The sequence below is a fragment of the Nuphar pumila genome, chromosome 14, assembly GCF_984573655.1.
Source record: "Nuphar pumila chromosome 14, dmNupPumi1.hap1.1, whole genome shotgun sequence".
NCBI classification, from domain to species: Eukaryota; Viridiplantae; Streptophyta; class Magnoliopsida; order Nymphaeales; family Nymphaeaceae; genus Nuphar; species Nuphar pumila.
Genome location: NC_143262.1, coordinates 89,684,360 through 89,828,538, shown reverse-complemented (window position 1 = coordinate 89,828,538; position 144,179 = coordinate 89,684,360). Strand labels below are relative to the sequence as shown.

General features: G+C 36.8%; 2 protein-coding genes across 3 annotated transcripts in view; both read right to left on the bottom strand.

Annotated features, from left to right (window-relative positions):
* The window catches only part of LOC149817351 (fatty acyl-CoA reductase 2, chloroplastic-like), an 11,609-nt gene extending 3,295 nt beyond the window's left edge, over positions 1 to 8,314 (bottom strand). The window contains exons 1-7 of the mRNA XM_089987064.1: positions 8,008 to 8,314; positions 6,964 to 7,067; positions 4,018 to 4,217; positions 3,354 to 3,454; positions 1,376 to 1,565; positions 508 to 669; positions 214 to 295 (exon numbers count right to left, since the gene is read on the bottom strand). Of these exons, the coding sequence (XP_089843190.1) occupies positions 214 to 295; positions 508 to 669; positions 1,376 to 1,565; positions 3,354 to 3,454; positions 4,018 to 4,217; positions 6,964 to 7,067; positions 8,008 to 8,314 (1,146 nt within the window). The remainder of the gene's footprint in view (positions 1 to 213; positions 296 to 507; positions 670 to 1,375; positions 1,566 to 3,353; positions 3,455 to 4,017; positions 4,218 to 6,963; positions 7,068 to 8,007) is intronic.
* A 14,971-nt stretch (positions 8,315 to 23,285) lies between these two features.
* Positions 23,286 to 142,908, bottom strand: SGR2 (shoot gravitropism 2 (SGR2)). 2 transcript variants are annotated; one of them, XM_089987935.1, is made up of 21 exons: positions 142,402 to 142,908; positions 139,436 to 139,536; positions 113,239 to 113,433; positions 103,570 to 103,725; positions 77,513 to 77,584; positions 77,276 to 77,428; positions 75,404 to 75,454; positions 67,169 to 67,339; positions 66,316 to 66,465; positions 63,985 to 64,050; positions 63,316 to 63,867; positions 63,031 to 63,115; positions 62,727 to 62,845; positions 59,354 to 59,426; positions 49,632 to 49,734; positions 49,305 to 49,398; positions 49,132 to 49,194; positions 26,812 to 26,854; positions 26,617 to 26,720; positions 24,905 to 24,951; positions 23,286 to 23,705 (listed from the first exon to the last, which is right to left on the bottom strand). In XM_089987935.1, the coding sequence occupies exons 1-21, from the start codon at positions 142,670 to 142,672 to the stop codon at positions 23,468 to 23,470; spliced, it is 2,907 nt and encodes a 968-aa protein (XP_089844061.1). In that variant the 5' UTR covers positions 142,673 to 142,908; the 3' UTR covers positions 23,286 to 23,467. The 2 variants fall into 2 exon arrangements, 1 of the variants encoding a protein (XP_089844061.1); XR_016427735.1 differs by lacking the exons at positions 23,286 to 23,705; positions 24,905 to 24,951; positions 26,617 to 26,720; positions 26,812 to 26,854 and having other exon boundaries at positions 49,169 to 49,194; positions 49,305 to 49,415; positions 142,402 to 142,905.
* Positions 142,909 to 144,179: the final 1,271 nt, after the last annotated feature.

Sequence of the window (144,179 nt, the reverse complement as noted above, 5' to 3'; positions counted from 1 at the left end):
AAATCAAGCTAAAAACATCTAACGGTTCAAGTCTATCACAAAATACTTCAAAATTATGGGGCAGAACCAGAAATGGGGCCTAATATGTTCAGCTATATATATATGTATATATATATATATATATATATATATATATATATATATATATATATATATATATATATATATATAGAGAGAGAGAGAGAGAGAGAGAGAGAGAGAGAGAGAGAGTACCAGGTCAAGGATGACTTCTGCTTTGGCAGTAAAGAATGGAAGTTGGCCTTTCCCAAAGTAAGCTATGAACGGATCGAACATCCTATCCATGCAAGCAAATTATTGTTACTTTGACGGTCACCATCGTTCTAACTGTTAATTACGCAAAAATCATATAGCAACCTGTGGTGGCACGAGAAGTTTGACCCAAGTTTATGAACTTAAGTTCATGAACGCCCAAGTTCATAAACTTGGCCTCATTTTATTCCAATATCTGTCCACCTTCTAGAACCTTGTTAATTAAGGAGTACAGACCTTAATCCTTGGATCCATCCTGGGAAAGGGTCATTGATTGTGCTCTCAGTGACGGTGGGGCGAAGGATGACTGTGGGTATCTCATTTCGCATGGATCCAATCACCATCTCACCCATTGCCTTGGTGAAAGAATAAGTATTCTGCCACCCATGGGTCTTTGCCCTGTTATTGCACAACCACCAATTAAGGACATCAAGACTATAGCTACATGTAAATAGGTCGGATTCAGTTCAGATCTAAGCCTTGTTGACTCTGATCTGATTGGGTTCTAAGTCAGACGTGCAAAAGGCAGTACCGAACCTAGATCCGATATCTAATCAGATATATTTTATAACTAATTGGTTTGGATTGTCTATTCAATTCAAATTGGGATTGGGATGAATATTTGAATACCCAATACAAATCTAATTATTAATTGGATTCTATTTGCTTGGCTAAATCCAACTAACAAAATTCAGATTTGACAGCATATATATCAGGTGATCTGTCAAATCATGTTGAAAAAGTGATATGACATCCACCATCCGTTGTTTCAATCCCATGGTCCCCTGTGCAAGTTGTGGGGCCCACCAAATGCTTCTCGTGACATCATCATTGGCAGTCAAAATGGCGACCATTGATAGCCATAATGGACGGTGAGGATGTCAGATTATTTTCCCAAAATGATTTGGCAGATCATCTAGATTCATTCGGTTGGATGAAATGAGGCTCAAACCCAATCAGTTGACAAGAGAGAGAGAGAGAGAGAGAGAGAGAGTAGCAGCAACCTTTGTGTGAGATAGTGTGGTGATGGAGGTAGTAGATGATTCACTGAAAAGTGAGTATGAAAAAAGAGTGCCAAGAGAAGCTAAAACCAAGACAGTTCTACCTCTCCAAACCTAGTTCTTTCATCCTGGGCGTCGCCAAGTTCTCATCTAAATTTTGAAGAGCATCATTTGCCAACTTGATTTCAGCTTCAATATCTAAGATTGGAGGTGGTTCTGAAGATTGTGCTATGCTATCTCCAAAGAAGAAGGGCCTCTCCATTACCAGCCCTGTCCTTGTTCCATTCGCATAAGCTACAAGTATCAACAAAGGAAAAACATATGTAATGACTTGCACAAAAATATGTCCATCTATGCGTTTGAATGTGTTACTTTGTAAACTGTTCACCCCACGATTCGGTTCTACTCATTCCCTATGTCATCCCTATCCGTCGTTCGTACCCAATATTGAAATCTTTTTCTTTTTTTATTTTTATGACCATGTTTCCCACTAATGCTTGTAATCATTGGGTGGGACACCCGAGCCCTAGCCCTTATGGAGCCCACAATTGAAAGGCATCCGCACACACGTGGTGAGACAAAGGGGTTAGCATCTTCTCCCCAGGCCAGATGCCACTGCAGTTATTTCAATCCAATCTGACCTCATAGATGTAGGGATGGCAGTAGACCGGAGAGGGTGGGATGGACAAGGTCTCCATCCCTACCTGTCTCAATTGCCCTTCATCCCCTGTCCATCCTCCTCTCAAAATAGTTGTTAATGTCCCCGTCCTGGTAGATGCCCTTCCCGTCTCAAAAAAACTTTATTTTTATTTTTAACCAGAATAAGAAGAAAACAAGGAAAGGAAGAGTTTAGGGTTATATATATATATATATATATAAGTATATTAATAATTTTATTGATAAATATCGAGAACAGGAAGGGACGTGGGTAAGAATAAGTTGATCTCTGCCTTCATCCCTGTAAGGGTTTTGATTTTCACTTACATTCCTGGTCTATTCCTTGTTTTATGCCCTCCGTCCCCGGTCCAAACGGGGTAAGATCGGACAGATCCCCATTTTTTTACAATCCATTGCCATCCCTACATAGATGTAAATTGCATAATACATTTAATGAGTATAGGCATTTTTTGTTTTTTTTGGATTTACAACCCAAAGAAAACTGCACCCGAAGACCTGGTTGTGCTGCTGCCATACCTACGGTTGTCATTAGGGGTGGCAAAATCTGACACGACCCGCCAACCCGCTTCTTAGCAGGATTCGTGTTGTAAACGGGACGACCCGCCTAACCCGTTTATTAAACGGGTCGGGTTCATGTTAGGGGTATGCCAACGTGCCAACCCGGCTGACCTGTTTAATAAACGGGTTAGGCGAGCGGGACAATCCGTTTACCCGAACCTGACCCGCAAACCCACCCGCAAACCCGTTTACCCGACCCGACCCGCCCACCAACCCGTTTACCCTTTTACATGAACCCGACCCGCCAACCCGCCAACCCGTTTACCCGACCCGTCCCATTTATTAAACGGGTTAACTGTGTCGCGTCGAGTTACCCATTTAATAAATGGATCGGGTTCGTGTTTACCACAGCTGACCCATTTAATAAACGGGTCAGGTTCGTGTTGAGGTATGCTGACCCATCAACCCACCGACCTCACCCGCCAACCCGACCGGATTGACACCCCTAGTTGTCATGCCAGCAGTGTAAAACTGAGGCTAGGACTCCTGCCCCAATAACCTATGCTACGTGTTGGCTTGCACAGAGGGGCCCTGATGCCTTCCATCTTTGGCTGATTGTCTGTCAGTTGTGAGGCCCAAAAGCAGATGGAGATGGAGGTTAGCTAGGTGCAGAGGCACACTCAAAGTGTGCCATGTGATGGCACCTGATCCTGGCTCTCTTTAAGAATAGGGCCCACTGCCTCTCCTTAGGTAGTAAACCCCGTGATAGTCCTCCGCAATATTTCCTGGCATCACGTGCAGGGGCACACTCCAAAGTGTGCCATGTGATGACACCTGATCCTGGCTCTCCTAAACAAGTTCTTCATTGCAAAAAAAAAAAAACTTCTTTGATTTGGTTGAGTATACCTGTGGAGTAATGCAAGAACACCTTTAATTTCTTGCACCTTCTTGCAAATTCCACTAGCCTGGAGGGCCCTTTGGTGTTTGTATTCAAAGCAACGTCATACCTACAAACACAAACTTTAGTCCAAAAAAAAGGAAAGAAGGAAAGATGCAAATGTGCAACTGGGGCATGATAATAGGGTCGCTAACAGATAATAGAGTCGCTAACGGTTAGGATTCAGGATAGAGCTTTTGCAAATTTTGAGTGTTCCGTATCCTACTACTCAATGTATTTTCTGATCGGAAATTAGGGATGGCAGTGGACCGGGGGAAAGCGAGGCCCCGCCCCGCCTCGCCCTGTTTGGACCGGGGATGAAGGGTATGAAACGGGGATGGAGGCAGGGACGAAGGTTAAAATCCATCCCCTTTCGGGGATGGAGGCGGGGATGGACGTACACTTTTTCCCGCCCCGCCACTTTTCCCCGCAATAGCCCCGCACGCCCCGCCCCACCTCATCCCCGTTTGAACCAGGGATGGAGGACATGAAACGGGGATGAAGGCGGGGGTGGAGGTTCTAATCTTGAGGCGGGGAGGGGGTGGAGACCTTGTCCCCTGCCCCGCCCCACTGCCATCCCTATCCGAAATCTGAATAGTTTGCATGATAACTCAAAAATGACACTTATCACACCTTTCATAAAAGGTTGTGTTAGCAGCGCTGCTCATGATCACGTCAACTTCTTCAGCGATCTCTCTTGCCACATCTTCCTCCATGCCCAAAAAGTCCGCCGAAATATTTCCTGGCACTGGAACCAGTTTGCTTAACATGAAGGCTTCAAAGGAACTCCCATGCATTTCTCTCAAACACCTAAAGATCTCCGTATCTATTATCTGAAACAGATGAGAAAAGAGGCAGTAAGCATCCATGAAAACAGATGGTTATAGCATGGTATATGTATATAAACCTATAAAATAAGCCGGTGCTAAATAAAACATGTTAATGGATTTTCAGTCTTTTTCAAAACTCTAACCCCACAGATGTGTTCAACATGATTGATTTAATAAAAATCAACACTTGGATCATGCATTTTGGATGAAAAAATCCCTATATATGTAGTGCTTCCACCAAATCATGTCGAATGATTGAGCTAAAACTCATAGGTTCAAGCCTTATCAACCCAATCTGACCACATAGATGTGTTCGGTTTGTTTGCTAAGGATCAAACCTTTGATAGTGTTATTTCGATTCAAAATTATGATTTTTTAAGTCATGAAAATTTTGTGCATTGTAAACCATTCATTTTTAAGCACTTAAAAAATTGCTTATGTGTCACAATCATAGGATTCAAAATTCATTTCCCACTAAACAAACATTGTAGATCACATTCTTAAGATTTAATTTACACAAAAAAAACTAATCAATTCAATAGTTTCATATAATTCGGTGCCATCAAAACAACCATATATATATAGTGCCCTCATGGATATATAGGGCTGGTAAATGAGTGGAATGATACAAGCTTGAAGTATTTAAGCTTGGCTCAGTCATGTGGTGAGCCAAGCCGAGTTAAAACTTGCTTGTTTATAAGAAAAATACATTGTTTTGCAATTGGAAGAAATAAGATTATAAAAAAAATACATATAAAATATATTTTTTACTACCTAATGAGCTTATACGAGTCAAGCCAGGCTATCTATTGTTCATACTCAGTTAAAATAGTAGAAATAGACTCTTTGATCATATTTTTTCAACATAAAGAAATATGATTTTTTGAAGGTTGAGAATTTGGTACATTGTAGGCCGTTGATTTTCCGACCTTTGCAAAATCTTGCATACATGTTGTTTCAACATGATCCATGCACCCATTTCTACTAATGGAAGCATGTACATTACATATAGAGGGTTCCTTACCAACGAAGGTAGCAAACATTAACCCATTTATAGAATTTATTAACATTTTGCAAAAAAAGGTACTGTCAATAATTAAGTTGGTAACAAAACCATTAGAAAACACCTAATAACTTATTATGTATTGTAATAAGTAAATACAGGAAAGAACCACCATTCAGTTCACCAATCATTGATGGTTATAGAACAGTTAGACCAACTTTACATGCAATACTACCTAGAATTACTACAGGAAAAATATATAAAACATTATTAGGTTATGCAGGTTCTTCATAATAAATATGTCTCATCTCTTTAGCCAATTTAGCTCTTAACACAGGATCATTCAAGTGGGGCTATATATATGTATATATATATGTGTGTGTGTGTGTGTGTGTGTGTGTGAGAAGTAGAAATTTGAGAACTATCATGTAAACCACAAATTTTGTAGAATTTTTTTCTTTTTCCTCTTAAATTCAAACTATACCAATGTGATCTAAATGCTAGGTTTTATAAGAAACATCCCTTGGATCATCTAATTATGATGCATAAACAAGATTTTTTAAGGCTTTAAAATCAATGGCTCATCATCTTCATAAATATTTAAGCCTCCAAAAATCTTATTTTTCTTCAAAAATACTCAATCCAAGTTGATTCCTAGCAAATTCGCCATGCCGAACATATCTACATGGTTGGATTGGCAAAAAAAATATTGGAAATGCCTAGATCACATGGTAGATAGTTCTCATATTCTATTAACCATACTTTTTTATTTCTTGGTCCAAGTGACTCCATGGATGTGATCTACATGTTTTTAGTGGGAACCGGCTTTTGAATCACTTTTTCCTGGTGATGCAAAAAATCAATGGTTGTAAACACACTTTTTTTAATCAAAAAATATTTTTTATCAAAAAAAATATAACCAAAGGTCATTTCCCATATATTCTAGCATGTTGAACACATCTTCAAGGTTAGATTTACCTACAATCAACTCTATTAAATATAAAGCCATATATATAATGTGCACTCAAGCCAAAAACATATTTCTCTCATAGATGTGTTCAGCATCTTGTTTGATAAGGATGACACCTTGATATGTTGAGTTATAAAATTTTGATACATTACGAGCTTGTTGATTTTTGAAGCCCTTAAAAAATCTTCTTAATTATACATAGCAATCACATGATTCAAATTAAACCTGTATTTTGCTAAACTAACCATGTTGATTGTATATGTAAGTTTTAAAGTTTTTTTATCATGGCATCATTTTATATAGCCCAAGGTGGATGCACATAGTGGCACAGGACACCAGGTACACACATCTTTTTTTTTTTTATGACTTGGAACCCTCGCCGAAGCAAAGAAACCCCAGGTAAGGCCCCACGACCACTCAGCCTTACGTGGCCCGCCTCTGAAAGCTACGAGACACACCCCTGCACCAGCGGGGTTTTGATCCAGTGCCTTTCATCTCAGCACCTTCTATCTTTGTATATAAAAAAGAAAGAATAAATCACTGGCACAAAAGCATGGACCACAAATTTGATATCAATATTCTCACTTTTCAAGTAAATCGAATTTCAAAAAAAAAATAGACTTATCATGCATGGATCATTGTATCTCAAACATATTTTGAACCAATAAATTAATATACAAAGCAAGGCTTTACTTGAAAATGCACGAATAGGTGAGATTCAATTCATTGATACAGCATGCACAGAAACTTATCACCCACAGAAATCAACTACCTACTTCTTTCTGAAGTCTTTTAAGAACAGCCTCTTGGTTTTCTCCTTTGATCAAAAGGAAAAGCCTGCCAACATCAGGTTCTGTCCTTAATATCTTCTCTATAAGAACTGTAAGGATAAGAAACAAATCAGTGTCCAAACTTAATGACAAAAAAACATAAAAAATTTGATCTAGACACTCAGGCTGGGTTTGCATCACAGCACAAACACCACGCAGGCAGCATGTGTGGAGTTTGTCCTAGGTGAGACTGGTGGCATCCTGTGCAGACGCTTTATAAAGCAACGTGCAGGACGCTATTTCAAGAGTTTGCTGAGCTTCTTGCGGATCAATGTCACCAGCCTTCTCCCCATCATTTGTGTCCCGGACGCCATGCGCTCTCAGGAATCTGAACTAAGGTGGGCACAAACTCTAGAGTTCAGAAATGAGATGAACAACTTGCTGTTTGGCTTGGCTTGGCTCCACTTAGAAATTGAGCTCAGCGAGCCAAGCACGACATGGAAAGCTCGATTTGGCTTGACTCGTATAGGTCATTTTACATATTATATATTTATATATACTTGTATATTATATATTTATACATATATTACATAAAATGCATATTATATATATTTTGTTCATGGATAAACATATATTTATATATATTATGCAAATAATTTAATTATATATTATCAAGCTTTAAAAAATACTTGCAAAACAATTTTTTTAGAAGACGATTCAGCTCGTGATTGGCTGGTGTAACCTTAACAAGCCAAGTTCGAACAGTCCAAGCTCGGCTCATCTACCAGCCCTAGCAAACCCTTCATTGGAGTTTTTTTGGGTAGAGAGAGAGAGAGAGAGAGAGAGAGAGTCGGGTGGGGGAGGGGGCACATAAAAGATCAGGATGGGCGGTAGGCACTGTCCACCCCCGACCCCTGTTAGGGAGATTTTTAGTCAGGGTGAACACCATGTCCACCCTGACCTCAATGTGGCTCCACCACTGCCTGTATCGAACACGGGGCAGCGCTCGGGGAGGGACCTGTCGAATCAAACACGCTTTCAATTACATACCTTTTCCTATAAATCCGGTTGCCCCAGTAATGAAAAAGTTCTTATTCTTGAGAAACCTCACAATCCCAAGACCACAACCATCTTCTCCTTCCCTTGTCTTTTCATGGCCTGTGTATGTTGCCTTGGTCGCTACCAATGCCTTAGATACACGAGATGGACGTTTTGCATGCATGGTGATGGAAGAGGATTGCATGCTTCCAAGTGAGAAGGTGTTGTAAAGGCATGGTGTAGTTGCTGGGAGATGGTGCCAAGAAATCTTATTGGGCTTGAAAGGTCCATGTCTCACAAATAAACTAGAAGCATCCATTGTGGTTAGAGACATGAAGGGAGGAAGGGATGGTATATATAAGCAAAAAAAAATTTGAAGCAAATAGCATGATAATATGATGGCACCAAATTATAAAGTTGGGGGGATTGAACAATTTGAAACGTATGTTTGTTATGGTGGTTTTGTGTAGGGACTAAAAGTGTGACACTGTTGAGAGCCAACATACCGGGCTGATTTCACGCAAGCATATCAGATCCAAGGTACCGTGGATATCCATCGTGGAGATGGATGGCACCCAAAAGTTGTCAAAAAGGATGGACCCCACCTAAATAGGTTCCTCAAAAATTTTGGATGCCGTTCACTTTCTAGATGAACGGGCATCACTGGCTGAAAAATGGACGGGATCAGATTCGTACCAGTGAGGCAAGCTAGCGGACATTCTGATTCGGAGACGGATTCCTACAGCTATGATTTTAATATTTAATATATTCATTATTTTTTAATGGTTGTGAAGGTGCTGAGATGAAGGCACCAGATCAAACCCCTGGCGGGTGTGGATGTAGCTTTCAGAGGTAAGCCAAGGCAGGGTGGTCATAGTGCCCCACCCGGGGGTTTTCTCGTTTCGCCCAGGGTTCCTTGTTATAAAATAACTGCATTTTTCTTATTTTTTAATTTTTTTTTGCACATCTAACCCTTCAAATGTGATCTACATGTTTGGGTGAGTAGAAATCAGTGCTTGGATCTTGTTATTCTACCGTGTATGTAAGATTTTGCAGGAGTTGAAAAAACAACAGCATATAATGTATCAATTTTCAACCCTCATAAAATTATATTTTTATGTCTAAAGAATATATGATCCAAGAGTCATTCCTACTATTTTGACCATGCCAAACACATCCAAGCGGTTAGATTTGGTCAAAATAACTTTCTACTGTGAGTTCCAATTAGGAGGTTCCCGTGTGGCAAATAGTATCTCCCTTCTAACAATGTTTTAATAAAAGAAGTATTTTTAAATGTTAAATATAAAAAAATAGTTAAAAAAAGCTCAGTCCTCGTGTTCAACTTTTGAAAAAAAAAAAATCAAACTTACGAGTTGAACCCGCATCTTGTGTCCTCCACGGATCTCTATGACATAGGTTGAGAGGGCCATGTTTTTCTATTCATAAGAAAAAGACTGGATGGGCTGAGCTCTAGCCAAGCTCGGCTCATCTGAAAAAACATAGGGAGACAAGCTTGAATAGTCTTGCTAGAATGCAGATCCAGTCATTAGGCCTTATGACTGTTAGCAAACACTACTACACTGAACACATCTAGATGTGGCTGGATTGAGTTGATGAAGCTTGCACCTTAGCGCAATAGTTCCTTACCTTCATTAGTACCAAATATATATATATGAATTGAAGTATGAACCTAGATTTTTATGGGTTGTTTTATTTATTTTTTAATTTCATTGTACAAATGTGATCTAGATGCTTGGTTTTATAGAAACAGACTCTTGAATCATTCAATTACGATACATAAGAAGGATCTTTTAAGACTTGAAAATCAATGGTTCAAAAATTTTGTAAATATTCAAGCATCCAAAAATCTCATTTTTCATTGAAAATACATTATCCAGTAGTCAATTCCTACCAAATGAACCACAACCAATGCATCTGCGGGGTTAGATTTGCAACAAAAGTGTAAAAAATGCTTAGTTCACACTCCTGTTCACAAATTTCCAGTTAACATATTCTATATATACTCTTCTCCTGCTAAGCCTAGTCAGGAAGCTCATAAATTTTGGTTTGTTTACATAATAAGCTCGTATCAAACTTAACATGAGCTCAGTTTATATATGAGCATGAACAGGCTAATTATATAGTCAAACCAAGCCAGTGTCCAAACATCCTGGTCCATTTACCTATACGCACACATGAACAAAGAAGAGATCTCATCCTACAAAATAACTGTTTGGGAGCCGGAGTTGAGAGGGAAATGAGAATGGAGATGGTAGCATACTTCACAACAACATCCTCAAGGATGTTGTACTCTGCCAAAAATAATGAACTGAGCATCCCAACTCTGCTCCTAACTCCTCTCCCCTATCAACTACACCTAAACAACCAGAGCCAAAGCGGGGATCTCAGAAATGCCCATCTCCACTTCCTAAACCAGCTCCCAAACAGAGCCTAAGTTGTACCCAAAATATGTTTTCTAGCAAGGAGGATTTAGGAAAATCTCATATCAAACCAACGGTGCTCCGCTTGTCTGGCAGGGCAGTTAGTGTGCGCCACCTTGTGTTGGGACATTGCAAGTTCGAACCCCAAATGGTATCATTGTATAACTGGTAGGGGTCTCCTAACCCCAGCTTTCTCTGTCGAAAAAAAAAACTTGTGGGAAAGAGCATTGAATGGGACATAGGAATCGGCCACTAGGGGATCCGGAAAGGATCTGATCTATGATAGATATGGAAACTTGTGTGAGGATAGGGATAGGCGTTGCCAAGTGGATCAACGCAGTTGATGATTCAAATCCATTTAGAGAGATAAAGAAAAACAAACTCGGGAGAGAGCCATTTATGTGGTTCGGTTAATGCAGCCTACATCCACCGAAAAGAGGGAGTTGGATTTTTCATTGCAAACATGAGCCGTGTGAGGCTTTATAAATACAAGAATACATCAAGAAGAATGGTAGGAAGGGAAGAAAAGGGAACAGATAAAAAAAAATAAAGAAGTAAAAACAAGAACTCTTTTAAAATATCCAACGTTATTTTTTGGGTCTTTCCTGCTCACAAAATCTCCTCCCTACCATTTTCCAAGACTTTCTTTCTGTTTATAACATGATTGTGGATCACGTTAACACCATCCCTGTCAATCTTACCAATTTTCTCTTTGTTTTTTATCTGATCTTGCTCTTCGTCACGTTGGATCAACTTTCCATTCAGGTCATGTTCGACGCCTATGTTGTCTCACCCTCCCAATGTAGCTGACACTGATTTGGTCATTATTAACGAGTCGTGTCAATATCCAAGTCCAGATTCACACTCATCTAGTCGATAGTCCGGTGGATCCACCTCACAAGAAAATGAAATTGGTATGAGTCAAGGAAAGAAAAAAGAAAAGGAAACCAAGAAGGAAAGGGGGTTGGGTTTCCTCCTAAGATCAAGACTCCTGATAATGCAAGACTTTGTCAAGAGGAAACCAGGGGTAACACCAAGCTAGTTGGCACCTATCCTACTCATAAGAAAGGTCTCCATCCAGAGAAGGAAACCAAAGGTGGCATGAAAACAAGAGGGGACCCAATGGGTCTCCCGAATTGTTAAACACTTCTTGTATGTATTCGAGTTTAGCAGATATTTGTTGATATATATATATATATATATATATATATATATATATATATATATATATAGTGGAAAGGTCTCATAAGAAAGGTCTCCATCCAGAGAAGGAAACCAAAGGTGGCATGAAAACAAGAGGGGACCCAATGGGTCTCCCGAATTGTTAAACACTTGTATGTATTCGAGTTTAGCAGATATTTGTTGAAAATTAAAATTATATATATATATATATATATATATATATATATATATATATATATATATATATATATATATATATATATATAGTGGAAGGCTCCACCACCCAAATCATTGAATGGAGTTACCCATCATGGACATAGGTGCATCTATCACCGAACCACGTTAAATGTGTTTCTGTGGTTGCCTATTTGTTTTCATGGTATCAAAGCAACACGTCCTGGGAGAGAATAGCTATGCGTTTTCAATGGTCTCTTCATCTAGTGAGACCTCTTTTAAAATCCCCCTACCCATTTAATCTTTGTTACGAATCAAGCTCAACCATTCTAATTTCCTGTTGTGGAGGATGCAACTGCTTGGCTTGATAATTGAAAGTCACGACATGATGGGTCTCATTGATGGAGAGATACATGCACCACCTACTACTAGGGTCCTAATGTTGATTAACCAAATCCTGACTTCGTGGTCGGGCAAAAGTTTGATCACCTTTTATGAGAATGGATAACTAGAACCCTATCCGATGAAGTACTAGGGCTTGGGGTCGGTCTCCAAACGTCCTCAAAAGTTTGGAACACCCTGATAAAGGCTTTCGCTCACGTGTTCAAATAACATGAGTTTCTTCTAACACAGAAACTCCAATCTTATCAGAAAAGAAATCAGTCTGTGTCAAACTATGTTCAAGGGTTCAAGAAGATATGTGACGAGCTTGCAGCAATTGGCCCTTGTTGATGACCAAACTATGATCTTTTGGCTATTGAATGGATTAGGCAATGAATTTGATGCCTTCATCACAACTATGCTCAAACCACCAGCTCCCTTCTATAGCGAGGTGGTTGGTCTCCTGCAATGTCGGGAAACCATGTACTGTTTCATTCATTTAAAAGATGGAGCAAATCAGAACGCTGCCTTTGTTGGGCAGAAAGCTAATAATCAGTGATTTTTTGGCAAGCATCCAATAAAGATGGGTCAAAACTTGGCAATACAAACAGTAATCAAGGGGCAAGCAAGATTGGTCAAGGCAAAGAGAAAGGTGTCTTGTGTCAGATCTGTAATAAACTGAATCATAGTGCTCTTAATTGTTGGTTTCGTTTCAACCATGCCTATCAGGTTGAATGTCTTTCAGGCTCTTGTTGCAATGAAACTTGCAGACATTCAAGATCAAGCACGCTTCCCTGACACAAGAGCTACCGTGCAAATTACTGTAGATTCAGAGAATCTCAAATCTTATTCCAAATGTCATAGATCTGGAAAATCATGGTAGGTAACTGTGCTAAGCTCGATATTACTCATGTTGGGTCAGCTATGGTTGGCAAAGATAATCACTCATTGAGATTAAATAATGTTCTTGTTGTTCCAGAGATAAAAAAGAATCTTGTCTCAATGAGTCAATTAACGTTTGATATGCCCTATATATTTGAGTTCTTTATCGAGTGGTTTTGTTATTAAGGACAAGCGAACGAACAAAGTGGTGGCAGCCGGGAGTAAAGTAGACAATCTCTGTCTTCGACAGTTTGTTGAATAAAAAGGGATGTGTCAATCAAGTTTTCTTTTCAACAAGATTTAGAGACACTAGTTGGGATGTGTGGCATCAATGGCTTGGGCATGTTCATGCACAAGCGGTTGATTTTATTTCAAAAAATAAGTTGATTTCAATAAAATTAAGCCTGATAAAATTGTCATATGTGCTAGTTGTCAAATGGGAAAGATATGTTGTCTTCCATTCTTACCTGTTGAGGGACATTGCAAAGAGTTATTTGAGAAAGTCCATTGTAATGTATGAGGACTTGCACATGTGTTGTGCACACCAAAAATTTTCATTTAATGAAGTCTTTGTTGATGAGTTTTCACGATATACTTGGTTGTTTCCCCTAAGGCACTAATCTGAATTATTTTTCAAGTTTGTTGAACTACACCACATTATCCACACATAATTTGGAAAAAAAAGTGAAAATCTTTCAAACTGGTGAAGGGAAGGATTTTTTAAGCATTGAATTAAGAGAATATCTGAAGAATAATGACATTCTTCATCATAAGAGTTATCCTAAAACTTTGAAACAAAACGGTATGGTTGAATGACATCATAGATACATTACTGAGCTAGGGTTAACTATGATGTTTCATGCCCATACCCCTACTTGGTTTTGGGTTGAGGCATTCTTGAATGCTATATGGCTCATTAACAAGCTGTCAACTCTAAGCCTATCTATGAAATCCCCATATGCGATATTGTTTGAGAAAAGGTCGGACTTTACTAGCATAAGAGTCTTCGGGAGCCATTGCTTTCTATATCTCAGAGATTATGCCAACTATAAATTTGACCTTAAAACCTTGCCATGTGTTTTTTTGGGCTATAGTGAACAACATAAAGGGTATTGTTGCCTCTACCCCCCAACGGATGTACATATCTAGACATGTAGTGTTCGATGAATATATCTTCTCATACTCTAAGCTAGGTACTCTGTTTTCTTCAAGTGATCAGTCTCAGGATATGGTCAACTTTAGAGAGTGGTTTGACCAGCCCTATAATGGGAGCCATGGTGATCAGATTAAGATCAAACTTGGGTCGAATCAAGGAAGTAACCTGATTGACTCTACTCGGATGTCTCACACCGAGCATGTCAAACCACATGGGTTGGCCATTTCTTATGGATTCGATCCAGCAGAATCTACACCCATTAAGGATAACTATATTCTGAATCATGTGGATGATCCTATCTTTGATTCCAACAGTGCAGACATGACTACTGAGCAAATTCAGGTTCACCCTATCTAGTAGTTACTCATCCTATGGTTACCCGAATGAAAGACAAGATTGTGAAACTATACCCAAGATATTTTGTGGCTCTGACTATTCCTCTTGAGCCCCAAACTCATAGGGCTGCATTGGCTCACAAAGGTTGGCATCATGCTATGCAAGAAGAGATGCAAACCCTGCATGCCAATGACCCCTGAGAACTTGTTCCCTATAAACCAGGTATACATGTTATCCATAGTAAGTGGGTATATAAAAATAAAGTTAAAGAGTGATGGTACTTTGGAACGACTTAAAAGTCAAACTTGTGGCCAAGGAGTTTGATTAAATTTCTGGTGTTGATTTTATGAAAATGTTTTTCCCCAATTATTAAGTATGGGGGTATGCATGCTACCATCTGGATTGTCCTTACCCTAGCTCGTGTCCATGATTAGGATATCTGACAGTTCAACGTTAAGAATGCATTCTTGCATAAGCACTGAATGATATTGGTTTTCTGGAACAACCCCTTGGGTTCCAAGATACTCATAGACATGATTTTGTGTGTAAACATAAGTGAGCCTTATATGGGCTCAAATAGACACCCCTAACTTGGTATGATCAATTTGATATATTCTTATTGTCCTTGGGATTTTTCTCCAGTATAATGGATCCTTCGTTGTTCATTTGTCGATGATTACAGTGTTGCTTTTATATGTTGATGATATTATTTTAACTTGCAATGATCTCAGATTTCTGACCAAATTTGTTGAGCAAGTGAGACGGGAATTTGCCATGAAGAATCTTGAATTTTTATGTTTCTTTCTTGGAATTGAGGTTCGGTAGTTCCCTAGAGGACTCTTTCTGAATCAGAAAAGATATGTGTATGAGGTTTTGGTTAAAGCTAAGATACTTAGGGTAAAGCCAATGTTCATGCCTATGGTAAGTAATGTTACCGTCTCCAAAGATGGTAACCTGAGGCATCCAGGTACCTTACTGACACATCTGAATATCTCATTTTGTGTTAATTATGTGAGTCAAATTATACAAAGTCCCACTAATCACCACTTTTAGATGGTTAAATAGATTATTCACTATGTGCATGGGACATGTGATCATGGAATTCAGATGGTCTCCCAATCCTCTCTGTCATTATATGCATTTTTTGACTGTTGACTAGACAGGGTGTCCTCTCACATGATGATCTACTTCTGGGTTTTGCACCTTTTTGGGTGCTAACTACATTTCGTGGAGTACTAAAAAGCAGTATAATGTTGTTTGGTCCATATCTAAAGCAGAATATTATTCTATGGCATCTATAATAGTTGAACTTATATGACTCACATTTATATTTCATGATTTGAGAGTCTACCTTCCTCAACCTCCAACCCTCTTTTGTGATAATATTCCTGCCTTGCAGACCACTATTAAACCAGATTTCTACTCTCGTATGAAGCATATTGAGATCGATTACCATTTTGTCTAGAAAAAAGTAGTCATGGGGCTCTTGTAACTATGTCACGTCCTCTAAATAGCTAGCAGACATTTTTACCAAGGCTCTCCCTTGTTCTTAATTTGTAGACCTCAAGATCAAATCGAGCCTCTTTGTTCCTCCTGCGTTCAGTTTGAGGGGGTCTATTAGAGAGTCCTATCAAGATCCAAGTCCAGATCCACACTAGTCTAGTGGATCTACCTCATGTCAAGGAAAGCCGAAAGAAAAGAAAATTTGTATGAATCAAGGAAAGCTGGAAGAAAAGGAAACTGGTATGAGTCAAGAAAAGAAAGAAGACAAGGAAACCCAAGAAGGAAAATGGGTTGGGTTTCCTCCTAAGATCATGACTGATTAAGAAGAGGAAACCAAGGGTGGGGATAAGCCATATGGAACCTATCCTACTTGTAAGAAAGGTCTTTATCTAAGCAAGAGGGGACCCAATGGGTCTCCCAAATTGTTAACACTTTTTTTACATATATGAGTTTAGGAGATATGTATTGAAAGTTGTAAATTTCCTAAACTACCTTCTGGATTAAAACTATATATATAAAAGCTCTATTTAATTTTTCATTTGATTTAATTGACATTTAGTGCTAACTATATTGTTAAGCATCTTTAATTAACATATAATTATGCAATTAATTAAGAGAGTAATTTAAATATAGTTAAAAATTAATTAGCAATTTGTATAATTTAAATTGGGTTTAAAAATTGTCCAAATTGGAATTCGTTGGACTCATGTGGAGTTGAATCTCATTTTAGACCCACTTGGACTTGAACCACTTAAAATAGGTCCAAGTGGGAGAATTTTCTAGAAAGAGCATCTCAAGAGATGGTGGGAGACAAGGTAGTAGAAGGAGGCATATTCCCTCCACTACCCCACTAGCCAAGGTCGACATCCGCTCTCTCTCTCCCTCCCTCCCTCACCTTTGGAAGGAATCTTCTAGAAGGCTCTAGAAGATTTCCTCCCCCTCTAAAGTGGGCTATAAATAGTTCTCACTCTCTTCATTCTCATTTTTTTCTCTCTATATCTTTCACTCTTTTTTTTCTCTTTTTTTTTGTGACAATTTGCTTGGGAGTAAAAGCTCTTTTTTTTACGATTTTGAGAGTGACCTCTAATTAGGCTCTCCTTAAATCCACAAAATACAGATAGCTCTCAAGTGTGAGTACTTATCATTGAAAGAGTTGTCATTTTTGGGGTTTCATAATCTTCAATCAAGATAAGGGACCCTTTGCCCCATACTAGTTGGAGAAACTATATGCATACATATGTATATTGATTATGCATATTGATGTTAGCTTATTTTAAATGCATATATGCTTATGTATATTGATTATGCATGTCGACTTTGGCTTAATATGTTTATGTTAATTTTAAAATGCTTATGTATATTGATTATGTTCATGTCAATTTTGGCTTAATATGCTTATTAATTGTGCCCATATCGACTTTGTCTTAATATGTTTATGTTAATTTTAAAATGATTATGTATATTAATTATGCCCATGTCGATTTTGGCTTAGTATGTTTGTTATTATGCTCATGTTGACTTTGTCTTAATATGTTCATGTTGATTTTAAAATGCCTATATGCATATTGATTATAACCATGCCTATTTTGGCTTAATATGTTTGTTGATTATACCCATATCGACTTTGGCTTAATATGTTTATGTTATTTTAAATGCCTATATGCTTATATATATTGATTGTGCCCATGTCGATCTTTGCTTAATATGCTTATTGATTATGCTTATGTCGACTTTGGCTTAATATGTTTATGTTGATTTTAAAATACTTATGGATATTGATTATGTATATCGATTTTGACTTATTTTAAATTTCTATATGCTTATATATATTGATTATGCCTATGTCAATTTTTTGCTTAAAGTATGATTTTCAAATTCCTATATGCATGCTTATACATATGTCGATTTTGGCTTAGAGTGTGAATGTGTTGATTTTAAAATGCCGATATGCATGCTTATGCATATGTTGATTTTTGGCTTAGAGTGTGAATATGTTGATTTTAAAATGCTTATAATGTCAATTTTTTGTCTTGAGTATGATTGTGTTGATTTTAAAATGTTTATATACATGGTTATATGTTGATTTTGGTCTTAAAGTATAATTATGTTGATTTTAAATACCTATATGCATGCTTAAGTATGCACATGATTGTTGAGTATTAAAATGCATATATACATGCTTAGGTACATTGATTATGCATATGATTGTTGAGTATTAAAATGCCTATATACATGCTTAGGTATATTGATTATGCACATGCTTGTTGAGTATTAAAATGCCTATATACATGTTTATGCTTCAATTTTTATCCTAAAGAATGATGATGTTGACATTTATGTATATTGAAATGACTATATGCATATGATTTGTAAAATCTGGAAACACATATGCTTATAATCTTTTAAAACTGAAATAAGTACATCTGAAAATGCTTATACTTATAATTTTTCAAAACTGAAATAACTACATGCATATAATTTGTAAAAATCTAAAAAATACATACATGCTTATGACTTTTCAAATCCAAAGTGACTATAGATTTGAAAAAATTGAAAATACCTATGCTTATGATTGTTCAATCTAAAATGATTATAATGCCTATGATTTGGAAGAGAATCTGAAAATACCATGTGAATGATAGAATATTTTATTTTAGTATCATAAATATAGACTATATGCGGATTTGAAATTGAATCATGTCTATAATATTGAGCATAATATTCTACGCTATCATGATATATTCAGACCCCACATGATGATATTACTTGTGATTCATAGTACTATAAGATACAAAATGTATGCATGTACTATTTAATTGTTAATATTGGAGCTTGTGTGATGCATTAATGTTATATAAATATGTGACATGTGATTTAATTGTACATGTTGCTCTTAAATAATCAAGAGTTGATGAGGACCTAAGAGGTGTGGATAATGCACCATTCAGAATAATACATGTACACATAAAATTAATTAATTCATCTTCATAGATAAAATGTTTGAATGGTTAGAGGCACTAGAGCACAATGAACAAGTTAGAAACATGACAAATTAATGGATGATGTATATACCTATAAGGGGTGGTATATGTGTGGCCTATTGTGATTAGGCACACTAGGTGAAATATAAACCATGTAATAAAGAAATCCTAGTAACTCATTCAGATCTACAGTTTACGTTGGAAAGTAGGTGGTATAGCTTTGAGTGACCACGTTGTTAAAATGCTAAGTGAGAGTATTTGTGACTCACTTTGTCTCTAGTCCTCAAGAGGTAGGAGGCCTAAAACTACCAAATTTTATTCTAGGTGATAGATTCTTACGACTAATGCAGTTTATATAGGATGCATCTAGCTTGTATGAAACCTATGTCAGGATTCTTCTCAATCATTGACCGTCTGCATTTAGTTTTTCATTTAGTTAGACACTAAAGATAAAATACATAACATAATAAACACCTGATGTTTGTCGCTTCTGTCTCGAGTGGTTCTGAGTACCCGATAGAATAAGTAATAAAAATAAACAAAGACCTTATACAAAAATCAGTTTCTTTTCTACTAAACTAAAAATATACCCTAATAATGCAAATACTTCAAATTTGGATTTGCACATCTTGATAATATTGCATGTTATTTATATCATGTCTATGATTATGTCTCATAAGTGAATATTATGTTTGCATAAACATGTATATGCTATGATAGAAATGGTGTTATGTATGTTTTTGTTGTTTGCAAACATTGTGGGGTTATAGTTAACCTACAAGATTTGATGAGTCCGACCCCTTCTATTTTATCATTTTTAAGATATGACTAGAGGTTGCAGATGATGGCGGGATGACGTGATGGAATCTAGGAACCACATTCTATCTTTTTTGTTCCTGGCCTTGTTTTGATGCCTGAACTATTTCAATACTCTAGGAATATTAAGTTTTGATGTTTAACAATTTCAAATCAATTATAATTTGAATTTGGTTTGGAATGAATCATATTTGGATTCAGAATTCTCTATTAGACTCAGTGTGTGTGGGTTGGACCCAAGTCTAATAAGTTTGGGATCCAAACAGTTACAGTTGTATGGTTGCATGTAACCCGCCCAAGATTGGCTAACTTAGATAACCCAAATATTTTTCATTTTTCTATCGACTTGAATTAAAGGATCATTTATTATTTACCAAAAAAAAACAAAGTTTTCAAGTTAGGAATGTTGCAATGTTATAAAGATTATTAAGAAACACTTGCATGATTTTGAAGTTATTTTTTCATTTCAATAGTCCATTACATTTGTTTGTTGTAATTCGATTTCATATGAAATAGTCTATTATGTTTCTTCTTTGCCCACTTGTTTACCTCTATTCTTGAATTTGTTTGTATAGAAAATTATTTATTTATTATAAAAATGACAACTAAAGAGACTATCATGAAGGCAACAACACTTACACCAACACCTACTGAAGGAACATAGTAACGAAAAAATTATATATTGGGTATTCATCCTACTATGAAGTACTGGAGAGGCTTGACACATGGATAGAAAGAGAATCTGCTCTGTGGCCAAGAGTATGGATGGCCGACATAATCCATGAAAAATATAGTATTAATTTGCGGAGATCAAGAATGTCGTGTTTAAATAGAGAGCAACAAACACATTCAGTGGCAGCAAAAAAAGTTGTTGTTGCACGAAAGGTTGAAGAGGTAGCTACCAAAAATCTTATCTCTCATCCATGAAGCATCTAAGGAGGGGGGGCAGTCATTGGTGAAGAAGTGCAAAGATCCATTAACATCTAAGTCTTCAATGGTTGCTAACCTGTGTATCCGACTGGAGAAAGTAGGAGATGTAACCACCTGCAGTGGTGAGATAAAGAGGGAGAATATAGACACCATGTGGGTGGAAAGGGTGGAGGATGAACCTCAGCAATGAGAGGGTGGCAAGGCTACGGTAGAGGAGAAACCTTTAGCAAATGAAGAGGTTGGTGTGAAGAAAGAGAAGGAACCTCATCAAATGGAAGAGACAAAAGGTGATGTGGAGAGTGAGGATGTGATCGGTGAGAGGATAAAGGAGGGTCCTCAGCAAAAGGAGGAGGTTGAGGTAGGCTGGGCAAAGGATCCTTAAGGGGCTAAGGTGGACATGGCAAAGAAGGATGAGGTGAAAGATCATCATTTGGAGGGGAAAGTGAATGCTCCTACAAAAAGGTCGCAGCGACAAAGAAAGTTCAGTGATTGTAGACAGGTACTCTCTTAATTTGTTAGTGTATGCAATATGTTTGTAAGATGTTTGCAATCAATTTTAATGTTACTTTCAATTATTGATTAAATTATCATATATGTATGTTTGTAAAGTATGTTTGTAAGATAATCAGTTTGAATATTGCATTTCAATGATTAAATTATAATATATGTGCATTTGTGAATCATGATTGTAAGATAACTAGTTTGGATAATGAAATTCATGATCATGTATTTAATGCAATAGTGGATCAGTTATTGGGTAGTTGTATCTAATCTACTAAAATGAGTCAATTTAAGTGTTATATTCAATAATTAAATTATCATATATATATGTATAAAGCATGTTTGTAAAACAACTAATTTGAATATTGCAATTCAATGATTAAATTATAACATGTGTGTTATATTCAATTCGAGTGTTATATTCAATAATTAAATTATGATGTGTGACGGATTCTATACAAATTTTATTGTGATTGCAGTATCTGCAGCCACAAAGAGCAAATGATCAAATTCTATATATGTATCGATTCTACTAGTTCCAAGCACACGAGTAATTCTTAAGACTGTCAAAGGATGCAATAGACTGGCTAGATTGATGGAATATTTTTTGATAAGTCGTAGATGTTACACCATAGAACATTGGTCATAGTCTCATTGATTCTATGGTGTAGTTCTGGATGAACATGTTTCAGTTCTTCGATTTCGAGATTACCATCACTTTGGAAGAGTGGCATGCATGACAGGATTGAAGTGCCACGGGGAATGAGTGAATGTACCTTGGTTTGAAGATTTTACGTACCAATATCAAGTTTTATTGAATGCACCCGATGATGCATTTAAAGGTGAAAGATTGAAGTTGATAGGGTTGAGGAAGACATGTGACAACACCAAGGCAAAGAGAATAAAGGGAAAGATGTCCTATGTTGGAGGGAAAGCGGGTTATAGGGTAGATAAAGAGTTAAGGATATTTTTGCTCTACTTATTTAGCAATCGATACTAGTGCAAAGTTGATTCATACATCATATGTACAATTAGCGCAAGACCTAGATCGTGTCGATGAATATGAACAGGAAGCACTTGTATGAAAGTTTGAGTCAAAAGTGAAGTGTAGAAGAAAAAACTTCTCTGGTATGTTGATTTTATTAGAGGTATAAATATTGATTTGATTTGATTCATATGAAAACATAATTTTCTTATCTTTATGTACTAATTTGTATATTAATATGTGTATTGATCCTTGTAGGTTTAGATATGAGAGCACATATATGTTAAAAGGCTCCTTAAACGTGACCAAGTATCTAGGTTTTCATGTATTGCTATATGAAGTAAGTCACACAAAGAAAAAAACTTAGACTAAGAGAAAGAAGGGAATGCTGAACAAGGGATGAGAAGAGCCATTTGCACTACAAAGTTGTGTATACCGACCAAAGCACATATAAGTATACATAAAAAAGTGGTTATATTTTAATAAATAATGAAATATAAAACTCTAATCATGAATGAAACTTTATTACATAAGGTGGTGCCCTGAGAAGATGTAGATGATGAGAAAGATGTGGTTGTCCATGTCATGGAGCTCACGAAGGACATTTGATTTCGTTATATACCTCAAGAAATTCGTTACTGTGAAGGTTTAAAAGGTTATAAAAAAGTCGAGCATCTGCCATTTGGACCTGATGCAGATTTTGCAAATTATGAGGCATTTAAAGAAACATGTCATTTTGCCGTGCAATACAAACATTTTCCGTAGTTAAAACCTCTACTGCTTCGGCCTTAAGACCAAGGAGCCTGCTGCTTCGGCCTTAAGACAAAGGATGCACACCCCAAATTTTGTACTCACGCCACCAATCAAGATGTGCTGAGCCCTTATATGCTGAACTTGAAGAGTTTTATTGGTGGAAGCCTGCACTAGGGTTAGCAGGGTTCACACCCACCCTGGTCACGACCAATGAGAACAGGGTCGTTCCCTTGTCCTAGCCAAAAAAAAATGAAAAATCACCCGATGTCTTTGTGCAAGTTCCACTTCAAAAGGATTTCCTTCTGTTCTTTATGGTCGAAAAATATTTTCCATATACAAACGGTTCGAATTATGACATTCAGCCTACAAGCCTAATGTCACATCGACAGTTACAATATATGTAGGAGAAGGCAACAAAATGGACATGATATCAAATATACAAAGAGCTTCCTCAGGATGGCATAAATTTTCTTGCCTTCCTAGAGAAGGCTTTGAGCAGTTCTTTGTCAGAGAAGGTTAGAGGAAGATCTTCTTGATCCATGGCATCGGTGTCATAAAACTGACTGGAAGCCTTTGTCTCCTTTTCTGATTGCAGTAGGCCATTTGACAGCTCCTCCATATCTTCAGGTATATCACTATACAGGTGTTTTAACACAAAAAGAGCCGTGTCGAAATCGCGCCAGTATGACCTGCATCGTATGTTAAAAAAAATGACAGTTATTATGCCATTGTGGTTATCTATAATAATACCAAGTTGTAAAATAGTTCAAGTGGTCATAGAACAATATTTGTTTTGAAGCCTTACATCCATAGCAAAATTACCCTTTAATGGAAAGTTTAGGAGCTTGGCTAACTGATTCAGGTATCAGGTAACTATGTTATGCTCAACTGTATCAAACTCAACAAAAGGCTCGCATATCATCGAAACAATTGCATTTCCCCAGGGTGATTGATCCAAAGTTCCAAACAAAGTCCTTAGGCCCTTAGTGAGCTTGAGGACAAAAAACAAAACAGGGAATGTAACCATTATAAACCACATAAGGGTGACCCAATGATGAGCTTATTTTCCCATAGAAAGCTTCAACTGGTCTACCTTGCTATATAGGAACATGAACCTGGAAGCCTTTTGAGTATCCCATAGATCATCAAACGGAACATTAACAAATTGTTGCTGTTTGAAAGCAGTTTCACAGAATATGTTTAGTTTCGCTTTCCCAGTACAAACGAGTCTCATTGTACTGTCATCTCATTCTACATTTATAAGAAGTTGAGGACCAAAATTATAGATATGGGCAAGCAGTTGACTTTCCAAAGTTGTTATTTTCCAATATTTGCAGTATGAAATGGTGCATATTCCACTAAGAAAACAAGCTCCAAAAGTTCAGCGACTGGCACCTAGTCATATTCAGTCACCTCATATAACCTCGCTTCCCAATCAACCATGGCATGTACATGCATATACACATACATACATGCTATATACGTCTACATGTATATGCATGTGTATGTGTGAGTGAATAAAGTGAAAAACAGTTTTAGAAAAGCTCGATATTGACTGTAAAATAAGCAACAGAAACGAGAACATGCAAATGTATTAATGGATGCCATAAGGTCAGAATCTAATCAGATATCAAGCATTAACCCATTTAGTCATGCCTAGAGAGCCTTTATTAGACCCAGATTAACTAATGAGTCTGATCTGATACAAGTTTCTCAAACACACAGAACCAATTAGGTCCGGATTGGTTTTGCATCGAGCAACCCAAGTCCAACCAAATCTGGATCCAGTAAGGCTGTAACAGCTAACTTTGGGTTTAAATATACCTAGATCTGAACCAAGTCTAACCCATTTACCTCCCTTAACAGAACTGATGGATTTATTACTCACGTGTGTGATCCAATAGCTGATATATAGGGGTGCTGAAATGTTGCATCCTGCAGGTAGAAATGATCAAGTAAATGAGCCAAAGATAAAATCTTCCACCTTTAGCAATTGTCAGCATCAGGTAAAACATACAGTTGAAAAAAGGAAAATACCCATAACGCTAGATTCATCAGAAACTGGAAATTTGGAAATTATCAACAAAATATTTCCTGTATAAATTTTTTATGTGCTAGACAATGCATATCTCATATAGAAGAGTCATTATCAATCATGTATCACATTTCACTTCCATAATAAGAGGGAAAAACAAGAGATAAAAGTGTGAAAGACGCATTGAATGTAGTCACAAGAAATTGCCATGATACTTTAAAACTTAATGAAGATACACATAACAATCTGAACCATGGATCTCAGGATTCATAAGCCAAAGGCTGTTTTCAACATTTTCATATGATAAAACCATCAGATAATCAGGAAACAGAATTGTGTAATATATACATGTGTGTGTATGTTTTAGAATGATTAACTTCAGAAAATCAAGGAGACTGCATCAACAGGATCATGCTTTGATATGCAACTGTTTGGATGGTTCTGCAGTACACACAAACCCATCATACTTCCGTCATTGTACTTTCGAGGACTGTTATCATTTTGTTTGCAAGTTGATCAAACCATGCATTCTTATTTTGGTTTAATAAGGGAAATCATGAAATCTGAATCTCTAGCATACAAACCTTTCAGAATTTTGCACCAGGTATTGGCTTTCCAAAATTCTAAAAGTTCAGGCTTTTAGGATTTCTACATCAAGGCAAGATCTTGACATTGTTGCATCTTATTCAGTAAAAACCTACAGCAATTTAAAGATGCGAGCAGATATGAAGATAATTCAATTATGAGTTCAACATTTTGACAAACATATTACTGCACATTCACATGAACAATATAGTTGAGTGCTTTAAGCAAATGCAATTATGTTTAAAAGAAGAATGGGTGTGTGAGCATTTGTGCGTTTGTCTGTGCATGCATGCATGTGCACATGCAATCTTACATGCTCATAGGTGGTCTCTCTTCTAGATTTCTGGTCTGACATATCTGTTAAAAATAAAATTGTACTCAAATACCCGATAAGGGTATTTCTGTCTTTTATCATATAGTACAGTCCACTAAGGACTGAAATGTAATTTAGCATTGTAATAAATAACCTGCCCAACAGCCATATTATGACTGTTGGGAGGCAGTCAGACTGCCACCCAACAGTCATAATAATGACTGTTGGAAGGCAGTCCAAAGAGCTAGACTGCCTCCCATGTGCTGGAGTGAGGTTTGATATTTTTATCTCTTTTGAGATTGTATTTGGTCCATTAGTGACCAACCTTAAGTGAGTTTATTAAAGCCCTTTGTTGGCATTGTGTTTGTTTCATTACAATATCTTCTTTTGGCATTTTCTAGATTTTAACCCTTGTAGGGGTATGTTACCACTTGCTTCGCTTTTTCTTCCTAAAAGAACTATTTGCTGCATTTGGATCCTAACAATTTGAATTTGACTTGTATATCCACTTACGCATGTTAATTGAAGAATAACCAATTTAATAGACACACACATTAGTTAGAATGTATAGGCAACTAAAGACGGTCTAGTGTCATAGGCAACTAAAGGGACGGACTAATGTCATAATTATGTACAAAAACATTAATACAAGAACAAAAGCATTCACCTGGAGCATGTAATCTATTTGGCCTTCTTTACTTCCAGTCAGTCTCTGCATCATGACAGAACCATATGTTCTTTCTTCTGCATCTCCAATATCGTTTGTGGCATCTATAGTACATTCATGCACAATATTAAATTATTATATCAGAGAAATTACACAAGCTACCTTCAAGAAAAAGAAGTGGCAAAATCCACGTACCTTCTATTTTGTTTTTGAATTGAAACATATTTACCATATGGATCTGATCAAAGGGTTCCAAAACCTCATTAGCATAAAAAAAAATAACAAATGGAAAAGAAAAACATGAAAGAGAGAGAGATTATTCACTATTTTTTTTAAGTTAAAAGAAAATCATTGACAAAGTAAGAGAATGGAGTGACAAGCAGCAAAAATCTGAGTCACAAAAAGACAGAATATCCTAACATAATACACCATCCATCTCGTGACAGCCCCTATCAACTTGGGGCAAATATATGACCCTTACCAACCAGGCAGGTAATCTCATTGAGCATAATTGTTTCTAGCATTTTACTTGATGTGTCAACCAGTTGCTAGGGGCACTATGCATGAGTAAACAACTTAGCTTCATTTTTCTCTTATAAAATTATTCGACCTTTATAATATCAATCTACTTTGTATGGACATGTTGCACAAAGACCTCTCACAGCGCCTGTGAGAAACATTGACATTGTACAAGTAGGAGCTAGGAAAAGAAGAAGATCACTGAAGACTTAGAAGGAGGCAGTTAGAGGTGACATGAAAGATAGTAAAATGACCAAACTAGATAGACAAGAATGGAGAAATAGGAGTCATAAAGATGACCCCATGTAGTTGGGATAAGGCTTGATGATCATGATGATGAACGTCAATCTACTTTGATGTGTTCTTTCACGATAAACCAAATCAGCTGCAATAAATAGACACTTCACAGTTTAAGGTCATATGCAGATTTTTAAACCGATAACAATAGACTTTAACCATGTACTTTCACAATGCTACAGCCTTAGGATAGATTCATGTCTACGCTTGACCAAACAATTATAAATTGCTTTTTGTTGTTCCAAGCACTAGGTTTTCTCTAATAAGAGCACAATTTATGAGTAGGAGGGCATGATGGTAGTTGCGAAACCCAGGCCATGAGGATGGGTGGAACGGCCATCGGTGCAGATCTTGGTGGTAGTAGCAAATATTTAAATGAGAACTTTGAGGGCCGAAGAGGAGAAAGGTTCCATGTGAACGGGACTTTCGCATGGGTTAGTCGATCCTAAGACGCAGGGGAAGCCCGTTGGATAGCGTGGATTGTTAAAATATATGTAATTCATATATAAGTATATGTTTATATACATATATATATGTACTATCTAAAATACCCGATAGGGGTATTTTAGTCATTTCACAAGTACCCGATAGGGGTACTTGTTTTTCTTTTCTTTATTTTTTGCAAATTCTTTTTTTTCTTTTTACTTTTTATTTTTTGTATTTTTGCCCACCTAAAAGGGGCCCCACCATGGAGTCGATGGGACCCCCAACGGTCACATTTGTGACCGTTGGGGGCTCCCAACGACTCCATGGGAGCTCCTAGGTGGCTCTTCTTTTAAGGCCATAAGGCCACTCCTCATCTCCTTCTTTTGTGTATAAATAGGGGTGAACCCCTCTTGTATTCTTCACTCTAGAGAGCTCTCTCTCTTTTCAATAAGAGACATTTATATTTTTATGTTGTGTTGTCTCTTGTGGGTTTGGGTGTTTGCCCTTTTGTTTGTTCATTAGTGGATGTTGTAAGTGCTTAATGCACTCTTTGCTTTTCCGCATATTTCATTACATGGATCACATGAACCTCGAAAGGGAATCGGGTTAAAATTCCCGAACCGGGACGTGGCTGTTGACGGCAATGTTTGGGAGTCCGAACACGTTGGCAGGGGCCTCGGGAAGAGTTATCTTTTTTGTTTAACAGCCTGCCCACCCTGGAAATGGCTCAGCCGGAGGTAGGGTCTAGCGGCACGTCGCATGGTGTCCAATGCGCCCCCGACGACTCTTGAAAATCTAGAGGACCGAGTGTCGCCCACACCTGGTCGTAATCATAACCGCATCAGGTCTCCAAGGTGAACAGCCTTTGGCCAATGAAACAATGTAGACAAGGGAAGTCGGCAAAACGGATTCGTAACTTCGAGAAAAGGATTGGCTCTGAGGGCTGGGCACGGGGGTCCCTGTCCCGAGCCCCTTGGTTGTCGACAGACTACTCAAGGTGCTCCTGCGGCAAGAGCGGGCTGCCACGCGCCGGATTGGGGACATACAGAGAACAGCCCCTCACCAGGCCTTCCCGAGGCATCGAACAACCAACTCAGAACTGGTACGGACAAGGGGAATCCAACTATTTAATTAAAACAAAGCATTGCAATTGTTCTCTTGTGACTTACATTGTAAAGTTGTGTCTAGAGTATGTTTTGCTTTCGTTGAGTCTGATGTAAGTTGCCCGGTTCAAGTTAATCAATACCCCGAAGGGGCAGCCCGTATACTTGAACTGTAAGAGGCCTACGGGCTAAATTGTGAATGAATTAAATGCGTTGAGATTTCTTTTGTTCACACTCGTTGTGATTGCTTCTTGTGATTGCAATTCTTCTTCCTCTATTCTCTCTTGCTCTCCTGCACTTTGATTACACGCTTCCGCGACTGGCAAGCGAGCGATAAGAAGGCTTGTGGCGGTAAGGAAGGACTGTTACGCCGCGCTGACCTATTGAAGGAAATAGGCATGTAACAAGTGGTACCAGAGCTCGTTCTTGTGCTGAAGAAGGGACTCTGGAGTCGGTGTCGACAGATGCGCCGACAGGCTACAATTTGTAAGCAAGACATCGTGGCGCCCTATCAAAACTTGTGTAACACCAAAGGCAAGACAATTGTCGAAGCTGAGGAGATGGGTTTGTTAAAAATGTAATCCCTATGTACGTATATATTAGTGTGTATATATGTATACATATATATATATATATATATTTATTGATTTTGATCATAATACCCGAAAAAGGTATTTCTGTAAATCCACATTTTACGCATATTCCACTTGGAATATGTTTGTACTCTTTTCTTTTCTTTTCTTTTCTTTCTTTTTCTTTTCTTTTCTTTCTTTTTCTTTATTTTTTATTTCCTTTTTTTATGGCATTTCATGCCACCTTGGGATGGCTCCCCAAAAAGAGTCATTGGGGAGCCCCCAACGGTCACAAACGACTCCTTTTGGGAGCCCCCAAGGTGACCCCCTTAAGGTGTATAAATAGGGGCATTCCCCCCCTTTTGTAAGAACAATGCTTGAGAATCTCAAGCTTATCTCCTTTTATTCAATATATTCGTATTACATGCATTTGTGCATGTTTGCATTATTTTGCGCTTTTTGCGTATTTTTTCAAGTGTTCTTTGAGTGCCTTTGTACACATCTTTTGTGAAGTATTAGTGCTTGTATGTGTATTGTCTCTTTGTAGACATTTTTACATGGTATCAGAGCTTGGTTTGAAGAAAGAAGGGTGTGTGATCGAGTGCCTCGAAAAGCATGCCTTCAAAGTTTTGGTGATTGGCGTGAAGACTTATCTTCATCCAATATTTTGAAAGTATCCTACAACAAGTAAGATTTAAAATCAACAAGATTTAAAATCTTATTGCAGTACGTGATTTTTTATCTACTCTCTTCTCTCTAATGGGCGAAAAAGACTCATTTCTCTCTTGGCTTCAAGTTGAATTGCTCAAACTATCATCTTTGGGTCGGGAATATGGAAACTCACATAAAAGGTAAAGGTCTTTGGGGATACGTTCTTGGTTTTATACCGGAACCCGAACCAAAGATTACTTTGGTAGAGAAAGGTGAAATTAAAATCCTCGAAGGAGAAGAAAGAAATAGAGCTCTTGAAGAATACTCCAAGAGACATGAGGAATGGGAAATGAAAAACTTCAAGATTCTTTCTTGGATTTTTTCATCGGTTGAAACTAAGATCAATGCCAATATTATTAAGTTCAAGAAAGCATCGGAAGCTTGGCATTATCTTGATAAAATGTACACGTCAAGAGACTTGTCTCACAAGTACTATCTCCAAAAAAAGGCTTTGACCCTTCAACAAAATGAAATGTCCATAAGAAAATATTTTGCGGAATTGTCATCCATATGAGATGAACTCGCGATGCTTGAACCTAAGTGGAGTGGAGAAGCCATTGAGCTTAGATACAAACAATTGGAAGAGGATCATTTTTTCAATTTTTTGAATGGTCTTAGACCCGAGTTCGAGCCAATTCGGTCTTCTCTTCTCTCCTCCTTTGTTTCTCCCTCGCTTGAGGATGTCATTACAAAGCTAAGTGGGGAGGAAACGCGAATGAATACTAGCAAAAACAATTCGAGTGTTCTTGCAACTTCATCTAATGAAGAAAGTGATGTCGTTAATGTCGTTTCAAGACCGGGAAACAATGTACGAACTTATAAGCCTCCTTAATTCAAAACTCAAAATCAAGGATCAAGTGGTCAAAGAGGAAGAAGGGACTACAGTAAGCTTGTGTGCCATTTTTTAAGGAACCAGGGCACATCAAACCTATTTGTCCTAAATGGAAGAAACTGCTTGCCATGGCCACCACATATCAAAAGGAAGATAATTTGACTTCCTCAAATGGGCCTCTTTCTCTTCATCAAATCGTAGAAGTGCTTCAATCACTTCTTAAGGGAGTTGTTTCTGGAGCAGCTACATCTACCTCTTCTTCTCCTTATAAGACTCCTTGGCTCTTAGATTCGGGTGCCTCTTTTCATATGTCCCCCAACATATGTTCTTTGTCTGATTTTCTAAAACATTCATCACCATCGTTTGTTTCAACTGCGGATGGCACTTCTCTAGAAATTAAAGGCACTGAAAATTTTGAAGAAAAAGGTTTTTTTATTCTTAAAATCAGATTTATTCCAAAACTAAATTTAAACTTGCTTTCTGTCTCTCAACTCTCGGACCATGGATGTGATATGAAATTCTCATCTGATAAATGTTGGATACAAGATCGTCGGTCCAGAAAGTTGATTGAGGAAGGCTCTAGAAAAGGAGATATCTATTATGTGGACTTTCTTCAAATTCCAAAAGATTTTTTTTGTAATGTGATGCATCAGAAAGACATTAATGTATGGCACAAACGACTTGGTCACCCCAATGTCACAAAAAAATTGTATCTTCCTTTTGCCAAACATTTATGTAAGGAAAAATTTGTTTGTAATGATTGCACACTTGGAAAAATAAGAAGTTTGCCATATTATCAAAGATCCATGTTTACTATGAAACCTTTTGAACTCATTCATTTGGATGTTTGGGGACCGGCACCTATTATTTCAAAGGGAGGATTCTCTTATTATGTTATATTTGTAGATGATTTCTCTAGATTTACTTGGATATATTTTCTCAAATATAAACATGAAGTTTTTGCAACATTTAAGTCTTATCATATGATGATTAAGAATCAATTTGATGCAAATCTGAAAATTTTTAGATCCGATTCTGGAGGAGAATATCTCTCAAATGATTTTAAAAGCTATCTTGAGAAATATGGGATAATTCATAAAAAAATCTTGTCCCAAAACACCCCAACAAAATGGTTTGACCAAAAGGAAACATATGCACATTATTGAGACAACCAGAACCCTACTCATTTCCCAAAACATCCTGAAAAAAATTTGGGCTGAAGCGGCTCTTGCATCTGTCTATCTTATTAACCGCCTTCCATCCAGAAATTTGGATAAAATTTCACCATTTGAAATTTTATATAAAAGGGATCCTGATTATAGCAAGTTAAGGGTTTTTGGGTGCAAATGCTTTATTCTGACAGATAAAAATGATAAACTTTCTCCTAAAGCCATTCCATGTGCCTTCCTTGGGTATTCTGAGACCCAAAAAGAATTTTGATGCTACGATGTCAAAAATGATAAACTATATATGTCTAGAAATGTAAGTTTTCTAGAAAATGTTAGTGGATTTGAAAATTCTGAATCTCATGAGGAAAATATGGATTATTCTTTCTTATTTGAACTTTTATCCAGAAATGATGACATTAGTGATGATGAACTCACACCAAGTGAAAATGAAGTAGAAGAGAACGACAATCCTCCTCGGCCTATCACGTATCATGAGGCTGATGATCGAATTTCTAGAGAGCCTGTTGTAACAGGCATAGAGACCAAAGTAGTTTTAAAAGTGCTATAGAAAAATATAATGAGCCTAACGAGACAATAAGTTCTCAAAGAAATGAGAGAAATAGGAGGCCTCCCTCTAGATTCATATCCTATGATTCTTTTACTCCGCAAACATAGAGCATGCCTTAGCGCCATTCACTCATATATTGAGCCCAGAAATTTTAAAGAAGCCCAAAAGATGAATGAATGGGTAGAGGCCATGGAAAATGAACTAAGGGCCCTTAGGAAAGCCAGAACATGGGAGTTTCAGGATCTTCCTAAAGGAAAGAAAAGTATAGGATATAGGTGGGTTTTTAAAGTAAAAACCAAGAGTGATGAGTCTCTTGAAAGATATAAAGAACGTCTAGTTGCTAAGGGATATGATCAAGAATATGGGGTAGACTATGATGAAACGTTTGCACACATCGCTCGGATGGTTACCGTCAGATGCCTTATTACCATCGCTTCAATTAAAAAATGAAACATTTATCAAATGGACGTTAAGAATGTTTTCTTAAATGAGGATTTAAATGAAGAAGTTTATATGACCGCTCCTCCTAGCATGGATTGCCCTAATGGTAAGGTTCTTCGTTTACAAAAAGCTATTTATGGTCTAAAACAAGCTCCCAAAGCTTGGTATCACCGATTTAACAATTTAATGATAGAAAATGGATTTGTCTCATGCTATACTGACACTGCCTTATTTGTAAAGAAATCTGATGGAGGAATTGTGATCTTGCTTCTATATGTTGATGACATGTTAATCACAGGTGATGATATCAAGGGAATTAAAAAAATTAAGTCTGCACTAACTGAAAAATTTGAGATGTCAGACTTAGGTTTTTTGACATATTTTTTGGGCATTGAAGTTGCTTTTTCTCATAGAGGATATTTTTTATCTCAAGCTAAGCTTGCTTGTGAGATAATTGATAGGTCAGGCATTACTGACGACAAAATTTGTGAAACACCCGAGGTTGTGGGGTCCAAGATGAAGATCGATGATGGGGTGATTTTGGATAATCCTACTCCTTACAGACAACTAGTTGGGTCATTGATGTATCTTAGCATCAATAGACCTGATATATCTCATGCAGTCCACATTGCCAGTCAATTCCAACACGCTCCTACATCAGTGCACATGAGTGCAGTCCTCCGAATCATCAGATATATAAAGGGGACAGTAAATAAGGGAGTATTTCTTTCATCATCTTCTTCTTTAAATTTATTTGCATATACTGACTCTGATTGGGGAGGTGACCCTAATAATCGTCACTCCACCACTGATTTCTGTATCTTTTTAGGTGAATCATTGGTCTCTTGGAGGTGTAAAAAACAACAGGTTTCCTTGTCCTCCACCGAAGCTGAGTATAGAGCCATGGCCTCCACAACCATAGAAATAGTATGGCTTCGACGTCTGCTAGAAGATATGGAAGTTCATATTCAAGAACCGACAAAGTTATGTTGTGACAACAAGAGCACGATATACATTGCCAAAAATCATACATTCCATGAGCGCACGAAGCATATAGAGATGGACTGCGATTATGTTCAGGAAAAATATTTGAAGAAAATCATCGATCTTCCATATGTGACATCGGAATATCAACTAGCGGACTTCTTCACTAAGGCGCTTTGCTCCCCTCGGTTTCATTTTCTTTTGGGCAAACTTGTGGTTATCGCACCGTAAGTTTGAGGGGGGGTGTTAAAAATGTAATCCCTATGTACGTATATATTAGTATATATATATATATATATAAAGATGTGTATCTATATATATATATACTAATATATATTTATTGATTTTGATCATAATACCTGAAAAGGATATTTCTGTAAATCCATATTTTACGCATATTCCACTTGGAATATGCTTGTACTCTTTTCTTTTTATTTTTTTTCCTTTTCTTTCTTTCTTTTTCTTTATTTTTTATTTCCTTTTTTTATGGCATTTCGTGTCACCTTGGGATGGCTCCCCAAAAAGAGTCGTTGGGGAGCCCCCAACGACTCCTTTTGGGAGCCCCCACGGTGACCCCCTTAAGGTGTATAAATAGGGGCATTCCCCCCCTTTTGTAAGTACAATGCTTGAGAGTCTCAAGCTTCTCTCCTTTTATTCAATATATTTGTATTACATGTATTTGTGCATGTTTGCATTATTTTACGCTTTTTGCGTATTTGTTCAAAGTGTTCTTTGAGTGCCTTTGTGCACATATTTTGTAAAGTATTAGTGCTTGTATGCGTATTGTCTCTTCGTAGACATTTTTACAGGGTTCACCTCGGGGCCAAGAGCAAATGGCTGCAACTGTTAACAAGTTGGCAGAAGACGTAACTTCGCACGAAGAAGCAATTTCACGTGTAGTTGAATCATTTGGTGGATTGAATGATGTGGTGGCGAACTTGCAAGAGCAGGTGATCTTACTGATGAGACAAGTCACTTTGTTGACGACAACAGTGAACGACTTGCAGACTGAAGTAGGGGAGCTTCAGTTGAAGAACCGCACATTGCAACGGACAGTGACCCTAAATGAGGAAAATGGTGAGACACCATCAAGGATTTATGTGCCAAAACCAACAAAGTTCAATGGTTCTCGCGACAACAAAGTCATTGAGAATTTCTTGTTCCAAGTCGAAGACTACTTGGATATTCAGAACGTGACGGTTGAAGATCTCAAGATTAAGGCTGCAACAACTCTACTGGATGGAGATGTTATCGCTTGGTGGAGGCGGAAGCACAGTGACATGGAGAGGGGTTAATGCGTGATAGACACCTTTGCCGACTTCAAAATGGAACTGTGTAACTACTGCATGCCGATGAATGCATAAAGGCAGGCTTATAGGATGGTGTCGGATCTTAAACATACTAGTTTGTTGTCAGACTATGTCAAAACGTTCCAGAAGCTTATGCTTGAGGTGCCTAACATGCCAGATAAGGACAAGCTTAACTGGTTCATTGTGGGACTTCAACCATAGGCACCGTCCGAAGTTGAAAAGAGCAACCCCAATATTTTTGAAAGATACAGTCGAGCGCTTAGCTGACACTCAGTGCAAGCCCTTCACCCCATCAACCAAGGTCAGGAAGAAGCCTAACCATAGAGGCAAGAAGGATGAGCGACGCGACAACAAAGGTAAGGCGTCGACATCCCACCAATTTGATGAGAAACAGAACTTCAAGAAGTATAGCAACAACAACAAGGGAGCAGTTGTTACTTGTTGGTTATGTGGCGATAGGCATATCGTCAGACAGTGTTCGAAGCGACTTGTAAAGGACGATGGGCAAGCTAATGCAACGCAAGTAGAATGCAGTGATACTGAGACCATGCAACCAAGGATGGAGTCATGCGATCGATTAACGCAGCTAGAAGTTGCGCAGCTGAAAACATGCAAGTCAGTAAGAAACTCATGTACTTGAAAATCATTACGAATGGAAAGTCTACTTCAGCAATGGTAGACTCTGGGGCCTCACACAATTTCGTCTCGCAGGAAGAGGCAGAGCGGTTGGGCTTGAAGCCCGGGCTAAAGCAGAGGACCATCAAAATGGTAAACTCTAAGGCCAAGCTCATCCTTGGTGAAGCAAGGGATATGGTTATCCAAATTGAGAGTTGGGACGGCAAAGTCAACTTCTCCTTGGTGCCCCTTGATGATTTTAAGATAATTTTGAGTATAAAGTTTTTGCACAGCCAGAATGTGATGATGATGCCAAAGTTTAACTCATTGACGATTATAGGGCTAAACCTGTCAGACACTGTTCAATGTCTTACTCAGAAAAGCAAGACTTCAGTATTATCGACAATGCAATTGAAGAAAAGTGTAAGCGTGGAGAGCAAACATTCTTAGTTATCGTACGCACAGAAGAAGGAAAGGTGCAAGCAGCAGTGTCGCTGACCCTAACCCCACTATTGGCAGAGTTTCGTGGGATGATGCCTCCGAAATTGCCAAAGCGTCTACCACCAAGATGCGAGGTCGATCATAAGATTGAGTTGACACCGAGAGCGAAGCCTCCCGCAATGGTTCCATACCGCATGGGGTCAGCTGACCTGAAAGAGCTGTGCAGGCAGTTGGACGAGATGTTGGATGCAGGCATTGTTCATCCATCAAAAGCACCATTTGGCGCTCCAGTCCAATTTCAGATGAAACATGACGGCTCTAAGCCATTGTGTGTAGACTACCGTGCGCTAAACAAGGTTGCGGTAAAGAACAAGTACCCGTTGTCACTAATAGCGGACTTATTCGATCAGTTGGGCAGTGCCCAAGTCTTTTCAAAGCTAGACTTGAGATCGGGTTACTGGCAGGTGAGGATTGCAGATAGTGATAAGCCGAAGACAACTTGTGTCACCCGCTATGGTGCTTACGAATTCTTAGTAATGCCATTTGGGTTGACGAATGCTACAACGACGTTCACGACCCTAATGAATCAGATTTCCTACCTTTACTTAGACAAGTTCGTAGTAATCTACTTGAATGACATCGTGATCTATAACAACATGGAGGAACATGTCGGGCACTTGCGAACAGTATTTCAAGTGCTAAGGGTGAATGACTTTTGTGTTAAACGAGAGAAGTGTCTTTTCGATCAGGAGAAGATCAGCTTCCTCGACCACGTTGTGGGGCGTGGTGTGTTGCGCATAGATGGGCAAAATATAAGAGCCATCTAGGAATGGGTTCCACCAAGCAAAGTGCAAGAGTTGCGATCATTCCTTGGTTTGGCGAATTACTATCGATGATTCATTGAAGGTTACTTCCTCGTATGGCTCTGGATAGGAGCATGCCAAGATGCCTTCAACGGCTTGAAGAAAGCCATAGTGAGGGAGCCAGTGTTGCGACTGCCTGATCACTCGAGACCCTTTGAGGTCCACACAGACGCCTCAGACTTTGTCATCAGTAAAGTTATTATGCAGGACAGTCATCCGATCGCAAATGAAAGTCGTAAGCTAAAAGATGCAAAGAGGCGTTACACGATGCATGAACGTGAGATGACAGCCATCGTGCATTGCCTCAAGACCTGGCAGCACTATCTTTTGGGTGCCCAGTTTATCGTCAAGACAGACAATGTTGCCACTGTTAAAATGTAAAACTATATATATATTATATTATTATATATATATAAATATATTTTTTATTTCTTTCTTTTCTGTAACTTTTTTCCTTTATTTTTATTTTTTGTCTTTATGTCATCTAGTTCAATTTGAACTAGAATGACAGTTGCTAGTCAAGTCTTGTTGAGACTTGACTAGCAATAGAGTTGTTGGACACAGTCCAACAACTCTATTTAAAGTTGTTGGACTGTGTACAACAGTTCTATTGAGTCCTCCTTTTTTAGTTATGTATATAAAGGGGTGCAGCCCCTCTTGTATTTTATCCAAATGCTTCTTAAGCAATTGGTTTTTCATATCAATAAAGAATACCTTTTTATTTTTATTTTGTTTCCAGTTATACCCTTTTTAAGGGTTATGCCTTTGTGTCATTCTTGACACTTTCCCTTGTGAATCTAAGCTTGTGTTTCGAAGATCCCTATTTCATTTCATAGTATCGAAACCGCGGAAGTACTAGATCTTGAGGAAAAGCTACCTTGGTTTCCGTGCCCATTTGCAAAAGTGTTCGCCACTTGAAGAGAAGTGTTTTATCACTTCATTGGGGAAGATTTCACATCTTGTTGTATTGTATTTTCTTCTTTCTTTTTCAATTCTCTTCTTGTTTCTCTTCTATCCCTATTCCTTCTCTCCTTGTAATCAATGGATGACAATGATAAAGTCACCATCATGCCTATGAAACTAAGCAATACGAACTATGTAACATGGGCTTCAATCATGAAGCACCATATATGGAGAAAAGGCCTATGGGGGATTGTGGATGGTTCTGATTCGGAACCTAAGCTATCTCTTACTAAAAAGGAGGGAGATAAAGAGGTCCCACTATCGGAAAAAAAGAAAATCAAGGCTCTTGCCCCATACGAGAAGAAATGGAAAGAATGGAGAAAATCTTATGTGAAGATAATGTCATGGCTTATCAATAATGTCGACATTAAAAAATGCTTAGGTCTTGCCAAATTTGATCATGCCGATAAGGCATGGGAATACCTTAAGAATATGTATTCTCTCAAAGATATTGCACACGTGTGCAACCTCCAAGAAAAAGTTCGAATGATGATACAAGGAGACAACTATTCGTGAATATTACAATGGGTTGTCCGAACTTTGAGAAGAACTTTCTCTTTTATAACCAAAGTGGCATTGTGCCAAAGACATCGAGCTTCGTCAGAAACAACTTGATGCTGAACATTTTTACCAGTTTATCACTGGATTAAGGCCGGAATTTGAAACCACTAAATCGGCCCTCCTTCACCGGGGAAAAATTTCTTCTATTGTTGAAACTATTGAAGAATTAACAATGGAAGAAAATCGTCTTCGGAAAAGTTCTTCAAAAATTGAAGATGATTCTGTTTTAGCCGTGTCTAGATTAGGGAATCATGTTCGATCATATAGGCCTCACTTTAACCGACAAAATGGTGACTATGATAAAAAGAAAGTTATTTGTCATCACTGTCATGAAGACACTACAGGCCACAATGTCCCAAACTTAAGGAGCTGAGAGAAAAAAGAGCTGCAATTGCTGGATCGGAGCCTAAAGATCAAGATACACCAGTTTCCCTGTCCCAACTAATGGAGATTCTTCAGCCTCTCATCAAAGGTGCCTCTTACTCATCAGAAGCTTCAACCGGTGCAGCAGCCTCATCTTTTTCTGATCCAGGTAAAAAAATTTGGCTCCTTGACTCTGGTGCATCTTTTCATATGACCCCAAATAATCAAAGTCTATCCAAATGTGTCAAAGGTCTTTACTGTTGATGGGACTTCTCTTGAAATAGAAGGAATAGGAAATTTTGAAAAAATTTATAAAACAAAGAAATTTTTTATTCCAGAAATTAGACATGTTCCCAAATTAAATTTAAATCTTTTATCTATATCTCAAATTTCTAATTATGGGTGTAATATTTCTTTTTCTTCTCATGGTTGTTGGGTACAACATCGCCAGTCAGGCAAGCTGATTGGGGAAAGCCATAAAGAAGGAGGACTCTATTACATGAATTTTTTGGAAATGCCGAAGAAAGCTTTTTGTTATAATATTCAGAAAATAGAGTTGAAACTGTGGCATAAGAGACTTGGTAATCCACATATAGCCAAAATCCAACATTTTCCAAATCTAAAGAAATTTTATAACTCTGAATCATTTGATTGTAAAGATTGTATTCTCGGCAAAATGAAAAGATTACCATTTCAGAAGATAACCTTTTTTTCTTCAAGACCACTTGAATTAATACACTCGCATGTTTGGGGTCTTGCACCAGTAATTTCTAAAGGAGGATTTGTTTACTATGTTATTTTTGTCGATGATTTCTCCTAACATGCGTGGATTTACTTTCTCAAACATAAGTCTGAAGTATTTTCATACTTTCAAACTTTTCATAATATGGTTAAAAACAAGTTTCAAAATGATATTGCTATTTTTCGCACAGATTCAGGGGGAGAGTTTTTATCCACAGATTTTTAAAATTATCTTAAATTGCATGGCATCACACATCAAAGATCTTGTCCTTATACACCTCAACAAAATGGACTGGCGGAACGAAAACATTGCCATATTATAGAAACCACTAGGACTTTATTAATAGCAAATCAAGTCTCGAAAGACTTTTGGGCAGAAGTTGCCTTAACTGTCACCTATCTCATTAATAGGATGGCATCTTCTTTATTACAAAATATCACTCCCATTGAAAAACTTATGAACATTTCTCCAGACTACTTTAGACTAAGAATATTTGGGTGCAAATGTTTCATATTTACTGACAAAAATGATAAACTTTCCCCTCGTGTGATTCCCTATGCCTTTTTAGGATATGCTGAAAATCAGAAAGGTTATAGATGTTTTGACTTCAAAAATAATAGACTATATATGTCTAAAAATGTTTCCTTTCTTGAAAAGGAGAGCTTCTTTGATTTTAGAAAATTAAAAGACGTCACTGAGTACTCCTTTTTGCTAGATCTAACATCAACATCTGATGAATATGACCTTGACTGTAACTTTGATGATGATCAAAGAATTATTGATCTTAATCATAATGTTGAAAATGAAGAAATTCATAGGGATACTAGTATTCAATATTTCAGGCAACAAGAGTCTAATCCTCCATGTGCACTTGAAAAATATTCTAACATTCCAATTAGACAATTATCCCGAGTCTCGAGGCCTCCAGGAAAGTTTGTATCATGTGAGTCCTTCTCACCCACATATAGGGCAGTTATTGCATTAATTCACTCATATGAAGAACCATCCACATATTTTCAAGCAAAAAATGATATGAAATGGATAGAAGCCATGAAAGCTGAATTAGATGCACTTGAAAAGGCTTCTACATGGATTATTCAAGATCTCCTTCCAGGGAAGAAAACAATAGGATGTCGATGGGTTTATTAAATTAAAACCAAAAGTGATGGTACTCTTGAAAGATATAAAGCTCGATTAGTAGTCAAAGGTTATGCCCAAGAATATGGGATTGATTATGAAGAAACCTTTGCTCCGGTGGCTCGTATGACAATTGTCTGAACCTTAATTGCCTTAACTTCTATCAAAAAATGGTCTATTTTTCAAATGGATGTCAAAAATGCTTTTTAAAATGGAAAGTTAGTTGAAAAAGTATACATGGAACCCCCTCCTCGTCTAAGTATTCCTAAGGGTAAAGTACTTCGCTTAGAAAAAGCTCTTTATGGACTTAAACAAGCACCGAAAGCTTGGTATGATAAGTTTAGTCATGTTATGATTGATATTAGTTTTCAATTCTGTTTAACTCACACTGCTTTGTTTATTAAGAATTTTGATGCGGCGATCATTGTGCTTCTTATCTATGTGAATGATATGATCATCACCGGAAGCGATAAATAGGGAGTTGAAACGATCAAAACACTTCTTAAATCTCATTTTGAAATGACTGATTTAGGCTTGTTGAGATATTTTTTAGGCATTAAAGTTGTTTATTCTCCTAGAGGATATTTATTATCTCAGACTAAATTTGCTTTTGATATTGTTTTCAGGTCTGGTATTACTGATGATAAGAAAGTCGACACTCCAGAAGTTGTTAATGTTAAAATAAAGATTGATGATGGAGAACTTCTTGCAGACCCTACTCCTTATAGACAGCTTGTCGGGGCACTTTCCTATCTATCCATTACCAGACCAGATATAGCACATGTTGTTCACACAACGCTTCTACTTCTGTTCATATGGGAGCAGTCATGCGTATTATCAGATACATTCAGTCCTCTCTTTCACGAGGACTTTTCTTATCTTCCTCTCCTTCTCTTGATTTAATTGCATATATTGATGCTGATTGGAGAGGTGATCCCAATAACAAACACTCAACCACTAGTTTTTGTCTTTTTTAGGGGAATTATTGATCTTGTGGAGGTGTAAAAGCAACAGAAGGTATCTCTCTCATCTACCGAAGTTGAATATAGAGTCATGGCAACCACAACCATAGACGTAGTTTGGCACCGACGACTGCTTGCCGACATGGGAGGTGAAGCAACAAACGCTTCACAAATGTGCTGTGACAACAAAAGTGTGATCTACATTGCCAGTAACAAAACATTCCACGAACACACCAAATTCATCGAAATGGATTGTCACTACGTCAAAGAGGAATATCTACAGGGGATAATTGATCTGCCATATGTCACTTCATAATATCAGTTAGCAGACTTCTTTACAAAGCCTCTTGTTGCTCCCCGATTTCACTTTCTCTTAGACAAACTTTCGCTCATTGTACCGTAAGTTTGAGGGGGAGTGTTAAAATGTAAAATTGTATATATATATATATATATTTTTTTCATTTCTTTCTTTTCTGTAACTTTTTTTCCTTTATTTTTATTTTGTCTTTATGTCATCTAGTTCAGTTTGAACTAGAATGACAATTGCGAGTCAAGTCTTGTTTAGACTTAACTGGCAATAAAGTCGTTGGACACAGTCCAAAATAGAGCCGTTGGATTGTGTACAACAGCTCTATTGAGTCCTCTTTCAGCTCTGTATATAAAGGGGTGCAGCCCCTCTTGTATGTTATCCCAATGCTTCTTAAGCAATTGGTTTTTCATATCAATAAAGAATACCTTTTTATTTTTATTTTGTTTCCAGGTATACCCTTTTTAAGGGTTATGCTTTAGTGTCATTCTTGACACTTTTCCTTGTGAATCTAAGCTCGTGTTTCGAAGATCCCTATTTCATTTCAGCCACAAGCTATTTTCAGACACAGAAGAAGCTGATGTCGAAGCAAGCTCAGTGGCAGATGTTTTTGGATGAATTTGATTTTGCCTTAGAGTACAAGGTTGGGAAGACCAATGTAATTGCGGACGCCTTGAGCCGCAGGGCTGAACTGGCTGTGGAGCGTGCAGAGCCTTCCGAAGTGCATTTGGCAGGCATTTTGCTGAGCCGCATCCGCGAAAGTACGCAGCAGGATCTGATGGCGTAACACCTTGTTTCTCTAGCGCAGGCAGGAAAGACTCAGCGATTTTGGCTACAGAACGGCCTCCTCATGACAAAAAGGGGACGTATCTTCATGCCGCGGTGGGAAAGCCTCCGCCGAGAATTGCTTAAGGAGTGCCATGATACATTATGGGTCGGCCATCCTGGTCAAGAACGGACCTTAGCACTCCTTGAGCGCGACTACTATTGGCCGCAGATGAGAGACGACGTGGAGGGGTATGTGTGAAGGTGTCTCGTCTGCCAGCAAGACAAGGACACCAACCAGAAGACAGTCGATCTCCTTGAGCCTCTACTGATTCCAGAACGTCCTTGGGAAAGCATCTCTATGGACTTCATTGTTAGTCTGCCGAAGGTAGATGGCACCAGCTCTATCCTAGTGGTGGTTGATCGTTTCACAAAGTATGACACATTCATCCCAGCTTCTAAGGAGTGCCCTACAAAGAAGACTGCAGAGTTATTTGTAAAGCATGTGGTGAAGCATTGAGGTATACCAAAGAGCATTGTGAGTAATCGCGATGCTCGCTTCACAGGCAAGTTCTGGCGTAAAGTATTTCGGCTACTTAGCTCTGATTTGTTGTTTTCAACAAGCTTCCATCCGCAGACCGATGGGCAAACAGAGCGCATCAACGGGATACTTGAGCAGTACCTTAGGCACTTTGTTAGTGTCAATCAAAAAAATTGGGTAAAGCTCCTTGACATGGTACAATTTTGTTACAATCTGCAGAAATCGAGTCTTCAGGCCAGAGCCCATTTGAAATAGCCATGGGGCAGCAGCCGCTGACCCCGCACACTCTTGCCGCGCAAGAAAAGGAAAGGTCATCCTTCGCCTATTGTGATCGTTGTAAAAAAATATATTTTCTTTTTAGAAAGAAAGAAAAATTCTTGCAAGGTCCACTTGACCTTTTGGAAAAAAAAATTAAAAATAACTCGCCTCCGTTTTTTAAAAAGTGCGGGAAAATGGGGAGACGGGGCTCGCTCATCGGTATGAGGTTCAACCGTTCCTGGTGCCTTTACCAGGGGTAATTGAAACAAGGATCGAATGTTATGCCTTTATTTTGCTTAAATTTGACTAAGAAATTATTTTATGATTTTTGAACTTGAAAGTATGTATGCTTTTAAAAATATTTCAGAAATTTGGATTTTCCAAGTGTTTTTGAAATAGATTTGAAGATATATCTGGAAAAGTTATTTGGAAATGACTCGAAATGATTTAGAAATTGATCTAAAATCACTTAGAATTATTTTGAAATTACAACTTGAAATTGATTTTGAAATCGAAATCGAAAGTCTTTGAAATTGCAAATAAAGTCGAAAGTAGAACTTGAAATTGAATCTGAACTTTGAACTTGGAACTAAAATGATTTTGAATTGAAAAAAGTTGAAGTTAAAACTTTGAAATTGAAGTTGAAATCAAAATTGGAGTTTGAAAATTAAGTTTGATTCTGAAATGGAATTTCAAATTGACTTTTAAAATGGAAATCAGAGTTTGAAATTGAAATTTTGAATTGATTTTGAATTTGGAATTGATTTTTACAATCAGAATTGAATTTGGAATTTAAAATTGAAATTGAAAATCAGAATTTAGAATTGAAATTGGAAGTTAAAATTGAACTTTGAATTTAAAAACTTAAAATTAAAGATTCAAAATTGAAAATGTAATTAAATTTGAAAGTTTAAATCGAAATTGAAATTTTAAAATGAAATTGGAATTTAAAATTGGAAATTCAAATGAAATTCAAAATTTAGTTTGGAATTAAAATTGAAATTGAGAATTGAATTTTGAAATTACAATTGAATTCTGAATTTGAAATGGAATTTTAAAATCAAAATTTGAAAGGGGAAATTTAAAATTGAAAACTTGGAATTGAAATGAAATGTAAAATTAAAATTGGAATTTGAAAATGGAAAATAAGAATTGATAAACAACAACAACAACAACAACTACGCCTTCATCCCAAAACAATTGGGGTCAGCGATATGAACCAAAAAAGAAATTCATTTTGGGTCTTCCACATGAATCCTTTTCCTCCAATCATTTCTATCCAACGCCATGTCCTCGGTGAGGTTCAAAGCATTCATATCCTTTCCTATCATCTCCATCCAAGTCTTCCTAGGCCTACCCCGACCTCTTTTAACTAATATATTTTCCCATTTCTCCAACCTTCTAACTGGAGCATCATTAGGCCTTCGCCGAATATGTCCAAACCACCGTAAACGATTCTCTCGCATCTTATTTTCAATTGGTGCAACACCTACCTTCTTACGTATCTCTTCGTTCCGAATCTTATCTTTTATTGTATTTCCACACATCCATCTAAGCATCCGCATCTCAGCTACACTCATTTTTTGAATATGAACCAATATGAAAATAAGAATTGATATTTGAAATAAAAATCAAAATTGGAAAATTGAAAATATAAATTTGAAATAAAATTTAAAATTGAATGAAATCAAAAATGAAATTGAAAAATAACTTTGAATTTGATAATGGAAATTGAAAATGACTTTGAATTTTGAAATGAAAATTGTTTTTGAAAATTATTTCGAAAATCACTTGGAATTTGAAAATAACTTGAATGATTTGAAAAAATGATGCAATTCTATCTTAAATGATGAATATGCTATTTTTTTTGAAAAATTATTTGAATTTTAAAGAAAAGGATTTGATACTTTTATAGAATTAAAACAAAATTAATTTCCATATATTCATGACTATGGCCACAAATATACTTTAAATTAATTTTTATTAAAATTCTAATAAAGAAGAAAAGAGATTTTGTGCCTTTATATAATTAAACAAGATTATTTTTTTAATATATTCATGACTCGGGCCACAAATATACTTTAAATTAACCTTTATTTAAATTCAAATAAAAGAAGAATAGAAAATTAATTTTGAAAAAATGATGATTTTTTAAAATGACCTAAAAGTGTAGGTCGAATTTTATTTAATAAAGAATAATAATTCTAAGTATTCTTCGTATTCCGACTATGGCCGTAAATACGAACTTTACTTAGTTTTATTTATTCTTTATTAAATGGTGCACGTGCCATTCGTGTTTTCTATAGTGTATTAAAAAAGAAAAAGAAAAATGTAACAATTTAATATAAAATTAAACTATATACTCATTCATTCTAAACTAAGCATCAAGTAAATTTTCATTATTTTAATTATTACAACCCTTGAATTAATTACAATAATTGGAAAGAAAATAAAAATAAAAATAAAAATTCCTGCAAAATTAAAAAACAGGTTAGAAATGTAGGCATTTATGGATTTTCTTCAATTAATGAAAAATTGAAGGAAAATCCAAAATTAGCCTTTTTATGCCCCAAAAATAAAGAAAGAAAATTAAAAATAAATGCAAATGATGTATGGCCTTTGCAAAAGTATTTCAAAAATATGTTTTGGAGTTTTAAATTTTCGAAATTGGGGTTTAAAACATATAAATCCATTTTAAAACTTGAATTCAAAATGAATTTAACCTTGAAATTGAGATTTTTATGAAAATATATTGAAAATGATTAAAATAAAAAGCAAATAAACTCTAAAGTTTGTTTAAAATGAAGTTAAGGCATTCTAACTTGCTAAAAATTATTTTCAATTCGTAAAATACATGAATTATGTTTGAAAATTGAATTTAAAAGTGTTAAAATACCCAATTTAACTTCATTTTAACAAAATAATGTCTTTTACAAAATTGGTTTTGAAAAATGCAATTGATGAAGGGTCAAATGGCCATAGAAATTTATAAAATTTGATATAGAGACTCCTAACAACCTTAGAAATACTCTATTTTTGTACTTTTTTAAAATTTCTTATTCCTTCTATTTCAAGAGAGGTTCCATCAGCAGTAAAAACTTTTGACACACTTTATTTTTAAAACATTCGGATAATCTATTGACATTCGGGGTCATATGGAAAGAAGCACCAGAGTCAAAAAGCTAAGGAAAGTTACCTCGATCGAAGAATGATGATACTGTTGCTCCAGTTGCGGCTTCAGAAGAGGAGGAAGCTCTTTTGAGAAGAGGTTCGAGAATCTCCATTAATTGAGCCATAGATACCGGTGAATCTTGATCTTTTGATTCTGATCCAACAGATGCAACTTTCTTTTCTTCTTTTCCTCTTAGTTCTCTTAACTCTCTTAGTTTAGGACACTGAGGCTTATAGTGCCCTGGTTCATGACAATGGTGGCAAATGACCTTCCTTTTGTCAAAGTCACCATTTTGTCTATTAAAATGAGGTGGCCTATAAGAGCGTACATGATTACCCGGTCTAGACACAGCTAGAACAGAATCATCTTCATATTTTTATATTCTTTTTAAGTCTGTTTTCCTACATAGTCAGTTCCTCCATAGTATCAAGAATAGAAGGGACTTTTCCTCGATGAAGAAGAGCCGATTTGGTCGACTCAAATTCCGGTCTTAAACCATTTATAAATTGATAAAAATGTTTTGTATCGAGTTGCTTGGAGAAGCTCGATGTCTTTGGAACAATGTCATTTTGGCTCTAGAGGAGCCAATTCCTCCCATAGTTCGGATAACTCGTAATATCACTTTGAATCATTGTCCGAACCTTGTCTTGCAAATTGCACACATGTACAATATCTTTAAGGGAATACATATTTTTAAGATATTCCCAAGCTTTATTGGCATGCTCAAATTTAGCAAGGCTAGAGCATTTTTTAATGTCAACGTTATTAATTAGCCATGACATAATTTTTACGTGCGCTATTATCCATTTTTTCTGGTTTTTTTTCGTAGGTCGCCAATGCCTTATTCTTCTCTCTTTCCTTGAGAGATACTTCTTTGTCATTCTCAACTTTTGTGAGAATTAGTTTTGGTTCTGAATCGGAACAATCTATTATGCCCCACAAAGGTTTTCCCCAAATGTGGTGATTCATGATTAAAGCCGACATTATATAATTGGTGTCATTTAACTTCATGGGTATGATGGTGATCTTATCATTGTCATCCATCTTTTTACAGGGGTGAGAAAGAAAAAAAATAGATGAGAGAAGAAAAAGAGAGAAAGAGGGGTAAGAGAGGAGAAGAATGAAAAAATACAAAAATTCCAGATCCAAGCTTCCTCCAAGCCTTTTTTTCTTCAAAACAAGTCTCTAGAGTCACGAACAAGAGGATAAGACAAAAATAAATGTACGAAAAACTCACAAAGGGCATCTATTGGAGACACTGCAAACACAACCCATAAAAGGGTATAAATGGAAGAACACTCTAAAAAATAATAATACTTTATTTCCTACACAAATGCTTAAAGAAGCAATATTACATTATTGAAGGGGATCACCCCTATTTATGCTAAATGGGAGAGGAGGAGAGCTCATTTTGAGCTCTCCTTAGAGTCATTGGACCCTAGTCCAACGGCTCTAAATATAGCCGTTGGACTAGGGTCCAACAACTATATCTTAGTCAAGTTCCTAGTTGGAACTTGACTACTTTATGAATCTAGTTCAAATTGAACTAGATATTAAAAACAAAGATAAAGAAAAGGAATATATATATATAATAATATTATTATATTATATTATTATTATATTATATTATTATTATATTATATTATTATTATATATATATGTTACATTTTAACAATGCTTGCGCATTGAACATCGCAACATTACCAAAGATTGTATCCTAGTAAAACACAAATGCCATGAAAAATGGAAGCTTTAGCAACAACATAAATTTACACCAAGAGTAATTAGCTAAGCATTGAACCATCTTAACTTGATGGAAAAGAAAAGTACTTTTCTAAGGATAGTATGCTTGAACTGATTACTATTCTAAGATTTAGAAATTGAAGCACACACCCTCATTGAGTTAAAGCGGCGAAGAACAGCCTGAGAGCGTGCAACCAAATCTTCAGCGAACTCCTGCCATCAGATTAATTCATTAGGAAACCATACAACCATCCAAGCCAGTAAAAAAGCAAGTCTCGGAGAGGCAAAGAATGAAATAACACTAATTAAAAATAAAATATTACCTGAACCCCAATGTGTAATCGCTTTCCACCTTTGTGATAAGGTATCATTACAGGTCGTTTGCTGATGTATTCCTTACATATAAGTGGTTCTATTCTGTACGAAACCCCATCCTAGAATCATATAACATGTTCCCGTTCAAAGAAGCTAAGATAGAAAGAGCTGACTTTTAAAGGGTTGATAGATATAGCGTGCACTTTCTCCAAACAATGATATCCATTTCAAAACAGGGCATATCTTCCAGGTTTATTGTAAAAGGCGTGTAGTTTGATAATACAGAAAGAAAAAGGAACTTCCAGAGAAATTAAAAAGTTACAACAAAAACAAACCTATATGCAACAGGATCAAAGGGGTGGAAAATATTGAACATTCTCCTGCAAGCTGGCATCTCCTCACTTATTCCCTCACCCTGCCAATACTCCTTTCCTTTACCTGTTTCATGGCAGAAAGAATATGTAATAGAAATAGCAGTGCAAATTTTCAATTCTTAACAAATGCAGTTGACCATAAAAAATTTGATACAGTAAAACTATCAGCAGGTAAACTATAGGTTTGAATACCTCTGTCAAAGCACTCCATGGACAGTGCAAATTTTCAATTCCTAAACAGATAGAGATGGATATCTACAATAGATACACAAAACTATCAATAGGTAAGCTACAAGTTTGGGTACTTCTGTCTTATGTCAGATAGGTGCAGGCGAGAAGGTTGCATGTTAGGATCCTAGGGTTTAAGGGCTTGACTTTATGCACCTTAATCACCTTAGGGACTTTTTTGAATTGGTTAGGCACCTAACATTTGGTATCAGAGAAACCTCCACATCTGAAATTCAGATCCCGGAAAGTGTGACTTACAAAGAGTTAGAGCCCACAAAAGTTGAAAAGGGCTACCTGGAGTTAAAGCCAAAGTGAGAATCGTCCCAGAGTAGGCAGCCGAGGACGTCACTCGGCAGTTTGTTAGGATCCTGGTGGTTTAATGACTTTACAAACCTTAATCACCGTACGGCTTTTTGGTGTATTGGTTAGGCACGTAACAGTGTGCTACAACAATTTCAAAAAACTTGGGTGCAAGGATGCATGCACATGCACACACGCACACACATATATATGAGAAATTTTAAAAAACACACCTAAAGTTTCAACAATAATAAAAAAACACACCTAAGTTTTAGATATTGCTAAAAACATGCCTAAATTTATGCACTATTAATCAAAAACACATTTCTGTCATATTAACTTGGGTTAACATAAACTCGACTCGACTTCAATTAAAAAGATGAAGTTACTGATTTACCCTAAAACAGTAGTTTTTTTTTCTTGGTTTCCCAAGGTCATTCTTTCCCACCCACCGTTCTTTCTCACTTTTACCCAACCTCTATCATCAAAGACTCAAAGTTGACTTCAGCAGGGATTGCCTTTTGCAGGGAATCTCCAGTTATCCATCACTAACCATCGTCATAATAGGTGTTGTTGCAAGCTGAAAAACAGTCTCTCTCTCTCTCTCTCTCTCTCTCTCTCTCTCTCTCTCTCTCTCTCTCTCTCATTTGGATGTGTATTCAGGGCAGCTATGGAGCTGGTTGCTGTTGGGCATGTTCGTGGCTGCTGGGTCTTGGCATGCAGTTTCTTGGTGCAGTTTTCGTGAGGGATTTTTTCAGATGCATCCTATCATTGGTGGTTTGTTGTGGCATTGAAAATCCTCCTTTGCTGAATTGCTTAATACCAAACACTTGAAAGAAAAAAACTTGCTCTTGACATTGGGACTTCTTGCTGTGCATATGATGAGGTTTGGGTGTTTTCATCAGAAATTCACTATAGGTGATCTGCTTGGACTTGAGTCACGGCATTTTTATCTGCTAGGGTTAGTCTGGTTCTCTCTTGTGAACTGTTGGGATGGTGGATTTGTTTCTGAGCAGCCGCTTGGGTCATTAACTTTGCTTCTGCATTGATGGAATTTTGAAGTTCTGCTTTATAGCTGTGTGATGAGGGCTAAATTGTAATTTTAATACACATTTTATGGTATCTTTGACGGAAGTAAACCTCAGGACTTTTTTTATTAACACTGCAAAAACTTTAGGTGTGCAACAACAACAACAACTACGCCTTCATCCCAAAACAATTGGGGTCAGCGATATGAACCAAAAAAGAAATTCATTTTGGGTCTTCCACAAGAATCCTTTTCCTCCAATCATTTCTATCCAATGCATGTCCTCGGTGAGGTTCAAAGCATTCATATCCTTTCCTATCATCTCCATCCAAGTCTTCCTAGGCCTACCCCGACCTCTTTTAACTAATATATTTTCCCATTTCTCCAACCTTCTAACTGGAGCATCATTAGGCCTTCGCCGAATATGTCCAAACCACCGTAAACGATTCTCTTGCATCTTATTTTCAATGGGTGCAACACCTACCTTCTTACATATCTCCTCGTTCCGAATCTTATCTTTTATTGTATTTCCACACATCCATCTAAGCATCTGCATCTCAGCTACACTCATTTTTTGAATATGATGTCTCTTGGCAGCCCAACATTCCGTACCATATAGTAAAGCGGGTCTAATAGTCGTCCTATAAAACTTTCCCTTCAACCGCAATGGCATTCTACGATCGCACAACACTCCAGATGCACTTTTCCATTTCATCCACCCAACCTTTATCCTATGATTTACATCTCCATCAATTTCTCCATACTTTTGAATGATGGATCCCAAATATTTGAAATAATCATTCACCGGTATTTCTTGCTCACCAAGCTTCACTACACTCCCATCACTACTCCGTTGCTTACTAAACCGACATTCCATATATTCAGTCTTACTCTTACTCAACTTAAAACCTCTAGCTTCCAATGTTTGTCTCCATAATTCTAACTTAGCATTAACCCCAGCTCTAGACTCATCAATCAAAACAATATCATCAGCAAACAACATACACCACGGTACATTTTCTTGAATTGATCTCGTAAGCTCATCCATCACTATCGCAAATAGGAAAGGGCTTAAAGTAGATCCTTGATGTAACCCAACCGTTATCGGAAAATTGGTTGTCACCCCTCCACAAGTGCGGACATTGGTTACTACTCCTTCATACATATCTTTAATTATACTAATGTACTTTAGGGAAACACCTTTCTTCATCATTGTCCACCAGAGAACGTCCCTAGGTACTCTATCGTATGCCTTCTCTAAATCAATAAAAACCATATGCAAATCTTTGTTCCTCTCTCTATATCTTTCAATAAGTTGTCTAAGAAGATGTATAGCTTCCATAGTTGATCTTCCAGGCATAAAACCAAATTGATTCTCCGATATCATGACAACCTTCCTCAACCTAGACTCAATCACCCTCTCCCAAAGTTTCATAGTATGACTCATGAGTTTTATACTACGATAGTTTGTGCAATCTTGTATATCACCCTTATTCTTATATAAAGGCACCAAAGTACTCTTCCTCCACTCATTAGGCATCTTATTTGTTCGCCAAATCAAGTTAAAAAGATTTGTCAACCATTCTAAAACTTAAGGTGTGCATGTAACAATTTTTAAAACTTGTGTTTTTATTATTGCAGAAACTTTAGGTGTGTTTTTTAAAATTTCCCTATATATATTAGTAATAATAGGGTGCTTCTAGTGCACCTATTCCCTCATTTGAACTGTTGGACCATTTTCAATCCAACGGTTTAGATGAGGGTTGAAAATATCTCTTTCCATTATTACAAGTATACGGAAATTAAATGAGAAGAGGGGGGACCAGATTCCAAATTGAAATGTTGACCTTGATAATTCTCTCTCTCTCTCTCTTTAACCTCTCTCTTTGTATGTGTATTTATGATATGCATGCAATATATGACATATCTTTGCACGTCCATGCAATATGCCGACATGCATCCATGGAAGCACATAACATACTTGTCACAAATATACATGCATAAGGTACATATGTATGCAATGTTAAAATACTGTGTATATATAGTTATACCTGACTAATATACGTAATGTCAGGGGTATTTTGGTCATTTCCTAGTATGTATTTTTAGTACAGTCCATTAGGGACTGAAATACCTTTTTTGTTTATTTATTTTTTGTTTTTTAAAATGTAATAGCACTAAGGGCTTGTGACTTTCTATAAATAGAGCATCACCTCTCTATGTTTCTTCATGCTTTTCTAAAGCATTTGTGAAGTTAATACAATTCTCTTTTTTCTTTTATGCTCTTGTGAGCTTTGTGCTATTGTGGATTTCATACTTTTGTATATCTTTTATGAGATTGTCATAGGTCCTTTAGAGACCATATTTGTGCACTTGTGTAGTGCTTGGTTGGCATTGTAATTGTGCACTCTTGTTTCATTACATGCAATACATATCCAAGTGCTTCTGTGTTTATCATATGCATGCAATATGCCAACATGCATGAATGGAAGCATTGCTTGCATGTGTACTTGTCATATGTGTGCAGTATGCCAACAAGAATGGAGTGGAAGCATGCATCCACGGTACTCTCTCTAGGATGCAAGAATTGTGGCGTACGTTTTTAGCCTTCAAAATGCAGCTTTTCTGCTTTGGATATAGGGTCCCTCACTAATTCACCTTTTGGGTAGCATTACTAATGGAAAGAGATATTTCAGCCTTCATCTAAACCATTGGATTGGATTATACAGCCGAGATAAAGTATACATCCAGAGCACCTTATCATTATTCTCTCTCTCTCTCTCTCTCTCTCTCTCTCTCTCTCTCTCTCTCTCTCTCTCTCTGTATATATATATATATATATATAGAGAGAGAGAGAGAGAGAGAAAGAATGCCTTTACAATTATACAACTATATTTTTAGATTTTGTATTCTTTATCTTGGACATTTTTTACTTGGTCAGAGTTGACCATGTCCAGAATTTGACCAAAATGGTCAGATGCAGGTTGACCACACCCAACACTTTTTGACATGCATCCATGTGAAAATGTCTTCAATGAGACAACGTACATAAGAACACTAAGTTCTTAGTGAAAAACAAGTCCACAAAGGCACAATAAGAACACTTGGAACAAATGTGCACAAAGGCACAACACATTTAAGAGAACCCAAATGAACAATGGCATAAAAAATATAAATCTTTATTGAATAAGTGAGAGAGCTTTGACTCAAAGCTTGAAGAAATACAAAGGGGAGGACCCCTATTTATAATACAATCATGGAGGCCTTGGAGGGGCTCCATATAGACGTTGGAGCACCTCCAACGGTCACAATTGTGACCGTTGGAGGGGCCCAATGTCTATGTGGGCCCCCCAAGGCTAGAAAGAAGACAAAAAATAAAAAATAAAAATGAAAAGAAAAAGAAAAAAAGTATAAACAAAAAAGTATAATCATATTCCAAGTGGAATATGCGTAAAATATAGAAAGACAAATTTACCCTTAACGGGTATACAAAAATTATAATATATATATATAGAGAGAGAGAGAGTACATTTTAACATCCCCTCTCAAACTTACAGTGTGATGACCGAAAGTTTGCTAAGAAGAAAATTGAATATGGAAAAACATAGCGCCTTAGTAAAAAAGTCCGTCAGCTGGTATTCTGATGTCACATAGGACATAGGATAGATCAATGACATTATTTAGATATTATTCTCTAACATAGTGGCAGTCCATCTCGATGTGCTTTGTGCGCTCATGAAAAGTGTGATTCTTTGCAATATATATTGCACTTTTGTTGACACAGCAAAGCTTGGTAGGCCTTTGAACATGAACGCCCATATCTTTCAATAACTGCTGAATCCAAACAATTTTCATGGTTATAGTTGTCATAGCTCGGTACTCAGCCTCTGTAAAAGATAGGGGCACCTTCTGTTGTTTCTTACATCGCCATGACACCAAAGGTTCACCTAAAAAAATACAAAAATCAGTGGTGGAGTGACAATTATTTGGGTTACTTTCCCAATCAGAGTCAGTATAGCAATTAAATTTAATTCAGAAGATGAGGATAGAAATACTCCCTTATTTATGGATCCTTTCACATATTGGATAATCCGAATAACAACACTTATATGAACTGATGTCGGCGTATGTTAAAATTGGCTTGCAACATGCATTGCATGAGAGATATTTGGTCTGGTGATACTAAGATACATCAATGAACCAACCAGTTGCCTGTAAGGAGTAGGGTTTTCTTGAGGAATCCCATCATCAATCTTCATCTTTGCCCCTACTACATTAGGAGTTTCACAAGTCTCGTCATCTGAGATACCTGACTTGTCAATGACCTCACAAGCAAGCTTAGTTTGGGACAAGAAATAACCCCTGTGAGAATAGGCAACTTTAATGCTCAAAAAATATGTCAGAAAGCCTAAATCCGACATTTAAAATTTTTCTGTTAGAGTAGACTTGATGCTCTTGATCACTATTCCATCATTACCTGTGAACAACATATCATCAACATATAATAACAACATTACAATACCTGCATCAGAATTCTTGACAAATAAAACAGTGTCAGTGTAGCATGAGATAAAACCATTTTCTACCATTATGCTGGTAAATCTATCATACCAAGCCTTGGGAGCTTGTTTCAGACCATAAAGAGCTTTTCGTAGACGAAACACTTTATCTTTTGGAATCTCCATACCTAGAGGAGCATTCATATACACTTCTTCGTTAAGATCCTCATTTAAAAAAGCATTTTTGACATTCATTTGATAGATGTTCCATTTTTTAATTGAAGCAATAGTAATGAGACATCTAACTGTAACCATACTTGCAACGGGAGCAAAAGTTTCATCATAGTCTATTCTATATTCTTGATTATACCCTTTGGCAACTAAACGTGCTTTGTATCTTTTCAGAGATACATCACTCTTAGTCTTGACTTTGAAAACCCATCTACACCCTATAGACTTCTTTCCTTTAGGAAGATTTTGAAATTCTCATGTCTTAGATTTCTTAAGAGCTTTAAGTTCGTTATCCATAGCTTCTCTCCATTCAACACTCTTCTTGGCTTCTTCAAAGTTTTTAGGTTTCATATATGAGTGAATGGCGCTAAGACAAGCTCTATATCTAGGTGAAAAGGAATCATATGATATAAACCTAGAAGGAACTTTTCTAGTGCTATCGGTTGTACGAGGATTTACCTCTTGTGAAGATGTAGATTCACTAGGTTCACTATATTTTTCAATTGCACTTCTAAAGGTAAAATTGCTTTCGTTGGAGAAATTACACCTAAGAAAGAAGAACCAAGCAAAAATGAAAGAGATATTAAAGACATACAACCAAATATCGGAGGCACTTCAACAACTTCTCAAATCATCATCTACTTCAGGTGTCGTCATTGCATCTTCTTCATCTCCTTCAGGTATGTGGATTCTTGATTCGGGTGATTCCTTTCATATGACTCCACAATCAAGTTTCCAAATAACTTGATATTCAAAACATATGCCAACACAAAATAGCATCAAAAAGCTTCACACCACAAGAAAGAACAAGTGCTTCAAATGCAATGCGTTATTGCTATGAGGGGATAAAACCCTTTCATTCATACACACTTACAATGGGCTCATTGCCCTTATTTATAATGCATTACACTTTGAAAGAGTCGTTGGGCTATTCCCAACAGCTCTAATTAGAGTTGTTGGGAATCAGCCCAACGGCTCTTATTTGACAGACTGTGTACACAGTCAGTGGCTAACTGTTGTACACTATACACAGTCAGCTACTAACTATGTACAAAAAGGGAACAAAAACTGAAAAAGAAAAATAAATAAAATGAGAAATTATAGAAATAAGAAAATAAAAATTACAAGAATATACGTATATACTTTAAATATGTATTTATATACATATACTTATACATATACATACTCTTGTATTACGAAGAGTATGTATATATATATATATATATATATTCAAGTATATACGTATATGTGTTATTTTCTAACAGTGACAACAAAAGTGCCATATATATAGCCAGCAATCACACATTTCATGAACGCATAAAGGATATTGAGATAGATCGTCGCTATGTTCGAGAAGAATACTTGAAGAGGACAATTACTTTATCATATGTTCAATCCGAGTTTAAGATTGCGGACTTATTCAGCAAAACTCTTCCTCTACCAAGATTTTTGTATCTTCTTATCAAACTTTTGGTGAACTCACCATAAGTTTGACGGAGAGTGTTAAAATATTTTGTATATATTTGTATACCTAACTGATATACGTATATTTGTACAATATACATATATCAGGGGTATTTTAGTCATTTAAATGGAATGTAATATAGTACAGTCCAATAGGGACTGTTGAGTCTTTTTACTTTTTGTTTTTGTTTTTTTATTTTCTATTTTTTATTGACAGTCAAATATGACTGTTGGGATGGCAGTCCAACAACTAGTTGGACTGCCCTATAGATCCTCACTCTATGTAAATTAAGCTTTTCCAAGCATATTAGCCAATATATAAAATTCAGTTTTTATATTGTGATTGTGTGGGAGTTGTGGAGACAGACATTGGAAGCAAGAGGTTTTAAGTTGAGTAAGAGTAAGACAGAATACATAGAATGCCGATTTAGTAAGCAACGAAATAGAGATGGGAGTGTAGTGAAGCTTGGTGAGAAAGAAATACCGATGGATGATTCTTTCAAATATTTGGGATCCATCATTCAAAAGTATGGAGAAATTGATGGAGATGTAAATCATAGGATAAAGGTTGGGTGGATGAAATGGAAGAGTGCAACTGGAGTGTTGTGCGATCGTAGAATGCCATTGCGGTTGAAGGGAAAGTTTTATAGGACGACTATTAGGCCCGCTTTACTATATGGTACGGAATGTTGGGCTGCCAAGAGACATCATATTCAAAAAATGAGTGTAGCTGAGATGCGTATGCTGAGATGGATGTGTGGAAATACAATAAAAGATAAGATTCGGAACGAGGAGATACGTAAGAAGGTAGGCATTGCACCCATTGAAAATAAGATGAGAGAGAATCATTTACGGTGGTTTGGACATATTCGACGAAGGCCTAATGATGCTCCAGTTAGAAGGTTGGAGAAATGGGAAAATATATTAGTTAAAAGAGGTCGGGGTAGGCCTAGGAAGACATGGATGGAGGTGATAGGAAAGGATATGAATGCTTTGAACCTCACCGAGGACATGGCATTGGATAAAAATGAATGGAGGAGAAGGATTCATGTGGAAGACCCAGAATGATTTTCTTTGTTGGTTCATATCGCCGACCCCAATTGTTTTGGGATGAAGGCGCAGTTGTTGTTGTTGATTGTGTGGGAGTTGTGCCATTGTGCTCTTGTGGAATTCATGTTTTTGTATATCTCTTTTATGAGAATGTTATCGGTCCATTAGAGACCATATTGTTTTTGTACACTTGTGTAGCCCTTTGTTGGCATTGTGATTGTGTACATCTTGTTTCATTACACTAGTGATTCCACGTATGTATGTATGTATGTATGTATGTATGTATGTACGTATGTACGTATATATATATATATATATATATATATTATTTGGTTATGGATGTAATAGGTTATACCCATTAGGAGCATTATCATCATTTTATTTATTGTAATAGGGTCTGACCGTTAAGGGGCAGACATGTAAAATACCTTTTCATTTTTTTTAGTTATTTATTTTATTCAAAAAGTAGTTGTTGGGCTGGCCCAACAGCTAGTTGGACTAGCCCTCTCCTCTCTTGTTTGTTCTATAAATTGGGGATCTCCCCCATTTCATGTCAATGATTTATCAAGCATTTTTACTCATTTATAAGACTTACATTTTTTATATTGTGGCCTGTGGCCCTTAGTGGCTTGTGTTTGTGAGCGTTATTCCGGATTTGTATTTGTCCCATGAGTGGCACCGTGTATTTCTCTTCTTTTGTGATTGTTGTATCCCTTGAAGGCCCTTTTTGTATTCTTTTTTTTGTTTCATTACACCATTAACTGATCATAAAATCCCTTTCAAACCCATGCAGCTTTGCTTTCGAACAAAATTCAACATCCAAATCAATGGAAAATGAAGTGTACTGGAAAATAAAGCATGGATAAACATAATAGATTCATTACCAATCCCAATTCGGATGTTGCGGAGAGCAAGAAATACCCCAAGTGGTGACCCAACAGCAAAAAATGTGTCAACCTGAAAGAAAAAGGTTCACCATTTAAACATAACAAGTGTCTGTAATTAATGCACTATTAAGAATTTAACATAAAGCTTACAGTTAATCTTCACCATCAATTCTAAGCTTCCTGTCCCACCTATACTACGGGAGACCAACAGAATGATAATATAGCTGCATCAAACAGAATTCCTATCTTTATGGCCTCTAGTATGATCTGCAGCTGATGCATAAGAACCCTATTGAAACCCCGATCACGGCCTTAGAACAAGAGTTTGAATCCAGGTTCAAAAAGACTTAATATCATGCCAAAACTACATATGCCTATGCACCCACAGACCATGGATGAGCATATAGGCTGATGGTTGAAACCAAGGTTGCCAAACTAGGAAAGCGGAAGCAGGAAACGATACGGGAAGCGGAAGTGAGAAGCGAAGCATTTAAAAATCTATAGGAAGCGGGAAGCAAAGTATCAATTTAAAAGCAAAATATTAAAAAAAATGAAGCAATATGGTAATTGAATAGGAATCGAACAAGAAACAAATAAAAACTAAAATAAAATTGATCATTCTTATATTTTGTGATTTTTCAGTAAAAGAGTTAAATTTTTGTTAGAATCTAACAAAGATTGTTACTAATTTAAAGAAAGTACATGAAAAGTGAGTGAAAGTGTGAGAAAAGCATATAGGAAGCATAGACCATGTGTGTGAGAAGCATAGAAGAAGCGTGGGGGAATCGAGATTCTCATGAAGTTTCAGAAGCGAGGAGTATCGCGCTTCCGAAGTGAGTTTATGGGAAGCGAGCTTCCCACCTACCTAAGAAGCTTCCGGTAACTCTGGTTGAAACCATAAGTTCATGAAAATTGAGTATTATCACTGCACATTTCTAGTGTCTGGGAGAGATTCCACCAGAAACTGTACTACAGATATCTTGCAGAAAGAATAAACAAAGTCATAATGTCAGAACCCGTTTTATCAACTAGGAAGGTTGTAAAGTAATTATGCACTGCTTGCAGGAACTATGAGCCCCATAGATTTCCTCAAAAAGTGTGCATAAAAAATGAACCCTCATGGAATTCTATTTTTATCTGGTCAACACAAAAAACAAACACAACCAACAACAGGAGATTCAGATGCTCCTTGGAGCTCCAGTCAACAGTCACAACATTTTATACCATATTTGCACGATTCAATTGTTTAAAAGATTGAAATAGCAATAATGAGAGAAAATGTGCAATAAAGCAGCACAGAATACAAAATCTGAGTGCAGATTTTATTAGTTTCAGCTACTGCGTTAGGTCTACTGAGAAAGGAAATGTAAAAGGAATGAGTCTGTAAAGGTAGTGCAGGAGACAGCTAAGACAAATCAAGCAGGGACAAAGGGGAGCGCCAGGCTTCCTGAGGATAAGCTATGGAAACATAAGACATTGAAAATAGACAAATGACTATTTTGCATGTCCTAAATTATTCTATCTGGAAACAATTAAACTTGAAAAGAATATTTTGGAAGAAACGAAATTCCAAGATTAAATATACTAACAATTCAGCAGGTTTGGGTGTCTTTTTTAATTACCGAAAATTAGGTGGCATTGAAAGTTCTCCCAAAACTAGCATTGCTTTGTGTGTTCTAGCCAAGACTAATCATATCAAACTTATTTGTTCTATCATGTGGCAGTAACACTCAACTCGGATTCTTATGCACTAATTTGCCAAATTTCAGAACAAGTTTCCTAATTTTTTGCTCAAACATCAAGGTTTTCTGGAAACTCGATTTGGGACGTGAGGATGCATACCTATAACTAAGTTGGAAATGATAGTGTTGTGACAGACATAAAAATGCATATTATAATATCGAAAAAAGATAATGAATCATGAGGGTGATCATGGCGAAGGTGAATACAGTGATAGTGGACAATGCCTTAACAGGTAAACAATATTATCACGAATAAATATTAATGAAAATGATAAAAAATGGTTATACAAAACAACACGGGCCCACACTCAATAAACAGGAGAAAGAACAGGTAACAATAAGATAAAAATTCAAACCAACCAGAGAAAAAAGAAAACAACATATACATCTATGTTACATGGACACTTCACCTAGGTTGAAGTGTCAGTGTCGGACACTTCCCGACACCAACACCGATGCTGACACTGACACCCCTAAACATTGCACCAACATGCCATTTTTCAAATCAGGAGTGTCCAAAAATTTAGACATGCAAGTGTCCGACACCTTAAAAGGTGTCTCGACACACTGTGTCCAATGAGTGCCATACCCGTGTCCAGTGTTGGGTATCATAGACACGGGTGTCCAGCTTTGTGGGCACTTATTAAACAAGGAAGTGTCTAGTATTTTAGAGTTGGAAGCTATGTCACATGGGTGCGGGTGCGGGTGCGGGTGCGACACGGGTGCGGCGCAATTTCAAAAATTTTGGACACGGGGACTCGGCTATATATATATTAAAAAAATAAAAAAAAAATAAAAAAAAAATTATATATATATATAAGACTCGGTCAAAGTTGTGCCCATTAGGGGACAGGTGATGAGTTGTGAAGGCATTCTGTACACTTTCTTCATACAGGAATAATTCACTTTTGGGCACTTTCTTCATACACTGTAATAATTCACTTTCTTCATACAGGAAAAAACCACAAAAACTTGAGTTGTGCCCATTCTGTACTTAAAACTTGAAAGTGTACAGGTTTTTTAGTTGTGATGGGTTTTTTTCCTTACAGCTGTAGCCCAGAAAATTTTTAAAAAAAAATTCAAAAAAAAAAAAAAATCCAAAAAATGGAACAAAATGACCCTGGGTGCGTTGACCACACCCAGGGTCGGGTTGACCGAGTCTGAGCCGCACCCGTGTCCGCACCCGTGTCGACGCGGGTGCGGCGACCTTGGAGCCGAGTCCGTGTGACATAGGTTGGAAGATACTTACCTAGGAAGTATCCATCACGCATTGAGCATCTGACACTTCCATTAGTCTTGATGATTTGTTTAGACTTTTTCACTTAAAATCCCACATGTTCATATCACATCGTTTTGTGTAAATCGTCAAGGATCAGATTGCAAATGAGAAAGGAATGTGTATTTTATATTTTATGGATTTGTTTTCATAATTCTCTTAATCTCTCACTCTCTCACTCTCTCTCTCTCTCTCTCTCTCTCTCTCATATATATAGCCATGTCCAAGTGTCTGGTTTTTTAAGACTCGCGCCGGTGTCAGTCTCCAAGTAACATAGATATACATCTACCTTGAAGTCATGCTTTGTTATTTCAACTAATCAGAGATATAAAGAAACAGCATATATATTTACCTTGAAGTCAAGCTTTGTGTATTTAATTTGAGGGGTGTAACTCTTCTGGGTATCATCTTGATCTGGTGAATCACCCCTTAAGGCAGTCAGTTTTGGTGCAGCTCTATCTACCATATCACCTATTCATAGCCACTTATTAACACAACTTACCATAACTTCCTATAACAACAATAAAAGGGTGATCACCCCTAAAAGAAGCTTTAAGAAAACAACAAAAAAAGGGAAGACATAAGGTTGCAATTTTCCCTAGATAAACAATTGCATAAGAACCTACATAATAAGAGAAAAAGTTCATTATGATTACCACTAGGTTCTGAACTTTTAGGTGGAACTGGGATGCAATTTTTCTGTGCTGTGAGATCCTTTATCCTTTCCTTAAGGAAATTTACCTGCATCAGCAGCGGGTCCAATACAACAGCTTCACATTTAATATAAGAAAAAAGAACACAACTTTTTTCTCCAAGCATTTATTTAGTACAATATAAAGTTCGCTATTTGATGAATAAACACAAATAGAGGCATGCATACACATGATAGAGTTCCCTCTCCGAAAATATAATGAGTACAGCACCTTTCTTCTAACTTTTACCTCTTTAGCCAGCAAGGAAATTAGTTTGTCTTTATCATCATAGTTCGCTGAAACATCATCTATCATGGCTTCCTCACCATAAAGAGCATCACTTCCTATCTTTAGTTTGAAGTTGGATCCCTTGTCATACTGCTCACACACGTTCTCTGAACCATGGCTATCCTCAAGACCTTTACCAGCTATTATTGACATCTCATTCGGTTGAACTAGGTCTCCAGCCTGTTGCAGACAAGCATAAGGTTCCTCCATTGAATTTTGAGTTATAGAAATTTCAGGAGAATCTGCTTGTAGGTGTGACTTAGGGAAGTCACTTTCCTTCAGGAAGCTCGGCATCTGCTCTGGAGTTTCACAGTTTTTTGTGGCAATGGCATCATTCAGACAGGCCGAGGAACTGGATTCTGAAGAACTAGTAGCTGTGTGCAATACAGCATTACCAATTAAGCCATATTCCATACAAATATTCACCATAGGAAATGATGAAGACAAAGTCTCCTGATGACAAAGGATATCATATGAGAGAACACTCCCTAAGGAATGGCCATAGATGGAAACCTGGAAAACAAAAATACAAATATATTGAATTACACAGTCAATGGCCTCTAAAAAACTGAAATGACCAAAAGAGATCATCTGTGCTCGAAAAAGACAAGTGGTCATCCAACTAGATACCTTCCCACTATAGCCTGGATTTCTTTTGATGAATTTTGCATATAATCTATTCAATTGATTGGATACCTGAAAAAAGAAAAGTATTCAATAAAGAATTGGAAGTAACTGTGATGTCAAAGCCCATGCATCAGAGTCAGTAGATATGATAATATAACTGTATTTGACACATGAAGAACATTGACATATAAAAAAAAATTGATTCTCTAGTACAACCACAAATTTCAGAGACCAATAGAGGGTTAAAAAATTAAACATGAGGGTTGCAAAAAAGCTAATCAGTAATCACAAATTTTTCACAAGGAAATAAGAAACAACTATCCAACCAGAAAGAAAAACAAACTTGCAGGGGAAAAAACGGAGGTCAGATATCTAATAACAACACATGATAATAATGAAATGGTCATACTTTAAAAGCATAACTTGCATTTTGAATCTCTCAACCAAACCAATTGAAAACACAGCATATTGTATATTCCAAAATGCTGTGCATTTAAATATTACCAATGATGAAGTGGACAGACCATCTATAAAAATCGTTTCTTACTCCTTAGTGATTGAGGTGGGTTAATTCACCCTCATCCACCTATTTCCATAGGTTGAGCTAGCTGTTTCTAGTGATCATTGGGCCTCAATCAACGACACATTCTGAATATTAAAAACACTGAATCTCATAAAAAACTCCTCAATCTACCGATCATTACAATAAAACTGATTGCCGTAAGGTTGGCACTAGTCCGATCCTATGTCACACTCCCAGGTACACTGTCCCTAACAGAAAAGTGCACAAAATTGGCACGTCCATGTCCTTTTGGGTGTGCACATGTGACAAGGATCCTATCCATGTAAAATCATGATTACCGAAATAAACTCATAGTGTGTTGTATGTAATAGGATGGTGGCTTGAGAACAAGAAACCATCTATCTCATTCGGAAGCCATGGGGGATAGCTTCAAACTTGGACCTTGTTATCTACAATGGTGGCATAGATGCAAGCAGTGAACTGCCATTAATCCATGGTGTCTAAGACATTTAAAAACTTTGTTGGCCTAACTATTTGTGATCAACTCTAAGATTCGACTAACAACTCTAGCCGATCTTGGCTCATAAGGGAACTTTGGCTTGATATGGGATAACCAACTACAATGTTGGGTACAGAAAGATGTGCTTCAAATTAATTATGGAATACTAGAATGATGACATGGATACCAAAACTGATAGATATATGCATATCCTCTAATGTGCTGATTAGGATTTCTTTTTCTTTAATAACAGCATATTCTGCTGTTTGTGCCTCCATACTTTTTGCATTGAGCTGATTACTTCAGATACAACTTGATTGTAGGTAATCCATTCTAACTATGATTTTTTGAATATCAAGTACATTGATCCTAGGACTCCACCTCTGTTTCTTCAAACAAATGCCTTTATCAAATAGAATAAGTGACTAAGAAAATGATTAAAATCTATAAGCAAATGCGTTTGGCAGGAACAAGCCAAGCTACCTGAAGGCAGCACCAGCTCGGCACCTTTATAGCTTTATTTAAACTCCAATACCAAGCTTTCAAGCAGAGGAAAATCCAAGTTCTCTACCATTGAATCAAATTCAGATTCGGCTCTTGCTAAGGTCTCCTACTGTCTCAATTTGTCTATACTAGTTACCAGCAATCGTTATTTTGCAAATAATTATGTTAATGGCATTTATTAACCACTATACTTATTATCAGGCTATAAAAAGAATTGAATTGAGTGTTGACAACACCGTGTTAAACCATTACCAAAGAACACATCAAAATGCATATTGCTTCCATCTAATGTTCTCTTATCCATTATCTATTGCTACAGTACAAGCCAGAGCCACATTCCAGTTGAAATAATTCCTTCCTTTTGCAACAGAGTTATGAACCTCATTTCCTTCTTTTCCCACCTAATTTGTTCTTTTAAATCAGAAAATAAATAGTAATAAATCTGATACCGAGATTAAGTTCTTGTTTCAGGCTTCATGTCAAGCTTGAGCTTCTGCTTGTTTTGGGTTCACAAATCAGTAATAACGTGATCATAAACTCATTTTCACTGCAATAACCAAGCTTGAGCGGCCTAATACCCAGCTCAGTTTGACTCACTCATACCCTAACTAGAATATGACTGGACGCTGATATCTGTCTTCACATTAATACAGGTTATTAGCATCCCAGAATTAATGCACAATATGGGCAAGTCAAAAAGTTCAAATGTTTCATATAGACAGCTCTCCAGTCCCATCGCCTTCAAAGTCAGAAGAGGAATATATGCAATTGCAAATTGGAAAAAATAAACTGTTGAACAATAGCATACCGAGTTTATGATAGCTTGGCAGTAGATAGGGCTCATGTAGTACAACACATCATGGACTGTAGCACTTAATGTCATACGCAAGCCACGAACACCATTCAAGGTAATCCTTTCCACTGCACTTTCACCATCAAGCTTCAGGCCCCTTCTCCACTAGAAAAAAAAAATTGTGGTCAAATTGTCAAAGTAGAAGCTACAAGCATGAGCAGATACACACGACCCCCCTGAGCCCCATCCCCCCAAAAAAAACCCCACGACTGCAAATGCAGAACAGGATAATAAAGCCTTAATAAACCAGTTCTCAAGAAATAGTTTCCAAATAGAAGATAAACAGACTGCCCTTTCATTAGTAAAACAAATAATTAGTCAACGGAAATAGAACAATAAGAAACTATAGAAACTTAAGCAAATTCCTTCAACTAGAAACAAGCAAATATGCAATTGTATTGTCCATAACCCAAAAAACACATCTTTGTGGTATTTAAAGACCGCATCCCTTCCCTTGATCCGGAGGCTCGAACTAGCATGTTATCGCTATATTTCCCCATGCATGCTCATGTTTGTTCATGCATAATTAACTTATTTGCACTACCTTTACGTTGAATTTAATGATGACAATAAAGTGAAAATTAACAGAATAAACTCAAACTCTTGTCATTTTTCAATCTATTATGATCAAGTAGCCATTTTGACATTTAAAAAGAAATTTCTCCTATTTTAAATTTTAAGTCTGCTACCAGTTTTATGTTTTTCCTTATAGAAATTTTCTCAAACTTTTTAAGAAAATAAATCTTTTCACAACAATACTTTGTGTCTACAATCACATCAGCATATCTATCTAGCATACTTCTATTACCTGACAAGGAATAAAGAGAACTCTTTGAGTGCTACGCTGATAGGCAGTGAGATGACGCTCAGCAAGGCAAGATGCAATATGACGAAAAGTAGCAACATCATCCACCAAATTAGCTTTCTCCAATCGTTGACCAATACCATGAACCATGAACACTAAATGTCTGACAGGAACCTGGTAAGCAAATGTTAAGACAACAATGTCTCAAAATTATCCCAGTTTCAAATAAAATGCTTTAACACACTTTTATGGTTGAAAAGGATGAAAAAATAGCTTCAAAATGGAACATCGCCCTAGTTGATCTTCTTAAGAAACAGATCTCGTTTTATTAATGCTAGGAGTCCCATTCTGTAAACATAAAAGGGAGAACTGATGATTGATTGTGATTACCAGTCATACCCTTTAATGATTGAAATATGTCATCATTGTACAGAACACAGACTATGAAAGACCACAAACACCACATATTACCAGCTGATACATAAAGTATAAATAAGATGAAGTGATAACAAAAGGACATGCAGAAGAACATTTGCAAAGCAAATAAAGGAGAATCATTGTCAAATGTCAATTAGCTCAGGTGTTTCAATAATTAAGATTAGTAGTCACAATCAGTGTGGTGAAAAGTGTTGAGGCGTAGCGAGGCGCTCCACCAAAATCTGAGGCAAGGCGTAAGCCTCGAGGCGTAAAGCGTAAGCCTCAAAAAAAAAATCAAACTTAAAAATACTATAAAAAATATCTAAAATTATAAATAAATAAAAAATGCTTTATTGATGAAGCAACAACCAACAAGAAATAAAAAAATCTCAAATAAATACTGAAAAAATATGAGATTAACATGTAAAAGTAACATTAACATGTTGACATTCCTCCCTCTCTCTCTCTCACACACACACATGATGAGTTGTGGAGCCTGATTCAGAGTTTTTGCCCTTTCTGGGGGGGGCTCCCCCCCCCCCCCCCCGGAGCAGGCGAGGGTCTAGGTGGGGGGCGCCCTGGCGGGGGGGTCGTGGGGGGCAGCGCCCCCCGGAAGATTTTTTTTGGAGCTTATGTTTGAGACCTGGTTTCTTATGGATCGGATCCAGACACGTTCCTCTTCACAAACACTACCGCTATGATGCAGAAAGATGCGAATATCGAGTACAGAACCTCAGCCCCCAGTTGCTCCAACAAGCGCAGGAACAGCAGCCCCACAAAGAAATTCACAACCTGAGAGCAAAAGACTACTCACAGCTTTATCACAAAACAAAAGAAATTCGACCCATTTTAGCAGCACTGTGGAATGAATTTAGTTATAGGATCTCGTTGGGTGAACATGTCTTATTTTTCTACTGCAATAACCATAGACATATCCTGAAGTAATGCTTTCAACAGATGGCCTAATTGTTAAAATGTAAACTGTAATATATATATATATATATATATATATATATATATATATTATTTAATATTATTATATTTTCTTTTATTATTTTCTTTTTTTCCTTTTTTAGCATCTAGTTCAATAGAAACTAGATATTTGATCCAGTCAAGTTCTTGTTGGAACTTGACTGTGCAAATAGTTGTTGGACTGTAGTCCAACAACTATAATAAATGTTGTTAGACTGTAGTCCAACAGCTATAATAAGAGACGTTGGACTACAGTCCAACGTCTCTTTTGGAGAGCTCAAAATGAGCTCTCCTCTCTCTTCCACTTTTTTGTATATATAGGGGTGAACCCCTTCAATGTAAATTACTATGCTTCTTAAGCATTTTGTTCATGAATAAAGTATTATTTATTTTTCAAGTGTTCTTCCTTTTATACCCTTTCAAGGGTCCTGCTTGTAGTGTCTCCAATAGACACTTGTTTGTGAGTTATTCGTGCATTTGTTGAAGACCACCATTTCATTAGATGGTATCAGAGCTACGAAATCCTTAGATCTTGAAGTGCTTCTGCCTCGATTTTCGTGCCACATTTACAAAAGGTGTTTCATCACCTTGTTCTTGGCTCAAGAAGATTTGTTTGAAGAAAGGCGAACTTTTGATACAAAAAAAATGGTTTTGTATCCTCTCTTATTCCCTTGTCTACTCTTTTTCTTTTCTTTTTGTTTTTCTCTCTCTCTCTCCTATTTATTCCTCTCTTATCCTTGTAAAAGATGGATGACAATGATAAGATCACCATCATTCCTATGAAGCTAAATGATACTAACTATGTAATGTGGGCTTCGATTATGAAGCACCACATTTGGGGAAAGGTTTATGGGGTATAGTGGATGGTTCCGATTTGGAACCTAAACCATCTCTTACCAAGAAAGAGGGTGATAAAGAGGTTCCTCTAACGGAAGAAGAGAAGAGTAAGGCGTTAGCCACTTATGAAAAGAAATGGAAAGAGTGGAGGATAGGGCATGCAAAAATTATGTCATGGCTCATCAATAGCATAGACATTAAAAAATGCTCTAGTCTAGCTAAGTTTGAGCATGCCGATAAGGCTTGAGAATACCTCAAAACATGTATTCCCTTAAAGATATTGCACATGTATGCAATTTACAAGACAAAGTTCGAACAATGAGTCAAAAAGATAAAACTATTCAAGAATATTATAATGAGTTGTCCGAACTTTGGGAAGAGTTGGCTCTTCTTGAGCCCAAATGGCATTGTGCCGAAGATATCGAGCTTCGCCAAAAGCAACTCGATATAGAACATTTCTATCAATTTGTGAATGGTCTAAGGCCGGAGTTTGAATCTACCAAATCGGCCCTATTACATCGTGGAAAAATTCCTTCTATTGTTGATATTATAGAAGAGCTCACTATGGAAGAAAATAGACTTAGAAAAAGTACTCCAAAAGTTGATGATGACTCAGTTTTAGCTGTATCTAGACCGAGGAATCATACTCGTACTTACAAGTCGCCTCATTTTGGAAGGCAAAACGGCGACTTTGATAAAAGAAAAGTCATTTGTCATCATTGTCATGAACCAGGACACTATAGGCCTCAATGTCCAAAGTTAAAAAGAACAGAAGAAAAAAGAGTTGCATCTGTTGAATCTGAGGCAAAAGATCAAGATGCACCTGTGTCTATGGCTCAACTGATGGAAATCCTTCAACCTCTTCTCAAAGGGGTATCCTCCTCAACCGAAGCCTCAACTGGAGCGGCAGTTGCATCTTTCTCCGGTCCAGGTAACTTTCCTTGGCTTTTAGATTCTGGTGCTTCTTTTCATATGACCCCAAATGTTAATAGTCTATCCGAATGTCTTAAAAATAACTCAAGTGTGTCAAGGTTTTTACAACCGATGGCACATCTCTTAAAGTAAAAGGAATAGGATGTTTTGAAAATCTTCAAAAATCCAAAAAAAAAATTATCCCAGAAGTTAGATATATCCCTAAACTTAATTTGAATCTCTTATCTGTCTCGCAAATATCTGATTATGGATGTAATATCTCCTTCTCTTCTCATGCTTGTTGGGCACAGGATCGCCAGTTAGGGAAGCTGATTGGGGAAGGCCATAAAGAAGGACTCTATTACATGGACTTTTTAGAATTACCCAAGAATGCATTTTGTTATAATATTCAGAAATTAGAATTGGATTTATGGCACAAAAGACTTGGCCATCTTCATATGTCTAAAATTCAATATTTTTCAAGTTTGGAAAAAATTTATAATTCTGAAAATTTTTCTTGTAAAGACTGCATTCTTGGCAAAATGAAAAGGTTATCATTTCTTAGAACTTTTGTTTCTTCACGACCACTTGAGTTAATACATTCGGATGTTTGGGGCCTCGCACCAGTTATTTCCAAAGGTGGTTATACATATTATGTCATTTTTATTGATGACTTTTCTAGACATACTTGGATTTATTTTCTTAAACATAAATCTGATGTCTTTGCTAACTTCCAAATATTTCATAAAATGGTTCAAAATAAGTTTCAAAATGATATTTCCGTTTTTTGCACTGATTCAGGAGGAGAGTTTATGTCCAACGAATTTAAAGACTATCTCAATTTACATGGTATTACACATCAAAGATCATGTCCACACACTCCACAGCAAAATGGCCTAGCCGAACGCAAACATCGGCATATTATGGAAACTACTAGGACATTGCTAATTGCAAATCAAGTTCCAAAAAGTTTTTGGGCTGAAGCGGTCCTAACTGCCACCTACCTCATTAATAGGATGCCATCTTCCTCATTAAAGAATACAACTCCAATAGAAAAGCTTGTTAATTTAACTCCAGATTATTCTAGATTAAGAGTCTTTGGATGCAAATGTTTTGTTTTCACCAACAAAAATGACAAACTCTCTCCTCGTGCAATCTCATGTGCCTTTTTAGGATATGCTGATAATCAAAAAGGCTACAGGTCGATTTTCAAAATGACAAATTATATGTGTCAAGAAATGTATCTTTTTTGGAAAAAGAAAGCTTCTTTGAATTTCAAAAATCCAAGGATGCCACTGAATACTCGTTTTTAATTGATCCAACTTCAAAATCCAATGAATGTGATGTTGGATGTGACCTTGACAATGATCAAAGTCCTATTGTTGTTGAAAATGATGATAATAAAGAGCAAATCCACAGGGATGTTAGTCTACAATATTCAAGACGTAGAGAGCAAAATCTTCCATATGCATTACAAAAATACTCTGAAGTCTCACCTAGAAGAACGTCTAGAATCTCTAGACCTCCAGAAAAATTTGTGTCTTATGAATCTTTTTCACCCACGTATAGGGCCGTCATTACATTAATACAATCATATGTTGAACCATCATCCTATTCTCAAGCCAAAAATCATATAGAATGAATAGAAGCCATGAAAATAGAATTGGATGCACTAGAAAAGGCCAATACTTGGACGATCCAAGATATCCTTCCAGGTAAGAAACCTATAGGCTGTAGGTGGGTATACAAAGACAAAACCAAAAGTGATGGGACCTTGGAAAGATATAAGGCCCGTTTAGTAGCAAAAGGATATGCCCAAGAGTATGGCATCGATTATGAAGAAACATTTGCTCCTGTGGCCCGTATGACCACTGTTAGAACTTTAATAGCCTTGACCTCCATTAGAACATGGTTTATCTTTCAATTAGATGTCAAAAATGCTTTCCTGAATGGGAATCTCGTTGAAGAAGTATACATGGAAGCCCCACCTGGTATTAGTATCCCTAAGCGTAAAGCTCTTCGTCTAGAAAAAGCTCTTTATGGTCTTAAACAGGCTCCAAAAGCCTGATATGACCGATTTAATCATGTTATGCTTGATATTGGTTTTCAACCTTGTTTAACTAACACTGCTTTGTTTGTTAAGAAATCTGATGCAGGCATCATTATTCTTCTTCTCTATGTGGACGATATGATCATCACCGGAGGCGACAAACAGGGAGTTGCAAATATCAAATCTCTTCTTAAAACTCACTTTGAAATGACTGACTTAGGTTTATTAAGATATTTTTTAGGCATTAAAGTTGCTTATTCCCCTCGGGGGTATTTGATATCTCAATCTAAATTTGCTCTTGATATCGTTTCCAGGTCTGGAATTACAGATGATAAGAAAGTAGACACTCCTGAAGTTGTCAATGTTAAAATGAAAATTGATGATGGAGAACTTCTTGATGATCCTACTCCTTATAGACAGCTTGTTGGAGCTCTTTATTATCTTTCCATTACTAGGCTAGATATAACTCATGTGGTTCATACAGCCAGTCAGTTTCAGCATGCTCCCACCTCTGTGCATATGGGAGCAATTTTGCGTATTATTAGATACTTAAAATCCTCTCTTTCACGAGGACTTTCTTGCCTGCTTCATCTTTATTAAATTTAATTGCATATACTGATGTTGACTGGAGAGGTGATCCCAATAATAGACATTCAACTACTAGTTTTTGTGTGTTCCTAGGTGAAGCCTTAATTTCGTGGAGGTGCAAGAAGCAGCAGAAAGTCTCTCTTTCCTCCACCGAAGTTGAATACAGATCCATGGCAACCACCACTATGGAGGTTGTTTGGCTCAGACGATTGCTAGCGGATATGGGAGCTAAAGCAACGCAAGCTTCAAAGATGTGCTGTGACAACAAAAGTGCGATCTACATTGCAAGCAACCGGACATTTCATGAGTGCACTAAACACATTGAGATGGACTGTCACTATGTCAGAGAGGAATACTTACATGGAACCATTGATCTGCCATATGTTACATCAGAATATCAATTAGCAGACTTCTTCACCAAGCCTCTCGCTGCTCCCAGATTTCACTTCCTCTTAGATAAACTTTCGCTCATTGTACCGTAAGTTTGAGGGGGAGTGTTAAAATGTAAACTGTAATATATATATATATATATATATATATATATATATATATATATATATATTATTTAATATTATTATATTTTCTTTTATTATTTTCTTTTTCTATTTTTCTTTATTTTCTTTTTTTAGCATCTAGTTCAATAGAAACTAGATATTTAATCCAGTCAAGTTCCTGTGCAAATAGTTGTTGGACTGTAGTCCAACAGGTATAATAAATGTTGTTGGACTGTAGTCCAACAACTATAATAAGAGACGTTGGACTACAGTCCAACGTCTCTTTTGGAGAGCTCAAAATGAGCTCTCCTCTCTCTTCCACTTTTTTGTATATATAGGGGTGAACCCCTTCAATGTAAATTACTATGCTTCTTAAGCATTTTGTTCATGAATAAAGTATTATTTATTTTTCAAGTGTTCTTCCTTTTATACCCTTTCAAGGGTCATGCTTGTAGTGTCTCCAATAGACACTTGTTTGTGAGTTATTCGTGCATTTGTTGAAGACCACCATTTCATTACACTAATCCCTATCTAATGCAGTCTTTCCAAATAGAAAGTGTTCACATTATATGCGGCATGCAGCGCTGCTGACAGTCACCAATCTTGTTATATACCTTTAAAGAAGTGGTGGCGACGTGGGCGAAGGAGGAGCGTGAAGAGAGGGACAGCGAGTGGGAGAGGAGAGGAGAGGGAGAGCAAGTGGGAGAGGAGAGGGACAGCGTGCGTGATGGAGGAACGTGGGCTTTTTAAGCAATGCTTAAAAAACCCTATTTTGTAGTCAAATGAGGGCTTTGACCCTCATTTGACTATGAAAATTTAAGGCGTGTACACCTCAACATGAGGCGCGCCTCGCCTCGAGGCGTGCACCTCAAGGCGTATGAGGCGCACGCCTCAGAGGTTTGTACGTGCGCCTCAAGGCATAAAGCCCCTCGCCTTGAGGTGAGGCACGCTTTTTGCACCTTGAGGCGCATTTTTAATAACACTGGTCACAATATTCTCAAGCACTCAAATCTAAGAAGTCATCCATATAATGGATGACCTCCATCCAATGATTCTTTTCAATAAAAATAAGACATTATTTACTTTGTAAAGCCAAAGATACAACAGCAAGAACAGAAAATCAGCCAGCACCAGCTTTGTTAGGAATGAAAATTAACCTGCTTAATTTTGAAATAAAGACAACCTTCTCCATAATGACCTAACTCTTGGCTAGTATGACTCCCCATCAGTCACCAAGCTTTTCATTTTTCTAAAATCCTTGAGAAAGAGGCTGTACCAAATTCAGTAAAAAAAATGTAAATCTGGTGTTGAGCACATGAAGAAGAAGAAGAACACCAAACATCACCCTTTTTCTCTTTCAGGTAAAGGGCAAACACCATTACTTAAGTCTCTTGACTGGCTTCGGATCCCCCAGGTGAGAATGATTTGTCCATTAATTGGGCAATTTGTAGCCAATAAGGCCCCAGGGCATGTATAAAGATTTAGTCTGTCTGGCATTAAATCAATTGAGTCAAAGTTAAAAAGCTTAAGGCCCTCCCTCCCTTCTTTTCCTCCTATATCTTCCCTGAGGACACATAGCCTGCCCACTCAGACAAGCCTTGAGCTCAATTTTTGAGCCCGAGCAGGATAAGTCCAAGCCTCAGATCGCTCAGATAGCTAAACAGGCTGAGCCCACCTGGCTGTACCATGAGCTCACGGACCTATGCACACCCTGCCTAACCCAGTCCCAAACCAACCCTACACACAAATGAAGCAAAACAGGTTCTATACATCAAAATGTCCATGCATTTTGGAGAAATTGACCTCGAACAGGCCCAAAAGTTGCCGATGGACTCCATGTATATCCAAGACAACCAATGAGGTGTTGTAAGTTGTAACTCATTAAAAGAAAGGAAAACATCAAAACTCAATTTTTTTTCTGGTGAGAATATTCATGCAATTTTAGAAAGGCAATAACGAAGAACAAACCTGAGAACAATAATCATCCATTTCCTCCTCCTTTTGTTGACGCAATTCATCCTACAGAAATTACCATTTAATTGAAACAAAATAAACATGTAGATGAGACAAGGCAGTGATGATGAAACAGAACATGAATACAAAAGCTCTGATAGCATGAACATGACCAAATTACAATGGCATGAGATTGTGATAAACACATTTGATTTCTCCTGCATAGTCATAAATAAGTCCCAACAGGCTTGTAGAAACATTATCATGATTAAACATACAAAAACGAATATTGCAGCAGAATTTTACAAACATGAAAATTGTAGCAGATTAATAATACACTGATTATATCTGAGCTATTTATGAGCAAGCGAACACCAGAACTATGTTTACATTCAAAGAAAACATCATAGCTCTAAAAAATTTCATATACAAAGTGTATTTATTTGGTCAGATATGCATAAAATATATGAACATTGTCAGCATCTCAAACCTTTAGTGGACATCACCAAGTGCATCAAAATTTTCCGCCCTAACAAAACAAGAAACTGCATACTGGATCCACACATCAATCATGACAACCAGGAATAATTTTGATTAAATAATGTAACAGACAAATTTAAAAATAGTAAAAATTGATAAAAGTTCTATAATTTAAGTCTGAAAATCTAGTGAAAATATTGTGACAAATAAAATCTGTCAAGTTTTATGAAAGTTTTAGAAGTACATGGAAAAATGTGATAGGTTCACTTTCTCACTTATACGCATACAAGCACACACAGTATATGTACCAACATCGAAAACTTAGGATAAAGGTATTCAATGTGTCAAATACCATTTCCTATAATGTCACATATTAGCATTCACAGTATAGGGAACGCAATAGAGAGAACTGCCCCAGGAAGCATAACTTTCTTGAAACTACAAAACACATGATTGAAGAACCAAAAGAACTACACCAGTTTTGTCCCACCAGCAATTCTTTATGATGAGCCATGGGCTTACATCTTTTAAAAAATAAATGGGCCATGTATCTGGAGGAGAAAACCTCCGATACCAAAGAGAATGAGTTCTGTGCACAACCACTTCCTCTTTTTTAGTCTTTTATTCAAAAGCTTTTTTGTTTCTGGTGTCATCTTACAACTTGACTTAAGATGCAATCCCTACTTAAATACTGCTATGGAATAGTACCAAAGGCAAAAGCATTTAGGTTTGACACTGTTATTTGTTAGGAGGCTGTATAGACCCAACTAGACTGTTAACAGGTGGACAGACAAAAATCATCATATAGACCCCACGAAGACAACTATAGAAAAAATGTGGTTGGTGAATTTGTGCATGTTCCATGTGTCCCTCAGATAAATGTCATATACCAATAAATAGAATGTCTCAATACCAATGACAACAAAGCATTATTTACACCACAGACATTGTAACGCATAAGTATGCAGATTGCAGACTGACCAATCCATAAAGAATAAACGATCCACTTTCAAATACCATGGCTTTGTGGTAAGAAACCTTGTTTCAAAAGAAATAGAAAGGAGGCACTTGTTGTAAAGTCAATTTCCTATGTAGAGTACACAGCCTTGACACTTGGAATTTGATATGTGACTGTTATTGAAAATACAGAAATGGGAATCATGCTTCCAACAATATTATACATAGATTAAAAGGTTATTCCTCATATAGCTTCAAACCCCAAATATCATGATTTAGTATGGATGCTTTCTCCTTGAAAGAGGACAAAAACTTATGAGCTTATAATGCAAACAAAAAGCAATGCAATATTCAGGGGAACCATTACACTAAACAATCTGGGAAAAGTGGTTCTGGCATTCATTTACTGAAAGGGCTAACAATTTTGTAATTCTTAAAAGAGAGATGAACCTGGCTTGGTCTTGAAGATCCTGATGAAGCATATCCTCGCCTTAGTTTAATACCATGTCCTTTTAAGCTAATAGCATTAGAAAAACTAGTGCCATCAGAAGCGAGCCAAGCTTCCCAAGTGTCATCTTCACCTGTGAAAAGAGCATGCAAACCCTGCAGAGGTCCATCAGCTTACATTTAGGCACAAAAAGAGCTTCAATTTAATTATACATTTTCATTTTGAAGTAATACACAGACCTCTGTACTGCCCTGTAAATCAACACGAGCAGCAAACAAGCCTGATGGTTGAAAGTTCCTGCGATGCCAGACCTATAAGAAAAACAAGTGATGGTATCACTAAAACTAAAATTAATGGATGAAATAATAATTTGATCAATAAAATAATCAACAAAATCAGCATATGCTTTTTACCAAAAATTAAACAGCAACTACGCATACATAGACAAAGTAGACTATGCATGGTCTTCATTAGCAAATAACATTTTCATGCTTCTAAAATAGTGAGATGACCATGCCACAGAGTATGCACTTCCATTTCTGAATTAAGAAAAATAAAATATTTCAAAATTATGAACAAATAAAATCCAAGAAAAATGCAAGGAAAAAAGGAGTGTAAAGATACTGCTGAATAGCCAGTTGGGGTAAATGATGGGACACAGGAACACAACACAAGCATAAACGATGGCAGACTTTGCTTATAGCTTCAACAAATCCACAGCAAAAGGAAACTACAGAAGAAGGCTCACATCCCAAGCCCATAAAACAACCACTGATCTGAAGAACTGACAGAAGCTTGTAAGTATTAAGCTATGTCACAGGGATTCGGCCAACCAGGTGCTGCACCCGCGTCGACGCAATGCGACGCGGGTGCCTGGGTGCGGTCAACACACCCAGGGTCATAAATGTCCAAATCTTGGACTTTAAAAAAAAACCCAATGAAATGCACTGAGAGGGGGATTAGGGAAAAAAACATTTGCCCTCTCCTCCCGAACCTGACGCTGCGACCCGTCTCCCGACACCAACACGGCGACGATTACGAGCTATCACCGTCCGGCGACGCCTCCTCTCCATCTTCAACCCAGGTATGCATTCTCTCTCTCATTCTCTCCTTCAATCTCTCTCTCTCAATCTCTCTCTCCCCTCGTCTCTCAATCTCGCTTCTCGGCTACCTCTCTCTCTCAATCTCTTTCCCATTTTCTCTCTGTTACTTAGGGATGGCAGTGGATCGGGGGACAACGGGGCTCCGCCCCGCCTCACCCCATTTGGACCAGGGATGAAGGGCATGAAACGGGGATGAAGGTTAAAATCTATCCCCGTGCAGGGATGGAGGCGGGGATGGACGTAAGCTTTTCCCCGCCCCGCCCCATCCCCGTTCCAATCCTTTAAGGGATGACTATGGACTAAGGGGAAACGGGGGTCCGCCCTGCCTCGACCCCGTTTGGACCGGGGATGGAGGACATGAATGTAATGAAATACACGGAAATAAACACAATGTCCTATAATGGACATTCACACATAGAATGCAAAGATCAAGTCCATAATGGACATACACAAAAGCCAACAATGGCTTGCAAACATAGAAATGTTATAAAGCAAGAAATGGGCTTCAAGAAGCCTTACAATGCAAAGGGGTCTACCCCTTTATTTATAGACAAGAGAGTGGGAGAAAAAGGGAGAAGGAGTGGGCATTGAGGGGCCCAACAAAGAGTCGTTGGGCCCCCAACGGTCACATTTGTGACCGTTGGGGGTCCAACGACTCTTGGTTGGGACCCCCAATGCAACATGCATTTAATGCATGTACAATAAAAATAAAAATAAAAATAATAATGGGAAAAAGAATAAGAAGAAAAACATGGAAAAGACTAAAATGCCCCTATTGGGCAGAATTATAGAAATACCCTTGGTCGGGTATGATGGTATTATATATATAAGTACATGTATTTTAGCACCCTCCCTCGAGCTTTACGGGGACATGGCCGAAAGCTTATTGAGAAGGAACATAAAACGAAGAGCAGCAAGAGCCTTGGTGAAGAAGTCCGTCAACTGGTACTCAAATGTAACATGCGGCAAAGCTATAGTCTCTCTTAGATATTCATCACGAACATAGTGTCAGTCCATCTCAATATGTTTAGTACGCTCACGAAAAGTGTGGTTGCTTGCGATCTAAATGACACTTTTATTGTCACAGCACATTTTCGAAGGTGTAGAGATGATTATGCCCATATCACTGAGAAGACTTTTAAGCCACACAAGCTTCATGGTTGTAGTAGTCATTGCACGATATTCCGTTTTCGTTGAGGACAATGATACTTTGTGTTGCTTCTTGCATCTTCAGGAAATCATAGAGTCACCTAAGAATACATATAAACCAGTAGTTGAGACTCTATCATTGAGATTTCTTCCCCAATAAGCGTCAGTATAAGCAATTAAATCAAGTGATGAAGAAGAGGAAAGAAAAACTCCCTTAGTTATAGTATTTTTAATGTATTTGATGATTCTAAAGACTGCACTCATGTGCACGGTTGAAGGTGCATGTTGAAATTGACTGACTGAGTGAACTGCATGAGCTATGTCTGGCCGAGTGATGGACAAGTATGTCAGAGACCCAACGAGTTGGCGGTAGGGAGTGGGATCCTCGAGAAGAGTTTCATCTTCCAACCTCAACTTTGCATTGATAACGTCAGGGGGTTTCTATTTTCTTGTCATCTGAAATGTCAGACTTTAAACAAATGTCAGCAACAAGTTTCATCTGAGAGAAAATGTACCCTCGTGGAGAGTATGCTACTTCAATACCTAAAAAATATCTTAAGAAACCAAGATCAGACATGTCAAAATTTTCTTTTAAAACTTTCTTAATATCATTAATTCCTTGCTCATCACTTTCAGTGATGATCATATCATCAACATAAAGCAATAGAATAACTACTGAGGACCCTGCACTTTTCACAAACAAAGCAGTGTCAATATAACATGAACGAAAGTTTAAACTTGTCATTACATTGCTAAATCTATCATGTCAAGCCTTTGGAGCTTGTTTCAATCCATATAATGTTTTGTTAAGTTTGAGAATTTTATCTTTACCAATACATACTCCCGGTGGAGGATTCATGTAGACCTCTTCATTTAATTTACCATTTAGGAATGCATTCTTAACATCTAATTGATAAATAGACCATTTTTTAGCTGAAGCAACAACAATAAGAGTCTTAACACTAGTCATTCTAGCTACGGGAGTGAAAGTTTCTTCATAGTCAATGTCATATTCTTGAGCGTATCCTTTGGCTACCAACCGAGCTTTATAGTGTTCTAATGACCCATCACTTTTAGTTTTGATTTTGAAGACCCATCTACATCCAATAGATTTCTTTCCAGTGGGTAATGAGGTTATTTCCCAAGTTTTTGCCTTTTCAAGGACACTAATCTAAGTTCATGGCTTCAACCCCCTGGGGAATATTTTTGGCTTCATTATAATGAGATAGTTCATGAAAAGAGTGTAACGCAATTAGACACGCCCTATATTTTGGTGTTAGAGACTCATAGGAAACAAACCTATTAGGAGGATTAGAGATTCGGTCGGATCTTATTAAAGAGGTTTCTTCTATGTTGGAACCTTGAGAGTATTTTTCTAAGGCACTTATGGGAACTTGTTGATCACGCCTAACATAGATTTGAATTGGTCTACTTTCAATGACATCACTTTCATTTTCAACACTGTTAAGAGGAATATCTTCTTGATCATTCAACAAATCATTAGAAATTACCTCTTCTTGAGGAGTCAGATCTTCTCGAGGAAGAAGATCAAACAAAAAAGCATATTCGCTTTCATCAATATCTTTTGTTTTCTCAAAACCATTTTCATTTTCTAGGAAGATTACATCTTTAGAAACATATAATTTGTTGCTTTTGAGGTCGAAGCATCTAAAACCTTTTTTATTTTCTTCATATCCTAAGAAAACGCATTCAATAGCTTTAGGAGATAATTTATCTCTTTTATGTGAAAGAACAAAGCATTTGCACCCAAAAATTCTTAATCTATTAAAATCGGGTGTTCTTTCAAATAGTTTTTCATATGGAGATGTATTTTGTAAGGATGAAGATATCATTCTATTTATCAAGTAAGTTGATGCTAAAGCGGCTTCGGCCCAATAGCCTTTTGGAATTTATTTGGAAATAAGAAGTGTCCTAGTGGTTTCCAAAATGTGTCTATGCTTTCTTTCGGCTAGACCATTTTGTTGAGGAGTTTTAGGACAATTTTTTATGACAAATTCCATTTGATTCTAAATAATTTTGAAATTCATTTGATAGGTACTCTCTAGCCGAATCGGATCTAAGAGTAGAGATATTACTTAAAAAAAAAAATTGACTATCATATAAAATTTCTTAAAAAAGGCAGACATCGGATTTTAGGTTGAGAAAATAAATCCACACATATCTAGTGTAGTCATCAATAAATGTAGCATGATAGGAGTATCCTCCTTTCGATATGACCGGAGAAGGGCCCCATACGTCCGAATGAACTAACTCAAATGGCCTCTTGAACACAAAGGTTCTATTTGAAAAAGGAGTAGATTTCATTTTACCAAAAATGCAACTCTTGCAAAAAAATGTTTCTCATTACAAAATTTCTTTCAAAAGGGAAAGGAGTACATTTTTTAGAAACTTGGATGTACAAGTCTTTGGTGCCAAGTTTCAATATTTTTATCTTGGACATGGTTACAAAAGGAGTTGGTTGAAATTTTCAAGTTGCTCATGTAATAGAGATCCCCCCTCCTATAGCCTTGCCCAATCTGCTTCCCGGACCGGAGATCCTGTATAGAGCAACCCTTAGTTGAGAAGGAGATTTCACATCCATGATCACATAATTGAGAAACAGAAAGAAGGTTTAAATTAAGTTGAGGTACCACCCTCACATTTGGTACAAAGAAATCTTTGGAAAAACTTAACATTCCAAAACTTTTGACTTGTAAAGATGTACCATCAGCGGTTGAAACGTAAGAGGTTTTTGAGTTATTACATAAGTCGGATAGCCCATTCTCAAGATGTGTCATATGAAAGGATGCTCCGGAATCAAGAATCCAAGAGGACATACCTGGAGGAGAAGAGGAAGCGATGGCGGCACCCGAAGTTGATGGTGATTTGAGTAGAACTTGAAGTGCCTCTGATAGTTGAGCAAGAGAGAAGGAATCCTTCCCTTTGATGGGTTTCTCTTTCTTTTGAGTAGTTTCTTTAACGGAAGCAACCTTACTTTTGGGAGCTTTATCGAGCTTAGGGCAATTAGGTCTTATGTGACCCAATTCTTGGCAATGATGACAAATGGTTTTTTTATAGTTGCCATTATAGTTAATTTGCCTTCCAAAGTGTGGAGGCTTGTAAGCTTTCACATGATTGTCGGGTTCAGACATGGTCAAAACTTCATCTCCTCCTTTAATCATGCCAAGACGAGTTTCTTCTTGGCATATCTCGGCTATGGCCTCTTCCAACGGAAGAGACTTGGATCTATGAAGTAGAGAAGATTTAACTTGTTCATATTTGGGCCTAAGCCCATGTAAAAATTGGAAAAAGTGTTCTTTTTTCATTTGTTCTCTTCGTAGCTCAACATCTTCACTAAAAACCCATTTTGGTTCTCGTAGAGATATCTCATCTCATAAGGGTTCAAGGGTGCTAAAGTAATCTCTTACACCCATTTCCCCTTGCTTAATGGTACGAATTTTCTTTTAGAGGAAGAATTGTCTAGCAAGGTCTATGTCACACGGACTCGGCTCCAAGGTCGCCGCACCCGCGTCGACACGCACGGACACGGGTGCGGCTCGGACTCGGTCAACCTGACCCTGGGTGTGGTCAACGCACCCAGGGTCATTTTGGTCCATTTTTTGGATTTTTTTTTTTTTTTGAAATTTTTTTTTTTAAAATTTTCTGGGCTACAGCTGTAAGGAAAAAAACCCATCACAACTAAAAAACCTGTACACTTTTAAGTTTTAAGTACAGAATGGGCACAACTCAAGTTTTTGTGGTTTTTTCCTGTACGAAGAAAGTGAATTATTACAGTGTATGAAGAAAGTGCCCAAAAGTGAATTATTCTTGTATGAAGAAAGTGTACAGAATGTCTTCACAACTCATCACCTGTCCCCTAATGGGCACAACTTTGACCGAGTCTTATATATATATATATATATATATATATATATTTTTTTTTAATATATATATAGCCGAGTCCCCGTGTCCAAAATTTTTGAAATTGCACCGCACCCGTGTCGCACCCGCACCCATGTGACATAGAGCAAGGTCCTTTTGAGTATACATACCTTTCATAAAGAACCATGCTTTGTTTGCCATTAGAAATTTTGCAATGTTGGCGCAAATTTTGAGTTTCACATTGTTCATGAACCATGCAAGAATCTTTGCATGTTTGCTTTTCCAATCTTCAACTTTAGATTGGTGATATTCAATGGCCTTCATGTGAGCATTTCCTTCAAGTGCTTTTTCTTGATCACCGTCCATCTCTGTGAGTTGGAGTTGTGGTTCTGGAATAGTGCCCATAACATATCCCCAAAGCTTTTTACCCTTGAGGTTGTTCTCCATGGCGGCGAACCACATCATGTAGTTGGTACCATTAAGTTTGAAGGAGAGATCGATCTTTTGTTCTCCTTCCATTATAACTCAAGAAAGGATGACAAACCAAGAAAGAGAAATACAATATGCAAACTATAACTAATCAACTAGCTATAGCAAGAATCAAGAGCATAAACCTTGCTCTGATACCATGTAATGAAATACGCGAAAATAAACACAATGTCCTATAATGGACATTCACATATAGAATGCAAAGATCAAGTCCACAATGGACATACACAAAAGCCAACAATGGCTTGCAAACATAGAAATGTTATAAAAGCAAGAAATGAGCTTCAAGAAGCCTTACAATGCAAAGGGGTCTACCCCTTTATTTATAGACAAGAGAGTGAGAGAGAGAGTGGGAGAAAAAGGGAGAAGGAGTGGGCATTGGGGGGGCCAACAAGGAGTCGTTGGGGGTCCAACGACTCTTGGTTGGGAACCCCAATGCAACATGCATTTAATGCATGTACAATAAAAATAAAAAAAAATAAAAATAATAAAGGGAAAAAGAAAAAGAAGAAAAACATGAAAAAGATTAAAATGCCCCTATTGGGCAGAATTATAGAAATACCCTTGGTCAGGTATGATATATATATATATATATATATATATATATATATATATATATATATATATTAACAATGAAATAGGGATGGAGGCGGGGGTGGAGTTTGAAATCCATCCCCGTGCGGGGATGGAGGCGGGGATGAAGGTTCGGATTTTGAAATGGGGCGGGGGTGGAGACCTTGTCCCCCGCCCCCACCCCAGTCCACTGCCATCCCTAGTTACTGCGTACCTCTCTCTCTAAACTCAATCTCTTTCCCTTTTTCCCTCAATGTTACTTTGTACCTCTCTCTCTCAATCTCGGCTAAACACCGTGTTTGCTTATTTTTGAAAAAATATTTACCCATTTTAGGGAAAACTCAATTTGGCTTGTTAGGAGTTGATCACGAGCTGGCTCATTTTCTTAAAAAACTATCTTTTAAGAGTTTTTACATGTAAACTTATGTAATATAAACATTATACATAATATATATTTGAAATATAATATATTTATGTATAATATATATAGTCGAGCCGAGCTTTCCCAGTTCATACTTGGCCTTACGGCCCTTACCTAAGCATGTTGGTTAGCTCAGCTCACCGAACCTAATTAATGAGCCGAAATGAGTTTTCACAAGCCCAGCCAAGTCGAACTGAATTTTCCCTGTGACATATGGTTGCTTATGCTAATGACTAATGTGTATTATTTGTTGATGACTTGATGTTGGGTAATTTGATTGTTATTACTGATTTTGTTACTTCAAATTTGGTTAAATGCTCATATTTTTATTAGTTACTAGTTAAATACTTAGATAGATCAAGTTACATTAATGTTATTGCTATATATTTTTCTCGTACCTTTCGGTATTTATTTATACGTACTACTACTATATTTTTTAGAACTTATTATATATGTTATTGACCTTACACTCAATATTATCAATCTTGATTGTGTACATAATTGATTTTAATATAATATTTTTTTTGTGTTCAGGACAAAAATGACAGATAAAGGAAAAGGACTTGTGTCATCTTCATCCCCACATGTAAGTTTTGCTGCTAGTGTTGCTGGTAATTATAATGGGAGTGTTGATTCAAGTTCGTTAGTTGTAACATGTGATGATGGAAGGTCACTATGGGCACATGTGAATAAGCTTGCAAAAACTGGAAAAGGTGGTGGAAACAAGAAACTTCGATGCAAGCTTTGTGAAAGAGATTTTGTTGGATATTACACAAGAGTTAAGGCTCACTTGTTGAAGATAACAGGACATGACATTTCAGGATACAGAAGAGTTTATGAGGTAATGCGAAGACAATACAAGAAAATACAAGATGAATATGAGAAGAGGAAAACAACGAGTGATTATTGTGGAATTAGTGTACCCTTTTTAAGCCACCAAGAAGATGCTAAAAAGAAAAGAAAAGTAGATGTAAGAGGTTAAGGAAGAGGAACGACACAAGCATCATTTAACACATATGGAATGAAGAAAATGGATAGAAAAGTAGGGAGGTATTTTCATTCTAGTTTACTTCCATTTAATGCAGCTAGAAATCTTTTTTGAAAGGATTTAGTTACTTCGCTGGCAAATTATAATTTGAGTGGCCATATACCTCCAAGCTTAAAAAAACTACGAAGTATATTTCATGCAAAAGAAAGGGCAAACGTTGAGAGATTGCTAAAGATTAAAAAATATTCATGGGAACAAAATAGAGTTTTCATTGTTTCTGATGGGTGGACAGATATTTAAAGGCGTCTACTGATTAATTTCATTGCTTCTTCGCTTAGTGACCCAACATTCTTGAAAGCAGTTGATGAATCTGGGTAATATAAAAATGTTGAGTATTTGAAGGGATTGTTTATAGAAGTAATAAAAGAAGTAGGTGATCGGAAAGTAGTGCAAATCATCACAGACAACGCTCCAGTTTGTAAAAGTCCAACATTGAGTTTGGAGAGTAAGTATCGTCATATTTTTTAGACTCCCTATGTAGCACAGGGTTTGAATCTGACCCTCCAAAGCATTTGCAACCCCAAAGAAGAAGAAAATTCACCAGCATATGCTCTATGTTCACGGATTGAGGAATTAGAAAAAAATGTCAAAAGCATTAGAAATTTTGTTGTCAACCATCATCATACTAATGCTATATTTAATAGGCATTCTAACCTGAAATTGTTGAAGGTCGTTGAAACACGTTTTGCATCCATTATTGTGATGGTGAAAAGGATTAAGTGAAGAATGCTTTGATTAACATATTGGCATTCTATCGTGCTAATGATGTTGTAAAGGCTCAAAAAATTAAGAAAATCATTATTGATAATGTAACACTCGTAATTAAAAAAATTTAAATAAAATAAAAATATATATATTATAGTTTTGGATCTAGGTTAGATGCGAACGGATATGGGTCAACACCCCCCCTATATCCTATTTTAACCCCCGCAAGGGGGGTCTCTCTTTACAAAAAATGAAACCCCCTTTGCCCGATTTCTCCCCTGCGCAGCCCAGACCCTCGAGCCTCCCCCGACTCCCATCACCTCTCTCCCCTTGTGCGACCTCCTCCCTCTTTGTCTTCTTCCCCCTCTTGCCGAGGCACGACCCAACCCCCCCTGCACCCCTTCTCTCTCCCCCTGTGTCTCCCCTTCAACCGAAGGCACCTGAACCCCCAGCTATGCTCCCTCTCGCCTCTCCTTCCTCTCCTCTTCTCTCTCCTCCCTGAGCGGCACCAACAGGAGGGCGTCGGACCTCTTGCCTCCCCCTTTCCCTGTGTAGCACTGGCAAGAGGGTGTCGGCCCTCTTGCCTCACCCTCTCTTTGTTCTCCCTGTGTGGCGCCTGTTAGAAAATAACATATATATGTATATACTTGAATATATATATATATATATATTTTTTATATTTATATATATACATACTTTTCGTAATACAAGAGTATGTATATGTATATATATATATATATATATGTATATAACTATATATTTAAAGTATATACTTATATTCTTGTAATACTTTTTTATTTATTTATTTTTGTAATTTTATTTCTTTCTTATTTTTTTGTCTTTTTGTCAAACAGTCATAATTGACTAGAGCTGTTGGGCTGTCAAAACAGCCAACAGCCTTTTTGTTAGGTTATGTCAAACAGTCAAAATGTTGACTGTTTGAATAGAGTTGTTGGGCTCCCAACAGCTATCCCAATAGCTATTTTAATAGCTCCTCTCATGTAATCTCTCTATAAATAAGGGCATGCTGCCCATTGTAATATTAATATAAAGGTAGAGGGTTTTACCTCTTACATATTCAGATTCAAGTGCATTTATGCACTATTCTTATGTTTGTGTTGTGGAGCATTTTGTATGCTATTTTGGTTTACCATATTGGGTGAATGTATGTTTTGTCAAGTTGTTTGTAGACTTGATTGTGTGTAAGACTCTTTACATGGTATCAGAGTTTGGTGTATGATCAACCGTGCATTGGTGAGCGGCCTCGTAAAGCGTGCCTTCTCTCTTTCGTGATTGGTGGTTCCTTTTTTTCTTTCGATTCATCATGGGTGAATTTTTTCTGCACAATACAAGCAACTCCAACTTCATTCCGCCATTCAAACTTGAAGGAAGCAACTATAACATTTGGGCAGGACACTTGGAGACATTCATCAAGGGTCAAGGTTTGTGGGGATTTGTAAGAGGTACTATTCTTGAACCCACTCCCAAAATTGCATTAGGTGAAAATGACGTTGAGACTAGTCTTGAAGAAAAAAACAAAACCATGGAAGAATACTACAAAAAATTAGATGAATGGGAAATGAAAAATGCCAAAATTCTTTCATGGATGCTTAGTGGAGTTGAGACAAAAATTGCCTCAAACCTTTTGTGTTACAAAAAGGCAAATGAAGCATGGGAATATCTTAGAGGTATGTTTACCGAAAAAGATATGGCTCACAAGTATTATCTCCAAGAAAAAGTTAGAAACATTAAACAAGGAGATAAGAATATAAGAGATTATTTTATGGAGTTATCTTCCATTTAGACCCAACTTGCCCAATTTGAACCCAAATGGGAAGGAAAGTGTATAGAAATGCGGAGAGTTCAAGTTGAAGAAGAGAGACTTTTCGCTTTTCTCTATGGTTTGAGACTCGAGTTTGAACAAACAAGGGCTTCCTTGCTATCATCTTCATCACCTCCTCCTATTCATGAGATTCTCACTAAACTTAGTGGAGAAGAGACTAGGCTAAACATGAGTAAAAATGTTAGTGTGCTTGCTACTTCTAGCAATGGTCAAGAAGAGTATTGCGCACTTGCCGAATCAAAACCAGGACACTATATCAAGCCATATAAACCTCCTCATTTTAATAAGAATCGAGGAGAATCAAAAATCATTTGTCATAATTGTAATAAGCCCGGTCATATTAGGCCTCAATGTCCTAGATACAAATATAGGCCTCAAGAAAAGCGTGTTGCGGCTGTACCATCAAAACAAGATGAAGATACTTTGAATCTCAAAGACCTCACCAAATCATTATCTCAACTGACGGAGGCATTGCAACCACTGCTTAAAGGATCTACCTCAGGAGCGGCCATTGTAACCTCTTCTACTCCTGGTATGTGCTCTTAGCTTCTTGATTCAGGAGCTTCTTTTCATATGACCCCACATAGATCTATACTATCCGAATGTCAACCTAATTCAAATGCATAATTTGTTTCCACTGCCGATGGTACTGCCTTGGAAATAGAAGGTGTTGGAATTTTTAAAAATGATTTGTCAAAACATAACAACTTTTATATTCCGAAAATAAGACTTATACCAAAACTTCATCTTAATCTACTTTTTGTTTCTCAAATCTCGGATCATGGATGTGATGTCATTTTCTCATCAAGTAAATGTTGGGTGCAGGATCGCCAGTCCGTGGGGAAGGTTCTAGGCAAGGAGATCTCTATTATATGGATTTCCTTTGTATTCCAAAGGAATCATTTTGCAACACTGCCCAAACAAAAGACATACGGACTTGGCATCATAGACTTGGGCATCCAAATATAAGAAAATTAAATTTTGTATCTATTACCAAGAATCTTTGTAAAGATAATTTTGAATGCAAAGAATGTTTACTTGATAAAATGACAATTTTGCCTTATGGTCAAAGAACTTTTTACTCCTCAATGCCTTTTGAATTAGTTCATTCGGATGTATGGGGTCCTGCTCCTGTAGCCTCTAAAGGTGGATTCTCCTACTATGTTGTGTTTATTGATGACTTCACTAGATATTGTTGGATTTACTTTCTTAAGTATAAATCAGATGTATTTGCAACCTTTAAAGCATTCCATAACATGATTAAAAATCAATTTGAAAGTAAACTCAAAATTCTCAGAACTGACTCTGGAGGAGAATACTTGTCAAATGAGTTTAAACAATTTTTAGAAAATAAAGAAATTTTACATCAAAGATCATGTCCTAGAACCCCGCAACAAAATGGAATTTCAGAAAGGAAACACAGACATATTATGGAAACTACAAGGACTCTTCTTATTGCTAAAAATGTTCCAAAAAATCTTTGGGTTGAAGCTGCATTAACCTCAGTATATCTTATAAATAGGATGCCTTCCAAAACTTTATCTAATGAAATTCCTTTTGAAAAATTATTCAAATATCAACCTGACTATCAAAGACTGAGAATCTTTGGTTGCAAATGTTATGTTTTGAATGATAAAGGAGATAAACTATCTTCTAAAGCTATTTCCTGTGCGTTCATTGGTTATTCAGAATCACAAAAAGGATTTAAATGTTATGATACCAAAAATGATAAACTTCTCATTTCAAGGAATGTTAATTTTGTTGAAAATGAAAGTGGATTTGAAGAAAACATGTCGGAAGACATAAACTCTGATTATTCTTTCTTGTTCAAACTATTGTCTAATGATGAAAATATTTATGTAGAACCTATTATTGAAAATAGAACAACAGTTGAACCAATAGTATACACTAGAATAAATCAAAATGCATTCAATGAAGGTGTAAATCAAAGTAATCATGAAGCATCAGAAATTCCTTCAGAACAAACCACTATTCGTAGATCAGAACGAACCTCAAGAATCCCAAATAAATTTGTGCCTTATGATTCATTCTCTCCTAAACATAGAGCATGTCTTATAGCTATCCACTCATATTTTGAACCCTCATGTTACAATGAAGCAAAAAATTTACCTGAATGGATAAAAGCTATGCACATAGAATTAGAAGCTCTTAAAGAAGCTAATACTTGGGAAATTCTGGATTTACCTATAGGAAAGAAGACAATAGGTTGTAGATGGGTTTTTAAAGTAAAAACCAAAAGTGATGGATCCTTGGAAAGGCATAAAGCCAGGCTAGTTGCCAAAGGATATTCTCAAGAATACGGAGTAGATTACAAAGAAACTTTTGCTCCTGTTGCCAGGATGACCACTGTTCGAATGCTTGTAGCTATTTCAGCTATTAAAAATTGGAATATATTTCAAATGGATGTTAAAAATGCATTTTTAAATGGGAATCTCAATAAGGAAGTATATATGGATATTCCACCTGGATTAAAAATTCCTTCAGGTAAAGTGCTTAAATTAAAAAAGGCATTATATGGCCTCAAACAAGCACCTAAAGCTTGGTTTGATACTTTTAACAATGTTATTACAAGGTATGGTTTTAAACCATGCTATACTGATACAGCTTTGTTTATCAAGAACTCTTCTGCTGGTATTATAATTTTACTTTTATATGTTGATGATATGTTAATTACAGGTAGTGACAAGGAGGGAATCAAGAAAGTAAAACAGTTTTTGAAAAATTCTTTTGAAATGACTGATCTTGGGTTTCTAACATACTTTCTTGGTATAGAAGTTTCATACTCTAACCAAGGATACATATTGTCACAAACAAAGTTTGCTTCAGATATTATTGACAGGTCAGGACTTTCAGATGATAAAGTTGTTGATACTCCAGAGATTGTCGGAATGAAAATGTGAGCCGATGATGGAGTTCCTTTGGACAATCCAACTCCCTTCAGACAACTAGTGGGATCTCTTATGTATTTAAGTATTACAAGACCAGACATAGCCCATGATGTACATATAGCCAGTCAATTTCAACATGCTCCAACATCAACTCATAGGAGTGCAGTCATGATAATTATTAAATACATCAGAGGCACTATAAATAAGGGAGTCTTTCTGTCCTCTTCTTCCTCCTTAGATCTTATTGCATATTCTGATGCTGATTGGGGAGGAGATCCAAATAACAGGCACTCAACAACTGGTTTTTGTATATTTCTAGGTGAATCTTTGATTTCATGGAGGTGCAAGAAACAACAAAATGTGTCATTATCATTTACAGAAGCTGAATATAGAGCAATGGCAACTACTATTATGGAAGTCGTGTGGCTCAAACAACTGATTTCAGATATGGGGATTCACCTTCAGAATCCTACAAGATTGTGTTGTGACAATAAGAGTTTGATATACATTGCTCGAAATCATACGTTTCATGAAAGAACTAAGCATATAGAGATGGATTGTCATTTTGTTCGTGAAGAATATTTGAAGAAGACTATTGATCTTCCCTATGTGACATCAGAATGTCAACTTCTTCTTCACCAAGGCACTGTGCTCACCAAGATTCAACTTTTTACTTGACAAACTTTCGGTGATTTCACCATAAGTTTGAGAGAGACTGTTAGAAAATAACATATATATGTATATACTTGAATATATATATATACATACTTTTCGTAATACAAGAGTATGTATATGTATATATATATATATATGTATATAACTATATATTTAAAGTATATACTTATATTCTTGTAATACTTTTTTATTTATTTATTTTTGTAATTTTATTTCTTTCTTATTTTTTTGTCTTTTTGTCAAACAGTCATAATTGACTAGAGTTGTTGGGCTGTCAAAACAGCCAACAGCCTTTTTGTCAGGTTCTGTCAAACAGTCAAAATGTTGACTGTTTGAATAGAGCTGTTGGGCTACTCCCAACGGCTCTAATTAGAGCTGTTGGGAGTAGCCCAACAGCTATCCCAACAGTTATTTTAATAGCTCCTCTCATGTAATCTCTCTATAAATAAGGGCATGCTGCCCATTGTAATATTAATATAAAGGTAGAGGGTTTTACTTATGTTTGTGTTGTGGAGCATTTTGTATGCTATTTTGGTTTACCATATTGGGTGAATGTATGTTTTGTCAAGTTGTTTGTAGACTTGATTGTGTGTAAGACTCTTTACAGCGCTGACCCATCTGCCTCACCCTCTCTCTGTTCTCCCTGTGTGGCGCCGACCCTCCTGCCTCACCCTCTCTTTGTTCTTCTCCGAGCGACGCCTGCAGGAGGGTGCCGACCAGTGTTGTTAAAAGCACACCTTGAGGCACAAAATGCGCTCCTCGCCTTGAGGTGAGGTCCCCTGCGCTTCAAGGCACCAGTCTGAGGCATGAACAAAAAAGAAGTTATATTTTACAGTTATATAATTAGTTTTTAGATATACATTAGGACATTATATTTTTCAGTTGTATAATTAGTTTTTCAGTTATATAATCAGTTTCTTAGTTACTTTTATATGTTAATCTCATATTTTTTAGTATTTATATGAGATTTTCAATTTCTTATTGGTTGATGCTTCATCAATAAAGTATTTTTTATTTATTTATATTTTTAGATATTTTTTATAGTTTTTTTTTAAGTTTTCTATTTCTTATTGGTTGTTCCTTCATCAATAAAGTATTTTTTTACTTATTTATATTTTTTTATAGTTTTTTAAAGTTTTTTTAAGAAGAATTAAAGCTTACGCTTTACGCCTAAGGCTCACACCTCGCCTCAGTTTTTGGTGTAGCGCCTGGCTACGCCTTAATGCTTTTCACAACAATGGTGTCGACCCTCCTGCCTCTCCCATCTCCCTGAGTAGGCACCAACAGGAGGGCGCCTGCACTCCTGCCTTTCCCCGTTTCCCCTGAGCAGTGCCGACAAGAGGGTGTCGACCCTCCTGCCTCCCCTTCTCTTCGGGAAGACGTCGGCCCTCCTGCTTTCTCCCCCTTGCTCTGAACGGCACCGGCAGGAGGGCGCCGACCCTCCTGCCTTTTTTACCCCCCATTCGGTATGGCGCCGACAGGAGGGTATCGACCGTCTTTCCTCCACCTTTCTCCCTCTATTTCGCACAGGCAGGAGGGGCGACCCTCCTGCCCCCGTGTCTTCTTTTTTCTTCCAGAACCCTTTCAATTGCAGCAGGATGCTGTAGCTGAGAAGGCACCCCGGGCAGGGCTCGATCTGAACCAAGCCCAGCATGGTTCGTTATCTCAGCCGGATCGAGCCCAGCCTGATCCTCTATCTTAGAGGACCGAGCCTAGCCCGGTCTCGTCCAGGGATGGGGCCAGGCTCGGCCTGGCAGCCAAGCCCACTCCCCTTCCCCTATTTTTTCTTTTTCCTGTTTTAGTTGGAACCAAGCCCGGCTCGGTTGGGCCCTAACCGGCCAGCTCGACTGAGTTGAGTTCGGTCCTTACCAAGCCCAACTCGGCCCCTCCCCGCTTGCAGCCATTCGGGCTCAGCCAAGCCCAGCAAACCCCGGGTCCTAGCACGACTCACCTCGATTCGGGACCCGGCTCAGCCAGTGATGCAGTGGAGATGCTGGCAAAGTGACACCAGTCGACTGATTGTAATGACCCAACTTTTAAGGTCGAACGATGCCCAAAAATGGAGAGGAATACCCACTGGAAATCAGTGGGCCTGTTTTCTTTTATTTGTAATAATGGATTCAATAAACAAAGACAGTAGGCTGAATGATAAAGTTACGTAAACAAATGCAATAAGGAATAAAACAATGGGTAAAGGCAAAGAAAAGGAAACTGCTGAACAATAAGGCTCCTGCCAGAGAAATCTGTAATTTGTCCCCCACGAAACCCTAGGAGAGGGTTTTTTAAAGACTGTTGTTGGACCCGGGTCGCGGGTCCAGCCTTGGACCCAAATCGCAATCCGGGTCGGCTTCAATCAGTTGTTGGCTCTGTGATGTTCGAACTGGACCACGCCTAGAGTAGGTACGCAAGGGTACATCCCTGCATCGTGGCTCCGTACCTGCAATGGGATCGGACACGTGGGTCCGATCGTCTGCCCTTTGTGGTGGATCGGGTGGCACGATGGATCCAATCGGGTCCTGTCCTGCATCATTCTCCCCTGGTTGGGAAGAAGTCGGCTCTGACGACTTGTTGTCTCCACAGTAAGCATATAGATCAGACACGTTGAAAATAGGCGAAATATGCCAATCGTCGGGCAGCTCAAGGAGGTAGGCATTCAAACCCAATCGTCGTAGGACCTTAAAAGGTCCATACTTCTTAGGACTCAACTTGACATAGGTGCCTACGGGAAAACGCTCGGGACGCAAGTAAACTCAAACTAGCTGACCAACTTGAAACTGGACATCGCGGCGACTTTGATCTACGAAAGCTTTGTAGGCCTCGTAGCTTTCAACAAGTTTGGCTCGGGCCTGTCTGTGGATATCACGCATATATTCTATGGCATCAAATGCGTTTGGGGTCGGGTCTGGGATATCGGACACAGGGGCTAGGTCAACGACATGGGTGGGTGACCGACCATAAACCACTTGGAACGGGGATTTTTCTGTCGACCGGTTAATGGAATTGTTATATGTGAATTCGGCTTGAGGCAATACGAAGTCCCAAGTTTTGACATTCTCCCCCACTAGACTTTGTAACAGGTTTCCTAAGGTGCGGTTGATAACTTCGGTTTGGCCATCTGTTTGAGGGTGATATGCACTATTGAACTGAAGCTTGGTCTTCAATAAATCCCATAGTGATTTCCAAAAATGGCTCATAAAGCGCGTGTCACGATCGGAGGTGATCGTGCGGGGTAACCCATGGAAACGGGCAACGTCCTTGAAGTAGTAGGAAGCTACTAATGAGGCGTCAGTGGTTCGTTTACACGGGACGAAAATAGCCATTTTAGAGAACCGGTCAACAACGACTAGAATGGAATCAAAACGACGTGGAGTTCTGGGAAGGCCCACGATAAAGTCCATGGATACGTGCTCCCACGGTCGCTCAGGGATGGGTAACGAAGTATACAGACCACTATTCTGACGATGACCCTTAGACATTTGACACACATGACAACCTTGAATCAACTTGACAACGTCTTTGCGCATTTTGGGCCAAAAGTATCGTTCATCTAACAGAGCGAACGTCTTATCATGTCCAAAATGCCCAACTAACCCTCCCACATGTAACTCGGAAATCAACTGAAGCCTTAGGGAAAAATTAGGCACACATAACTTGTTCCCACGAAAAAGATAATCATTAGGAATACTAAAACGATGGTAGATGGTGCGATCTGAGGAAATACACCCTTCCCAGACTTGCTGGAAATCAGGGTCTGTCGGGTATAACTCCTTGCACTGTTCGAACCCAATAACCTGCACTGACATAGTCATCAGAAGGTTGTTTTTCCTACTAAGAGCGTCAGCCACCTTGTTCAGAGTACCCGATTGATGACGAATCGTGAAGGTGTACTCTTGCAGGAAGCTGACCCACTTGGCATGACGAGCACATAGTTTCTTCTGACTATTCAGGTACTTCAATGCCTCATTATCCGTGTACAAGACAAACTCCTTATAAATGAGATAATGCCTCTAATGACGAAGGGCTTGTATCATGGCATAGAACTCCACATCATAAGTGGAATACTGGCACCTGGCCTGAGTCAACTTCTCACTAAAGAAAGCAACAAGTCGGCTGTTCTGACTCAGGACGGCGCAAATTCCCACTTTAGAGGCATCGCACTCAACCTCAAAGACTGCATTGAAATCAGGGAGAGCTAAGATAGGAGCACTAGTCATCCTTTCTTTGATGATCGTAAAAGCTTTTCCAGCAGCAGGCGTCCAATGGAAACTAGTACCCTTTAGGCACTCTGTGATAGGGGCCATGAGGGTGCTAAAGTTTCTCACGAAACGTCGGTAAAAAGTAGCTAACCCGTGGAAACTACGGATCTCTCCTATAGTCTTTGGGGTAGGCCAATCGACAATCGCACGAACTTTTGCGGGATCTGCCTTAACTCCTTCTGATGACACAATAAAACCTAAGAACACGACACTAGACATCATAAACTCACACTTTTTCACATTGACATACAGGTTCTCTCTCCTCAAAATTTCTAAGACCTGACGCAAGTGACGCAAGTGACGCAAGTGACTCAAGTGATCGGACAAAGACGAACTATAAATCAAAATATCATTAAAATAGACAACGACAAACTTCCCTATACACGGACGCAACACTTGGGTCATCATGTTCATGAAAGTACTTGGGGCATTGGATAACCCAAACAGCATGACTAACCACTCCTACAGCACATCACGTGTCTTGAATGTCGTTTTTCACTCATCCCCCTCCCGTATATGAATCTGGTGATGCCCGCTTTTTAGATCGATTTTGGAGAAAATGGAAGCACCATATAACATATCAAACATATCATCCATACGGGGAATGGGAAAACGGTATTTGACCGTGATGCGATTGATCGCACGGCTATCAACACACATACGCATGGACCCATCTTTCTTAGGAGTGAGCAGGGCGGGTACTGCACAAGGGCTAACGCTCTCGCGAATAAACCCATTTTTCAGTAACTCTTGAACCTGTCTCAATAACTCGGCATGCTCAGAAGGGTTCATGTGATAGGCGGGGAGGTTGGGGAGACTCGATCCCGGCACAAAATCAATGGAGTGTTGGACTACCCTCATCGAAGGTAATCCATCAGGCAGGTCATCTGGCATAATGTCGCGAAACTCCTCTATAAGAGGGGCAACGTCCGCAGGAATGGTCTCAAACGAGCTCATCAACGGCTTTGCCACCAGGGCATAACAATAGCCATCTTCCTGACAATGGTACAAGAAAGGCCGGTACGAGAGGCCCGCGAGCCTGGGAACCCGCTCAAGCTTATCCACGGTGGGAAAACTGGTCTCCTTGATAGGGAGAAGGACAATCTTATGACCCTTAAAAAAGAAAGAATATGTGTTCTTGCGCCCATCGTGAATGGTTTTGCGATCAAACTGCCAAGGACGACCCAAAAGAATGTGACACGCACTCATGGGGGCTACATCACACCATACCTCGTCATGGTAATGCTCCCCCATAGAGAATCGAACTAAACAACGTTGGGTGATGGAAACCTCATTTCCTTTCTTGAACCACGTCATCTTGTATGGTTGGGACAATTTCTCGGTGTTCAGGTTCAAGGTAGAAACAACGCCCTCGGACACCATATTCTCACAAGCACCGGTGTCGATAATAACGTCACACGCGTAACCCTCACAGTTGCACCTAGTTCTAAAAATGTTGTTCCGCAACCATTTCGCAGGGGTCGACTCGCGGGATGCAGTCAGAACATGTCGGATGGACAATAAATTTTCGATGTTGCCGTCGAACTCTACGATTTCCCTCTCATCTTCATCCTCGACCAAAGACTCACTCTCACTTTCGGATGCTAACTCCACAATGCCTTCAACAAGATGGGTGTTCTTGCTCACGGTGGGACACTTAGAAGCAACATGTCCTAACTCCTGACACCTAAAACAACTAATGGTCGACTCACTAGGTTTGGCTTTAGACCGGGTATGGAAGGTTGGTCCTAACTGGTCAGGTTTGTTAGGGTCTTCTCTAGGCTTTGAGTCCTCCTTCCCCTAGTTGGGAAACTCAACTTAGATCGACTAGATGGTTCACTATGGGAAGTCCTATATTTCTGCCTCCTTTTCAGCTTTTCCTCGACATTCATGGCATAACTGCTTGCCTGATCTAATGTCTCGACAGTGATACAACTAAAATCATCAGAGATAGCAAGACGGAGTGTAACGACCCCAACTCCTACCTTTGAAAAATGCGGAATATTTTTTTTTTTTTTAAAGAGTCGCGGAAAACTTCCCAGAGACCTGGGGTCCCTACAGTTCCAATTTCAGTTGGATAACCACACACCACAAAACAACTTACATTTATCAATCATAACCAATCCACTGAATTCTTTTATTAATGAATCAATAAGAGTAATATGTTCCATGTCAAAAATGAAATATCAAACTACAGGAAATCAGAAGAACTAAAAGAAAATAACAGTAGAGCCACTCTGTCCGTAAGTGAAGTCGTCTGAAACAAATGTGACCCTCGTATCTCTCAGAAGCTAGTCGACTTCACTGATCACTTGTGCCTGGGAAAAACCAATAAAATAAGAGGGTCAGAAATCCGAAGAATTCTGCGTACAAATTTCCCTAATGAATCAAATAAGAAAAAGAGCATAAATAAGATCCATGTAATAATTTGAGGAAATACAATTATACTCAATTCTTAAGTCAATTAACCATTCATGCATAATTAAACAGTTAACAGGAGGGAACACGAAATATGCAACATTGATCATAACTTAATCAATAAGGCAATTAAATGTAAAATAGATCAACATCATACAATGATCAACATAAACAACTAAGTGAACAGGTAAATATGCATGAACTAATGCATAGCAGGAATATGCATGATTTGTCTGCAATGCATGAACCATTTATTATCTTCCATTTAAGTTTTCCTCTTTCCATATGCATGTCCTATTAAATGCACACATCCTTAAGTTCATCTTTTTAATTACAGTGGCCCGCGGATACACCAAACGGGTACAATCCCCGAGGTTAAGTAGGGTTCCCGGGGTAGCTTCACACAATTTGTATTTTGTTACCGGGTTCCAAACTTAGCCCTCGACCGATATCAGGAAACAGCACCATCCATCGGAACCTTGGAAAACAGCATCCAAAGTCGGGGACACCAGGGAAAACAGCATCCACTGGCGCCACTTTCTTGGTATACCAAAACAAACTCACAGCTGTGACTAACACACCACTCCCGAGTAAAGTGGCGGACTCTCCCTAAAACCGTGGCCAGGAGAAGAACCTCAATATCGGGTTCAGGGGCAACAAAATGCACACGGAGTTTTTGTATCCTCACGGTTTCCCCTAAACCGCAATATCCAAGATTCCCACGCTAAAGCAGGGACATCAAGGAGAAAGTGAATTACACTGTTCTTTATTTTCTTTTATCTGGTTATTAATTCATTTCCTTTTACATTTGCAAATTTACATGCAGAATTAATAATATAAGCTTGCACATCAGCATGCTAAGCTTTTCACGGGACCACAACCCGTGACAACATAGAACAGTGCAGTAAAATAATATCACATTTGATTTGTTGCAATGCACCAAAAATAACTAAAATAGAGAACAACTGGTTCTCGAGGCTCACCCAGCCCCTGATGATCCAATTTGATCATCACAATATTCATAAGCATAAATCCTCAATCACATGCCACTATGCATTCTTTTCACATGCTTTCCAATGTGCATTCATGTATGCAAGTTGTGCATGAATCAATAATTTCATAAGCATAAGCATAAATTCACACCCCCACATTAAATGCATGTTTTCATGACATGCACGTACTCATGTCAAATGCAATAGTTCATTCATGAATCAATCCAATTAAAACATACGAACAACCATGCAGTTTTGATCTAAATTCCATATGTGTATATGCACGAGTACACTCACAACAATAATTTCGAACAAGGATTATTTATCAAGTTTAAGCACCTAAGGAAACATCACCCTGAATAAGCATAACATAACCAATAGGCATATGGAACATACATAAAAACTTAATTCTATATAAGGCAGGATTTGAACTCATAACCACGCATGTACATGACAAACATGTTACCTACTTAGCTAAATGCACACTCTATGAGTCAAATTGTGGATTTAAAATAACATCTAGTTTATATAAGGTTTTTCTTGAAATTGGCTATTCAAGCTTTGCCGACTTAATTGACTAGGGTTAAACCCAATTTCATTATCCAGAGACATGTGGTCAACCCAGCATAATGGTCCGTGAAAAAGTCAATCCAACTAAATAATGAATAGTATCTAAGTTTGCACGAGTACCAATCAGACTAACTGCATGACATGATTTATAACAATCTGCAGCTTAACTGCCAATAGATAATAAACGCTCAACAATATTACTATGATGTTGGCTGAACCCAGCATTATATGATGTTGTAGCTTAGAAAATCTTTTGAACTAATAATTCTACAGACAGCTAAAAGAAATAAAAAGACCTCAAGATGCAAATCTGCAGCTATAACACCAGACCAACCAACTGATCAGAATCATCAGATGCACATGCAGTTCATAGTTGTAATTCAGCAGAAAGCATATTTTTTTTTTTGAAAGGGTTACCTGATTTTATACATGTAATAGTATCAGTCACGTATATTTACTTAAACAGAATTCACACCAGTCCATCTACATACATCTTATAGAAATGGGTTTCACGATCACATGAAGAATCGGTAGATGCTGCCAGATTAAACATACTAACTCTGAATTTTTCATTGATAAACTTCTCATGACAATAGGGTGTAAATATGTGTATATTCTTTCCACTCACCGGACTGTGAGACATCACCAAAACTGGTAATGAATGGGTCCAATTCATACTAATGGATTATGATATATGTATGAGTACACACACACACACACACACACACACACATATATATATATATATATATATATATATATTCCAAACGGACCCATGTATCTCGTACATGGTCTGTTCCAGGTGTGTTGTACAAGACCAGATTTATATCGGTATATTCACTTATGGTAAATCATATCTATGCATACATAAGGCTCTTATGCATCTACGTGTGCTGTGAACATAGGCCAGAACAGAATGTGTGTTTCAAAATAACAAAAATGTGCACAGAAATTTTGTTCTCTATCTACATGCATAAAAGGTCAACATGTTTATCTTTTAAACTTAAGACTAATGAAGGCACAATTCTCATCTTACACACGTTTTTCCCTAAATCAACAGATTCAATGTACTATACCCATAAACCACCATAAATCTATTGATTCCTCATAGGTCAAGCATAAAAGAAATTCAGATTTTTATGGATTCCTTAAAAACAATACCTAAATCGTATTTAGGTTCTTTTTCCCATTCAAGCCAAAAGAAAAAACCGTACCTTGTTGAAGATTTCTCCGACGGTCTTTCCGGCAAATCGAAGGCTGCCGTGGCGGAAACAACGAGCTAGCTGGAGTCGCCCCTTCCCTGCTACCGTGACAGGGAGTGTGGCTATTTATTGCCGCGGCCCTCGGTGGTTGTGGGTGGCCAAAGCTCGCCGGCGACCTCCACCACTCCGATGCACGCCCCCACGAGAGAGAGAGAGAGAGAGAGAGAGAGAGACGAGGGAAGGGAGAAACGAGAAAGATGAGGGAAGAGGGTGAGACCCCCTCTTCCACCTCCCTTTATATTGCCGAAACCCCCCTCTTCCGAGAGGCGCGGGGTTCGGTTACGCCAGCCGAGCCCCCCCTTCCTTTCTGGAAATGGCAGGAATCGTGCCCTAGGCACGATTCTTGCTCCTTCCTCCTTTTAAAACAAGAGCAGCCCGATGTAGGGTTTTAAAAAACCCTATCGGGTTATGGATCCGGGTTGGGTTCGACCCGGGTCCAAGAGCTTCTTACCTTTTAAACTTAAATTCTTTTTTTTTCTTTAACGAGAGGGCCGGGTCCGGGTCTGCGACCTGCGGCTCGGGATCCAAACCTGACCGGACCCTTGCCTTCCACTAGGTCATCCATGGATTGGATCCAAATGGATCCAATCGTGGATCCCCTAAAAATTCTCATATAATATATATTTTTATATATTTTTAATCAGGTATATGAATATATAGGGTATTTTACCTATATCCAAATGGATCCTATCTGGGTATTGGATCCGAAATGTGGATCCCACGCCCATACATACATTATATACGTAGTTATCTCTTAAATAATTCGCCAAATTGAAAATTTTTGCACTTATGTAATTACATATATGTTTTATGAGATAAATACATATATAAAGACCCCTTTATGGACCCCGGATCTGCGACTTGGATCCCGGGCCCAAATCACATTGTTAAGAAATATATATCATAATATATTTAAATAAAAACCTAAAAATTAAGGTTATTACACAGAGACCAGAAATGTACCTCGTGACCTGCTGGCAGGCAGTTTCCTCAATCTACACACATAGGGAAAGACGATGGAACTCTGCAGTGTATTCCGCCACAGTTCGGGTGCCTTGACGCAGGGTCAAGTGCTCCTTGTAGGCTCTCTCAGCGTGATCTGAATGCACGAATTTTGACTGTATCAGTCTCTGCATCTCCTCCCACGATTATACGCGCTCGAGTCTCTGTCGCTCTCTCGACCGCTGCAACTCCACCCACCATGTTTGTGCTAAGCCGAGTAGACGCTAGGGAGACACGACGGTGCTCAGCGACTGTGTGGTAGTCGAAAAAGAACTGCACGGCATAAGACCAGTCGAAGAACTGCTCCGCATCGAACCACCCCGCAAATTCCGGAAGATCCAGCTTCACCCCATAAGGGGTAGTTTTGTGACGAAGAATAGAATTGTAGATTGTTAATTTGATTTATTGCATGCATGATGATGAATTGATTTGATGATATTATGATAATTGTTTTCTATTTCATTAGTGTTATTGTTGTTAATTGTTAAAACTTAAAAGTTATATATATATATATATATATACCCTCCTACACCCCCGCACCCAAATTTTTTTAAAGTGCCGCATCACCACACCCGCACCTATGTGACATAGGTATAAAACAATGAAACAAAGCACTACTTTTCAGATTTAGCAGAAAATGCATCTCAACTTTTAAGTGCCAAGAAACATGTCAGCACTTGTAACATTTATTCCCTTTCAAATGTATGCTTTAATGCCTCCACCTCTTCATAAGATATCATCCACAAATAAGATTTAGGAACCCTTCCTTCTCGTGTTATCTTCGGTCTTCTGCTTAAAAGTGCCCTTATCACAGCATCCTACTACATTAATATGTGCATTCATATCATACTAAATAGCAAGCATTGACAGGAAGGTTCTTACTAGAACAGAATCCACAGAAGTGATCGCTGAACTTCTTCGGGGTGTCAATAAAGAAACAGATGGCAGATGCAAATTGTACAACGCAAATGGTGATAATAAAACATTTTTCAAAAGTACCTGGCATCGGTATGCTAACTCTAGTTGTTCAGCAACATTTTCACGCATGGGAAGCCATTCCAGGCCTGCTTTACAAGCAAACCAGTGACCTCTTAAGACACGGCGATTTTCACCATGCCAGTAAACAGGAAAGCAATGCCGCTTCACCAGATCAACCTGTAATGGCCTCAAATTAAAAACCATTTAACAGAAATAAAATTCACAAATTAGACATTAAATGCTTTATAGTTTACACAATCTGAAGTCAGCGCCATAAGGCCCACAACTCATGCCGAAAGCACTTCTCATGTCCTGGTACTAGGACAAGTTTGTGCAGTGCATGCACATGCTCAAATGTATGCCCAAAATAAATAATAATACTTACATTGACAAATGACAACATATGTTAAGATATATCATTGTATAGGTTGTACATACCTAGGTATGCTAAAGTGTATTTATAGGTATTTCTTTTTAGTTATTTATCCTTGTATTTAAGGTATACCAAAGGTATAATTTTTGTGTATTTAATGTTTAGTTTAAGTATATTTTATGTGTACCGTTTAGGATTTAGGTTAAGTATACTTAATGTGAACTTTAGGTTACATTAGGTTTTTTTATTTCTTTTTTTAAACATCTTTGAAATGACTAAATATTTTATTTTTGTATTTTTTGTTTTCTGCTTTTTTGTCACTTTTTGAATGACCAACTAGCCGTTGGGATTTGCTCTAACAGCTAGTTTGACTTTAATGGCTTGTTTGAATAGTCATACTAGCCGTTAGGACTAGCTCTAACAGCTAGTTTGACGTTAGTTGTTTCCATCTATATATTGTTCATTCTTCTTGCTGTATAGTTGAGAGAGGATGGATGGAAATAGGTGTGTGTGTGTGTATGAGTGATTGTAGTGAGGATGCCTTGTAAGTTATGTGAATATTTTGATTAATAAAAATATTTATTTTTTATTTCCTGTTCTTGGCTATGTTTTTTTGTCTTTAGCCAAATGCATTGTGATAATGCATTTGGATTTCATTTGTTTTAAGTGAGATTATTATCTTTTTTTAATTTCTTTGTTGTGTCTCGGATTCCATGCCACTTCATGATAACATAGTTAAAATTACAGGGTTATAAACCCCTAGGACTTGCTTCTTTGGGAGGACAGGTGTCTTATGAAACAAATAGACCCTCTTTTGCAAATGAACAGATTGCCACATTTCTGGAATTTGAATAAAAAGATTCTATTTCATATAAACAGATGAGCAGATGCATGTAGATAGGTAAAGGATTGTTGCAAAGTTTATTTTCAAATCATCATACAACAAAAAGCTACACTATGCTTGTGCAGTGCAAATACTTGTCCTTCAAATCATCATCTAACACAAAGTGACATTGTGTAGCTGCAGTGCAGACACTTGTCCCATTACATTATGTGCAACCTAAACTGTATACGATAAACAAAGAGGGGTCCTGTCCTTCCCTCCCTCCATCTCTTCTTCTTGCATTAACTTTCTACTTGTATTGATAAGCAAAGAGGGATCCTATCCTTCCCTCCCACCGTCTCCTCTTCTTACTTTGACTTTCTACTTGTATTTCTTATACATTATTAGAGTAAAATCCACCCCACATCACAGGATCATGAATGCAGCAACATGGACCATCATTTCCCATCTATCATAGATATTACATTCTACCATGCCTTCCACGAATATTCTTTGGCCCTAATTTGTAACCTTATCAAAATCACAACATTATCAATTCCAATGTTGCAGACCCTACTTTCGTTCAAATACAAAAATTCATCTTACCATCATATGGAAGTTTGGAAACTATCAATATCACCTCTCTTTTTCTCCTAGGTCTTCAAGCTCTACTTTTTCAAATATGCAAGATTTTGATCAGTTCCAGAATTCAATGCAGCTCTAGGATTCTTAGAATCCCTAGAATTTAGTGGAACTTTGAATTCCTAGAAACCCTTGTTTGGTGCTTTTTTTTACAACTCCAAAATCCTAGGACTCTGAATTCTGAAAGATCATTGTTTGGTTATTCCGAAGATTTTGAAGAGTAATATGGGAAATATTTTAGATTATTTTCTAGTCTCTATCAATATGTCCTTTTAAGCCAGATAAATCAATTCACAGGCCTCAAAGGCAAGTTGCCAAGCAAGTGGGAATTCCTTGAAGCCCTAAGAGGGATTCAAAATTCTCTATATACTAAGCATAGGAAAAATGATTTTCTTGCATGTATCAACTTGGAGACCCAGAATACGTATAGCATGGGAAAATTCAAACAAGTCACAGTACCTCTGTGCAGCAATGCAAGTTCATCCCAGTCTTGAATGTTGTTAGCTGATAGTAAGGACAGGGCCAGTGATTCACAAATAAAAAATAACAGATGGCCAGATATGAAGCTGATGGTTTGGTAACTTTGTCTTGTACACTAGCCAAGACAAATTATCATGGATATGCATGTGTATGCAATGTGTAAGATATTAAACCTTCCAATATCTCACCAAATGAAAACATAAATCCCAAGGGGCTAGCAGATGTTTGGTTCTCGCATCCATAGTGACAAAAGTTAAAACGAAAAAAATATCGGCAGCCAAAAACTCGCGAAAATTTGAATTTTTTTTAAATCTTGCATTTTTTGGCAAAATCTCGGCAATAAAAAATTAATTAAAAATATAAACATATATTTTTATAAGGAAATATACATAAAAAATATTTCTAAATAAAAAACCACAAGGTTTTTTATGATAAATATCCGATAAAACATAAAAATCGTGTTTAAAATGCAATATTTATGTTTTTGAAGAAAAACTCGCAAGAAATTACCGTTTTTAACTTTCGGATAATTTCTCGCGATAGTTTCGCACGATTTGTCACTATGCAGACATCAGATACTATTGCCAGAAATATGGCCTGAACAGGATTTCATGGGAGAGCCCAAAGGATAGAGAAGAAGACAAAAGAAAAAGGGGTTGGGAGGGAGATCTAGATGGGCTCCACTTATTCTTTTTCTTATTTCCATGAACAAACTTCCTATGTATTTGATATAATGAACTCTTGGGTTCTTGAAATCCCTCACAAGAGTGAGGATTTCAAAAGTGCTCTGTGAGAACATCAAGCAATTAAATATGGAATCACTACTTTGGGGATTGCTTGATTATCAGCTGATTATCCTTTTCACTATTGAATCCATTTCTGTGATAAGATTTGCACCAGTTCAATGACCAAGCTAGATGACAAAAGGATTGGTGGCAATGGTCGTGCAAAAGATGTACATTAGTAGGTGCATAGTCAAAGTGCAATCGCTTCCCAAGCAATAACAAAAGCAAATGTGCTACTTAATGCAAGACAACATTTTGCAATCACTCCACAACACTCAAAGACCTTACACAATATGACAAACCCCCAAAAAAAAAATCTCACAGGAAAAAGAAGAATCACACAAGAAGGATGGACATTGTGTGATCATCGCAAAATTTTTCCTCTCATAATGTTCTCTCTCTTCCTTCTCTTTTCCTTTCCTACCTCTTATTTTCCTCCTTTTTGAAGGGAGAAAGATAAAAGACGGAAAGAAAGAGAGAAGAGAAAGAAGAGAAGAGAAGAGGAACTCTTTTGCGGGTCTCACTTGACCTTAATTTTGAAAATATTTTGAAATAACTCGCCTCCGTTTTTGAAATATTTGCGGGAAAACTGGGAGACGGGATCCGCTCGTCGGTACGAGGTTCGACCGTTCCTGGCGCCTTTACCAGGGGTAATCGAATCAAGTGTCGAATTAATGCCTTTTGCTTTGCGATGAATTTATCTAAGTATTTATCCTAAGTCTAAAATGCACAATGAATCATGCTTGTGCAAATGCAAAGATGTATGCTCTTTTTGAAAATATTTTGAAGAATTTCCAAGTGAATCAGATAAAGTGAAGAAATGTTTTCTAACTTAGAACTTAAGATTTGAAGTTCTAAGTTTTTAGAATAATCAGAGCTTAGGAAAATGAATCTGGATCTTTGAGAGAAATGATCTTAAAACTGAAAGAAAGAAAATTTCAAAGTCATAAATGGACTTTGAATTTGGAAGTTTGAACTTTGGAATGGAATTGAATTCTAACTTTGAAGTTTTTGAAGTTAGAAGGAAATGTGGGGGATCTAAAGGAATTGAGGAATGGGACTTGGAACAGTTGGAATTTCAAGATGAAATCCGAATCCAAATTCTGGATTCTGAATAGAGTTTTGAGTTGATTTTTGGATTTAAGATCTGAAATAGGAACTTTGGTTTGAATAAAAAAAATGAGACTGGCTTTGAGAATTGGAATTCAAAGTGGAATTTGGACTTGGAATTTTGAATGGAATTAGATTCAAGATGTGGAATCCAAGAAGGTATTTGGATCTGAAATCTGAGATCCGAGATAGGGTTGGACTCTGGATTCTAAGATGGAATTGGATCTGAAGTTTGAGATCCAAAGTAGAATTGGATCCTGGATCCTAAGATGGAATTGGATATGAAATCTGAGATCCACAATAGAATTGGGTTCTGGATCCTAGAGTGGATTTGGATCTGAAGTCTGAGATCCAAAGTTGAGTTTGAGTCTGGATCCTAAGATAAATTTGGATCTGAAGTCTGAGATCCAATGTAGAGTTGGGCTCTGGACCCTAAGATGGAATTTGGACCAGAAGTCTAAGATCCAAAGTGAAATCGGAGTCTGGATCCTGAGGAGGAATTGGATCTGGAGTCTGAGATGAGTGTTGAATCCTAGATCCTAAAATGGATTTGTAATTAAATTCTGAAAATGAATCCAGAATCTCAAAGTTAATTTGAACTTTGATTTTGATTGAAAATATGAATATAAAATGAATTTGGAATTTCAAAGTCAATTTGAACTTTGAAATTTGATTTGAATTTGAATAAAATGACTTTGAAATCTCAAAGTTAAATTGAACTTTGAGATTGAAAATGAAATTGAATTTTGAAAATGAAAAGGATGAATTGGATTTGATAAGGATCGAAGATAGATTGAAGAAGATATTAACATCACTTGGAGTTTTTGAAAAAGAAAGTTTTTGAAAATATGATGCAATTCTATCCTATATGATGAATGAATTTGAATAATTTTGAAATTGGAATTTGAAAAGCTATTTCATTCTTTAAATGAATTAAAATAAGATTGAAAATATAATACATCCTTGACTATGGTCATTGAATGTATTATATAGTAATCTATATTAAAATTCTAGTGAAGAATGAAACACATTTTTTTGTGCTTTTATAGAATTTAGAATGGAATTAACTCTCAATATACCCTGACTATGGCCATTGGTATATATATTGAATTAATTCTAAGTTAAACTCTGATAAAAGGTAAAATATTTGAAGAATATGATGATTTTTGAAAGAGGATCCAGTGTTATTTCATAAAAGATAAGAATACTAAGTCTTGTTTACACCCCGACTATGGCCGTTGGTGTAAATCATCAACTTAGAATTAACTTACCTTTTATGAAATGGTGCACGTGCCATTCGTGTTTCACCATTATGAGAATTTGAGAAATAAAGGGAAATGCATGGAATAAACAATTCATGGTATTCTATAATGCTCATTCATTCTACCTAAAGCAAGAAATGTAAATTTTCATTAAACTCTAGCTATTACAATGGGTAGAATCAAGTTTACAACCCCAAATAATGATATCTTCCATAATTCCTGAAAAACAACCGGGTTAGTAATGAAAAGAAAAAGAAAATCATATATATATATATATGGAAATCAAATAGTAAAAGGGGTCATATGTTAAGATATGTATGATACAAAGGATGAAAGAGATGGCATGTATCCTTATATATATATATATATATATGTATGTATATGAGAGTTTATACATATTTACATACATATGAATACATACACACAGATATATAGATATATGTATATATACATATATACGTGTATATATATAACATATACTTAGTGTAGATGGACAAGAGTGCCGGAATAGTGAAAGTGTGTGATATAAATGCAGGAACACTGTGCATGGCTAAAAAAAAATAGTAGTTAGGAACAAAATATAGTGATGCTATGGCTGTTTGTGAAGTGGAAAAAGCAGCCACGATATTATCTTTCATGAAAGAACAGTTTTGTGACAGGGGAGAGTGGTATGGCTGCTATATGGGAAAAATAGTTACAGGTGATTAGAGGGATTAGACATAATATTGTTATATGGTAAATTAAGTAACACATGCTGGGTGAAAAACCTGTGAAATGGTGGTGAGAAGTGGTTAGGTGATCAGGACGAGTACTTTACAGAATATTCGGGCCACACAAAGTGACAATATACAGAAAATCACTACCGCTTGCAGCCAACGATCTTTTGTAACATACAACATACAGAAAATCACCATATCTGAGTGCTTGGTAAAGTACTTGGGCACCCACCTGATCTGTGAGTTATTAAGCACCAGCCTTCCAACCCAACTTAAGAATATAAGAGAGGAGCATTAAAATCTGATACCCAAAACAAAATCACCTGAGGATAAATGGTGCACCTAAGAAAATCAATTCTCAAAGCAGATGAGCATCACGAAAATGCAACAGTAAGCAATTGAAGCATAAACAAGTTTGCCAGTTACTATTTTGTACACTGATCCAGGCATTTCATGTCAACAAAACAAACTTCATACAGACCAATTTTATAAAAACCTCAAAACCAAACAATTTTTTTTGCAATAAGGTCAATCGACTTCAGTGATCAACTTCAGTAGATCCAAACCCTGTCATAAGCCATGAACAGTGCCTTTTGCAGGCTTTTATACCTGTGACGATGGACAGAAGATCCATGTCTAAAAGAGTATTCTTCCACCTCTAACTCACCTTCTGCCCGAGCAGCATGGGTGTTCTTACAGGCAGCTATCGTTTTAACATGAATAAAGAATTTTTTTATAAAGCATTCCCATCTTTAAATCAGCATTTTGTCACCTGATAAACCCATCAATTGTCAGCCCAGACTCCAGAAGATGAATTTGTTAATAGTCTCTCTAAGGATTCCCTGTGACGTCTTCTTCAGATTTGATGATTACCAGAGGATCCAGGGATGAAAACCCTTGGGTAAATAGATGGAGGGGATTAAGTCAGTGATCAATATATTAATCAAGATGATCTGAATGGGTGGATCAATGAACCTAAAAGAGAGAGGATGGACCAGGTACATGAACCCAACAAGTATAACAGAGGATTTAAATGCCAATTAATAAAATGGATCCATGTGTATGGATTGATGATTTTGAGCATGAACTAGCAAAGCAGGTCGGTGGGTTTTTACTGTAGTACTTCAATCAAAGGGATCGACAGATTTAACAATCTAACAATGAAATCCACGAGTAGATCAAAACAAGCAATCACTTTATGGAATTTCCTGTCCTGGACCCAGATATCTCATGCTCAGCAACTAAAGACAGATATATTTACAACACATCTAGATAACGAAGAGCAGATGTTGGATTGAAAGAAAATCACAGATCTACATTTAAATTTGAAAATATCACAGATGAATCAAAACAATACATTGAAATCAAGAGGTAATCCACGACTTAGGCATGAATTTTATGGAATGTACCATCAAACACAATAAATTCTAAAACATGATGAATCCGAATGAATCGAATTTGTAATCCAATGTCACTAAAAGGGGAAATCATTTGCAAGAAACAGTAAAAAAAAATAAATAAATAAATACTGAATCACATAAAACATGAAGAGATCTTTAGAAGAAAGGAGTAAAGCCGATGTCGGAGTTGGGTTACTCCATTGATGTAGCAACAATAAGTGGGCCGATCCTGTTATATGCAGGTCGACCCTTCCATTCGTGCCTCAAAAAAAAAATCACAATGAAGAAGGATGAAAATTAGATAATACCATGAATAGAGGAAGAAAGGAAATAGGAGAGGAGCTTCAACAGAGCATTAGGAGAAGAACAACGAAATAGCTACTTACCTGTAGATTCGCAGGGGTTTCAGAGGGCCGGAGCCGATTTGAACTCTCGTAGTTGTGGAGGCTTCAGAGGTCGGTTCTCCTGCAGAGCTGTAGAAGTTCCGAATGAAATGGGGATTCAGAAACCAGCGGAAATCCGAGGCGCATAAACTTGGGTCTGCAGAGCTTCTGCAAGAAGAAGAAGAAGCTTCTTCTGTGGCCTTGAGGGGAGTCGTTCAGAAGAAAGAGGAGGGATGGATGCTTCAAAGGAGGAGTTGATGACGGATGATAATGGAGAGGCAGGAGACCCGATGCTTTGTGATGAAAGGATGCCGACGAGGGGGGTGGAGGAAGAAGGATGGATGATCTTCTGGAAAGGAAAAGATGGGTGGCGGCTAGAAGCTTGCAGAGAGACTTGCGTGAAAGTAGATGGATTGCAATGGGATGCCCTACAAAGATGACCGAGGTCTCTTTTTAAGGAGGGCGTGGAAGGCTCCAGAGGGGGAGATGGTTCGTTGGAGATGGAGGACGGAGGGGAGCGAGGTTTGTTCAAGACGGACGATGGTGAGAACCCCTCTGCGATGGAGGCTTCTAGAGGAAAGATATGCGGGAGGAGTCTGTTAGAAATCCTCCTTTTTTTCCAAAAGGGGGTTTCCTTTTCAGGAAATTTTTAAAAAGATGGTTTAAGAAGTGAGGTTTTTGGCAAAAAAAAAAATGGTTTTGAAAAGCTTTTAAAAATCCTTCGTTTTCTTGTAGCTTTTCCCAATTTTTCGGTTTTTTTTTTTTTTGGTTTATTTTTCATTTTTTTTTTGTATTTTCAGAATAAAATCCTAAAGTTTGTGAGAAAACAAAGATTAAAACTAAATTTTTTTATGTTTTTGCAAAAATATTTACAAAAGGGAAATTTTCTGAGAATTTAAAAACTATTTTGAGAAAATTTCTTCAGACATGGGTTTTGATCCGGATTTTGAGGAAATACGGATTTAAAGTGCTAGATTTGAACCTGAAAATGATTTTGAATGGATCAATATGGTTTTTAATCCAGAAAGTCTGAAGAATTTGCTTCGGTTTCTCAGAAAATGGAGTTAGGGGCAAAAAGGGTCATTTTTACAAAACTTTGAAAATTTGGGGTGTTCACACACTGGCATAGTAGCAAATACAATACTAGGATAAATGGCAGCATGTCACCTTATATCATAATCAGATGGGAAGGTCTTGAAAAAGATTCTAGGCTCATGCCAATAACTGCAAGCAAGACAGCGAGCATGATGAATAGTACCATTGCGGCTGTTGCAATGGAAGTTAGCACGTCAATTTGCATGACAATCAGACCAGCCCTCATCAAATGATATCCCCGAAGGAAAAGCTTAAAGGGTTAAAACCAGAGATACCCAAGGTAAAAGTTGTCATGTACCCCACATTGAAGAAATTAAAAATTGAGCACATGTTGCTCTTGTGAGATGTGTTCAATGCAGGGAATCTGGAGTCAGCATACAATTGAACAACTACTCCAACTAAAAATCAATGTAAACGCTGCATAGAAACCTTAGAATGCATATTCTAGAAGAAACATTGTGCCAATAGCAGATCAAAAAGGATTAAGACAGAACTTTTTGAAAAGGATAACAGAGCAGATGCACATGCAATTTACCACGACAGTCAATAGCCATGACATGGTCAGAAGTGCATGTTTTCATAGTATTATGTGAAAAACAATTCAATGAGCAACTGCAATACCTCATAAAGTCCGCCCTTTACAGGGACTCCAACCCTTTCTTCCTCTTCGGCCAAACTTATAGTTGGACGTACACCTTTGGAACTTGAATTTGACTGATTGTTTATGCCTTTACTAGAATTAACAAATGAACCAGCTGGACCTTCACTGCACTCTGCATATTCTTTCCACCAGGCAGCCAGCAAATCTTCTTCTCGCTGTGGACAAAGGGGATGAAAAGAAAATCAATTACGATGATCAACCAACCCATCACAAAAAAGTATGTGAGGAAATTCAGGAGCATACATGTGGATTGGTTTACTAACTCATGCTAAGTAGTATGCATCTGTTCCACATCACACTGTTAAGTTGTAACATATATATGTGTTCACATACATATATATATTTATCTAATTCACATTGTACATGTATATATATACATATATATATATATATATTCATATATATATATATTCATATATATATATATATGTATATATATAGTAGGAAATGCCCATTAGGGGCATTTCAGTCTTTTCACAATATTGTAATAGACTGTGCCCATTAGGGGCACAATAATCTTTTTTGTATTTTTCCTTTTTTTTGTAACATAGTATAGACTATAGAGTTGAGGGCATGGCCCGTAGAGTTGTTGGAACCTCCCCAACAGCTTATTTCTAGCAGTTGGGGAGGTCCCAATCGCTCCATATGTGGCTTGTTTTGTGTATAAATAGTGGTGTTCCCCTTCTTGTATTGTTAATGCTTTTCTAAGCATTCTCTCGTAATAAAGTTAATATTTTTTATGTGATTGTGTTTATGTTTTTGACTCTTTAAGTCTTTTGTATGCACTTTGTGCTTGTGTAGTGCCTTAGTGCCTTTGTATTGTCCCTTGGTGGACTTGTAATTGTGCATGTGCATTTCATATTTGAATTTCCGCATACTTCATTAAACATACAAAAGTTTGCACACTTCTCTTAGTTAGCTATGCTAGCTTGCATTGGTTATAACTGCCTATCACTTTGTCTTTTTTTATGCTCCTTGTTTCTCTTTTTACTTTAAAAAAAAATATGTGTGCACAAATGAAGCTCATAAATTATATCCATCAGCAATGCATTCTTCAACCACAAAAATTAGCAAGTCATTCCCTAGATAAACAGGAAGACCATAGTGACAAATATCATTCTCAGGAATTTCTTTGCTTTCTCGGGAGTTTTTTTCAAAAAGTTATTTTTCTTAGGAAAATATCGTAAGTTTTAAAAATTGAAAAATACAAAATAGTAAAAAAGATAAGAAATAATAGGTTTTTCTTGCAAAAATGTAAACAAACAAAGGGAAGGCTGTTAAAATGTACACCTTGTATATATACATATGTATGTATGTATGTATGTATACATATTCAAGTATGTATATATATATATACATATATGTATATTATCATTTTTTATTCTTTATTCTTTTATTTATTTATTTTCTTTTTATTGTATTCAACAAGTGTTGACTAGCCGTTAGAACTAGTCTAATGGCTAGAGTAGCTCTCTCTTGTGTGTATAAATAAGGGGTGTTATCTCCATTGTAAGCATGCATTTTGTGAAGTTAATAAAATATTTTTTTTATATATTGTAAACTCTCTTGGTGTGTGCCCTTAGCGGCCTTTGTGAGTGTGCCCATAGTGGCTCTTTGTGTTTGTCCATTTGGATAATTTGGAGGACATTTGCTCTCGTTTGGTGGTTTTACTCTCTTTACATGGCATCAGAGAAATAGTGCTCTTGATCTTTGAAGTTAGCAAACTCATTGTTCATGTGCCTGTGGATTGCTCCTCAAGTGTTTGTGATGTGGTGGTTCAAGTGGGCGTGCTCCTCTCTCTCTCTCTCTCTCTAATCATAGAGGACAAAGAGTGTCATTGTTGTTCATCAAGCTCAATGACATTAACTATGCAATGTGGTCTTTTATCATAAAGCACCATACTTGGGGCAAGGGCTTGTGGGGATTAGTGAATGGATCTGATCCAAAACCTAAACTTCTCACCAAAGTTGAGGAAAGGATGCAGCACTCAAAGAAGATGAGAGGACTAAGGTCATAACCGATTATGAGAAAAAGTGGAAGGAGTGGAGAATGGGACATGCAAAAATTGTGAATAATCCTTGCAAACAATCAAGTTTTCAAATAACTTGATACTTCAAATACCCAAGGTACAAAATAAATGCACAGTGATTATAAGCTTTACACAACAAAAGAAGTGCAATAAATGCACAGTGTTTATAAGCTTTACACCACAAAAGAAGTGCAATAAATGCACAGTGTTTATAAGCTTAAGGAGACAACTCCTTACTGTAATACTTTCCTTCAATGGGCTCACATAGCCCTTATTTATAAGGGCTTAAAGAGACGTTGGGTTATTCTCAACGGCTCTTATTAGAGACGTTGGTAATTAGCCCAACGTCTACCTTTTAAACTGTGTAGAACAGTCAGTGGTTGACTGTTGTACATTGTACACAGTCAGCCACTGACTGTGTACAGAAATATTACATAAAAGAACAAAAATAAGAAATGAAAAAAATTACAAAAATAAGAAAAAATAAAAAAGAGGAATTACAATCATATTCAAAAACATGAATATGCGTAAAATATAGAAATGACTAAAATACCCCTACGGCTAAAGAAATATATATTTTATATATATAAGTAGATGGATACATGTACATATATATGTATCTTCTTTTATATATATAAAATACATTGTCTTATGAATTACAATTTAACACCCCCCCTCAAACTTAGGGCAAGATGACCGAAAGTTTGCCAAGGAGGAAATTCAACCGCGGAGCACAAAAAGTTTTGGTGAAGAAATCTGTCAACTGATATTCTGAAGTTACATAAAGAAGATCTATAACTCCTTTCAGATACGCTTTCCAAACATAGTGACAGTCCATCTCAATGTGTTTAGTCCGCTCATGAAAAGTATGATTTTTTGCAATGTATATTGCACTCTTGTTATCACAACATAGCTTGGTAGGCCCTTCTATTGAGATCCCCATGTCTGCTAATAGCTGATGAATCCATATAATTTTCATGGTAGTAGTCATCATGGCACGATATTCAGCTTCTGTTGAGGATAGAGACACTTTTTGTTGCTTCTTACATCTCCATGAAATCAGCGAGTCTCCTAAAAACACACAAAAACCAATGGTGGAGTGACGGTTATTTGGGTTACCTCCTCAGTCAGAGTCAGTATAAGCAATTAATTTTAAATCAGAAGAAGAGGATAAGAATACTCCCTTGTTTAGTGTGCCCTTTATGTATCTCATAATCCGCAAGATGGCACTCATGTGAACTGATTTTGGTGCATGTTGGATCTGACTTGCAGTATGAACTGCATGAGAGATATCTAGTCTAGTAATACTCAGATACATCAAAGATCCCACAAGTTGTCTATAGAGGGTGGGATCGGAGAGAGGAATACCATCATCAATCTTCATTTTGGTTCCTACTATAGCAGAAGTTTCACAAACTTTATCATCCGTAATACCTGACCTGTCAATAATCTCAGAGGCAAGCTTAGTTTGCGATAAAAAATACCCTCTATGAGAGTATGCTACTTCAATACCCAAAAAATAAGTTAGAAATCCCAAATCAGACATTTCAATATGCTTTTAACCCATTTAGAATCACTTTCGGTTATACGCATATCATCCACATATAAGAGCAGAATGACAATTCCTGCATTGTTTTTTCTAACAAATAAGGCAGTGTCAGTGAAACAGGAAGAAAAATCATTTTCTAACATTACGGAGTTAAATCTATCATACCAAGCTTTGGGGGCTTGTTTTAAACCATAAAGTTTTTTTCGAAGGCGAAGCACTTTCCCTTTGCGAGTATCCATTCCTGGTAGAGCATCCATATATACCTCTTCATTCAAATCATCATTTAGGAAAGCGTTTTTAACATCCATTTTATAGATGTTCCATTTGTTGATTGAGGCAACAGTAACGAGACATCGGACAGTGACCATTCGGGCCACAGGGGCAAATGTTTCTTCATAGTCAATCCCGTATTTTTTACTATATCACTTTGCAACTAATCGAGCCTTATATCTCTCAAGAGATCCGTCGCTCTTAGTTTTTACCTTAAATACCCATCTACGTCCTATTGTTTTTTTACTCTTAGGAAGATCTTGAAACTCCCAAGTCTTTGCCCTGTTGAGAGCTGAAAGCTCACATTCCATTGCTTTCAGTCATTCATCATTCTTTTTAGCTTCTTCGAAGTTTCTGGGTTCTATATAGGAATGAATGGCGCTAAGGCAGGCTCTATGTTTAGAAGTAAACGAATCATATGAAATAAACCTAGAAGGCATCTTTCTACTTCTCTCAGTTCTTCGTAGGTTTTCATCATTTGTTGAATTGGACCCACTAGGTTCACTGAATTTTTCAATTGCACTCCTAAAACTGTTTCTATCTCTATGGGTATATGTTATAGGATCTCTCAATGCTCCTTCATTTCTATGTTGGGAGATAGGTGGATGGGAAGAGTCATCTTCTTTGTCATTGACGTCATTATGAATGAAATCGTCATCACTATCATCATCATGTGCTAACATTTCAAATAAAAAAGAGTAATCCATGTTTTCTTCAAAGGGTTCACTCCTTTCAAAACCATTAGCATTTTCCAAAAAAATCACATTTCTGGAAACATATAGCTTGTCATTCTTAATATCATAACAACGAAACCCCTTTTAGGTTTCGGAATATCCAAGAAAAGCGCAGGCAATGGCTTTTGGTGAAAGTTTGTCGTTCCTTTAAGTAAGAACAAAGCATTTACAACCGAAAATTCTCAACCGACTATAGTCGGGTTCTTTGGTATACAATTTTTCAAAAGGCAAGATATTGTTCAAGTTTTTAGAAGGTAGTTGATTTATCAGATAAACAGTTGTTAAAGCCGCTTCAGCCCAAAAACCTTTTGGGATGTTTTGAGAAACAAGTAATGTTCGAGTTGTCTCTATTATATGTTTATGCTTCCTTTCGGCTAATCCATTTTGTTGAGGGGTTTTCGGACAAGATCTTTGGTGAAGAATACCATGACTTTCAAGATAATTTTTTAATTCACTTGAAAGGTATTCTCCACCAGAATCAGTGCTAAAAATTTTTAGATTCCCATTAAATTGATTTTTAATCATCATATGATAGGTTTTAAAAATCAAGAAAACTTCATATTTGTGTTTAAGAAAATAAATCCAACAATATCTCGTGTAGTCATCAACAAAAATGACATAATATGCAAAGCCTCATTTTGATAGGACGGGTGTCGATCCCCATACATCCGAATGGATAATTTCAAAAGGTCTTGTTGTAAACATAGAACTTTGACAAAAAGGCATTTTTTTCATTTTCCCAAGAATACAATAGTTACAAGTGAAATCACTTTTACATAGACTTTTAACAAAAGGTAAATGAGAAATTTTTGCAATATTTGGATGTCCAAGTCTCTTTTGCTACACATTAATATCCTTTTGTTAGACATTACAAAACGGGTTCTTTGGAATTTGAAGGGAATCGACATAGTATAGATCGCCCTTCCTAGAGCCTTCCCCAATCAATCTCCCGGACCGACGATCCTGTATCCAACATTTGTTAAATGAAAACTTTATATCACACCCATGATCCGAGAGTTGAGAAACAGAAAACAAATTTAAGTTTAATTTGGGTATAAATCTATTTTTTGGAATAAAAAACCCTTGTTTTTCAAAATTTCCTATTCCTTTTACTTCAAGAGATATTCCATCCGCGGTTGAAACAAAAGATGAAGATGGATTTTTTGAGAATTCGGAAAAAAAACTAAAACTTGGGGTCATGTGAAAAGAAGCACCCAAATTTAAAAGCCAAGAGGTCTTACCGGGAGGAGAAGATGTTGACAAGGCGGCTCCGGAAATAGCCCCTTTTAGAAGAGGTTTAAGTGCATCCACGATTTGTTGTAATGAGAGAGCTCCATTTGAAGATAACGAGCACTCTTCCTTTTGACGTTGGGATGTAGTAGCCATGGCAAGTAACTTTTTCCACTTTGGGCAAATAGGTTTGATATGCCCCGGTTCCCTACAAAAATGGCATAAAAGCTTGCTATAATCCTTCTTCCCTCCTTGACCACTTGAGTTTTGATTCTTGAAGTGAAGAGGCTTGTAGGTCCTTAAGTTGTTCCTCAGTCGTGAGACGGCATTAACACCTTTATTTTCTTCATTATTGGAAGGTGTAGCTAGAACACTTGGGTTGTTCTTGCTTATACACATACGAGTCTCTTCCCCACTTAGTTTAGTAATTACATCTTCAAGAGAGGGGGAAGTAAAGGCGGATAAAAGAGAAGACCGAATTTGTTCGAATTCAGGCCTAAGCCCATTCAAAAAATTAAAAAATTTATCTTCTTCCAATTGTTTATGACGAAGCTCTATGGCTTCTCCACTCCACTTGGATTCGAGCATAGCAAGCTCATCCCAAATAGAAGAGAGTTCGGCAAAATATTCTCTTATAGTCATCTCTCCTTGACGAAGAGTTAGCGCCCTCTTTTGGAGGTAATATTTATGAGATAAGTCCCTAGAGGTGTACACCTTCTCAAGGTACTCCCAAGCTTGAGAAGCCTTCTTAAACTTAATAATATTGGTGTTAATTCTTGTTTCTACGGATGAGAAAATCCATGAAAGGATTTTAAAATTCCTCATCTCCCATTCTTCATGCTTTTTGGTGTAGTCTCCAAGAGTTTTGGCTCTTTCTTCGCCTTCAAGGGTTTTTATTTCTCCTTTCTCCATCAAGGTTATCTTTGGCTCTGGTTCAGGAATCGAGCCATGGACATAGCCCCAAAGCACTTTCCCTTTAATATGGGCCTCCATGTTTCCGGCCCAAACGTGATAGTTGATCCTATTGAGTTTGAAGCCGAGAGAAAAATGAGTCTTTTTCACCCATTAGAGAGGAGAGATGATGAAAAAAGAATACGTACCACAAAGGATTTTTAGACCTTTCTTGATAGAAAAGTCTTCTAAAATATTGGATGAACAAGAGGATCCACTCCAATCACCAAAAAATTGAAGGCACATTTTTCGAGGCACCCAAAAAAATGAGAATCCACACGATCTTTCTTTCTCCAACCTTGCACTGATACCATGTGAATAATCCTTGCAAACAATCAAGTTTTCAAATAACTTGATACTTCAAATACTCAAGACACAAAATAAATGTACAGTGTTTATAAGCTTTACACAACAAAAGAAGTGCAATAAATGCCTAGTGTTTATAAGATTTACACCACAAAAGAAGTGCAATAAATGCACAACGTTTATAAACTTGAGGAGACAACTCCTTACCGTAATACTTTCCTTCAATGGGCTCACATAGCCCTTATTTATAAGCACTTAAAAGAGACAGGCTATTCCCAACGGCTCTTATTAGAGACGTTGGGAATTAGCCCAAGGTCTACCTTTTAAACTGTGTACAATAGTCACTGGCTGACTGTTGTACACTGTACACAGTCGGCCACTGACTGTGTAAAAAAATATTACATAAAAGAACAAAAATAAGAAATGAAAAAAATTACAAAAATAAGAAAAAACAAAAAGGAGGAATTACAATCATATTCAAAAACATGAATATGCGTAAAATGTAGAAATGACTAAAATACCCCTACAACTAAAGAAATATATATTTTATATATATAAGTAGATGGATATATGTACATATATATGTATATGTATCTTCTTTTATATATAATATATATATATAATACATTGTCTTATAAATTATAATTTAACAAAAATAATGTCTTGGCTTATCAATAGCATAGACATTAAAAAATGTTCTAGCCTAGCGAAGTTTGAGCATGCTAGTGATACTTGGGACTACCTTAAAAATATGTATTCACTAAAAGATATTGCACGTATGTGCAATTTACAAGATAAGATTAGAATCATGACTCAAGAGAATATGATTGTTAAAATGTAAATTGTAACATATATATATAATAATATTATTATATTATTATATTATTATTATATTTTTTTTCTTTTATTATTTTTCATTTTTTCTTTATTTCCTATTTTGTATCTAGTTCAGTTTGAACTAGATTTATAATATAGTCAAGTTCCTAGTTGGAACTTGACTAAGGAATAGGTGAGCTCTCACAAAAAGAGTGGTTAGACTCTAGTCCAATGGCTATAATAAGAGCCGTTGGACTAGAGTCCAAGGACTCTTTTTGTGAGAGCTCAAAGTGAGCTCTCCTCACTCTCTCTTTTTGGTATAAATATAGGGTTATCCCCCTTGTATTTCTAAGCCTTTTTCAAGGCTCATTTCAATAAATATTCTATTATATTTTTATGTTTGTGTAGCCTTTTTAAGCTTTTATATTGTCCCTTTGTGGACTTCTTGTTTGATTGTCGTAGTGCTCGTCCATTATTGGACTTTGTGAATGCTTGCGCATTCTTAGGTTACAGTTCTGCCTATTTCCTTACATGGTATCAGAACTAAGTCTCTAGGAGAATAGATTGTGTGTTGTGTCATCACGATGGTCATCTCGAAAAATGTGTCACTCAAAGTTGTGTGGCTTGGATTCAAGAAAAGTTCTTACCCGATATGTATCTCATATTTTTTTAAGTGTTTTTTGTATTATTTATCTCATTTATGTATCTCTATTTGTATCTCATGTATTGTGTCTTTATTTATCTCATTTACGTATATGTATCTCTATTTTAAATAGTAGCCTCTTGTTAAATATATTTAAAATGAATAGGTTTTTTAAGATAATTATTAAATCTCATGCATAAGCATATTTTCATAAAATATTTGTTTTAATTATGCATACCATCGTAAAAATTATATTTTATAAGAATAGATGATTTTCCTTTAAAAATCTTAAATATTGTGCTTTTCATATGGCTAATTCCTTTGTTGTATGCATTTGATTTTTCATCGAAATTGATAGTTCTAGGCATATGTTAAAATATGATTTTTAGGTATATTATATGAATTTTATACAAATTTTAGAAACTTGTATGATGTACACCTTATGTCATCATGTTTTCCTTAACTCTTTGGTAATATCATGGATATTTTTGCATATTGACATATTCATATTTTATGTGATTTCAAGTTGATCTCTCACCTCTTCTTAATAATATTGATTCATTTTTTCCTTTTAGGCATTTCCCCTTAGTGGGTTTGTGTATTTTGCACTTTGTGTGCTTGTGATATTTGGTTCTTTATTGAACCCTCTTGTGTTATCATTTGTAATTTATATTTTCACATATCTCATTACATGGTACAATGGTTAACTTAATGATGTTTTTCCTCATTATGCAAAACTAATTCCTTGAAATTATGCTTGACAATGATCTTAGATATTTGTGTTCATCTTGATTCGACTTTGATATAGAAAATAAATCTTGCATTGGATGCTTTGAATACATTTTATAATGGTGACTCGTTTTTCTCTAAAAATGTCTCATAGTCACACAAAATAGATTGCATTATGAATAATGTTTGGTATAATCTCATAGCTTATATATAACTATGAGTTATTAGATTATTTTCATGATTGGTAGTAATTATGCTTACTTTTGGGATTGTAAAAAGTTCTTCTAAAAACTTTATATGTATTGTTTTTTTAATATTACATGTTTTTTTTGTCTCATAGTAGACTTTTGTTTTAAAAGACTTCTTTTTAAGACAATATGTTCTTTTCTCTCTAAAAATTATTAGATCTTTTGTATGTAACGTGCCCTAGTGCATCTATTCCTTGATCGATGAATTTATGACTTCATCTTTAAGAATTGACTATGTTAAGCATGATTCTTGTTTATTCAAAAGGTTGTCATGACACATATTGTTATGCATATGATTGCACTTTTTCTAAGATTGGTCATCTACCATTATTAGTTTTCTTTTATTTGAAATTATCGTTTCATATTGGTGTTGTAATATCGCGTATTTTTACACTTAGTTAAATTTGAGATTCTCGAAAATTTGGCTAAGTCTGAGAGAAAAATCGTTTGAGCCTTGATTTTATACTGATGCTTTTGAGTCTGGGTTTGACCCAGGTCTCATTTTTTAGGTCTAAACGAGCCAATCGAAACGTGAGAAAAAGTTTTATTTTAGACCTTTAAATTCAAGCAAAAATCGAGCAAAATTCAGGTTATTTTCGGGCAAATTTCAGGAGTGAAATTTGAGTCATATATCGTTAGATGCGTCTCAAAATTCTGAGTGTAACAATATTTTATTTTCTTCGATTCGAGCTACGATTGGCCCGAAAATCGCATTTTTCAAAAATTAAGTAGTTTGTCAGTTCGGATCCGGACTTATATCGAACCAGATCTAATGAATTGGATCCAAATTAATATAGATTTGGACTCTGTCCAAGAGCCATATTAATCTGGATTTTGATCCAGCTTAAGACCCATTTGGATTTTGAGATGAATTTGGATCTTGGATCCAGATCCAAATCCATGCCCAATGGTTTTTTCCAACTTTAAATTCGTTAAAAACCTTTAAATTGGAGTAAATAAATGTTAAGAAGCCTCCCTAGTTAATTTTGTAATGTTTGGAAGCTTCTGAAAATTTATTTATTTTTATATTAAATAATTAATTTATTTATTTAATGCAATTCCGAAAATTTATTTTGAGGTTTGTTTAGGACTCTTGAAAGAGCCCTTAAACATCTCTGGAAACATCTAAGAAGGTTTGAAAATCAAGGAGCTCCAAATAAAATAAAATGTTAAAAAAGTCAAACTTTAAGAGTTTCGAAATTTTCGGAACTCTAGGAGAGAAAAGAGTTACAGATGGGGCTGCATTCTCTTCTCCAGCCCACCTAGAGCCCTATAAATAGATCAAAAAAAAAAGAGAAGAGAGAGAAAAAGAATGAGAGAAAGAAAAGAGAGAGAAAAAGAGAGAAAGAGGGAAAAGGAGAAGAAGAAGAAGAAAGGCAGGAGATCCGATCTTCGCCAACCATCCATCTGCGTTCTATCATCGTTTTCTTCGTTTTATATACATGGTACGGGTTTCTCTTGTTCCGGATGAGAAAAAGGGCATGAATTTGTATTCCATGTAATGTTTTAGTGGGAACCCATGGGAATAGAGTAAATCTGAATATTTACTCTGAGATCCATGGCTTAGATTCATGTATTTTCTTCCTTTTCGAAATTTATTTCAAGGATACGTACCTTACAATCTGGATGCAAAAATGAAAATATGCATAGATTTTTGGTTACTGAATTTGGTGATCCATGCATGCATAAGTGAAAAATCTGCATAAGCATCATAGTTACTTTATGATTTTATGCTAATCTGACCCTGCTTGTTGTATTGAGTGTGATTACGTATGGGAATACATACTTAGAATATCATTCTGTAAATGCATACACATCTGACTGTAAATATGCATATTCATGCATACGTGGGCTATAAAACTGTCATTGTTCATGCAACCTGAAAATGGGGCATATGCACATGCATATACATGCATACCTCTAGGAAAGCTTGCACCCGCATGCATGATAGCAAGCAAACATGTTAAACCTTTTCTTACTGCTTTTACCTGGCTTTCGGGCAGGCCCAGTATGCTGCCAGGCCTACTGAACCGCAGGAGCCCAACCGAGTGGTTCGGCTGGGCAGGTAAACAAAAAAAGGTCTTTTTGTTTCTTTATGTTGGGCCTCAAATGACCCTAGTCGGCTGAGCCGTGGGCAATCAGCCCCCAGCCGACAGAGTTGGCTGGGCTGGGGAACTGACCCAGCTGACCGGGTCGGCTGGGTCCTATGTTCTAAAAAAAAAAATATGTATGTGTGTTGTGTATTTTAAACTTTTAAAGTTTTGTAAGTGTGTATTCTAAAAACGTATTAAGAATTCAGACATGTTTCATATGTGACTGTGTGTTGAATGTATGCATAAGTGAGGGTTGACTTAGCATATGAAATGCTTGTAAACTTCTGGATCTGTATTTGGCATTATAATCAACCTTCTATGTGTGAAAGGATGATATGTTCCATCTTCTCATTTTTTATTTCAAGGTTGCGTCTTAGGTGTATACATACACTAAATCGATGCATTTGGCACGTGCATCATCACTTGAATGTTCACATGCTTGATTAAAATGTATACAGCATGGAAGCATACATGTGTTATGAACGTGCGAGTAAAAGCATGCATTGGACATAAATGTGTGTATTGAATGGAAGCATGCATTTAACTTGGATATGTGTGTGCTCGTGCATATGCTTATGAATTTTATTGTTTCATGCACATCCTTAAGTTGGCATAAACAAATGTGCATTGAAGAGCATGTAAAAAAAGAATGTATAGTGGCATGTTATTTATGATTTTTGCATATGAATGCATCAATGATCAAATGGATCATCCTGTGTGAGCCTTGAGCATGTGTTGCTCTTTGTTTTAGTTGTTTTATGCATTGCAAAAATTAAATGTGATATTATTGTTCTATGTTGAAATGGGTTGTGGTCCCATGAAAAGCATCGCATGCTGATTTGCGAGCTTGTGTTATTGTTTCTACATGTTGAGTTGCAAAATGTAAAAGAAGATGAATTAATAACAAGATAAAAGAAATTAAAGAATAGTGTAATTTATGTTTCTTCGATGTCCCTTCTTTAGTGTGAGAATCTTGAATATTATGGTTTTGGGGAATCTGTAAGGATACTAAAACTGTGTATGCATTGTTGTTGCCTATGAACCCAATATTAAGGTTTTTCTCCTAACCACGATTTTAGGGAGAGTCTACCACTTTGCTTGGGGGTGGTGTGTAGACACAACTGTTGTTTTGGTATACCAAGAAAAGTGGTATTATGGTTCTTGATCTTTATAGTGTCCCGACATTGGTTGTTGATTTCCAATGTTCCGATGAATGGTGTTGATTCTTAATATCGGTCGATAGCTAAGTTTAGAACTTAGTAATAAAATACAACTTGTGTACTAAGTTACCCTGTAGATCCTACTTGACCTCAGAAATTCTTACCTGTTTTGAGTATCCGCGGGCAATAGTAATTAAAAAGAGGAACTTAAATTTATGTATTTAATAGAGACATGCATATGAAAAGAAAACTCTGATAAAAGATAATAATAATTTATTTATGCATTGCACAAAAATCATGCATATTTTTGCTATGCATTAGATCATGTATATTTACTTGTTCATTTAATTGTGATATATTGATGAATGCATGATGTTTGTTTCCCAATGCATGTTAAATGTTTGTATTATTTAAATTGTGGTCATATTATTTATTAAATATTCTCTCATGCTTAATAATGGTTTTTTATTGCATGAATGGTTAATTGAATTATAAATTTGTCATAATTGTATCCCTCTAAAATATTGTATAAATCTTATTGATATTTTTTTCTTGTTTGTTTCATTAGAGGGACTCGTACACAGGATTCTTTGGATTCTGAACACCCTACTTTTGTGTTTTTCGCAGCCTCAAATGCCCAGTGAGGCGAACTGCTTTTGGAAGGAGTCACGAGGAAACTACATGTTTGCTTGACAGATTCTTTTGGACAGCGTGACTCTTCTTTTTGCTTTATTTACATTTTATTTGCTTATGTCTCAAGACTCTATACATTTTAATAAATAATGTTTGGGTTTGGTATCGTTTAAAAGATGAGTATAAGATCCCTTGTGGTGGTGGTGGTTATATTTAACTGTAAGGGCCCCGAGTCTCTAGGAATGTTTCCGCACTTGAAAAAAAATTGTTACTTTTTCATGGGTACGAGTTGGGGTTGTTACAGGTTCCTTTTATGAACTCACCTATTTGAAAAATGATTTTCGTGAGTATTTATTGGCTTCTTATGGCAATTTTGTTGTCCATCAAAGACTTTTATATGATGCATCAATCTTCTTGGCCTTATTATTGTTGAATCAGAGATGTTTGTTGGGGTAAATAATGTGCACATCGTTTTATGTCATTTTAGATTGTCAACTTATAGTTTGACTCTAACTGACGATTATGTGATATTTGATTGCGAGTGTATTGTATCACTCATTTGTTTTTTGCCATTGTTTTTATTATGGATGCTATTAATTATATGTATTTGTGATGGATATCTAATTTTTGAAACCATGGTATTTTGAAATATGGTCTAAATTGATATTTTTTAATTGCATTAGTGTTTTCATTACAAGCCTTCTTACCTCGATTGTTTTTTCTTTTTTTATGCCTCTTATCTAAGTATCATTATATGTAGACAAGAGATGTTTATTCACACCTTCGTGTGTGATTTTTAGCCCATTGTTGGCTTTATATGCTTGCTCTAGTAGCTAATACACTTGTTTTACGTGTCATTATATATAGACAAGAGGTGTTTTTACACACCTTCGTGTTTATCTTTGGCCCTTTAGTGGCATGTTGTTTATGCTCTTGGTCTAGTCGTTGATACACTTGATATTTTAAGTTTGGAGGACTGGGAGGTGATTGTTGGTGATGGTTAAACCGATGCTCTAATTTACTTATTCAAATGAGTGAGAATTTTTAATCTATTCAAAATTGTCTAACTCATCTTCTCTTATGTGAGAAATGATCGATTGAAATAATTGCATGCATCTTGCATTACATTATTAAAGTTTGCAAAATATCACTTCTTGATATTTGTGAGAATGTAATTTTTCACAAATTGGTGTTGATTTACAAATTTCATTTCTCCTTACTTATATAAGTTTTATTTTTTAAATCTCTCTTTATAAAATACCATTTCTTGATATTTATGGGATTTCTTAAATTTGTCATCTTCTATAAATTGGTTTTGACTTGCTTATATCAGTCTCTTTGTCATGTGAGATCTTTTAATTCTTTAATGAATCTCTTAAAAATCTTTACTACTTGTTCATTCCTTGTATTGAAAAATATTTGTCATTAAAAATTCATGCATTTCATTGGTAACATATATATATATATATATATATTTGGTCCTCTATACTTAAAATCACTTCAGGATGAGTGAGTGAATTATGTTTTTAATTTATTATCGTGTCCACATTGTGGTATACAACAACAACAACAACAACTACGCCTTCATCCCAAAACAATTGGGGTCAGCGATATGAACCAAAAAAGAAATTCATTTTGGGTCTTCCACATGAATCCTTTTCCTCCAATCATTTATATCCAACGCCATGTCCTCGGTGAGGTTCAAAGCATTCATATCCTTTCCTATCATCTCCATCCAAGTCTTCCTAGGCCTACCCCGACCTCTTTTAACTAATATATTTTCCCATTTCTCCAACCTTCTAACTGGAGCATCATTAGGCCTTCACCGAATATGTCCAAACCACCGTAAACGATTCTCTCGCATCTTATTTTCAATGGGTGCAACACCTACCTTCTTACGTATCTCTTCGTTCCGAATCTTATCTTTTATTGTATTTCCACACATCCATCTAAGCATCCGCATCTCAGCTACACTCATTTTTTAATATGATGTCTCTTGGCAGCCCAACATTCCGTACCATATAGTAAAGCGGGTCTAATAGTCGTCCTATAAAACTTTCCCTTCAACCGCAATGGCATTCTACGATCGCACAACACTCCAGTAACACTTTTCCATTTCATCCACCCAACCTTTATCCTATGATTTACATCTCCATCAATTTCTCCATACTTTTGAATGATGGATCCCAAATATTTGAAATAATCATTCACCGGTATATCTTGCTCACACTCCCATCACTACTTCGTTGCTTACTAAACCGACATTCCATATATTCAGTCTTACTCTTACTCAACTTAAAACCTCTAGCTTCCAATGTCTGTCTCCATAATTCTAACTTAGCATTAACCCCAGCTCTAGACTCATCAATCAAAACAATATCATCAGCAAACAACATACACCACGGTACATTTTCTTGAATTGATCTCGTAAGCTCATCCATCACTATCGCAAATAGGAAAGGGCTTAAAGCAGATCCTTGATGTAACCCAACCGTTATCGGAAAATTGGTTGTCACCCCTCCACAAGTGCGGACATTGGTTACTACTCCTTCATACATATCTTTAATTATACTAATGTACTTGAGAGAAACACCTTTCTTCATCATTGTCCACCAGAGAACGTCCCTAGGTACTCTATCGTATGCCTTCTCTAAATCAATAAAAACCATATGCAAATCTTTGTTCCTCTCTCTATATCTTTCAATAAGTTGTCTAAGAAGATGTATAGCTTCCATAGTTGATCTTCCAGGCATAAAACCAAATTGATTCTCCGATATCATGACAACCTTCCTCAACCTAGACTCAATCACCCTCTCCCAAAGTTTCATAGTATGACTCATGAGTTTTATACCACGATAGTTTGTGCAATCTTGTATATCACCCTTATTCTTATATAAAGGCACCAAAGTACTCTTCCTCCACTCATTAGGCATCTTATTTGTTCGCCAAATCAAGTTAAAAAGATTTGTCAACCATTCTAAACCTTTCTCTCCCAAGCATTTTCAAGCCTCGATAGGTATACCATCTGGGCCAACTGCCCTTCTTGATTTCATTTTCTTCAAAGCCTCTGCAATTTCTTTCTTTTGAATCTTGCGCATGAAGTCACGATTTATCTCATGAAAAGGAATGGGGAAGTCTCCAAGATCTTGAGCATGACTATCATTAAATAGCTTATCAAAATAATCTTTCCATCTCTCCTTAATCTCCTCATCTTTGACTAAAACCCTTTGCGTTTCATCTTTGATACATCTAACCATACCCAAATCCACATTGTGGTATGCATAAATTTAATTAACTCATCTTTTATTAATAAAAAGTGTTATTTTTTCATTGTTGTTTCATGTGCATTAAATATGCTTTAATTGCATGATGCATATATGTGTGTATTAGCATGGTTCACATAATTGCATGCATGAAGTTAATTAGCCATTTCTAAAGTTTTTGAGTTCTCTAAATAAAGATTATTTTTCATGTCTTTGTGCATTTGTACTCCTTTGTGAGTATTTCATTGTGCTTTTGTGCACTTAGCCTTTTTGTGATTCTTGTGGGTTAATCAAGTCATCTTTGAACTTGATCTTATTGAATATATTTTCACATTGAAGTCATTTTTCGTACTTGATTCCTTTTTAAAGACATTTTCACATGGTGTTTGCTTGATTGAAATGCTTAACATAATTTTTTATAATTGTTTATCTCTTCTTAATGAATCATACGTCCTTTAAATAATCAAATCTTCTTATGATCAACATTATGGTTTCTTATGATTATGATTATGATTTAATTTAATCTTTGAGGGATACTCCTCTTGTCTTTCTTAATATCAAATTATTTGAAAAATTATTACTATTTTGTTTAAATCACTCTATTTTTGCTTTAAAATACCTTGTTGTTAAAATTTTGCAACTCTTGGGCTAACATATTTTTCTTGTGTACTTTGAGTCTTCTTTTGGTTTGTTCTTTTTCTAGAGGTTCTTAAGGATGTGATACCTTCGATACATCATGGAGATAGCCAATGAAGCTTGCTTGGGGGATGATCACCAATGAAGGCATTCGAAGACTTACATTTGCAAAATTTTCTAATATGTTGTAAAGATGGCGATTTCCATTAAAGAATCTTGAAGACTTGGAGTCCTTCCCTTTGTTTCTCCAAACTTTTTGTCCTCTTCCTGTAAAGTTTAAGGGGGCGTGTTAAAATGTAAATTGTAACATATATATATAATTCTATTATTATTATATATATTTTTCCCTTTTATTATTTTTCATTTTTTCTTTATTTCCTTTTTTATATCTAGTTCGGTTTGAACTAGATTTATAATATACTCAAGTTCCTAGTTGGAACTTGACTAAGGAATAGTCGTTGGACTCTAGTCCAACGGCTATAATAAGAGATAACTAGAGTCCAACGACTATTTTTGTGAGAGCTCAAAGTGAGCTCTCCTCACTCACTTTTTTGTATAAATATAGGGTTATCCCCCTTGTATTTATAAGCCTTTTTCAAGGCTTATTTCAATAAATATTCTATTATATTTTCATGTTTGTGTAGCCTTTTTAAGCTTTTATATTGTCCCTTTGTAGACTTCTTGTTTGATTGTCGTAGTGCTCGTCCATTATTGGACTTTGTGAATGCTTGTGCATTCTTGGGTTACACTTCTGCCTATTTCCTTACAATAATCATTAGATAATACTATAATGCTCTATCCGAACTTTGGAAAGAATTGGTTCTACTTGAACCAAAGTAGCATTGCCATTTGGATATTCAGATTCGGCAAAAGCGACTAGATGCGAAGCATTTTTACCAATTCATAAATGGGTTGCGACCCAAGTTTGAAGCCACCAAGTTGACCCTTTTTATGGAGGAAAGATTCCCTATATTGTTGCTACGATTGAGGAGCTATGGAAGAAAATAGGTTGAAGAGACACCCCCAAGAATGATTACGAATCTGTTTTAGTTGTATCCAGGCCGGGGACCTATGCTCCCACATAAAAACCACCTCACTTTGAGAGACAAATCAATGAGTATGACAACAAAAAGAAAGCCACTTGTCACTATTGCCATGAACAATGGTCACAAAAGGTACAAAAAGTAGCAAAAGGTTTTACTTTCATCAACAAAAGCTTAATATCGGGTCATGACTGTAAAAGTATCTTCAACAAGATACTTTAGTTGATAACACAATAACCTTGAAAATAAATGTGTGAACATACACACTCAAGAACACTTGTGCACAACAAGCACAACACACTGAATCACAAATGTGCAATTGCACTCATAAGATTCATAAACAACTAAAGAGGTTGGGCTATAATCCCAAATCCCTTAAAGAAATACAAGAGGAGCTGCCCATATATATAGGGCTTTGGAGGAAGCCTTGGGAGGGGCTCCACATAGTCGTTGGAGCCCCTCCAACGGTCACAAATGTGACTGTTGGAGGGGTCCAACGACTAGTGGGTTGGGCCCCTCCCAATGCATGTACAATGCATTAAATGCAAAAGCAAAAATAAATAAAGAAAAAAGAAAAAAAGAAAATACAAAAAACATATTCTTGAAAAAGAATGTGTAAAATTCCTAAACTACCCTTACTATGACTATATATATTTTATATATATAATTGGTAAATACATATACATATATTATATATATGTATATGTATTACCTTATATATATAAAATATATATACGAAATTACAAGTTTGATTACATAATTTAACACCCCCCCTCAAACTTAGGGCAAGATGACCGATAGTTTGCCAAGAAGGAAGTTGGACCGCGGAGCACATAAGGCTTTAGTAAAGAAATCTGCCAACTGATATTCGGACGTGACATAAGGAAGATCGATAACTCCTCGGAGATATGCTTCACGAACATAGTGACAGTCCATTTCGATGTGTTTTGTCCGCTCATGAAAGGTGTGGTTCTTTGCAATGTAGATTGCACTTTTGTTGTCGCAGCATAGCTTGGTGGGTCCTTCAATTTTGATCCCCATGTCTTCTAGCAGTTGGTGAATCCAAACAATCTCCATGGTAGTAGTGGCCATGGCACGATATTCAGCTTCAGTTGAGGAGAGCGACACCTTTTGTTGCTTCTTGCATCTCCACGAAATTAGTGAGTCTCCTAAGAACACACAAAAACCAGTGGTGGAGTGACGGTTATTTGGGTCACCTCCCCAATCTGAGTCAATATAAGCAATCAATTTTAAGTCAAAGGAAGAGGACAGAAAAACTCCCTTATTTAGAGTACCCTTTATGTATCTTACGACCCGTAAGATGGCACTCATGTGAACGGATGTAGGCGCATGCTGAAACTGACTTGCAGTATGGACTGCATGGGATATATCTGGTCTGGTAATACTCAGATACATCAGAGATCCTACAAGCTGTTTGTAGGGTGTAGGATCCAACAGGGGAACTCCATCATCAATTTTCATCTTTGCTCCTACTACCGCAGGAGTTTCACACAGCTTCTCATCTGTAATACCTGACCTGTCAATGATCTCAGAAGCAAGCTTAGTTTGAGATAAGAAATATCCTCTAAGAGAGTATGCCACTTCAATTCCCAAAAAATAAGTTAAAAAACCCAAGTCAGACATTTCAAATTTATCTTTTAAGATAGATTTTATACTTTTAACCCCGTTAGAATCACTCTCAGTGATGAGCATGTCATCAACATACAGAAGTAAAATTACAATCCCTGCATTGGATTTTCTAACAAATAGAGCAGTGTCAGTAAAACAAGAGGAAAAACCATTCTCAATCATAACAGAGTTAAATCTATCATACCAAGCCTTGGGAGCTTGTTTTAGGCCATAGAGTGCTTTCTGAAGACGAAGCACCTTTCCCTTAGGAGTCTCCATTCCAGGAGGAGCATCCATGTAGACTTCTTCGCTTAAATCGCCATTTAAAAAGGCATTTTTCACATCCATTTGATAGATGTTCCATTTGTTGATAGAGGCAACGGTTATAAGACATCGAACAGTGACCATACGAGCTACAGGAGCTAAAGTTTCTTCATAGTCAATATCATATTCTTGACTATATCCTTTTGCAACCAAGCGAGCTTTATACCTTTCAAGGGATCCATCACTTTCAGTTTTTACTTTGAAAACCCATCTGCACCCTATTGTTTTCTTGCCTTTAGGAAGATTTTGGAATTCCCAGGTTTTGGCTCTTCTCAGAGCCTCAAGTTCATTGTCCATGGCATTAATCCATTCAGGGCATTTACGTGCTTCTTCGAAATTTCTAGGTTCTATATAAGAGTGGATGGCACTAAGGCAGGCTCTATATCTTGGTGAGAAAGAGTCATAGGAAATGAACCTAGAAGGAGGCCTTCTACTTCTCTCAGTTCTACGAGGGATCACTTCATTCTGAGAGGCACTGGGACTGACATCATTATATCTGTCAAGAGCACTCCTAAAGTTGTTTTGATCTCTATGAGAGTAGGTTATAGGGTCTCTAGGTAATTCAATAGGTTGATGTGACGAAGGAGACAAGGAGATGTTTTCCTCGGTTTCAAGTTCATTTGGGTTACTTTGATCTGACTCATTATCACTAGTATCATCGTCCTTATTCAATAAATCAAATAAAAAAGAATAATCCATATTTTCATTATGGGGGTCACAACGTTCAAATCCACTAACATTTTCCAAAAAACTCACGTTCCTGGAAACATACAATTTATCACTTTTGATATCATAACAACGAAACCCCTTTTGGGTTTCAGAATAGCCAAGAAAGGCACAAGGAATGGCTTTTGGAGAAAGTTTGTCATTCTTATCAGTAAGAACAAAACACTTACACCCAAAGACCCTTAACCTGCTATAATCAAGTTCCTTATCATACAGTTTTTCAAAGGGAGAAATTTTGTTTAAATTTTTCGATGGAAGTCGGTTTATGAGATAGACAGAGGTAAGGGCTGCCTCAGCCCAAAGATTTTTTGGAATGTTTTGAGAAATGAGCAAAGTCCTAGTTGTTTCAATGATGTGCCTGTGCTTTCGTTCGGCTAACCCATTTTGTTGAGGGGTTTTCGGACATGATTTTTGGTGAAGAATTCCAAAATTTTCAAGATAACTCTTAAATTCATTTGAGAGGTATTCTCCTCCAGAGTCAGACCTAAAGATTTTTAAACATCCATTGAATTGATTTGAAATCATCATGTGAAAACTTTTAAAGGTTGAAAAAACTTCATGTTTATGTTTAAGGAAATAGATCCAACAAAACCTAGTATAGTCATCCACAAAGATCACATAATATGAAAAACCTCCTTTTGACATTACCGGAGTCGGTCCCCATACATCGGAATGGACAATTTCAAATGGTTTTGTCGTAAACATGGATCTTTGAGAAAAAGGCAAACATTTCATTTTCCCAAGAATGCATTCATTACACAAAAAGTCACTTTTACAAAGATGTTTAACAAAAGGCAAATACGAGATTTTAACAATATTGGGATGACCCAATCTCTTATGCCATACATGAATGTCTTTGTTTTGGACGACGTTGCAAAATTGACTCTTGGGAACTTGAAGAAAATCTACGTAGTAGAGGTCTCCTCTTCTAGAGCCTTCCCCAATCAATCTCCCGGACTGGCGATCCTGTATCCAACATTTATTAGAAGAAAATTTTATATCGCAACCATGGTCCGAGAGTTGGGAAACGGAAAGAAGATTTAGGTTAAGGTTTGGGATAAAACGAATTTTTGGAACAAAGAAGTCTTGTTTTTCAAAATTACCTATTCCTTTAATCTCAAGAGATGTACCGTCCGCGGTTGATACAAAGGATGGAAAAGCATTTTTAGAAAAATTTGAAAGAGTGCAATAACTAGGGGTCATGTGAAAGGATGCCCCGGAATCTAAAAGCCAAGATGTCTTACCGGGGGAAGAGGATGACATAGCGGCTCCGGAAGTACCTCCCTTGAGAAGAGGTTGTAGGGCTTCCACGATTTGTTGAAGAGAAAGAGACTCACTTGATAAAGAGGGTCGTTCTTCAACTTGAGATGCCATAGCCGTTGCAATCAATTTCTTCCATTTAGGACACAAGGGTTTGATATGTCCGGGTTCTTTATAATGATAGCAAGTTACTTTGCTATAGTCTCTTTTGCCATACCGATCATTTCCTCCTTGACCTTGATTCTTGAAATGAGGAGGTCTATAGGTCCTCATGTTATTTCCCGGTCTTGACACGGCATTAGCCATTTCACCATCTTCTTGAGTAAAGGAAGTAACAAGAATGCTAGGATTATTTTTGCCAATCCCCATACGGGTTTCTTCACCACTTAGCTTGGTGATAACATCTTCGAGTGAGGGGGATGTGAAGGCGGAGAGAAGAGAGGACCGAACTTGTTCAAATTCGGGTCTAAGGCCATTTAAAAAATTGAAGAACCGGTCTTCTTCAAGTTGTTTGTGCCTTAATTCGATTGCCTCACCACTCCATTTAGGTTCAAGGATTGCGAGCTCGTCCCAAATAGAGGATAATTCGGCAAAGTACTCCCGAATAGTCATGTCATTTTGTTGGAGAGTCAAAGCCCTCTTTTGGAGAAAGTACTTGTGGGATAGATCTCTTGAGGTGTACATTTTCTCAAGATATACCCAAGCTTCGGAAGCCCTTTTAAATTTGATGATGTTGGCATTTATCTTGGTCTCAACGGATGAGAAAATCCAAGATAAGATCTTGAAGTTCTTCATTTCCCAATCATCATGTTTCTTAGAATACTCTTCAAGGGTCTTTTGTCTTTCATCCCCTTCAAGGATCTTAATATCCCCTCCAACAATGGTAATTTTGGGTTCCGTTTCCGGTATGGATCCATAAACGTAACCCCAAAGCCCCTTTCCTTTAATATGGGCTTCCATATTACCGGCCCAAACATGATAGTTTGAGCCATTAAGCTTAAACCCAAGAGAGAAATGGGAGTCTTTTTGGCCCATTAGAGAGGAAATAATGCAAGAGATAGTATGTACCTTAATTACTTTTTGCGTCTTTCTTGACAAAAGAAGCTCCTAAAATATTGCTCGAAGAAGATGATCCTCTTTGATTTCAAAAAACTTAAAGGCACGCTTCCCGAAGAATGCAAAAGAAGGCGAGTCGCAATTCTTCTTCTTCAACGAGGCTCTGATACCATGTAAAAGTATCTTCAACAAGATACTTTAGTTGATAACACAATAACCTTGAAAATAAATGTGTGAACATACACACTCAAGAACACTTGTGCACAACAAGCACAACACACCGAATCACAAATGTGCAATTGCACTCATAAGATTCATAAACAACTAAAGAGGTTGGGCTATAATCCCAAATCCCTTAAAGAAATACAAGAGGAGCTGCCCATATATATAGGGCTTTGGAGGAGGCCTTGGGAGGGGCTCCACATAGTCGTTGGAGCCCCTCCAACGGTCACAAATGTGACCGTTGGAGGGGTCCAACGACTAGTGGGTTGGGCCCCTCCCAATGCATGTACAATGCATTAAATGCAAAAGCAAAAATAAATAAAGAAAAAAGAAAAAAAGAAAATACAAAAAACATATTCTTGAAAAAGAATGTGTAAAATTCCTAAACTACCCTTACTATGACTATATATATTTTATATATATAATTGGTAAATACATATACATATATTATATATATGTATATGTATTACCTTATATATATAAAATATATATACGAAATTACAAGTTTGATTACATAATTTAACAATGACCGCTACCATGATGGAGGTGGTCTGCCTAAGAAGATTGCTTGCTGACATGGAGACTTGTATAAAAAGAGCTTCGAAAATGTGTTGTGACAACAAATGTGTTATTTACATCACCAAAAACCATATGTTTCGTGAAGGAACAAATCACATTGGAATGGATTGTCACAAGTACGAGAGGAGTATCTTCAAGGCAACATTGATCTACCTTACATCACATAAGATTCTAAGAATATCAACATGCAGATTTCTTCACCAAACCTCTAATTGTTCACTTCTTTCTTAGCCACCTTTTGGTTATTATACCGTAAGTTTGAGGGAGAGTGTTAAAATGTACACATTGTATATATATATATATATATATATATAATACGGACTCTTCTAACAAGGCACAACACCCGCACCCATGCGGGTGCGACACTTGGACATGGCTTCCTTTGTGTCAGGTGAAGTCAATCACACTGAGGTCCATTTTTGTCCAAAAGTATATTCAGTTAACCCTAACCAAGTCTAGTTTTATCTATATTATATATAAATACATAAATGCACACACATACACGTAATGTTAACTTAAAATTGTTAAAAATTATATGTAAACCCTCCATGCACCCCCGCACCCAAGTCTTTTTAAAGTGCCTCATCTGCACCCATATCCACATCTGCATCCTCACCCACACCCACACCCACACATATATATAGAAAAATGTGTAGCCGCGCAACCCTTAGGTGTGTAGCTACAGTGGCGCCCAAAAAAATGCAGAAAAAAACTCGCAAAATGTTGTTTTTGCGAATTGTTAAGCTTTAGCGGCACTGAGATCTTTAGTGATGCTTTAAAGCATCACTATTCAAGCCCAAGGGACATGCACATCTTTTTTTAAAAAGACATTTAGTGATGCTTTAAAGCGCCGCTACTTTAAACCGCCGCTATAGACGCTAACATCTTTTTTCACATTTTTTGGACACACACACACACACACACACACACACACACACACACACACACACATATATATATATATATATATATATATATATATATATATATAAATTTTTCTTATTCTTTATTCTTTTATTTATTTATTTATTTATTATTGTAGTCAACAAGTGTTGACTAGCTGTTAGACTAGTTCTAACGTCTAGATAATCTAGTTTTAGAGTAGAGCTAATCTAACAGCTAGACTAGCTTTCTATTGTGTGTATAAGGGGTGTTATCCCCATTGAAAGCATGCATTTTGTGAAGTTAATAAAATATTATTTGTATATATTGTAAGCTTAGTGTCCTTTGTGAGTGTGCCCATAGTGGCTCTTTGTGTTTGTCCATTTGGATACTTTGGTGGATATTTTCTCTCGTTTGGTGGTTCTACTCTCTTTATAAAGACTCAGGACAGTATTTCCACATCTATCCTATCATAGAAAAGTTTTTAAAATATAAATGAAACAAAAAAATAGAAAACAAATGCTTAAATTATTCAAAAAAGAATTTTTTTTAAATCTTGGGAAAATAATATTGAGATATTTTATGTTCTGGCAAAAAAAAAAATAGAAAAACTGGAAAATCTCAGGAAATTATTGGCAGACCTTGAAATACCAATAATATAGCGATATTTTCAAATATCAACTATATCGGTGACTGGGGAAGACTAAAGACAACGGAAACACCTTAATCTAGATGACATGTTGAGCTAGTGGTTACTATACTCCTACAATATGGCAGTTTGGCTCATGAATACATATGATAAGCATGACCATGCAATCCATAGTGATCATGCATAGTCAGTGCAGACCAAAATGAAAATCAGAAAAGCTAACCACCACCATAAACAGCTCTCTTCTTCAAGTTAAAACGATTTCACAAAAAGTGAAAATCAAGAATAACTGAATGGGTGCCCTAAAATACAAATAAACAAGTGAGTCAAGATTCATATGTAGAAAAAAAAGAGATCACTGCACAAAAAAAACAAGAAAAGCTAAACTGAACTAACTCAATTCACATACACCAAGGACATGCTACATGTAAAGAAGTGTAAAGATCTTGATTAATATCCCTACTCCACTAAATAAAAGAAACTTAAAATAAAATAACCTGCAAGAAGGAAGCCTCTAACGCAAGAGAATCTCTCATACTGAACCGAAAATATTCACCTTTCCCTACTATCTCCGTTTCTGGAACTGAGGCTGCAAGCTCTGTAGACAAACATGGTTTAGCAAAGTGTTACCAATGTATGTTATTTTCAGCTTTCAAAACAGAATACAACTATTTGAATACCTAATAAAACTCTAAACACTCATAAGGACCCTAAACGATATCTAATTGCAGCACTAGATGAGGCATATATGTATTAATAAGGTAATGTCATTCATCTTATTCATGAGATACCTAGATAACTAAAGACATTAGAACTCATAATAACAGTTATCTAAGAACTTAAACATGAAATTTTTCCAACAATGACATGTTTCCATCTTTAAGTGTCTTCCCATAGTTCTTTTTTCTATACTCTAGACATTTTACTAACTATATACCTTAAATGTGAGAAACATCTTGAGTAAAAAAACATGTAAACAATAAATTTCAAGTTTATGATGTTCTCATACACCATAATTGAGTGCCTTCAATGGCTTAGCTTAATTAAGCTGTAACCATACCCTATAATATTTTCACTTTAAAATGTTAGACAATAGGAACGTAGATTTATTGTTAAATCAGGTCCTTTATTAGTTAAATCCAGAATAAACTAAACTAAATAGAATCGAATATACTTCAGATATACCAGCTGTAACCAGTTTCCACTGTATCTACACTCAATACGTACTAGGCTTGCAGGTACTATGGTTAAACCAGACCCTTTATTAGTTAAATCTAGAATAAACTAAATAAAACGTAATCAGACATTAGTTAAGAATACTAGTAAGAAACTTCACTATAACTAAAAGTATCCAGCCAAAAATCCTCAAGCAAACCATTCTTAGCAGATAACATGAATGAAAAAAAAAATTGAGTCAATGCTATCAATGGAACAATGCCATCATAAAGAGTAGCTTTGCTGTTTAATAGTAGAAACAAATGTTTCAACTGCAAATCAAGGAACAACCTAAAATTATGTATGCAAAAGGATCCAACAAATAAAAAGTCCCATTTATCAGCTACAGCTCTATCCATGTCTACATGATGGTCGAAGAGGAAATTGTTAAGTAACATATTACATTGCTCTGAACACATTTTCCACTACCCTCCACTTGCCATAGGCAGTGATGCATCATTCTTTCATTAAGGACTAGGAAAAAAACTACTAGTTTATTAGATTTTCTCTCTTCCATCTTTCAATTCCTTTAGCATATCTTTTCCCATCATAGCTAATTGGTAATAGCTTGTAACATTTAACTCCAAGAGAAGTAACAGTCAATATAATCATACTGTCTATACAAGAATCAACTATGCGCAATGAATATGAAGTCTTAATTAAGTGGACACAGCAGGGCTAAGGAAAAAAATGCAATCAACTCAGTTTCCCTGAAGATCTAAAATTTGATTTGTTTTTTCTTGGGCAAGTATCGGAAAGAGCCTCTTCTTTAACAAGTCAACTAATGCTGGAATTTTTATTTTAACAAAACTCCAGAAAATTATCATGAAAAACACCATCTTATTGCAGAAGTACAATAAGAAAGTGAAAATGGAGATAGATTGCATTCTTCATTTCGACAAATTGCCAAAAAAATGAAAGAAATTCAGCAACTTGCTGAAGGTGGTCAGAATGAGAAGAACCAAGAACACTCATACTACATATCAACTTTACAGCAGATCTATCTTCACAAGCATGAGGATCATCAGGTAGTACTTGGCAAACGTCAAACATATTAAACAACAAAATCAAGGCAAAAAGAAGAGGGAAGAGAACCACACATTGTAAATATATATGCAGACAGTTTGTAACTTGATTATGAGTTAATCAGATACAACGAGATTGGTGGGTCCACCATCCAAAATGCATAAACTTGGTATGTAATGCTTAGCTCATGCAATATTTTACTATTTGTGGCTATGGTACCAAGACACTCCATTTTGCCCTTTGTACCAGTGTCGACAGGCGTATCCCCGTGTCGACAAGCGTTGACACCCGGACACGCCATTTTACCCTCCGTATATACAAGTTTGTATTTAATTTATAATTTATAATTTATAATTATTTTTCAGTTTATAACTTTATTTTTTAGTATATAATATATATTTTAGATATAGCATATATATTTAGATTGTACTCAGTTTATTTTGAATGTATTTTGTATTTATGTGATATTTAATATATATATATAGCTGTGTCCCGTACCCACATTTTTTGGAATTGTTGTGGTGTACGCCCCGTACCATAGCACTTGTGACATAGATTTGTGGATGACTATGTCATCTCGCTTTCTACAGGCTGATAGTATGTCGTAATATGCTGAACATGAATCAACTCCAAGCCAATTGAACATCATTTGGGTCAGTTGAATTTCAAAATAAATTCTTTGCCAGGCTTTTTTTCTTTGAGAAGAAATTATTTGCCAGTTTTTTAAATTGAATCTACGTAATGTGTATCTTAGTTTCTTAGATAGAAAAGTTACCTAAGGAAACGTAGGCTGAGATAATGGTAGACATTAAAAGATATTTGCTGCCTAAGATGTGGATAGAACAGGTTTATCTCTATATATGGCTTCAGATCGGAGATGATCAATTTTCCTTAACCAAATGATTTACTATCTAAAATAATGTGGATGCCGTACAGCTGTTCTATGGTTAATGAATTATTCATTTGGGCTTAAACCTTTAGAAGGAACGTCCCTTTGGAAGAAGATTACCAAATTTTCTCTGGATGCTAATAGTCTACAAACCGACATGAAATTGCGTCAGAGTTCCAATTGGAGTATTCAGAAAAAACCATCATTAGCAATAACTTGCAAAATTATACCAGTCGAACTCAAGATGAAAACTGCGTAATTGTACAAACTAACAAAATTTTCTAGCAGAGAAAAAAAAAAAACGTTCAACAACGAGTCGAACCCAATACCAACCGTTCCCCGAGAGCGGGACCTTGCAGAAGTACCACCGGACGTCCTCGCCATCCGACGGGCTCCTCGTCCGGGCGAGATACTTTTTCCGCCCCTCGCTCTGCTCGATGATATCCTCCAACTTTGCGATGTTTGATGGCGTGTTCTTCAGCGAATCCGGCGACGAAGCATCCGAGAATGGCTCCGAAACCCCGAACCCTCCTCCTCTTCCTCCCTCGGACGGGCCACCTCCGTCCGAGGTAGAAGCCTTATCGCTCGGTTCAGGATCGACCATGGCGAATCCTTCAGCAAATTGGCCCGTAACTATCAGAAACTTCGCCGATTCGGTGAACGACCAGAAAGGACGATGATCGAACGGATTCTGCGAAACCCTAACCCTAGAGGGACGAGAAGGAGGGGAGGGAGGAAGGAAACGGAAGCACCACCGCCTTTTATATGGAGGAACCGTGGAATGGCGGGTGGCGAGCGGCAAACTTTTTCTCTCTCAGACGGCCAGTAGTTTCTTTTCTCGAATCGTCTACCTGACCCCATATTGCATCTTAAAATACAGCAAATTAAAACTACTTGCCCCGTATGCATGCCTGATGACCGTACCTGTGTAAGATTAGTGAGATTGACTTTTATTAATACGCAAAAGTAAAGGCGGATATCGGTTGTTTTGCCAAGTATATAGTGAAGTTGAGATCCACACGTAGCATCGAGAGATCATGATAGCTTGTTTTTAAACTGACATCGAAGCTCGGTTTTCTTTAATATGTTTGTTTGCACGCGACGGGCTATTTTGCACATGATCCAATGAGGCGGTTGACAAAAATGATCTAATCCTGACCGTGGTTTTAAGAGAATTTTTCTTATAGAGCAGGTTTCGAAGCGAGAAAACTTTTATAGGAAAAGAAAACTTTGATTATAAAAAAATTTGCTATGATAGTTTTTAAAAATAAAAAAATTTTACTTGCATGGGTATCATGAGAAAAATAAAATGAAAAATCTTAAAAAATAAGGGAGGAGAAAGGGATGGTGGTGGAGCTTCTGAGACTAAGTTTTTTGGGAGGTGAGTGATAGTGGTAGTGGTAGCCGAGCTTCTTAGGTGCAGTTTTTTGAAATATGGGTGATGATGGTGGAGATGATGGTTTTTGGGGATGTGGGGGATGGTTGGTGTTGGTGGGACAAATGGTGGTGGTGAAAGGTCATCGTGGGTGGTGGTGGTGGTGGTGGTTCTTTTTAGGATGATGACGATGTATAGTGAAAAATCATCATTTTTTAGGGGTGGGTGATGGGCGGTGATGATGAAATTGTGAGCGGTGAAATGTGGTAAGATAGGTGATGTTTTCTCTCGGTATGGAAAAATGTTTTCTATCAAAACGCGTACCATTTACAAAATCTTTTTAGGAAGATATTTCCTTTGGTTTAAAAGGGTCGAAAAAATTATGTAAAAATTGTATTTTGTATCACTTTTTCAAAATTTCCTACTTTTAAATGCACCTTTAGGTTAATAATCTGATAAACAAAAACTCATGTTTTAAAACAAAATGATACGAGGATTTCACAAAGATGTGTTGATAGCGTGAAGCAGATTCGACTAGTAAGTTGATTTTTTATTTTTTTTGAAAAATAAGACACGAGGTTACGTAATTTTTTATTTTTATCTATAAAAAACTAATCTTTAATATGTAAACATTAAAATTGGTTTTTTATTGAAATGATACTTAAAATCGTTAAAATATTAAGATATTAGCAGTACGTGATGGTGTCGGTGTCTGTGTGCAAGTGTGCGCTAGTGT

What these genes read in the sequence shown, in the direction of transcription:
- SGR2 (XM_089987935.1), bottom strand. Translation starts at nt 142,672, where the DNA reads ATGGTCGATCCTGAACCGAGCGATAAGGCTTCTACCTCGGACGGAGGT. An exon ending in TAGAGGCTTCCTTCTTGCAG is followed by an intron (nt 113,434 to 139,435) that starts GTTATTTTATTT and finishes CTTTGTCCACAG; the next exon opens with CGAGAAGAAGATTTGCTGGC. An exon ending in TAAAGGGCGGACTTTATGAG is followed by an intron (nt 103,726 to 113,238) that starts GTATTGCAGTTG and finishes AGGCCATTACAG; the next exon opens with GTTGATCTGGTGAAGCGGCA.